The sequence below is a fragment of the Pogoniulus pusillus genome, chromosome 13, assembly GCF_015220805.1.
Source record: "Pogoniulus pusillus isolate bPogPus1 chromosome 13, bPogPus1.pri, whole genome shotgun sequence".
Classification (NCBI taxonomy): domain Eukaryota; kingdom Metazoa; phylum Chordata; class Aves; order Piciformes; family Lybiidae; genus Pogoniulus; species Pogoniulus pusillus.
In genome coordinates, this window is record NC_087276.1 from 3,060,383 (window position 1) to 3,194,454 (window position 134,072).

Sequence of the window (134,072 nt, forward strand, 5' to 3'; positions counted from 1 at the left end):
GGGACACGGTTGAGTGATGACCTGGCAGCTGGGTTAGCAGTTGGAGCTGATGATCTGGAAGGTCTTTTCCAGCCAAGACAATTCTACTGATTCCATGAACGTTTCTGAGCGTGGGCAGCAGGGAAGCTCACCCACGCTCAGGTCCACATGCACACTGCTCCCTGCCCCTGCTGTGGGGTAGTGCCACACATAGCTCTCCATTTCTCTCCCCCTGTCTTCCCTGAGAAGCATCTCTAGCTTAGCAGGAGAGGTCAGTGGTCTCCAGTCTGGCAGCCATGGAAGCTGTGGCTCAGCCACTGTGGTGAGGGGCAGCACCTCCTCCCTTCCTCTCTTGAGAACAGGTTGATGGCAACACTGAAACAGATTAAGGCACCATGGGTGTTTAAGCTTTCAGGGCAATTGATCTCCTCTTGGAGAGAGGCAGGTCACAGAACCATAGAATCAAGCAGGTTGGAAGAGACCTCCAGGATCATCCAGCCCAACCTAGCACCCAGCCCTGGCCAACCAACCAGACCATGGCACTAAGTGCCCCAGCCAGGCTTTGCTTCAACACCTCCAGGCACAGTGACTCCACCACCTCCCTGGGCAGCCCATTCCAATGCCAATCACTCTCTCTGACAACTACTTCCTCCTCACAGCCAGCCTAGACCTCCCCTGACACAACTTGAGACTGAGTCCTCTTGTTCTGTTGCTGCTTGCCTGGCAGAAGAGCCCAACCCCACCTGGCTGCAATCTCCCTTCAGGGAGCTGCAGACATCAATGAGGTCTGCCCTGAGCCTCCTCTTCTGCAGGCTGCACACCCCCAGCTCCCTCAGCCTCTCCTCACAGGGCTCTGCTCCAGGCCCCTCCTCAGCCTTGCTGCCCTTCTCTGGACACCTTCCAGCACCTCAACATCTCTCTTGAATTGAGGAGCCCAGAACTGGACACAGCACTCAAGGTGTGGCCTGAGCAGTGCTGAGTACAGGGGCAGAAGAACCTCCCTTGTGGGATGGGAAAGTTATGTTTAAAGTCATTTCACAGCCTATGATCTAGTCCTCCTCACCAGAACAGTAGCTAGCTTCAAAGCAGCACACCTTCATCCACAGCAGGCTCCTTCCCAGCATCCCCTGTGACTCAGAGCCAAAGTGGGGGCTGAGTCTCCCTCGTCTTCTTGGTCCCCACTATTTTCTGAGGAGGGTGAGAAACCACACCTTGGCTTCAACTCCCAAACCCTTAGCTGGATGGGTGTTCTGAGAGTGCTTAGCATTGTGGAGGCAGTTTCTGGGCTCTGGGGGGATGTCAGATCTCTCTGTGAGGCAGCTGGCGGCTGTGCCTGGGTGAAATCCTGGGCCCTATCACTCTTTCAAATGCACTCCCAGCCTGCCTGGGCCATGAGACCCAGCCCCTTCCTGTGCCCATTTGGGCTGCCTGGTTTGGCTTCAGCAAGCAGTTAAAGGTTACTGTGGGTTTGAGTGTTGCTGCTTTGGCAGTGTCTGCAGTCTCTGCAGGCAACGATGCCTGTTTATTGTCATAACACCACCTAGTCACTGCATGGCAAAGTCCCTCTAGAAAAGAGCATTTCAGTAAGCTTCTTTCCAGAAGTCTTGGCTGGCCTCTGAAACTTAAATTCCATTGGAAACTAATACCTGGTTTATTGTTCTCCTCCATAAATCACATCTCAGAGCTTCTATTACTCTGCTTTCACCCTCCCATATCTTTCCGGTGTTGATAAAGAGCATTTAGCTGCTCTCTTGGATCTCCAAGGGATGAGCAGAGCTCCCAGGGCTATTGGCAGGGTTCCTGGGTGATAAGCAAGCCTGTGCTCAATCCCATGGGCACTCAACCTGTGATGGTTTGGGTGTTACCTGCCCCCCTACACTTGAGAAAATCACCCAGACTAGACTCAGCAGAGCTGGAGATTAGAATGGAGCTTTATATTCCCAGCTTAGCACAGTAGACAAGCAGGTATTGACAGTATATGCAGCTACAGACAGTAAGAGTTAAAGGAGTAACTCAGAAACACAACAGCCCTCCCAGAAAACAGAGTCCCCAGAAGGGGCTCCCAACCACCCTTCCACCTCCTTTCCACCCCTCTACCTTATCCCAGACTTTGCCTTACATTCAGGGTGAGTTTGGAGAATCAGCCCGGGGGGTTAAGAGGCAGAAGGATTAGTTACACAGGCAGCAGGTTAGGGAGAAGAGTGCATGCAGACAGAGTCAGAGAGCAGCTCTGTTATCTACGTTTATGTTCTTGTTCTTATCCATCTCAGCAAGCCTATGAGTGCAGCAGACATCACCACTGTTTCCTTTTCACAGCCTAGCATCTAATTGCTCTCACTAAAATATCCCAGCTAGGCTCAAACTAGCACACTGCCAGATGAGACTATGGTCATGCCTGTGTGTGATGATGCATTATGAGTGCCAGTGGCTCCAGCTCTCTGAGCAGGTTTGGTTACTTGTTGGCCTTCTGCTGCACAACCCTGCTGCAAAACTGGCTTGCAGGCACCAGGATGGGCTGGGGAAATGCTGGCAAGTAAGCTGCCAGTCAGACTTCACTGGGGTCACAGAATCCCAGTATGGTGGGACTGGAAGGGAACTCTGGGGAATATCTGCTCCAACTCCCCTGCTAGAGCAGGGTCAGGCACCTGCAGCTTGCCCAATATCTAGATGGGTTTGGATTCTCTCCAGAGAAGAAGACTTCACAACCTCTCTGTAGAGCCTGCTCTGACACCCTCGCAGGAGAGCTTTCCCCTGTCTTTATTCTGTGCATTATTCAGGCAGCACAGAATCATTTTGGTTAGGAAAGACCTTTAAGATCATCAGGTCCAACTCTCTAATGCAGCACTGCTAAGTCATCCCTCAGAGCCTTGCCTACACCTCTTTTAAAGCCCTCCATGGATGGGGGTTCCACCACTTCACTGAGCTAGGAAGGGGTAATAGGAGGCAGAGAACACAATAAGAGGCAGAGGACACATCACTCCCCATGTGCTTCGTTGAGTGTGTTCTGTACATTATTCAGGCAGCACAGAATCATTTTGGTTAGGAAAGACCTTTAAGATCATCAGGTCCAACCTTTAATGCAGCACTGCTAAGTCATCACTAAACCACATCCCTCAGAGCCTTGCCTACACCTCTTTTAAAGCCCTCCATGGATGGGGGCTCCACCACTCCACTGAGCGGATGGGGGTTCCACCACTTCACTGAGCTAGGAAGGGGTAATAGGAGGCAGAGGACACAATAAGAGGCAGAGGACACATCACTCCCCGTGTGCTTCGTTGAGTGTGTTCTGTGTATTATTCAGGCAGCTCAGAATCATTTTGGTTAGGAAAGGCCTTCAAGACCATCAGGTCCAACTCTTAATGCAGCACTGCTAAGTCATCCCTCAGAGCCTTGCCTACACCTCTTTTAAAGCCCTCCATGGATGGGGGTTCCACCACTTTGCTGAGCTAGGAAGGGGTAATAGGAGGCAGAGGACACAATAAGAGGCAGAGGACACATCACTCCCCGTGTGCTTCGTTGAGTGTGTTCTGTGTATTATTCAGGCAGCACAGAATCATTTTGGTTAGAAAAGACCATCAGGTCCAACTCTTAATGCAGCACTGCTAAGTCATCACTAAACCACATCGCTCAGAGCCTTGCCTACACCTCTTTTAAATCCCTGCGTGGATGGGGGCTCCACCACTCCACTGAGCTAGGAAGGGGTAGTAGGAGGCAGAGGCCACATCACTCCCCGTGTACCTGTCACCCAGCCTGCTCTTGGCACCTAGGGGTGTCTGCCACTGCTGGGAAGCCTGCTGGGAGCCACATCATCCCAGACCTTCAGAACCTGTTCCTCTTTTAACACTAGCTAATCAGGCACCAGAGAAGCCATCTCCAAAAGGAGGAAATCCCACCATGGGCTGGGCTCCTATGTGGATGAAAGCAAGCAGTGCCCTGAGATCTATTTTGGGCTTATCTTCTGAGGAGCTGGCATGTGCAGTTCAGTATGGGAATCCCTGCGTCTCCTGGTGTGAAGCAAGGAGAGGTGGCTGGGAAGCAAGAGCCTGTCAGCCTGCTGTGAGGGTTTGAATGTTTGTGCATTTTAGGTCAGAGCAAACCCAGACAGATGTAGGTTGTATATGGTCCTTTGGGGTTTCCCCTTCAGCACCCATCTCTGAAGCTCTCCTTGCACTTTCCTGAGGCAGCACAGAGGAGGAGCCAGCCTAGTTCTGCCTTTGCTTCTGCTCTACCCTAGGGAGGCCACATCTGGAGTATTGTGTCCAGTTCTGGGCTCCCCACGTCAAGAGACACAGAGAACTACCCAACAGAGTCCAGGAGAGGCTACAAAGTCTACAAGGGCATGGGAGCAGCTTTCTGATCAGAGAGTAACAGAATGACAGAATCAGGCAGCATTGGAAGGGACCACGAGGAGCAGCCAGTTCCAACCCCCCTGCCATGCCCAGGGACACCCTACCCTAGAGCAGGCTGCACACAGCCTCAGCCAGCCTGGCCTCAAACACCTCCAGCCATGGGGCCTCAACCACCTCCCTGGGCAACCCATTCCAGCCTCTCACCACTCTCCTGCTCAACAACTTCCTCCTCACCTCCAGCCTCACTCTCCCCATCTCCAGCTTTGCTCCATTCCCCCCAGTCCTGTCACTCCCTGACAGCCTCAAAAGTCCCTCCCCAGCTTTTTTGTAGCCCCCTTCAGATGCTGGCAGGCCACAAGAAGGTCACCTGGGAGCCTCCTCTGCTCCAGCCTGCACAGCCCCAACTCTTTCAGTCTGTGCTCACAGCAGAGCTGCTGCAGCCCTCTGAGCATCCTCCTGGCCCTGCTCTGAACACTCTCCAGCATCTCCACATCCCTCTTGTCCCAGGGGCTCCAGAACTGGATGCAGTACTCCAGGTGGGGTCTCAGCAGAGCACAGCAGAGGGAGAGAATCACCTCCCTGGCCCTGCTGGCCACACTTCTGCTGCTGCAGCCCAGGCTCTGCTTGGCTTTCTGGGCTGCAAGTGCACACTGCTGGCTCCTGCTGAGCTTCTCCTCCACCAGCACTCCCAAGTCCCTCTCCTCAGGGCTGGTCTCCAGCCACTCAGAGCCTGCATTTGTGCTTGGGATTTTGGTGTCCATATTTAAGATTTTAAGGACTTCATAGATGGGTGAGGAATAGTTCAGGTACTCCTGCAGCCCCAGACCTTGCTGTGGCTGCATACCTGCCTCCTGCTGGCTTCTGAGCTATGTTATTAAGGCTAAAGATCAGAATCTGGTGGGCAGGAGAGGGGGTGTAGCAAGGTGGAAATACTGGAAAATTTTAGAGATGAGTCACAGAAGTGATAGGAGAGATTTAGACATTGAAGTTGCACACTGAAATATCCTGAGTGTTCACTGTCCATGTCCAGAAGTCACCTGCAGGTTGGACAATTGTCAAAGGGGCATCAAGCAACACTATCACTTCAAAGAGGTCACAGCAGGCACCAGGAGATAAGTGAAAATTGAACAAATCTGACAAATGCCCCAATTTATGGATTAAAAGTGAAATGTCTCTGACAAGCTCTGGGCCCAAGCCAGCCCTGCTGTGCTGCTGTGTGCTGCTGAGGAAGCAACTGAGGCATGAAATGCAACTTCTGCCCCAGACTTTCTCAGTCTCCATCCAGCTGGGGAATCTCTCGAGTCCTGGCCATTAGGTAGATCAGATTGTAACAGAGATGAATCCAAGTCTGGATCCAGATCTTCTTCCAGAGCCACTTCCACCCACCAGAGCAGTCTGTGTGTACATGAGTGAAAAAGGACTTTAGAAAGCACTCAGCTGCATGGTACCTCATTGTCTCTGGGAACCAAAGGCAGCAACTGTCCTCATGTCACACAATGTCTGGTTCCACTCTCCTTGGATGGAGAGCAGAGGACAGGCCATGAGCCCTGCTGCCTCTGAATACCATGCACAGAGCCCATGGAGCTCACCCTGGAGGCAGCTTTCACACAGCAACCATTTTGCCAAGGTAGCAAAGCCACACCAGGGTTAGTCAAGGTTGATAATTAAACCCCACAGCAAATAGTCCCCAATCAAACCCACACTCAGAGCACGTGGGAAAGAGCACAAAGGGCCACAGTGTAGTTTTCCTGGAGTCAGCACATACAACCACTGGCTCCTGGCTGAAACAGCTGCCTCTGTGGTACCCATGGAGAGTTCTCTGAGGAAGGGAGATGAAGAAATGTATTCAAGGTGTAGCACAGGTAGTGTGAGCTAAGCTGCTTTGATTCTTTACTTCCCCAACCCCAGGTTTCACTCCAGGGTTTTTACTCATGCCTACATCTGATGCCTTTTCAAAGTCAAGAAGTGAGCAGTGCTCAAAACACAGCAAGAGCTGCTCAGAACACAGCAAGAGCTGCTTGAGAACCACTTCCTGATATCTATAGGAACAACCTCAGAGCTCTGAAAATATTCCAAAGCCTTCACATAGAATCATAGAATCAGCCAGGCTGGAGGAGACCTCCAAGATCATCCAGTCCAACCTAGCACCCAGCCCTGGCCAATCAACCAGACCATGGCACTAAGTGCCTCAGCCAGTGTCTTCCTGAACACCTCCAGGCACAGTGACTCCACCACCTCCCTGGGCAGCCCATTCCAATGCCAATCACTCTCTCTGACAGCAACTTCCTCCTCACATCCAGCCTAGACCTCCCCTACCACAACTTCAGACTCTGTCCCCTTCTTCTGCTGCTGCTTGCATGGTAGAAGAGACCAACCCCAACCTCCCTTCAGGGAGCTGCAGATAGCAATGAGGTCTGCCCTGAGCCTCCTCTTCTGCAGGCTGCACACTCCCAGCTCCTTCAGCCTCTCCTCACAGGGCTCTGCTCCAGGACCCTCATCAGCTTTGCTGCCCTTCTCTGGACACCTTCCAGCACCTCAACATCTCTCTTGAATTGAGGAGCCCAGAACTGGACACAGCACTCAAGGGGTGGCCTGAGCAGTGCTGAGCACAGAGGCCACACTGCTCCTGAGCCAGCCCAGGATGCCATTGGCTCTGCTGTCCACCTGGGCACTGCTGCCTCATCTTCAGCTCCTCTCTCCCAGCACCCCCAGCTCCCTCTCTGCCTGGCTGCTCTCAGCCACTCTGTCCCCAGCCTGTAGTGCTGCTTGGGGTTGTTGTGGCCAAAGTGCAGAACCCTGCACTTGGCCTTGTTCAATCTCATCCCATTGGCCTCTGCCCACCCATCCAGCCTGGCCAGGTCCCTCTGCAGGGCTTTGCATACCCTGGAGGCCTCCCATCCCAGACTTGTGAGCTGTGGGTTTGGCCCAGAGCACAGGAAAGGCTGGAGCTTGTGAAACAGGTTAGTCAGATTTGACTAAGCATCTGTTCAGCAGCAGCAGCAGTGTTCCCAGAGGGGTGGTTACGATACTGGCCCTGGACCATGGCTATGTCCTGGCAGAATGAGGGACTTCAATGTTTGCTGCACACAAGGCTGTTTATTGGCTTCCATCGTTGTTTCCATGGGCTTCCTTTTCTAACACACAGCTTGCAGAAGAATCAGGTAATCACAGAGTGGTTTGGGTTGGAAAGGATCTTTTGATGTTCATTTAACCCACCCCACCTACCCTCAGTGAGCAGGGGCACCCTAAACTAGAGCAAGTGTTCAAGCAAAGCCTGGCTGAGGCACTTAGTGCCATGGTCTGGTTGACTGGATGGGGCTGGGTGCTAGGTTGGGCTGGATGAGCTTGGATGTGTCTTCCAACCTGATTGATTCTGTGATTCTATGATTCTGAAAGTTGCTCAAAGCCTCAAACAATCTGACTGTTTCCAGGGATGGGGCATCTACCATCTCTCTGCTTACTGTGGGCCAGTGTCCCAAAAGTCTCTTCTATCCAGTCTAATTCTCCCTCTTTCAGTTTAAAACCATTGCTTCTTGTCCTGTCACTACAGGTCCTGCTAAAAACTCTGTCCCCATCTTTCTTACAGGCTCCTTTAAGTACTGAGTCACTACAATGAACTGTCCCTGGGACTTTCTCTTCTCCAGGCTGAACAATCCCATCTCTCTCAGCCTGTTCTCACTTCAGAGGGGTTCCAGCCCACAGGGCATTTTTATGGCCTCCTCTAGCCCCACTGCAAGCCCATTTGTCTCCTGTGCTGAGGACTCCAGAGATGGGCACAGCACAGCAGCTGAGGTCTCACCAGAGCAGAGCTGAGCAGAGAGGCAGCATCCTCTTGCCTGACCTGCTGGTCACGCTGCTGGGGATGCAGGCCAGGAGATGGTTCACCTTTATGGCTGATGGGCAGCAGGGACTCCCTAGCAGCTTTGGAAGCCCATCCACTCTCCTCAGAGGTCCTTTCTTTGAGGCAGCAGTCAGAAGACCGTTGGCCAGTAATGTGAATGAGTCAGTAAGGCTGTGAGTAATAGGAAGGGAGGTGGAAGAACCCAGACGGCTGCTGTGTCACACAGGCTGCATAGCAGGGCAGGGAACGTTGAGCATTATTCATCTCACCACTCCCTGAGCAAATACACACTCACTGCAAGGCCCTCAGCTGGTGTCCTTCCCTCTGAGCTGTGGCCATGAGTGTCCTTGCTGGAAACTCCTTAGAGACCACTGCGGGACACATGGGGAGTGAGAGCTGCAGTGATGCTCTCACCACACAGCCCTGAATCATTCGGGGAGACAGAAGAGGAGGCAGCAGTGTGCCCAGGTGGGCAGCAGAGCCAATGGCATCCTGGGCTAGCTCAGGAGCAGTGTGGCCAGCAGGACAAGGGAGGTTCTTCTGCCCCTGTGCTCAGCACTGCTCAGGCCACCCTTGAGTGCTGTGTCCAGTTCTGGGCTCCTCAATTCAAGAGAGATGTTGAGGTGCTGGAAGGTGTCCAGAGAAGGGCAGCAAGGCTGGGGAGGGGCCTGGAGCACAGCCCTGTGAGGAGAGGCTGAGGGAGCTGGGGGTGTGCAGCCTGCAGCAGAGGAGGCTCAGGGCAGACCACATTGCTGTCTACAACTACCTGAAGAGGAGGCTCAGGGCAGACCTCATTACTGTCTACAAGTACCTGAAGGGAGGCTGTATCCAGGTGGGGTTGGTCTCTTCTGCCAGGCAAGCAGCACCAAAAGAAGGGGACAGAGTCTGAAGTTGTAGCAGGGGAGGTCTAGGCTGGATGTGAGGAGGAAGTTGTTGGCAGAGAGAGTGATTGGCATTGGAATGGGCTGCCCAGGGAGGTGGTGGAGTCGCTGTGCCTGGAGGTGTTGAAGCCAAGCCTGGCTGGGTCACTTAGTGCCATGGTCTGGTTGCTTGGCTAGGGCTGGGTACTAGGTTGGGCTGGATGATTTTGGAGGTCTCTTCCAAGCTGCTTGATTCTATGATTCTATGATCTCCAAGTTGATTTTGGAGAGACAGAGAGGGTTGCTTAATGAAACTGCATGAGGTAGCCTCCACCAAAATGTGGCTGCTCTCAGTCAGGCTGCAACCACACCGATGGCCAGTGCATGCCTGCAGCACAGTGACCTATTATGGGCTTCGCCAGGCTCAGCCCATGCCAGTGCTGCTGCAGAGCAGAAAGTCTGACACAAAGCTGGTCCAGCTGGAGCTCCTTAGCCATGGGAAGGTCTGTAAATACATCCAGAGCCCTTCATCAGACCTCCTTTGTGTAACTGTGAGGTTCAGGTCCCACTACCCTTTGCAGACCACAAGAGCCAACCATACCCAAACGCTGCAGAGGAAGATGCTTATGAATTGATGCTTATCAATGGGTGGGTGTCAAGAGGATGGGGTCAGGCTCTTTTCAGTAGTGCCCAACAATGAGCACAAATTGGAACCCAGGAACTTAGATTTCAACAGGAGAAAAGAATTCTTTCTTGTGAGAGTGCTGGAGCCCTGGAGCAGGCTGTCCAGACAGGTTGTAGAGTCTCCTACTCTGGAGAGGCTCAAGCCAGCCTGCTCTAGGGTAGGGTGTCCCTGCCTATGGCAGGGGAGGTTGGAACTAGATGATCTTTGTGGTTCCTTCTAACCCTGACTGATTCTATGAGAGATTCCAAACCCATCTGGACATTTTGATCCTGGACAATGTCCTTTGGGTGACCATGAGCAGGGAGGTTGAAATAGGCTTAGCTGTGTCTCTGAAGATCCTTGCTGTGTAGATCAGAGTCCTTCACACACTTTGAGCTTGGAGTATTCAGAGCAGAAGTGCCTGAGCATGCACTTTGCTGAACAGAGGTGGCAGCGCCAGGTTGTGTTTCTGTGTCTCCAACAATCAGCTTAATGCATCAAAATAAGCTCTCAGGAGATTCCTGTTCCAAAAGGGTTAAAACCATCAGGGGGGTTGTCCAGAATTAGTAGGCCTAGATAGTAGGCTTTGACCCCTACTTCTTCCAAACATATCTGCACAGCTCCACCACAAATGGGATCCAGGTGGTTCTGACTGTGGTTGTGAGTGCCTGGGACCCTCGGTTCAGGTGCAAAACAAGCAGATGAGTACACGAGCCCTAGAGAGCTCAGGTATGCATCCATTTACAGGGGCCTTTATGCCTCCAGATAAAGATTTCCCAGGTGGCTGTGTTTAGAAGAGTACAAGACAAAGAAGAGGAGTATCTCACCTTGAGACCTCGTCTTCAATGCTGTGTTCAGGTTTGGGCTCCCCAGTTGAAGAGGGGCAGGGATCTGCTGGAGAGGGTCCAGCGGAGGGCTGGGAGGTTGATGAGGGCACTGGAGGGCATGGCTGATGAGGAGAGGCTGAGGGACCTGGGGCTGCTTAGTCTGGAGAAGAGAAGACTGAGAGGGGATCTGATAAATGTTTATAAGTGTCTGAGGGCTGCCAGGAGGGGGGGGACAGGCTCTGCTGACTGCTCCCTGGGATAGGACAAGCAGCAATGGGTGTAAGTTGCAGCACAAGAGGTTCTGCCTCAACACAAGGGGGAACTTCTTTGCTGTAAGGGTCCCAGAGCACTGGCACAGGCTCCCCAGAGAGGTTGTGGAGTCTCCTCCTTCAAGGTCTGTCTGGATGTGTTCCTCTGTGATCTGTGTTAGATAGCATTGTCCTGCTCTGGCAGGAGGGTTGGACTTGATCTCCTCGGGTCCCTTCCAACCCCTAACACCCTGTGAGCCTGTGAACGAGTACTCCCCACCTGCCCATCAAGGAGAGCACCTGCAGGTGGACATGGGTATTATGGAGCCCCGATCAAGGAGTGATGGTGCAGCAGAAGACACCAGAGAAGCTCAGCCTGAGTACCTAAGAACACCGCAGCTTATACTCATGCCACACATCTTCATCCATCCTCTTTCTAATTGTTCTCATCCTTCTTCCCAACAGTAACAGGGATTTCCTCAGCCGCAGCCACAGGGTTCAGACCTCTGGCTGCCTATCCAGGTGTAACCTCTTAGGCTACTGTTGGTCTTCTGTTTAGCCAGCTCATTACCACTGAACAATAGGCAGTGAAGTGGCCATTGTTCAGAGAAATCACTTATCAATGCCGAGCCCAGGCAAAGCAAACTGTGAGCGCAAAGCTCTGGTGGGTACAAAAGGAGGAGCAAGGAAGAAGGATGTTGTTGCAGTTAGTGTGGAAGATTAAGAGATGAGAGATCTGTTTTTCATTAAAAGGACTCTTGGGCGAGCTGCATAAGATCCTTTTATTTTCATGTCCCTCCAAACGGAACAGGAATAATGCTATTTGCCTACCTGACAGAGAGGTTTAGATCGCTCCCAGTGCTCACAGAGCTCGCCACTGGACGCCCATGAAGAAAAACCACCTCAGCAAACCACATCCAAGTGGCTGAATTGTTAAGCTCATTAAAATGACTTTCATCCAGCTTCCAAACCCCAAGCCAACCACGCACCATTAGGCTAGGAGTAAGCATGAGAAGTGACACTCCACTGGGCAAGCTCCTGGAGAGGCCCTGGGAGAAGGGCTGGGGGTGTCAGCATCTCCTCAGCTGTGACCATACAGCTGTGCCTATGACAACCCCATCAATTTTGTGCCATGTCCTGGGGGTGACTGGAGCCCAGGGCATGCTCTGCACCCTGCCAGCTTCCCTCTTCCTCTCTATACCGCCATGGACATGCTGGCTTTCCAGGCATTAAATTGCATTTATGCAGCTGAGACCTCCAAGGTCCTGCAGAGCTACCCAAGCTGCAACCTGCCACCTCTTTGGCATTGCATCCTGTTCTGCTTTGAGCTAGAATAGAACTCCTTCTGTTTAGGGATTTGACTTCTCAGCTCAGTTTCTTCTGGGCAGTGGCACTTTCTGAAGGTCATGGCATGTTCTCACAGACTGCTTCTAGCAATGAGAACATTGGTGTTTAGAGCTATTGCCAAGGCTTGTGGTGCAGAAAGGTTCTTGCTGCTCCTTGCTCCTGTGCAGACCAAGGGCACTGCTAAATCTTGTGTACCACATTGAGGGATGCAGTAAGAGGTGGCACCTGCAAGGGGAGATGACCCTAAACTGATCAACAAAGGATTCCATTCCATGGACATCATATTCAGTGTGAAGGGAAGGGATCACCATGCTAAAGCTTCTTCAGTGGAGGCCTTCCACCCAAGAAAGACTCTGTTCTGCCTCTGATCCCAATCTATGTGTTCCTGAATCCAATTCCAGAATCCAGCTCCAGAATCCAGTTGCCATCTGCCACAGAGCCCAGCCTGGTGCTTGCCTGCAGCATCAGTGGTGACTGTGATTTCACTGCCATGGGGGTTTGGGTTTCAAGTTCTTCACAGATAAAGTGATTTGCCACTGGAATGGGCTGCCCAGGGAGGTGGTGGAGTCACCGTCCCTAGAGGTGTTGAAGCCAAGCCTGCATGGGGCACTTAGTGCCATGGTCTGGTTGATTGGCTAGGGCTGGGTGCTAGGTTGGACTGGCTGAGCTTGGAGGTCTTTTCCAACCTGCTTGATTCTATGATTCTATGATTCTGTAGTCGTTTGCATCTCCTTGTATCTATTTCATACTATTGTCATTGTTTCCATTCAGGTGGTTTAGTTTCTTTCCCAGACCATCAATCTCTCTGCATTGTTCCCTTTCTCTCCCCTTTGGGAAGAGAGAGGACTTCGTATTGAGCAGCTGTCACTCATCTAGTGCCCAGCCCAGCCCTAACCCCTGACAGTCCCACAGGGCTAACCAGGCTTTAACCTACCACCTCTTTGATGTTCCATCCTTTCCAGCAAGGTGAGCATCTTCCCTGTCTCCATCCTAGATGAACGAGGGGTTTCTGGGAAAGGCTGAGCCCAGGTGAGCTCTGTAAGCTGCAGATGTGCAGGAGCTGGGCACAGCTGAGCTGGAGCAACAGGACCACTCTGCTCACTCCATGCTGGACCAAAGGTCAATCTCTTCTAGAGCTTCATTTCTCACATTCTGGGGGAAAATGACTCTTCTGCCTCCTACATGTCTTGCAAAACGCTGCAGTGTAGAGCCATGCAGCCTTCAGAGCCTGGTCCTGTATTTAACTCTGATGTGTCACAGCTGGAACTGCTACCCACCACTGTGAGAAATGGCTTTCAGTCACACACACACAGAGCAGGGGAAAAAATCACTTCAAGTTTGGCAAAGCCCTACAGGAAACTTTCAGGGCAGTTGATTTCTCCCACACATCCTCTGCACCAACGAGATTCTTACTCTTAGTGCACTTTAAGATGAAGGACAAATTGCTTTCAGCATACAGCTGGTGACTGCTTTGGCTTTCAATATTGGCCAAGATGCTGTGGATGTTGAAAGCAGTTGCTGTCTGCCCAGAGCATCTCCTCTCCCATTACCATCAGCAGCACAGTGCAGTTCCCTCTATGGTAAAGACAGAGCAGCATCATAGAATCAACCTGGTTGGAAGAGACCTCCAAGATCATCCAGTCCAACCGAGGCCCTATCCAATCAACCAGACCATGGCACTAAGTGCCCCAGCCAGGCTTGGCTTCAACACCTCCAGGCACAGTGACTCCACCACCTCCCTGGGCAGCCCATTCCAATGCCAATCACTCTCTCTGACAACAACTTCCTAATAACATCCAGCCTAGACCTCCCCTGCCACAACTTCAGACTCTGTCCCCTTCTTCTGTTGCTGCTTGCCTGGCAGAAGAGACCAAACCCACCTGGCTGCAGCCTCCCTTCAGGCAGCTGCAGACAGCAATGAGCTCTGCCCTGAGCCTCCTCTTCTGCAGGCTGCACACCCCCAGCTCCCTCAGCCTCTCCTCACAGGGCTCTGCTCCAGGCCCCTCACCAGCTTTGATGCCCTTCTCTGGACACCTTCCAGTACCTCAACATCTCTCTTGAATTGAGGAGCCCAGAACTGGACACAGCACTCCAGGGGTGGCCTGAGCAGTGCTGAGCACAGGGGCAGAAGAACCTCCCTTGTCCTGCTGCCCACACTGCTCCTGAGCCAGCCCAGGATGCCATTGGCTCTGCTGCCCACCTGGGCACTGCTGCCTCATCTTCAGCTCCTCTCTCCCAGCACCCCCAGCTCCCTCTCTGCCTGGCTGCTCTCAGCCACTCTGCCCCCAGCCTGTAGCACTGCTTGGGGTTGTTGTGGCCAAAGTGCAGAACCCTGCCCTTGGCCTTGTTCAGTCTCATCCCATTGGCCTCTGCCCACCCATCCAGCCTGGCCAGGTCCCTCTGCAGGGCTCTCCTACCTTCCAACAGCTCCACAGCTGCTCCTAGCTTGGTGTCATCTGCAAACTTACTGGTGCTGGACTCAATCCCCTGCTCCAGATCATCAATAATCATCACACAAATCTTGAAAATAATCATCACTTAAAACCTGGAAATATTCATCACTTAACACCTGGAAACAGAGCACTGGTTACTACCAGGCTGAATGGAAACTGGAAGGGAACAATGAAATGACAAAAGAAGATGAACTTCCCAAACAGCTTTGAGAAGTAAAAGTTTTGCTCCTCCTCATGAGGAAACACTTGGCTTCACACACTGCATATCAGAGCTCAACTGCTTCAGCACCTTACACCATGTGCTGCAGAAGGATGTGGCCCAGCAGCTTAAGCAGGCTGTCAGAGAGCTGTAGCTGAGGCTGCTCAAAGCTCTGTGTTTCTGGGAAGACTCAACCCCTCCATAAAAATCTGGTTTCACTTTGATTTGCAACAAAAAACTAATGCTTGCAACATTCCTTGTGACACAGAATGGTCTTCCTGGCTGAAAAGAGTATCTGGTAAACATCAGCGTGAGGCACATCTGCGGTCAGCTGTTCCCTCCACAAAGCCCAGTAGCTCTGGATTATAGAATCAACCAGGTTGGAAGAGACCTCCAAGCTCAGCCAGGCCAACCTAGCACCCAGCCCTATCCAATCAACCAGACCATGGCACTAAGTGCCTCATCCAGGCTTTTCTTGAACACCTCCAGGCATGGTGACTCCACCAGCTCCCTGGGCAGCCCATTCCAATGCCAATCACTCTCTCTGACAACAACTTCCTCCTAACATCCAGCCAGACCTCCCCCACCACCTTGAGACTGTGTCCCCTTGTTCTGTTGGTGATTGTCTGGCAGAAGAGCCCAACCCCACCTGGCTACAGCCTCCCTTCAGGTAGCTGCAGACAGCAATGAGCTCTGCCCTGAGCCTCCTCTGCTGCAGGCTGCCCACCCCCAGCTCCCTCAGCCTCTCCTCATAGGGTTTGTGTTCCAGGCCCCTCACCAGCTTTGTCACCCTTGATTGAGACAAAGAACAACAGTGACATTGTGGGGAAACTCTGTTCCTATCCTGCCCCCCCTTCCTCTGCTCTCCCAGATCACATGGACAGGCTGCAGGACCCTCACAGCCCACCTTAGCTTGGGGCCATAGGTTTTGGGCAGCCAGGCTGTGGGGCTGGGAGTCCTGTGCCCTCCTCAGCCACTGAACCGCAGGTGAAACCAGCCAGCAGCCAAACCAGCCCCACCGAGCCCCGTGGGAAGCCAGCAGCACCTTCAGTGGAGCCAGGCACCGGCGATGGGCACCTGACCAACCAAGGCACTTCTGTGGTGCCAGAACTAGCTGGATTAGTCATCCCCCAGCCATCCCAGTCACTTCTGGAAAGCACAGCCACATTTTCAAGGGCTACCTGGACTGGTGGGAGGAGACACTTAGTGCCATGGTCTAGATGACTGGATAGGGCTGGGTGCTAGGTTGGGGTGGATGCTCTTGGAGGTCTCTTCCAACCTGGTTGATTCTATGATTCTATGTAAGCCAAGACAACAATTTACTGGAGCCCCTGGCAAGGGGAATACCAATGCTGTGACAGGCTGCTTTTGATCCACAGCACAAGGTTTCATAACACTCCTTTACTTCAGCCCAGTAACCTTTACTGGTTTCCCCACAGTTGCATCCAAAGGGAGCTGCTCTTGATGCCACATCTAACACGTGGTGCCCAACAGGTGTGCTTCCATCCAACACAACCAACAAATAACTGTTTCCCCACAGTTGCATCCAAAGGAAGCTGCTCTTGATGCCATGCCCAACACGTGGTGCCCAACAGGTGTGCTTCCATCCAACACAACCAACAAATAACTGTTTCCCCACAGTTGCATTCAAAGGGAGCTGCTCTTGATGCCATGCCCAACACATGGTGCCCAACAGGTGTGCTTCCATCCAACACAACCAACAAATAACTGTTTCCTCACAGTTGCATCCAAAGGGAGCTGCTCTTGATGCCACTCCCAACATGTGGTGCCCAACAGGTGTGCTTCCATCCAACACAACCAACAAATAACTGTTTCCTCACAGTTGCATCCAAAGGGAGCTGCTCTTGATGCCACTCCCAACATGTGGTGCCCAACAGGTGTGCTTCCATCCAACACAACCAACAAATAACTGTTTCCTCACAGTTGCATCCAAAGGGAGCTGCTCTTGATGCCACTCCCAACATGTGGTGCCCAACAGGTGTGCTTCCATCCAACACAACCAACACATAACTGTTTCCTCACAGTTGCATCCAAAGGGAGCTGCTCTTGATGCCACCCCCAACACATGGTGCCCAACAGGTGTGCTTCCATCCAACACAACCAACAAATAACTGTTTCCTCACAGTTGCATCCAAAGGGAGCTGCTCTTGATGCCACCCCTAACATGTGGTGCCCAACAGGTGTGCTTCCATCCAACACAACCAACAAATAACTGTTTCCTCACAGCTGCATCCAAAGGGAGCTGCTCTTGATGCCACTCCCAACATGTGGTGCCCAACAGGTGTGCTTCCATCCAACACAACCAACAAATAACTGTTTCCTCACAGTTGCATCCAAAGGGAGCTGCTCTTGATGCCACCCCCAACACATGGTGCCCAACAGGTGTGCTTCCATCCAACACAACCAACAAATAAGGGAGGGAGAACATCACAACCAGGCTCCTGTTGCTTAGATCCACCACCAGGCTGGAAACCTAACTCCCATCTGCTGGCATGGCCAAAACAGTCCCTTTGTCTTTGCTGTATGCTGAGAATGACATCTCTTGTGTTATCCTGGGAGTTTCTCCTTTCCTTATTGTAATTGAGAATCTCTGGGGGTGTTTTAATCCAGTCCTGGTAAAGTGAAAATCCAAGCAATGCTTCCACTCCAATCACACACCACTGAAGCTTCAGAGGCAAAAACCAGCATGGCAATGCCACAGTTCAGGCAGGAGAAGGCAGCTGCCCATGTAGGGAGCAGGGCAAAGCACCCAGCCATGTGCTCCAGGGTTTGTGCTTCCTGGCTTGGAGTACCTGCAGAGAAAACAGCCTAGCAGGCAGTGGTACCAGGCTGGAGAAGGTGCAGGCTCCTGAGATCTGGTGTGCTTGCCCCAGCAGCCTCATCTCCAGAGGAGACCAGCTCCAACAGCCCTGCTCCTGGCAATACAGGGCTGTCCTCTGTGGTCTTCCCACCCTCAAACTGCCCCTCTCTTTGCCCCCAAGCAGCCTTGACCCTCCCCTGCAGGCAATGGAATCAGTGATAGACTCAGCTCAGAGCAGGGGACAGCTGGGGACAACCCTTAGGATGGTCATCAGTAGGGTAGGGCTGCAGCCAGCCTAGAGAAAGGGCCACAGAGAAAGATTTATGGCCCAGGCACCAGGTTTGGTGGACTTGATGATAACAATCCTGTGTCTGCAGCCTCAGACCAGGCAGCACAATACTGGCAGATGGCACTGCAGAGGCTGCTGCTTGCATTAAGTATTTTCCTTACTGGTGCTCAGACATTGGCTGAGCTCCCTCCCAGGTAGGTCACCCCTTCCCTTCTCCTGGAAACACCATGAAAGTGCCCTTTGCCCATCACTCTGCCTCAGTGCTGCGGGTCCCAGCTGGACCTCCTCCTGTGCACCAACCACAGCACCCAGTGAGCATCCTCTGTGTGACTGTGAGGGAAGGAAGAGAGAAAGAGATGTGGTGATGCTGGAGTATGAAGCTGGGACAGTTGGATAATGGGTGCTGCAGGGTATTTTCCTGCCATGCAGGGATCAAAGGTAACATGGGGCTGTGTGGAGCTCAACAGAGACCTCTGGTCCCCTCACAGCCCAGCAGGAACACTCACTGCCACCATGTCAAGAGACAGAAGTGGATCAGGCACAGGGCAAGCCACCACCTAAGAGTCAACTCTAACTGAACCCCTTCCCACCCCAGACACCCAAATGTAGGAACATGATGCAGGACCTGCACTTGTCCTCACCACACCACGGTCACCAGGGACAATCCCAACACATCACAGGCAGTGCCACAAGGGTGTGAGCAACACATTGGCACAAGGGTTGGGATACCTTCTTTCCCCACCATCTTTCTGAGGCAAATCTAAAGAGGATAATGAGAGGCTCTCTCCTCTTCCTTCATGCCAATGTACTGAATCCCAGCTGTGTCAACAGCAGGTGGACATCTTCCCACATCCAGTCAGCTGTCAGAGCATCTCTTGTCCTAGCCACCAGTTTTGCAAAGTGAGGATCAATCTCTTACCCACTGTGACAGCAAAAAAAAACCAGCAGGTCCTGCCTGCTCTGTGCCTGCACCCTTCTGAGGTTCCTTCTGACACTAAGATGCTGCTTGAAATAATCCCAGTTAAAGAGGCAACGTTGTCACAGTTTCAGCTGCACAAGTGAGATGAGAAAACTGATGGTGTCACCAAGAGTCTGAGGGAACACATTTACAAACCTAATCACCTCCTGGCATAGCCAGGCTGCTGGTGCCTGAAGGAGGGCAATAGGGGAGAAGAAAGCTTTGGGGATTCTTGAAGAATATGAATTCACACCAGTAGGAGTCAGATCTGCCCTTGCCTGTAATCAGCAGCGGAACTAAGAGCCTGAGCTGGAATATAAATGCAAGTGCTCCAATGGGAGACAGAAACCTCTCAAAACCTCTCTCAAACTCTGAAATGTGAAAAGAGCAGCACAGCAAACTGCAGTGCAGTTGTGCCCAAAGAGGAGGCTGAGAAAGTCAGTGGAAACATCTGTGCCTCCAGACAGCACCCAGCAGCCCGGACTTGCACCAGCTGCTTCCCAGCGTGCTGGTTCTTCCCTCCAGACACCTTCAGGAACTGGGCTGTGAGCCCTGCTTCTCCTGTGAAGGGCAGGAGAGCTGAGTGGTCTCTCCAGGTTGGGCAGCTGCTGCTGTAGCTGTCACGGAAGGGTATTGTGGTGCCTACGCCGATTGTGGCGGAGGGGAGAAATTAATTGGGGCGAGATATTATTCTATAAACATCTATATTTATTCAATATTCTGAACTCTCACCACCTCCAACCACTGTATTTAATATTAAAAGGATTCTAGGACTAATATCCAAACAGTAACTTGTTAATAACTAGCGAACATTCAAACTATAAACAGAGAGAGCATTTTCCCCTGCATGTATAGGGTTAACACTCCAGGGGGAGTAACCCTGAACCTGACCCTAGGGGTCTTGACCCCTCCCCAGGGGTGGGTCTGAGCACCACCAGGTGATGGTTCACCCACTCCCCCCCTTCCTGTCCCATAAAAGGAGAGGAACTTCCTGTTCCTTTCTCTCTCTGTTGCCCTGTACCTCACACTCTGCACATGACTCCGTTACCACCATACCATGTGGCCAGCACCCTTGAGGCAGACAAAGTCACCATCACAGAACTCAGGTTGTATTTATACATTTTGTATTTTGCTAATTTTTCCCCTTCCCTATCCTTTGCAAAACTTCCCTACCTTAGATACCTTTCTAAGTTATTGTTAAACTTTTCCTTTTAACTTCCAAATAGAGTGAGATTGATTCATTGGGGCATGCTTACCTTTCCTCTCTACTTCTAACTCCTTTCTTTTGGGAAGGGAGGGAGGAGAGGGAAGGGCACTCTACAAATTGTTATTCATAGAATCATAGAATCATAGAATCAACCAGGTTGGAAGAGACCTCCAAGATCATCCAGTCCAACCTAGCACCCAGCCCTGTCCAGTCAACCAGACCATGGCACTGAGTGCCTCATCCAGGCTTTGCTTGAAGACCCCCAGGGACGGTGCCTCCACCACCTCCCTGGGCAGCCCATTCCAATGCCAATCACTCTCTCTGGGAAGAACTTCTTCCTAATATCCAGCCTATACCTACCCTGGCACAACTTGAGACTGTGTCCCCTTGTTCTATTGCTGGTTACCTGGGAGAAGAGGCCACCCCCCACCTGGCTACAATGCCCTTTCAGGTAGTTGTAGACAGTAATAAGATCACCCCTGAGCCTCCTCTTCTCCAGGCTAAACAGGCCCAGCTCCCTCAGCCTCTCCTCATAGGATTTGTGCTCCAGGCCCCTCACCAGCTTTGTTGCCCTTCTCTGGACATGTTCCAGCACCTCAACATCTCTCTTGAATTGAGAGGCCCAGAACTGGACACAGGACTCAAGGTGTGGCCTGAGCAGTGCTGAGTACAGGGGAAGAATAACCTCCCTTGTCCTACTGGCCACACTGTTCCTGATGCAGGCCAGGATGCCATTGGCTCACTTGGCCACCTGGGCACACTGCTGCCTCATCTTCAGCCTACTATCTATCAGTACCCCCAGGTCCCTTTCCTCCTGGCTGCTCTCAGCCACTCTGTCCCCAGCCTGTAGTGCTGCTTGGGGTTGTTGTGGCCAAAGTGCAGAACCCTGCACTTGGCCTTGTTCAATCTCATCCCATTGGCCTCTGCCCACCCATCCATTAGAGTCTCTGGGAATTATAATTAGAACTGACACACCTGCGGCTCAATGCCGCTCAGGGTCTGTAATGCTATTGGCCCAGCAGAGAGGGCTGGGAACTGATTCTGCTCTATGGCAGAGGCAACAGATATCACAGAGGCATGAAAGCATTCACTTACAATTGTCATCAATTCTCAATCACCCTCTGGGGCTACGTCACAGCCTATTACTAGTGCCCAGACTTCAGGGGGGTCTTTGCCCATGGATTTTGAGGCTGGAATCCTCTGGCTTGAGGGGAAAGGAAAATCTTCCCAGTTTCCGGGGAAAATGATGGTCTCTGACCTTATCCTCCTAGTGAAGGATGCAATCTCTGCCCTCGTCTCCTAACTTCTTCTGGATGCTCTGTCCAGGCATTCTTAGGCAGGACCTCAGGTGCAGAGGCAGGATGCTGTGCTGTCTCAGCACGACGCAACGCTGGCTGCTCAGGCTGATGGTGTGCAGACAACTCAGAGCCTGCTTCCTGGTAACTCGGCAGCCATGGCGCTTGCCAGGCAATGGTAGGCATAGAATATTATACGTGGCTGCACGGGAGCCTGAGCTCCATAGGTAAAGGCAGGCAACACAGGATCTGCTCCTCACAACTCACCACAGCGGCGTAATGTTAGGAAACACGTTGGGTGGAGCGCTATGGGAAGATGACTCTTTGTTCACCAATATGGTTAGATGGTCAAATCCACTTTATTTCCATGATGCAGAGACTTATCTGCATTCCAGCAAGAGGTGTGCTCCACCAAGATTGGTTACAGTCAGAGGGTACAGGGTTACTTGTAAGGCATCAATAGGTCAGCATATCATAACAATCTGAGGGTCAGCCTCTGGGGCTGGCTAAACTCTGCCCACCTGCAGCTGCACTCCACCCCCTGCAACTGCATGTGGGGGGAAGCCATCCTGTGCCTGCTATCTAAACTCCCAAGATGGATTCAAGGACATTCCCAGCACAGGTTGCTCATTGTTTATCAATTCTTGTGTGCTCTGCTAACAAGAATTTCTCCAACAGCATGCAAGTGTGCACAGCTGGCTGGCAGACTGTGGGCTCCACATAAGTACAGGCAGGCTTAAGTGAGCTCTGCTAGTGAGTAAGCAGGCAGGCAAGCACCGTGGGAGTCCGAGCAATCGGGAGAGTCCGAGCAGGGAGGTGGTGGAGGCACCATCCCTGGAGGTGTTCAAGAAAAGACTGCATGAGGCACTTAGTGCCATGGTCTGGTTGACTGGCTAGGGCTGGGTGCTAGGTTGGACTGGCTGAGCTTGGAGGTCTCTTCCAACCTGGTTGATGCTATGATTCTATGATTCTACCTGTGTGCTCCTATTTATTGAATGTGGGCTGAGATTAATGGCCCTTTGGGCACTGGAATGACCAATCAGGATGGCAGTCAGCCAAACCTTACCATAATGGGCAAAAGCCACAGGCCTGTATTCTCCAAATATGGGGATCCCATGGCCCTTACACTAGGCAGGCACGAGCTGGGCGTGTGGGGGCTTACACAACCTGTTTACAAACAGGGGTCCTGGCAAGCCAGACTTCATGGCACCAGGCCTATGGTGCCCCTTTTATCACAGTATCACAGTGTCACAGTCTCACAGTATCATCAGGGTTGGAAGAGACCTCACAGATCATCAAGTCCAACCCTTTACCACACAGCTCAAGGCCAGACCATGGCACCAAGTGCCACGTCCAGTCCTGCCTTGAACAGCTCCAGGGACGGCGACTCCACCACCTCCCCGGGCAGCCCATTCCAGTGTCCAATGACTCTCTCAGGGAAGAACTTTCTCCTCACCTCCAGCCTAAATCTCCCCTGGCACAGCCTGAGGCTGTGTCCTCTTGTTCTGGTGCTGGCCACCTGAGAGAAGAGAGCAACCTCCTCCTGGCCACAACCACCCCTCAGGTAGTTGTAGACAGCAATAAGGTCACCCCTGAATGTTTGGGCAGAGAGACATGTCCAGGCAGGAAAACAGGCATAGATCAGCCTTTGTGGGGGCCTACAGGCCCTCCACGACAGTAGGGCACCAACACCTGTTTCTTTCCCAAAGCAATACTAAGGATTTGAGGGGTTGGCACTGAAACCCAGCAGCTCTTCCTGACAAGAAAGCTGATGGGGACAGTCTGGCATTGAGAAAGGGACACACCCAGGACAATGGCCACTGCTGAAGCCCAGGACACTCATGCTTTGGGCAGAAAAGAGGCCCAGAGGATACACTGCAGGTGTCAGAGGGTCCTGCCTTCTCTTATGTGAGATGCTTCCTCCACCTTGTGTTCAGCCACAGGGGTTACCAAGCAGATGAGCCTCTCTCTCCAGCACTGAGCCACCACGGCAGTGAACCAGCACTACCTCAGGGAGAAAATCCACAGCCAGGCAGGCATTTCCCTGGGCAGCAGCACACCATACACCAGGTTCCTTACTGAGACCCATCACCTGGGCCACTCAGGTCCTTCCCATACAGCCTGTAGGGCTGATCTCATTGCTGGCTACAACTACCTGGAAGGAGGCTGCAGCCAGGTGGGGTTGGGCTCTTCTGCCAGGCAAGCAGCACCAGAACAAGGGGACACAGTCTCAAGCTGTGCCAGGGGAGGTCTAGGATGCATATGAGGAGGAAGTTGTTGTCAGAGAGAGTGATTGGCATTGGAATGGGCTGCCCAGGGAGGCGTTGAAGCAAAGCCTGCATGAGGCACTTAGTGCCATGGTCTGGTTGATTGGCCAGGGCTGGGTGCTAGGTTGGAGTAGCTGAGCTTGGAGGTCTCTTCCAACCTGATTGATTCTCTCTCATCCTCAAGAAGCTCCTGATGATCAGTTCTTCATCCATGTTCCCTGATGCCCACAGGTGAGCAGTGCCCCAAGGCAGAGATGCACCTTCTGCACTTACCTTGTAGCCAGGGCCCAAAAGATTGAAGGAAAAATGAGTTTTCACCTCCCTGGGGACAAAAGAATGGTCCTGGCAAGCCCTGCATGATAACACAGCAGAAGAGAACGGGAGTGAAATGTCACTAGGAACACAGGCAGGCTGGGGCCAGCTGCAGCCAAGCTGATCCCCCAGTTCTGCCACATGCCTGCTCCCACTCCCCTCTGCACAGCCCACACCAGCTGGCCTGCCAAACTGGTGTGGCTCACATTTGGAGCTTTCCTCAAAGTTTGGTGGCACAAGCCAGCAGCACAGGGAACAGAGCTCATTCCTTACACCCCAGAAACAATGCCTTGGTGCTTGGCAATTGAGGAAAAGGCAGAAATGGATGTTTAATAATTTGCTTTTCCCCTCCCCTGTTATTACAGCTAAAAATCTGATCTGCTGTAGTGTTTTTCAAGCACAACCTCTGCAACAAACATGGTTTCATTGCTTCATCTCTCTGTACCCTCAGCAGACAGAGCACCATGCAGAGCAGCCATGTCTCAGGCTGCCATCTAAACAATAAAACACATTAAGGAAAGACTCTCTTTTCCCCTGTCACTTCCATGACAGATCTCCTTAATTAACTACTTTGATGGCAGAGAAAATGAGTGAATAAATGAGTGGTAAATTTGCTTTCTTTGTTGCTGGTATCTCTATTGTTTGCTTCCAGATCAGGTTAATTTAGTGCTAATGCAAATGAGGATTAAAACCTCAATTACTGTCAGGTGGTAGAGCTGAAGAGGCTTGATGAGGGTCTCCATAAGGAGTTCAGATGCACTGGACTATGGCTGGGCTTGGAGTCCTGATGCTGCTAAAGGACAGAGCCTGATGGTGTCCACCTTCTGAGTGACACAGCAGCATCCATATGAACATCATCACTCAGTGTGGGGACTTAATGAGTTGGGATGGTTTCTTTGGGTGGCTTCATGAAGGTTTGAGGAATCATAGAATCAACCAGTCTGAAAGAGACCTCCAAGCTCAGCCAGTCCAACCTAGCACCCAGCCCTAGCCAGTCAACCAGACCATGGCACTAAGTGCCCCATCCAGGCTTTGCTTCAACACCTCCAGGGACGGTAACTCCACCACCTCCCTGGGCAGCCCATTCCAATGCCAATCACTCTCTCTGCCAACAACTTCCTCCTCACATCCAGCCTAGACCTCCCCTGCCACAACTTCAGACTGTGCCCCCTTCTTCTGTTGCTGATTGCCTGGGAGAAGACGGGGCAGGAGGCTGGTGATGTTCAACTGTTAGTGGCAATGAAGCCTCATGCAGCTGCTTGCTGGCTCCTTCCCCTTCCTGGATGGATGGGGAGGAGAACTGGGAAAAGAAGTGAAACACATGGATCAAAGTAAGAGCAGTTTAATACCCAGATTAATGAAGTATAATAATAAAATAGGATTATAATAGTTATTAAATATCATAATGTAGTTACAATCATTATAAAAACGAGAAGAGGGAGAAGTAAACCCAAGACAAGTGATGCAGAACACAATTGCTCGCAGATGCCCAGGCAGTGATCTATCCCCCCCAGCCCACTCTTCCCAGTTTATATACTGGGCATGAGGTCCTGTGGAGCAGAGCAGCCCTATGGCAGGCTCAGGTCAGCTCTCCTGGCCATGCTCCAGCTTCTGCGCATCAGTGAAACACGGGAAGATGACAAGTCCCGGATTTCCAGCCACAGCTAACCCCATCGGGGCACTGCCAGAGCTGCTCCCAGCCTGACCCCGAACCACGGCACTATTCCAGCTACTAAGAAGGAAAAATCAGCTCTATTCCAGGCCAAAACAGGGATAAACCCGGCCAAAAAAAAAAAAAAAGGCAGCTTGGAGCTGGGAATTCATTGCAAGGCTGATGGGAGGGGAGGCGCAGCTGCGGGCGGGGGCTGGGGTGGGCGAGCGCAGGGCAGCGGCCGCCGGGGGCAGGGGAGATGCCGCCCGCAGGCAGCAGGAGGAGCTGGCGCAGCGGGGACGGGCGGGCTGCGGCCCCTCGCCGGCGCAGAGCACACTCAGCGGTTTCATCGCCAGCAAGAGGCTGCGAGGTTTTCTCTGCGCCGGGCACAGAGCGCAGCGCCCGCGCCCAGCGGCAGCGCCCAGCGCCAGCGCCAGCACCCAGCGGCGGCGCCAGCGCCAGAGACCAGCGGCAGCGCCCAGCGGCAGCGCCCAGCGGCAGCGGCAGCGCCCAGCGGCAGCGCCCAGCGGCAGCGCCCAGCGGCAGCGCCAGAGCCCAGCGCCAGCGCCCAGCGGCAGCGGCAGCGCCCAGCGCCAGCGCCCAGCGGCAGCGCCAGAGCCCAGCGCCAGCGCCCAGCGGCAGCGGCAGCACCCAGCGGCAGCGCCCAGCGGCAGCGGCAGCACCCAGCGGCAGCGCCCAGCGGCAGCGGCAGCACCCAGCGCCAGCGCCCAGCGCCAGCGCCCAGCGCCCAGCGCCCAGCGGCAGCGCCAGTCCGGCTCCGCAGCCCTCCGCGCAGCAGAGGCGCGCACCGACCGGTTGGAGCAGGACCAGAGGCGCCACAGCGCTTACCCAGGCCTGTCACAGACACCCACAGCTCTGTCACCCGTGCCAGCCTGCCCCTTAATTTGTACCTACAAGCTCTCCACTGGCCCCTCCTCTGCCCCTGGGCAGAACTCGAGACACTCTAGTTGCTCCCTCACACAAAGAGCAGCTCCACCACCTTGCCTTGGTGACCTGTCTTGCCTGAGAAGCACACAGCCACCCGTGACCATGTCCCAGCCGTCCGAGCTGTCCCACCACTGCTCTGCCACTGCCACCAGACCATAACCCCTTGCCCACACATGGATTGCCCTCTGCTCTGAGGCCAGGCTGAGGGAGCTGCACTCGTTCAGCCTGCAGTAGGGAAGGCTCTGGGTGAAGCCTTATTGCAGCATCTTTAGGGAGCCTGTAAGAACGATGGGGACAGACTTTTAGGCAGAGCTTGTTGTGACAGGACACAGGGCAACGGTTTGAAACTAAAAGAGAGGAGATTCAGGTGGGGTTGGGCTCTTCTGCCAGGCAAGCAGCAACAGAAGAAGGGGACAGAGTCTGAAGTTGTGCCAGGGGAGGTCTAGGCTGGATGCTAGAAGGAAGTTGTTGGCAGAGAGAGTGATTGGCATTGGAATGGGCTGCCCAGGGAGGTGGTGGAGTCACTGTGCCTGGAGGTGCTGAAGCAAATCCTGGATGGGGCACTTAGTGCCGAGGTCTGGTTGACTGGCTAGGGCTGGGTGCTAGGTTGGGCTGGATGAGCCTGGAGGTCTCTTCCAACCTGCTTGATGCTATGATTCTAAGCAACTTTTCATGCTGAGGGTGGTGGATCACTGGCCCAAGTTACTCAGAGAGGCAGTAGGTGCCTCACCCCTGGAAACATTCCAGGCCAGGTTGTTTGGGGCTCTGAGCAGGCTGACAGAGCTGAAGATGTCGCTGCTGACTGCAGGGCAGGCTTGGACTAGACGACCTTTAAAGGCCCCTTGCAGCCCAAACCAGCCTATATTCTGTGACACAGATGAAGAACATCCTGCCTGAGCAGAGAGAAGGAAACTCCCACAGCCTGCAGCGTGAGCAGGAAAGCTCAGCTGGACAGGATTTATCGAGGCGCTCAGGAACGCTGCCCTTGGCCCAGAGCTCAGGGAGGAGGAGTGCCTTCAGCATTTGCTTCCCCGAAAGAATCGAGCTTGCCAACTTCTCCTGGAGATGAGAGGCCAAGCCGGCGGCGGTGCCGCTGGCCCCGGTGGCCGTGCGCCAAGGCTCAAGTTTCCTGGGTGCCTGCCTGTGCTGCGGCAGCCTGCCAGGCGTGGGGGGATCGTGGGCTGCCTTTATGCCTGTATCCAGGCACTGGGCAGCACTCCCACTCCTCCTTAGAGACTCCTCCCTCACAAATACCGCTCTGCTCCTCCACAGCAGACAAAAGATGCCTGTGAGCAGGGGCTGAAACAACAAAAGCAAGAGCAGCTGCTTCGGTGGGCTGCGTTCTTGGCAGCGCTGGGTCAGTGGCTGGACCGCTTCTTAAAGGCCTCTTCCAGCTAAAAGGATGCTGTGATTCTAAGCCAACCCCGGAGCAAGCTCTCCTGCTTTACTTGACTCCTCCACTGGCATCCATCCTGCTCCTGCGAGACTTCCCCTCCTGCATCACTCAGACTGTTCAGCAGTCCAGCAGAAAGTTCTTTTCCTTCAGAACAAGACCCTTCACCATCACAGTATCACAGTTTCACAGTATCATCAGGGTTGGAAGAGACCTCACAGATCATCAAGTCCAACCCTTTACCACAGAGCTCAAGGCCAGACCATGGCACCAAGTGCCACGTCCAGTCCTGCCTTGAACACCTCCAGGGACAGCAACTCCACCACCTCCCTGGGCAGCCCATTCCAATGCCAATCACTCTCTCTCTGCCAACAACTTCCTCCTAGCATCCAGCCTAGACCTCCCCTGGCACAACTTGAGACTGTAGAAACCTTTAACCCAGCACTGCCAGGTTCATTGCCAACACAAGAAGCCATCACCTGTCAAACCTGAGTTATGAACTGAAATGAGGCAATGAGAAGGCTGCAAGCAAGTTCACACTGTTGTGCAAAGCAGCATTCAGCCATTACCTTGCTGTGCCCTTTGGAAGGAAGGCACAATCAGATTTGGTAATTCCATTCCTCTGTCATGCCCTTCCCATCTCTTTCCCTTTGGGATTTCTTAATCCCACTTGAGAAAAGAAAACTGCTGACAGAGAGGAGAGTTATTTCAGCATCTGTTGCTGAAGTATTACCTCATTTCTCCTGTCCTTTTTACCCTCCAGCACTCAGCACTTCCCTCCAAGACTCTCAGCTTCTCTTGTCTTCTGTTAATTAAAAGCCAATTAGGAGTTGCCTGCTGATAGCTGCACCCTGGCCCGTTGCTGGGTTTATTTTGTCATACAAAGAGGCAGCAGCAGGTCTTACTGGAGCACAGAGCTCAGAGCATGCTCTGCTCGTGTTGGCTTTCTGCATGTACTGAGGTAATTAGGGAAAAAGGCCTCACTGGGAACATTTTTGTCCAGATATATTTTAAAAGAACATTGTTTTGTTTCCCATCTGGAATAAAATTGACAACACTGATAAACTTTAAATACCCAAACCCAGAGGAAATGAGAAAGAGCACAGATGAGGGAGCTGGACAGGCTGGAGAGGTGGGCACGAGCCAACCTCAGGAGGTTCAACAAGACCAAGTGCAAGGTCCTGCAGCTGGGTCGAGGCAATGCCAAGCACAAATGCAGGCTGGGCAGGGAGTGGCTGGAAAGAAGCCCTGAGGAGAGGGACTTAGGGGTGCTGGTGGAGGAGAAGCTCAGCAGGAGCCAGCAGTGTGCACTTGCAGCCCAGAAAGCCAAGCAGAGCCTGGGCTGCAGCAGCAGAAGTGTGGCCAGCAGGGCCAGGGAGGGGATTCTCCCCCTCTGCTGTGCTCTGCTGAGACCCCACCTGGAGTACTGCAGCCAGTTCTGGAGCCCCTGGGACAAGAGGGATGTGGAGATGCTGGAGAGTGTCCAGAGCAGGGTCAGGAGGATGCTCAGAGGCTGCAGCAGCTCTGCTGTGAGCACAGACTGAAAGAGTTGGGGCTGTGCAGGCTGGAGCAGAGGAGGCTCCCAGGTGACCTTCTTGTGGCCTTCCAGCATCTGAAGGGGGCTACAAAAAAGCTGGGGAAGGACTTTTGAGGCTGTGAGGGAGTGCCAGGACTGGGGGGAATGGAGCAAAGTTGGAGGTGAGGAGATTCAAGCTGGAGGTGAGGAGGAAGTTGTTGATCATGAGAGTGGTGAGAGGCTGGAATGGGTTGCCCAGGGAGGTGGTTGAGGCCCCATGGCTGGAGGTGTTTGAGGCCAGGCTGGCTGAGGCTGTGTGCAGCCTGTTCTAGGGTAGGGTGTCCCTGGGCATGGCAGGGGGGTTGGGACTGGCTGCTCCTTGTGGTCCCTTCCAACCCTGATTGATTCTGTGATTCCATAGAAATTGGTGTAACAATTATGTCCATGCCACTACCTCTCCAGGGCATCCTACCAAGGGGTGATGAGCCCTCACAGGTGGGGTCACCCAGCTACTTGGCAAACTGTACCTTATCACCTCACATGAAGACACCACTGGCTATTTTTGATCATCTTAGAGCAGGAGTCATATGGCATAGGAATCCTCCCATCTATTATACACTGAAAAAAAAAGCAGCCCTCTGCAAAGACAGAGTTCTTCTTTGCTTGCAGCCTCCTCAGCATCTCCCCATGGAAAGCCTGCATCTACTTGTTGACCCCACTGCTGCCACAACTGCAGGGGTAAGCTGAGCATCAGGAAGAGGCACTGCACACACAAAAGCCATTGCTTGGCAACGCTGAGTCACAGTATCACACAGTATCACAGTCTCACAGTATCATCAGGGTTGGAAGAGACCTCACAGATCATCAAGTCCAACCCTTTACCACAGAGCTCAAGGCCAGACCATGGCACCAAGTGCCACGTCCAGTCCTGCCTTGAACAGCTCCAGGGACGGCGACTCCACCACCTCCCCGGGCAGCCCATTCCAGTGTCCAATGACTCTCTCAGGGAAGAACTTTCTCCTCACCTCCAGCCTAAATCTCCCCTGGCACAGCTTGAGGCTGTGTCCTCTTGTTCTGGTGCTGGCCACCTGAGAGAAGAGAGCAACCTCCTCCTGGCCACAACCACCCCTCAGGTAGTTGCAGACAGCAATAAGGTCTCCCCTGAGCCTCCTCTTCTCCAGGCTAACCAATCCCAGCTCCCTCAGCCTCTCCTCATAGGGCTGTGCTCAAGGCCTCTCCCCAGCCTCGTCGCCCTTCTCTGGACACGCTCAAGCATCTCAATGTCCCTCCTAAACTGGGGGGCCCAGAACTGAACACAGCACTCAAGGTGTGGTCTAACCAGTGCAGAGTCCAGGGGCAGAATGACCTCCCTGCTCCTGCTGGCCACACCATTCCTGATGCAGGCCAGGATGCCACTGGCTCTCTTGGCCACCTGGGCACACTGCTGGCTCATGTTCAGGCAGGTATCAATCAGCACCCCCAGATCCCTTTCTGTCTGGCTGCTGTCCAGCCACTCCAACCCCAGCCTGTATCTCTGCATGGGGTTGCTGTGGCTAAAGTGCAGCACCTGGCACTTGGAGCCCTTAGGCATGTTTGGTTTCAGTCATATGAAGAATTCCTGCTCCTCATCCTCTGCTCTGTGTGTGGAGCTGGCCCGTGGCGTTTGCAAGCTCGAAGCTCTTCGTGCTCGAGTCCTCCTAGCTGCAGCCACCAGCAGCTGGGTGCTGTCCCGGCAGGGCAGAGTGCTGGTGGCCCTGTCTGCGGCTGCTGGTGGCTGGAGGAGGCTGCTCCGGAGGTCTCTGGAGAAGCGGTTCAGTGGACAGCAGCCACTCACAGAGTTCACCACAGCCAGCCCAGTGTCGACATTGGTCTCTGCTGCCTGCTGACCAATGCAGCTCTCCCGGAGAGAAGCCTGCAGCTTGCAGCCAGCCTGTCCACAGAGGGAAGGAAGATGCCAATCCCACCACGTCCAGGCTGCTGGACAGCTGTGAGAAGAGCAGAAGGGCCTGTGGAGGTCACCAGTGGCTTGCTCAGGAGTAAGGGTGTCACTTGGTTCAGGTTTGACTCTGCCCTTCGTGCCTCTGCCCCTCTGGCCTCTTTGCCCATGATTACCCTGCTTTCCAGAGAGAGGCACTGGGGCAGAGTCCTGCAGGAGTGTTCCGCTCTGCTGATGGGAAAACCTACTGTTGTCTTCATGGCACCTGGAGGCATCTTGGACCTGGGCAGCAAAATTTGGAGAGAGCTCCATTAACAGATTATTCTGTCTCCACCAAATGAAGATCATAGAATCAACCAGGTTGGAAGAGAGCTCCAAGCTCATCCAGGCCAACCTAGCACCCAGCCCTAGCCAATCAACCAGACCATGGCACTAAGTGCCTCATCCAGGCTTTGCTTCAACACCTCCAGGGGCAGCGACTCCACCACCTCCCTGGGCAGCCCATTCCAATGCCAATCACTCTCTCTGACAACAACTTCCTAACAACATCCAGCCTAGACTTCCCCCAGCACAACTTCAGACTATTTCCCCTTCATCTGTTGCTGCTTGCCTGGGAGAAGACACCAGGATAAATATATAGACTGTGTTAAAGATAAAACTAAGAACCCTCACCTGGCTCCCTTCAGGTAGTCGTAGACAGCAATGAGCTCTGCCCTGAGCCTCCTCTGCTGCAGGCTGCACACTCCCAGCTCCCTCAGCTTCTCCTCATAGGGTTTGTGTTCCAGGCCCCTCACCAGCTTTGTTGCCCTTCTCTGGACACCTTCCAGCACCTCAACAACTCTCTTGAATTGAGGAGCCCAGAACTGGACGCAGCACTCAAGGTGTGGCCTGAGCAGTGCTGAGTACAAGGGAAGAAGAACCTCCCTTGTCCTACTGGCCACACTGTTCCTGATGCAGGCCAGGATGCCATTGGCTCTCTTGGCTACCTGGGCACACTGCTGGCTCATCTTCAGCCTACTATCTACCAGCATCCCAGGTCCTTTTCTTCCTGGCTGCTCTTCTCCAGATGAGATCCCTTGCAGTGTGAGCCACAGCCCCACTAGGCGGCAGCATAGGTCCCAGCCTCTTGACCCCTACCCTTTAGATGCTGCTCAGCATTGTCGATATCCTTCTGTCTTCTCTCCGCCGGCTCTTAGCTTTCCCTTGCCAGACCTGCTCCAGTCCCCCCATCCTCTTTGTAGCCTCTGCTGGACTCTCTCCAGTAGTTCCCTGCCTCACTTGAACTGAGGAGCCCAAAACTGGTCACTATACTCCAGATGTGGCCGTGTAGGGTAGAAAAACCTCACTGCACCTGCTGGGCACACTGTTCTTAATACCCCCCAGGATTTCATTTGCCTTCTTGGCTGCAGGAGCACACATCTGTTTCTGGGTGCTGAAAACTTCCTTTCCGAGCCATCCATAACCTAATGTCTCATCAGAAAAAGAACAGGCTACTGTGATCACAGAGTTTCTTAGGTTGGAGAAGACCTTCAAGATCATTGAGTCCAATCATTAGTTTCACACACTATGAATCACTGTGGTTGGAAAGGACCACCAGGATCAACCAGTCCAACCTTCATCCCAGCATCCTTCATCACTAGGCCACAGCTTCAAGCACCACATCCACTCTCCTTTTAAACACCTCCAGGGATGATGACTCCACCACCTCCCTGGGCAGCCTGGGCAGATGATTCAATGCAGACAGGGAAGAGAACATGTGAAACTAGGCTGCCCCAAAAAGCATTCATCTTTTCAGGCAAAGCAGTAATGATGTTAATTGAACAGTATAAAATCATTCCAGGGGTCTGTGCTTATGCTCATCCACAGTACCACAGCACTGGCAGATCCCAGTCACTGCATTCACAAACTCAGATGAAAACAAGAACAAGCAAGAATTTAAATTCTCATTGTCAAGCAATTCTGCTTTGCCTGAAAAAAAAAACCCCAAGCAGTAATAAAACCCTTCTCAGAGCCCCACAGACACATACCTGCAGCAGGATTGTATTTCCGTCGTAATCTTGTGTTTGCCACCTGGTCCTGCTGATGGGAACGCATGGATTGGGCAGGAGAGGCACCAGCTGCCCCATTTCTTGCACCCTGAACTGCAGGGCTGCTGACTCCCGTGGCTCAGCAGCCACCCCGATGGGCAGCTGCTTCAGGCAGAGCTGCACAGCAATGCTTTGGGTTGCATACAGCACAAAGGCACAGAAGGTGCTTTTCTGAATCACTGCTTCCTTCTGCAGGATCAGCTCGTAGAGCCTCACTGCATCTTCATAGTTATCAAAACTGCAGTAGAGTGTGACACGGAGGATCTCGGGGCCACAGGGCACCTGCCTGATGCCCCACAGAGGCATCTGCTCATCCAGGCTGTAGAAGTCCTGCTGAGCTGGGGCATAGCAGTGGCTTTGCCCATCAGCAGTCTGGGCACACTGGTAGCGCCAGGGCGGGCGCTGGAATTGCTCGTGGACCTGGAAAATCCGTTCTTCTCCCAGCTCCTCCTGTAGGAAAAGGAGAACAGATACTCCAGGAAAGCCACAGCTTCTTTTATGGTATCTCTGATAGTATTTGAGTGGAGCAACTCGCTCAGACACCAGGAAGAGGCGAATGCCCGGGCAGATCCACCCCAAGAGCCGATCTAGAGCTCGCTGCAGAAGCAAGGAGTGCCCTGAGTTGGCCAGAAGATGCACTGTCATCACAGAGTCTGCTCCACCATCCATGGCTAAGGTTCCTGGCAAAGCACAGTCCAACTGGTGCCCTCCCTCTCCTGCTCCTGAATTCTCAGTCCACGAGAGGTGGACTCTGTGCTGACAGAAGGAGTTCAATTGTCTACAGGTTCTGCAAGGTCTCGATGAGGTATGCAGGTGTGCGCTGACAACGCACGTCAGAAGGCAGCTGTAGAGCCGTGAGGCATTATGTGACCCATCCCGGGCCGCTCACATCAGAGCAGAGCTCAGCTGAAGGCTCATCTTCGGACTCCAAGGTGGTGCACATGGAACAAGCACATCCAGGAGCACCTCCGTGTTCTCCTTCACACGCAGGACAGTGCAGATGAAGAGCACAGACACCAAAGCAGCAGCTCTCCAGGGCGGGATGCTGTTGTAAGCACACTTGCCTGTCAGCACTGGCAACAGACGTTCTGGAGGCAGCAGAGTGCCGGCAGCGTGCACCTCAGTGCCCTGTGCACAGGCAATCTGGCACTCGGGTTTGAAAGCCTCGGCGTGTTTTCTGCTAGTCAGCAGGCTGGCTTCAGCGCAGCATCCAGCGCTTGTCATCTCCGTGAGTCCCACCCTTCTGGGGCACGCAGATAAGCTGTTCTTTGAAAACAAGGAAGGAAAAGAGCCCAGCAAAAGGGAAAAAACCCAAACAAACCAAACACGTGAACACAACAGATAACAATAGAGGCAGATATGGATCAGCTTCAGGAAAGAGGAGCACTGGGAACAAATGCCGAGTCCCAGTTACACACTTCACAGCACAGGTGAGCTGGAATCTGGCTCCTGGGTTAGTCCTTACCCTGAGTCTGTGAAAGCTGGGTACCAGACTTCCCCCTTTCAGTGTCCTCTTTGCCTCTTTTTCACCTGCTTTTCTTTTTCAGTTTTGAGATCCTCAAGTAATGAGTGCCTATAGCAAACTACGCAGGTTTGGCTTGCTGGATAGGCACTTAGCAGGACCCAAGTACATGCTGGTACCTAACAAGTACATGCTGCTTCTTGTGCAGACTGCACTAGGGGTGATGAAACTACAGAGTCCCAACATGGCTGTGACTGGAAGGGACCCCCAGGGATCACCCAGTCCAACACCCCTACTTAAAGCAGCTCACCCAGGTTACCAAGACCACAATGTCCAGGAAGGTTTGGAAGCTCTCCAGAGAAGAAGGCTCCAGAACTCTGAGCAGCCTGGGTCATTGCTCTGGCACCTCTGAAGGAAAGAACATTCTCCTTGCATCCAGATGGAACCTCTTGGGTTCCAGTTTATGCCAGTTACCCTTTGTCCTGCTGCTGTGCACTGCTGGAAAGCAGATGGCCCCATCCTTTTGATCCCTGCCATTTAGATCATAAAATCACAGAATCAGTCAGGTTGGAGGAGACCTCCAAGCTCAGCCAGTCCAACCTAGCACCCAGCCCTAGACAATCAACCAGACCATGGCACTAAGTGCCCCAGCCAGGCTTGGCTTCAACACCTCCAGGGACAGTGACTCCACCACCTCCCTGGGCAGCCCATTCCAATGCCAATCACTCTCTCTGCCAACAACTTCCTCCTCACATCCAGCCTAGACCTCCCCTGGCACAGCTTGACACTGTGTTCCCTTGTTCTGTTGCTGCTTGCCTGGCAGAAGAGCCCAACCCCACCTGGCTACAGCCTCCCTTCAGGTAGCTGTAGACAGCAATGAGGTCTGCCCTGAGCCTCCTCTTCTGCAGGCTGCACACCCCCAGCTCCCTCTGCCTCTCCTCATGGGGTTTGTGTTCCAGTTCCAGGTATTGACAGGATCCCCTCTCACTCTTCTCCAGGCTAAGCAGCTCCCTGCCTCGCAGCCTTTCCTTGGCAGAGAAATGCTCCAATCCTTTCAGCATCTTTGTAGCCTCTTCCAGATTCCCTCCAGGAGTTCACTGTCTCTCAAACTGGGAAGCCCAAAAACAGACAGTACTCTAGGTGTGGTCTTACTAGGGCAGAGCAGAGGCAGAAGAGAACCTTCCTTGACCTGCTCTTCTTAATGCACCCCAGGAGACTATTTGCCTTCTGGGCCACACGAGTCACAACTGCACCTCTTTCCAGGCCTCTCCTAGGGTCTAGGCAATAAATCTCAGTGTCTTTCTATTTTGCCTTCCCAGAAGCAATATGTACAAGCCAAGTCAAGCCTCATTCTTTGCACAGAACCACTGCACTGCAGCCAGTATTGAAACCAAAGTGAGGCTCTCCAACAACATATGGAGCTGCCTCTGCCTAAGATGAACACATCTCTGTCTGCTGGCATACTGATACAGCAGTGGGTCACTGCTCAGAAACACCAGCATTAATGATGCTGTTCCTCAAACCTCTCAGCTAATTACATTTTTCAAAGCAATCTCAGCTTTATATTCAACTGAGCAAAACCTCCGTGGAGGAGAGGTTGAGGGAGCTGGGCCTGTTTAGCCTGGAGAAGAGGAGGCTCAGGGGTGACCTTATTACTGTCTACAACTACCTGAAGGGGCATTGTAGCCAGGTGGGGGGTGGCCTCTTCTCCCAGGTAACCAGCAATAAAACAAGGGGACACAGTCTCAAGTTGTGCCAGGGTAGGTATAGGCTGGATGTTAGGAAGAAGTTCTTCACAGAGAGAGTGATTGGCATTGGAATGGGCTGCCCAGGGAGGTGGTGGAGGCACCGTCCCTGGGGGTCTTCAAGAAAAGCCTGGCTGAGGCACTTAGTGCCATGGTCTGGTTGACTGGACAGGGCTGGGTGCTAGGTTGGACTGGATGATCTTGGAGGTCTCTTCCAACCTGGTTGATTCTATGATTCTATGATTCTAAAGGTCCAAGGAGTGGTGCCTTGGCTCCCTTTATGTGGGACCTTACTGGTAGAAATACTAAGTCATGGCTTAAAACTGTACTGACAGCAACATACAGTGAAAAATAAAAAGGCTGACTAGGAAAAGGAGGGGGAAATGATTAATTTTCACTGAGAGAGACAAACCTGACCACGACATTCCCAGCAAATAACAACTCTAGAGGGGAAATCACAAAATCCAGCCCTCAGACAATTGGAGGAAGAGAGTGACTAGCAGAGTGCAAGTGCTCAAAGCATTAAAACACCCTAGATGAGCCTCAAACAACATGATTTGGCTAGGAGATGGAAAAGGAAATGATTCATCCACTCTTTGCTGCAGGGCAAGGCCAAGCAGTCATCAGAGCCTTCCTGTGTGTGAGGAAAGGGAGGGTCTTGCCTGTACAGTAAAACGCAGAGGAAGCTCATCAGGGCTGGGATTGGAGTTGGAAGCACAGGCTGCTTCTCAGGGCTCCTCCTGTGGTGGGAGGCAGCACCGCCAGGCATGGCAGAGAGCGGCTGGAAGAGACCTTTTGAGGTTACCGAGTCCAACCATTGACCCAGCACCGCCAGGTGCCCACCAAACCGTGCCCTTCAGCACCGCAGCCTCAGGAACTGCAAGTCCCTCCCGGGATGGGGCAAAGGAAAGCGCTGGTTTCGCTCTGAGCAGCAGCTCCTCCCCGGTCCCCTTCCCCCAGCTCCCCAGCCTGGCTGCCAAACGGAAAAGCTCATTACTCGCGGTGACCTACTGAACACGCCAAGGAAGATTCCTGCAGGAGATTAGCAGAACTGCGGCTCAACCTTCGGCCAGCAGTCACTGTGCTGAAGGGAGGAGGGGAGAGAAGCGAGTCCGGCAGGGTACGCAGAGCCGCGTTGGTGCGGGAGCGGCTGGCGGCGGCGCAGGACGCAGAGCGGAGCCGGGGTGGGCGCTTCCCGGGCGCCAGCCTAGCTGGGCTGGCAGACGGCAGGCTGTGAGCAGCGCACGGCGGCGACGGCTGCTGCGCTCACAGCTGTGCTAGTTTGAAGCAAGCTGGAATGTTTTGGTAAAAGAACTAGATAACAGGCAGTGAAATGAAAACAATTGATGTCAACTTCTCTCACAGTCTCGCTGAGAGCTCTGGGAAGAAGTAAACTTTCTCCATTTTGTCTCTCACTCTTGCTTTTGCCTTAGACCGAGACACATCTTTCTAACATCACTGCTTTCTAACCCTGCTCCCTAACCTCTTGGCTGCACCTCTCTTCTTCCTGAGAACTGGGGTAAGGTTGAGAGGGACCGGGGGGAGCTGTTGGGGTGGTTTGAGAGCCCCTCCTGGGGACTCAGGTTTCTGGGAGGGGAGTTGTGCTTCTGTATTGTTTATCCTTTGTATATTTCTGTATATAATTGTATATAACTGTATATATTGTAAAGAGCTGCTTGTAAATTCTGCTAGCTGTAAATAAATTGCTTCATCTATATTCCCAGGGTCCGTCTGAGTTAGCTGGGGCAAATACAAAGTGTGGGGGGGCAGGTGAGAGCCCAAACCATCACGACAGGCTTGCTGAGATGGATGGCACCAAGAGCACATAGATAACAGCGCTGCTTGCTGGCTCCGGCTGCCTGCACTCCCCTCCCTAGCCTGCTGTCTGTGTGACTAATCCCTCTGCTTCCTAACCCCCGCGGCTGATCCTCCAAACTCACCTGGAGCCTAAGGCAGCACACACACACTAGCAAGGCCTGCATAAAGCCCAAACACAGGCAGCCGTGTCCAGAGGAGGGCAATGGGGCTGGGGAGAGGCCTTGAGCACAGCCCTACGAGGAGAGGCTGAGGGAGCTGGGATTGGTTAGCCTGGAGAAGAGGAGGCTCAGGGGAGACCTTATTGCTGTCTACAGCTACCTGAGGGGTGGTTGTGGCCAGGAGGAGGTTGCTCTCTTCTCTCAGGTGGCCAGCACCAGAACAAGAGGACACAGCCTCAGGCTGCGCCAGGGGAGATTTAGGCTGGAGGTGAGGAGAAAGTTCTTCCCTGAGAGAGTCATTGGACACTGGAATGGGCTGCCCGGGGAGGTGGTGGAGTCGCCGTCCCTGGAGCTGTTCAAGGCAGGATTGGACGTGGCACTTGGTGCCATGGTCTGGCCTTGAGCTCTGTGGTAAAGGGTTGGACTTGATGATCTGTGAGGTCTCTTCCACCCTTGGTGATACTGTGACACTGTGATTAATACACACTTTGTCGGGTGAAGCCTGAGGGAATGCTCTCTGCTACACACTTGAAATCTCCTGGTGGAGAAGCACAGCAAAGCAACTCCAAACCTGGTTTGGTAGCGAAGCGCTCAGGTGTGCCTAGTCCTCTGCTGTGCTCAGAGGCCTTTGCTCTGGCTGACACCGAGAAGACTGATGGTGCAGAGCAGGATGCAATAAGTTGAGGGTACCATCTGTAAGGATTTGGGCTTTGAGTAGTAGCACTTAATTAACTTCAGAGAGCTGGAGCGTGAATCGCCGCAGCATGTGCAGAGCTGGCCTCATTAAGCGCACACAATGGTTGGGGCTTCCCGACTTGAAAAGAGCTTTGTTGTTTGTTTTACAGCGGCCTCAAGCTCTGCCTAACAAGGCTAGAAGTACGAAATTAATCTGTTAGATGCTAATTATCTGCACACAGAGACAAGAATCAGGATTAAGGTCTGACTCAAATACAACAGTTGTTTCAAAGACTTTCTCCCTTGCTCCAAACTTTGTGACTCCCTTTAATCATCATGTCAGAGGAAAGCAAAGCCCCAATGGCTTAAAGAGAAAAGAACAACATCTAACCCACTGCATTTATTGGAGTAGACTTCTCTCCCAAATGGTCCTGCTGGGTTCTTTTAATCAGCTAACACAGAGTGGGAATCCAGAGAGGGTCTGTCAGCAGACACAGAGGACAGAGAGCTCCATGGCATTAGAATCATAGAATCAACCAGGTTGGAAGAGGCCTCTAAGATCATCCAGTCCAACCTAGCACCCAGCCCTAGCCAATCAAGTTGCATTGTGCAACTCGGGATCCCAGCAGAAAAAAGAGAGAGAAGAAAGATGGGGGTTACAGAGAGGGAAGGGGAAGCTGCTGCAGGCTGCAGCCTGTCTCACCTTGCAGAGCTGCCAGGACAGCTCAGCCTCATGTGCTGCCAGCAGTCGCAGCTCCAACCTGGCAGCTGCACTGCCTGCAACTCCTCCCACGGGCTGGACTCGGGACTCCTGTTGTCAGAAACGCTACACGGGGAGCTGCAGGGGCAAAGTAGGAGTTTCCAGACTCGTGGGAGATAAAAGGCAAGATTAAATGAGAGAAGTCCCTCCAGATGCTTGGCTGCGGTGGCTGGGAGAGAGGCATCCTCACAGCACTACAGAGAGACAACCAGGACCAAGCCACAGCTTGCTGGGACACTTAGCGACACTCGGATGTTCAAGAAAAGACTTAGTGACACTTAGGTGTTGAAGCCAAGCCTGGATGGGGCACTTAGTGCCATGGTCTGGTTGACTGGCTAGGGCTGGGTGCTAGGTTGGCCTGGCTGAGCTTGGAGGTCTCTTCCAAGCTGGTTGATTCTATGATCCTATGACTGTACTGATGAAAGAAAAGCAGATGTGCTATCCCCAAGCAGCATGGGCTCTGGAGCAAGTGCACAGCTGGGAGAGCAGCACTGAGACACAGACCAGGAGCATCACTGGCAAAAAGCCAAACCATGAGGAAGCCCATGTTGAAACTGCCACAGCCTTTGAGGCAATCAGGTTTTCAGTGTTGGCTCCCAGATAATCTCTCAGGAAACAGAGAGCCCAAGCTGAAGGCTGAGTTTCAAAACACACAGCAGCTTCAGCAGGATTAGCAATGGGCACTTACAGCCCAGGGAGGTGGAGGCACTGTCCCTGGAGGTGTTCAAGAAAAGCCTGGATGAGGCAATTGGTGCCATGGTCTAGATGCCTGGACAGGGCTGGGGGATAGGTTGGGCTGGATGAGCTTGGAGGCCTCTTCCAACCTGGTTGATTCTATGATTCTATGATCTCCTGGGCTGCATCCCACAGCAGCATGGACAGCAGGTCAAGAGAGGGGAATTCATAGAATGGTTTAGGTTGGAAGGGAGCTCAAGGATCATCCAGTTCCAACCCCCTGCCATAAGCAGGGACACTTCCCACTAGAACAGGTTGCTCATGGCCTCATCCAACCTGGCCTTCAACACCTCCAGGGGGGTTGTGGAGCACAGAAGCACCCAACGTGATCGAAGATCACGTTGGGTGCTTCTGTGCTCCACAACCCCCCTGGGCAACCTGTGCCAGTGTCTCACCACCTTCACTGCAAAGAACTTCCTCCTAACATCTAGTCTAAATCTCCCCTCTGCCAGATTAATCCCCTTATCCCTTGTCCTGTCATTACAAGACATTCTGCCCCTCTGCCCCACTCCAGTGGGACCCTACCTACAGCACTGTGTCCAGCTCTGGACTTCGTGGCAGAGGGGAGGCACAGACTTGTTGGAGAGGCCAGAAGAGGCTGGAACCCCTCTGCTGTGAGACCTGATTGCAGCCTTTCAGTGGGGCCTGTAGGAAAAATGGAGAGAGACTTTTTAGCAGGGCCTGTTGTGACAGGACAGGAGGTGATGGCTGAAAACTGAGAGAGGCAGATTTAGACCAAATAAAAGGAAGGTATTTTTTACCTCGAGGGTGGTGAGCCACTGGCACAGGCTGGCCAGACAGGTGGTGGATACCCCATCCCTGGAAACTTTCTAGGTCAGCTTATTTGAGGATCTGGGCAACCTGATCATAGAATCATAGAATCAAGCAGGCAGACTCCTTTGTGCTGTCTAGGAGACCCCCAGAGATACTGCTGGGTTGGTTACAGTCACAGCACATGAGCAAGATTTCCTTTGCAAGCAAAAACTGTGAATGCAGAGGTCAGGTTGTGCTTGCTATGAGAAGAGTGAAGGAACTGGATGTACCTGCTTCAACCTCTTGGCCTTTGTGTGGAACGAGGCAGAAATACCACACTGCACAGCCACCCTTTGTGAGTGTCCTTCCCTAAAGCTGTCCTTGAACAATTTGGCTTTGTTTCAGATGCAGAAATCAAGACATTCACATTAGATGTGAATACAATGGTAATGCCTTAAAGCAAGCACCAGTGGCTTTCCACAGCCAGGATACCGAACAAACTGGGGCTCCAATGAAAGCAATAAAGAACAAAGATGAAAAACAAGAGGGTATAAAAGCCACTGGACTAAAGATTATCCTAACAGCCCACCTGGAAGGAAAGCATAATTGTCCCTGGGTAGTAAGACACCTACACTGGCTCTTCAGAGCAGGATTGTTACTGCAGGTGAAGCAGAGAAGATGCTGAAGAAGCTGAACACAGAAGCACAGTGATTTGAGAACCTAGAAGCACAGCTCCTGCTTTCTGGAGTAGTATTTTCACTCTTTAATTCACCATCTCCTAGCTAAAAATCTTTGGGTTTTTTTAATGTTACTTTTCACAAATAAAACCTGATTTTTATGTTGCTTTTCAATTTATGATGCCCAAGCAGGTTGAGTGTAAAATATGACTCCATGTGGGTGTGATTGTGCATCACAAGACACGGACTAAACAGAGGGAAACATCCAGGGCAGTGGAATTACAGACACTACTCCTTCCCTTGGGTTCCAGCTCAGAAAAAACTAACACCAGGCTTAAAAAACAGAACCAAAGCTTCCTAGAGTTCTTTCACAGTATCACAGTATCATCAGGGTTGGAAGAGACCTCACAGGTCATCAAGTCCAACCCTTTACCACAGAGCTCAAGGCCAGACCATGGCACCAAGTGCCACGTCCAATCCTGCCTTGAACAGCTCCAGGGACGGCGACTCCACCACCTCCCCGGGCAGCCCATTCCAGTGTCCAATGACTCTCTCAGGGAAGAACTTTCTCCTCACCTCCAGCCTAAATCTCCCCTGGTGCAGCCTGAGGCTGTGTCCTCTTGTTCTGGTGCTGGCCACCTGAGAGAAGAGAGCAACCTCCTCCTGGCCACAACCTCCCCTCAGGTAGCTGTAGACAGCAATGAGGTCTCCCCTGAGCCTCCTCTTCTCCAGGCTAACCAATCCCAGCTCCCTCAGCCTCTCCTCGTAGGGCTGTGCTCAAGGCCTCTCCCCAGCCTCGTCGCCCTTCTCTGGACACACTCAAGCATCTCAATGTCCCTCCTAAACTGGGGGGCCCAGAACTGAACACAGTACTCAAGGTGTGGTCTAAGCAGTGCAGAGTACAGGGGCAGAATGACCTCCCTGCTCCTGCTGACCACACCATTCCTGATGCAGGCCAGGATGCCACTGGCTCTCTTGGCCACCTGGGCACACTGCTGGCTCATGTTCAGGCGGGTATCAATCAGCACCCCCAGATCCCTCTCTGTCTGGCTGCTCTCAGCCACTCCAACCCAGCCTTCGTCGCAGCACAGTAGTGCAGGCTGGCTTCGTTTTAACCTCCTGAAGCACGCGCTTACGGTGGGAAGCCCTGGGGCTCCAGATCCCTCCCTGACGATTGTTAACAAAACATAATCCCAGAATGGTCTCCCTCAAGGGACAAGGTTTTTAGCTTCAGAAGACTGCCAACCCTGCACTCTGACACACTTGACTTAGTTGCTTGTGTACACTAAATCCATTTATTTTAAATTTATTTTTGTCTACATTGAGTGAAATAAAAACATCGCCCTGTACAATCCACCATCAGCAGTGAGTACAACAGCAAAAATTATTATACAGTTTATACACACTAAAATCTTCTCCTGTTTTCCTATGAAGAAACCAGAACAAACCTAATCAAGATAGAGTTTTAATTTTGAAGAACTCAAATTACAGAGGGAAAGCCAAAATTATTTATGGTCTTTCTTCTTCTCCTATTTTTTGAGCCCCCAGAAGTTTCCGATTCACGTTGGCGTGGAAGAGTTGAGTGCAGCCGGGAAGGGTGAAACATGCTCGAGTTGTCTTCTTGGGTCTTCAAAAAACAAAAAACCAACCAAAACCCAACCCAAAATTTGCCAAACATTTAAATTAAACATAGTTAAAAGAAAGATCTGAAGCAGGGCAAAAGAAAAGGGGGTTTTTGCTTTACCAGTTGTGGCTTCTTTTCAAACCCAACTCGTACACCGCGCGAAGCGCTAAGCGACACTACGGACACACGGTTACAGCGACACTGAAGACCTGGGGAAATGAAATTCCAACCATTTTATTTGCGTGGGGTATATTTTGTCTGTATGTTTTGTTTTGCTTTCAATGAGCTGTGTTTTCTAAATCTCATCTTTTATTTCTCTTCCTGTTTTCATACAGTATCGAAAACAAACGCGGCACATTCACATTGGGTTTTTTTTCTCCCCCCCCGCCCCGCCCCAAAGGATTGTAAGGATGACGTCTAACAGGGGTAACGTTGGAAAGCCTGAAGCTCAATCAATTTGATGTTGAAAACTCTCCAAAGGAGTAAAAGGCTTGATCTGAACGGTCTAGAACATGTAATTTAATAGAAGAGATGGTCGTCTTAATATTAATGATTTAAAAGAACTTCCCAGTTCATGCGAAGAGTACAGTCCAAGGGCAAACCCAACCTTCCGAACGCGCTTTACGCTACGTAAGTGTACACTTTGCGATCCTCGGGCGTTCGCGCCAAATACTCTCTCTCAATAAGTCCTTCAATACGTTTTTTGATAACAACTGGACTTGGTAAGAATCGAGCCTTCAGCTGCTGAGTTACCTGAAACAGGAGATTAGAAAAGGCAGGTGAGGGCACGGGACAAGGGAAAGCACTAAGCACATTAGCGCTGAATCGTTTTGGCTGAACGAGATCTTCGAGATCACAGGATCACAGGGGATTAGAGGTTGGAAGGGACCAAAGGAGATCATTGAGTTCAACCCCTCTGCCAGGGCAGGACCACACAATCTAGCACACAATCATAGAATCAACCATGTTGGAAGAGACCTCCAAGCTCATCCAGTCCAGCTGGCCTTCTGCTGCACAACCCTGCTGCAAAACTGGCTTGCAGGCACCAGGATGGGCTGGTAAAAAGCTGGCGAGTAAGCTGCCAGTCAGACTTCACTGGGGTCACAGAATCCCAGTATGGAGGGACTGGAATGGAACTCTGGGGAATATCTGCTCCAACTCCCCTGCTAGAGTAGGGTCAGGCACCTGCAGCTTGCCCAATATCTAGATGGGTTTGGATTCTCTCCAGAGAAGAAGACTTCACAACCTCTCTGTAGAGCCTGCTCTGACACCCTCGCAGGAGAGCTTTCCTCTGTCTTTACTGACTGTGTTCTGTGCATTATTCAGGCAGCACAGAATCATTTTGTTTAGAAAAGACCTTTCAGATCTTAGAATCATAGAATCAAGCAGGTTGGAAGAGACCTCCAGGATCATCCAGTCCAACCTAGCACCCAGCCCTATCCAGTCAACTAGACCATGGCACTAAGTGCCTCATCCAGGCTTTGCTTCAACACCTCCAGGGATGGCGACTCCAGCACCTCCCTGGGCAGCCCATTCCAATGCCAATCACTCTCTCTGACAACAACTTCCTCCTAACATCCAGCCTAGACCTTTCCCAGTACAAAGGAATGCATCTTGACAGTCTCCAGGGAAGGAGACTCCACAACCTCTGTGGGGAGCCTGTGCCAGTGCTCTGAGACCCCTACAGTAAAGAAGTTCTCCCTTGTGTTGACGTGGAACATCCCGTGCTGAAACTTACACCCATTGCTCCTTGTCACAGGGAGCAAGTGAGCAGAGCCTGCCCTACTACTCCTGACCCCTAGCCCTCAGATGTTTATAAACATTGATTAAATCCCCTCTCACTCTTCCATTCTTCAGACCAAAGAGACCCAGGTCCCTCAGCCTCTTCTCATCAGCCATGCCCTCCAGTCCCCTCATCATCCTTGTACCCCTCCGCTGGACTCTCTCCAGCAGATCCCTGTCCTGCTTCAACTGGGGAGCCCAAAACTGAAGGCAGTATTCAAGACAAGATGAAGTGTCACCAGGGCAGAGTAGAGGGGAAGGAGAAGCTCCCATGATCTGCTGGACACACTCTTCTTAACACACCCAAAAACCTCATTGGCCTAGAGCCAACTCTACCAAGCCTGGTGCTAAACCACGTCCCTCAGCACTGCATCAATGCTTAAACACCCCCAGGGATGGAGATTCAGCCACTTCCCTGGAGAGCCTATTTCAGTGTTTAATAACCCCATGAGTGAATAAGTTTCATCTAATATGCAACCTAAACCTCCACTCACATGACTTGAGGCTATTTCCTGTCCTATCACTGGCTACTTGGGAGAGGAGATTGACTCCCACCTCGCTCCAACCTCCTTTCAGGAATGGTAGAGAGCAACAAGGTCTCCCCTCAGACTTCTTTCCTCCATGCTAAACAAGCCCAGTTCCCTCAGCTGCTCCTCACAAGTCTTGTGCTCTAGACCCTTCATCAGCATCACTGTCCTTCTCTGGCTGCCCAGTCACAACCCGAGAATACTCTCAGTTTGACAGCCCTCAGGGAGTCCAGGGGTGGAAAGCATGTACTGAAGCTGTCAGGAATTTGGAGTTAAAAGCAGCAGGACTCAGAGCTCAAATCTCTCAAATCTGGACACAACAGTCAATAACAAGATCAGAGCAGAAAATAATCTTAAGTGCAGTAGGTTTCATTGCCCACTTATTTCAAGGAATTCAGTAACATCACAAGAGCACTGAAAAGGAGGAGGAAAATGGGATATATCCATGAGTACATCCTAAAGTGAAGGGTGAGATCTTCAGATACAAAGGGAAAATAATCCTGGAGGGAATTAACACAACATCTCTCAACAGCCTTTCAGCATAATGGGAGACTTGTTTAATAGGAAAGACAAAAAGGAAACCCTGAGCCCATATCAGAACAGTGCACAAACATACCTCTGCTACTAGCACATTGTGTTGCATCTTCTTCCTAGATTTCATTATCCGAACTATAGCAGCTTCTATCTCATGTTTCCTGTCATCATCTACTTTCTGCCTTGTTTCTTTCCTTTCTGGATCAGATTCTCCTTGTTTGGCAGCAACTTAAAGAGAAGGAAGGAATGTAAAGCATGATTGTAAAATCATTGTGTCAGCATGAGCTGCTTCACTATTTATTTCACCTAGACATCAACTTCTATTTTCCTGAGTTTTGACATTCCCAAACTTGATTTTTTTTCCTGTTGAAAAGCAGCCACAAGAACATATTAACACTTTCTAGCATATTGATAGCAGCTGACAAGGTACCAATCTGTTATTTAAATTATGGCTATGTTAAAGCTTGAACAGTGCTCAAATCTGCTACAGGCACCACCAACCCTCATGCTCCCACTAAATGTTTTCCTCTGTAATATAGAAAATAATCCATTCATTAAAACAGAAAGGAGGACTGAAAATTTACTTTATTAACTAATTAAGTACCTTAAGAAGGAGTTCAACTTTATCCTCTCCAACTTAATTATACTCTGTATTTTCTTCTCCTCTTCTATTTCTGCCTTTATATGCAGTTTCTCTGCTACACCTTTCATTGTTATACCCAAGCCCTCCTCCCACACTGCTGTAACACCTTCCCTCTGTGCTTCTTCACTCCCCCAATTATCTCTCAATTTTTAGTGATACACATTAAGTCTATGTAAGACAGAAACAAAATCACAAGCATTGAGCTTTAGAACATAGAATCGAGCAGGTTGGAAGAGACCTCCAAGATCATCCAGTCCAACCTAGCACTCAGCCCTAGACAATCAACTAGGACCATGGCACTAAGTGTCTCATCCAGGCTTTGCTTCAACACTTCCAGAGATGGTGACCCCACCACCTCCCTGGGCAGCCCATTCCAATGCCAATCACTCTCTCTGCCAACAACTTCTTCCTAACATCCAGCCTAGACCTTCCCCAGCACAGCTTGAGACTGTGTCCCCTTCTTCTGTTGCTGGTTGTGTGGGAGAAGAGACCAACCCCACCTGGCTACAGCCTCCCTTTGATCCCCAAATCGTATGCACCATTCACAGATGTGCATGGAGTGGAAATGAAAAGGCAAAAATTCCACTAAAGCTCAAAGAGTTGTCACAAAGTTTACTTCAGTTAAGCTAGGGAAGTGCCTTGGGCCATGATCAGAGGGACAGAATCACTCAATTTCATAGCAGTGCAGCAACTCCTGAGGCAATTCTCTTATTTCTGAGTCAATCAGTGGAGTATTTTCAATTACATCAATGACACTGTATTTTACTTCTTGTTCAGCAGTTGCTGTTAAGACCACAAATTACTAATTAAAATTACAAATTTTGTTCAATAAAAAGTTTAATTACAACTCCCACATTTCTTTCAGTATTTAACTTCCATTCTGCTGGCACAAAATGTCAACAAAGTATTACTCTCTTCTTTTTCACTCGTATGGGCATCAACCCTGCAAAAGATCATTTGGCATTTAAAGGCAGCAGTTTTGGAGCTGCAAGAGAGTAGGCTACAACCTTCCCTTACCTGTCTGAATCTTGACTCTGTGTAGTTTGGAGGTGAACTGATCATTCACTGTAAATATGTGACCATTCTCTATTTCTTTTGATTTAGGCTCCTTTGTGAGGACACGTTGCGTCGGTTTGCCGCACGCCAAGGACTGCAGGGCTCGAACCAGCTCTCTTTCAGGGATATCAGTTTCTTGTTGGATTTCCTGGAGAAAAACAGGCCTTCATTAGTTGATGGCTGTGGGAGGAATCAGTGTCACGTTTTGCAAACAGCACTGAGGCTTGCAAGGTTGAGAATCCGTTTGGTAGCCAAGTCTCAATATGTATGTACGCACACACACACCATGCAACGTGATCCACCTGGGCCTGCACAGAGGAAATTCTGTCAAGTAAATAGTCACCATGAGCTGAAGAGAGAAGAATGAACACCACCTGCTTCACCTCACTGCATTTTTGAGAAGGCTGAAAGGACTTCTTCACTCGCCAGCACTTGCCAAACAGAACAAGTTCTAAGTCACTCAGTGATGGAGAACATCCATAATGTTCCCGATAATGTCCGATCAGAAACTGCTTTTGCAGTCAGTAGCACTGTTGAGAAGGTCTTTGCCAGTGGAAGGGTCAGAGGAGAGCCAAAGATGATCTGAAAGCTAGGGCATCTCTCCTGTGAAGACAGGCTGAGAGAGCTGAGATTGTTCAGCCTGGAGAAGGGGGGCCTCTGGGGAGACCTTAAAGCAGCCTTCCAGTATTTGAAGGGAATCTACAGGATAGCTGTAGAGGGACTTGCTACAAAGCATGCAGTGACAAGGTGAAGGGTAATGGCTTCAAGCTGGAAGAAACTACATGTAGACTAGGTATTAGGAAGAAATTCTTCCTTGTGAGGGTGGTGAGGCACTGGAACAAGCTGCTACGGAAGGCTCTAGCCCTGGAAGTGTTCTAAAGCAGATTGGATTGGGCCTTGAGCAAGCTGGTCTAGTTGACGTCCCTGCCCATGGCAGCAGGGTTGGAACAAGAACACCTTTAAGGCCCCTTCCAATCCAAACCATTCCATGAGTCTATAAGACCCTGCCTCTTCAATTCACTCTAGATTAATGGAGGGCTACATGGCAACCAGTTCTTTTGTGTATGTAACTACTGAAATACAATAAATCCATAGGCTTCTCTGAAGGAATTCTTTGTACTCAACTTTAAATTCCTGTAGCATCTTGGGCATGATTTTTGCATCACTGTCATCATCATCATCATTCCCTTTTTCTCTCAATCACAGAATTATGAGGAGAATGTCAAGTTTGAAATTAATCAGGCTGAATGCAAAGCAAACCAGCAAAATCCACTCAGCTGTAAGGGGGACTTCTTAGCTGGGAACCTGCAGGAGCACTTTTGTGTCAGACAGTTGCTTACACAAGCTCACAGCACAACCATTTCTCATACTGTGCTGCACTAACAGCACTTATTTGATATGACAGAGAAAGAACAGTTGGCCAGCACCCAGCAATTAATCATGGTGTTCAATAATCAATGAACAAAGATTAAGTTCATTCCGCTCTTAGGCTTTCATAAGCTTTCCTGGCTGCAGTTAAAGACAACTCCCACACACTTCACCAGAGAAACCAAACAAAACAAATGTGTCTTAATGCTTTAGATATAATGGAGCACAGAAAAAGAGGCTAAGAACTCTCAAACCAGAAATAAGCAAAACAGACATAACCTAAAAGCAAATGGGACACATTTCCCTATCATCTGGCCTTAGTAAAACAAGCTATCAACTACAGCATGTATTAACATTTGCATTTTTCACTACTCTACAATGTATTTAGCCATGTATGGATGAGGCACAACTACCCCAAGTCTACAGTTCTGTGGAATAATGTAGCCTCCAGCCCAATTTCAACACCAACTTCAAGAAAAACTGAGCTATGTCATCTTCTTTATTTTTTTGTTCCTCCTCAAGTACTCTGCACAGAAAGTACTCAAAGCTGTAATTTTCCTGCTATAGGTTTCACAACAAACAGGACTTCCTGTGCTCTAAAGTATCTTTTATGAAATCCATGTAGAATGGTTCAGGTTGCAACTGCTCATGCAGTTCCAACCCCCTGCCATAGGCAGAGACACCTCCCACTAGAACAGGTCGCTCAAGGCCTCATCCAACCTGGTCCTGAACACCTCCAGGGAGGTGTGAGACCTGTGCCAGTGTCGCACCACCCTCACTGCAAAGAACTTCTTCCTAACATCTAGCTTGAATCTCCCCTCTTCCAGTTTAAACTCATTACCCTTCATCCTGTCATTACAAGACCCTGTCAATAGTCCCTCCACAGCCTTCCTGTAGGCCCCCTTCAGATACTGGAAGGCCACTGTAAGGTCTCCTCAAAGCCTTCTCTCTTCTGGGCTGCAGACTCCCAACTCTTGCGGCCTGTCCTCATAGCAGAGCTGCTGCAGCTCTCTGAGCATCTTCGTAGCCTCCTCTGAATTCACTTCAACAGTTCCATGTCCTTCTTGTGTTGGGGGCTCCAGACCTGTACATAGTACAGTAGTAGCTTATTAAGAGTCTCTTATCAAACTCTGCCTTTGTTAATCCCAACTGAGACTACTTCAAAGAAATATTAACAGGTTACAGCTACGCCAAATAAGCTGATAACAAGAGCCAAATAAAAAGGCAAGGTATTATTCTGCATAATACAGTCAAAGGTAGATAAGAAACCCTGGAAATTCATTGTTTCAGACTACACCCATTCTGCTTTTTATGGCTGTCAGTACACTCTCAAGCAGAAGATAACATCTAAAAGGAAACTGTTAATTGACATTAACATCACAAGGCTCAAACCTCATAGCACAGGATTCTCCTCCCGCTCCCAAAGGCTTCTTCAACATTGTCATACCAGCTGACCACTTTAACCTTTCCCAGCACTGGCCCTCTAGTATCCTTGCTAAGAATCTATCTGAACCTTCATCACTGTCCTCTGTGGCTCACCATTTCAGAGAAAGGATCAAAGGTCTTTGATTCATCCTACAGCTCACTCCAGTCAGCCAATATAAGAGCTTCAGTGTTTAAGAAGCCAGAATACAAATCCTGCTCTACCTTCTGGCCTCTAAATCCAGTTGCTCAAAGATAAAATGAGGAAATGGAGCCACCTGCTGCTTTCAAACTTCAGCTTTACTGTAGTTCTGTGGCCCAGGAAAAAAAAACACAGTCTTGGGTTCAAATGCAAGTTCCCAGAGACTCCAATAAATTTAACAGACCCAATGACAATTTATAGAATTTATAGAGTGCCCTCCCCTCTTCCCCCTCCTTTTCCCAAAGATAGGGAGAGAGAAAAAAGATAAGCACACCCCAATAAATCAATCTCACTCGATTTGGAAGTTAAAAAGGAAAAGTTTAACAATAACTAAGAAAAAGGTATTGGAGGTAGGGGAGTTTACAAAGGATAAGGAAGAGAAAACAGCAAAATACAACAAGGGATGGATACAACCCGAGCAATGTGATGGTGTCTCTGCCTCGTGGCTGCCACGGGGTGTGCTGGAATGCAGCGTGAGTGTGTGTGCCAAGAGGGAGCAAAGGAAAAAGAGCAAGAGACAGGAAACTCCTCTCTCTTTTATACCACAGGAAGTGGGGGGAGTGGGCTAACCATCACCTGGAGTGTGGCCCACCCCTGGGGAGGGGCCAAGACCCCTAGGGTCAGGTTCAGGGTTACTCCCCCAGGAGTGTTAACCCTATACACCACACTCACAACTTGCTCCAACCTTTCTGAAAACCTCTGTTTCCAAAGCAATTCCTTCCTAGGACTGCTTCCCAGGTGCACTGCTTGTGATCGGTCGCAACTGATTGGGCTGATCTGCACTCCAATGAGAAGTACCTTATCTCCAAAGGTTTACTTGAGAGGACAAGAAAGTGCCTAAACCAGTTAACTGAAATGTGGCAAGAAGCCCACAACTCTTACCTCAAATGTGTATTTTTCTCTGTTGTTAAAGAGCATTAATATCGTCATCTGGAAGGTGGAGACTTGCAATATGTGCTTCCGCGTGTTTGAGCCGGTCACTTGGGCGCCTCCTACGCCAACCTCTGAGCCATCTTCCTATTTTAAAAGGACAAAACTACTATTAGATGATTCTCCACTGCAAAATATTTTACCTTGGCAGGATGGAAGCTATATGATGAAATAATTCCCTCGGAAAGCAGCCTACACAGCTGACAGAACAGCATATGCCACCTGGTCTTGGAAGCGCAGGGTGAGTGAGGCTAGAGGCGCCTCTGCAGATGCCACCAAGTAGGCTGGCCACCACTCAAAGCCAGAACAACCAGAGCATGATGCTGAGGGATGCCTTCAGGCAAACACTGAGTCAGGATGGAGACTCCACTACTCCACTCACTGGCCCCTGTTCTGCTACCTTCTCATTCCTGAGGGTTCTTAGTTTTATCTCTAATACATATCCTGGTCTCTTCTCCCACACAACCAGCAAAAGAACAAGGGGACACAGGCTCAAGCTATGCTGGAGGAAGTAGAGGCTGGCTGTTAGGAGGAAGTTGTTGGCAGAGAGAGTGATTGGTATTGGAATGGGCTGCCCAGGGAGGTGGTGGAATCACCATCCCTGGAGGTGTTCAAGAAAAGCCTGGCTGAGGCACTTAGTGCCATGGTCTAGATGACTGGATAGGTCTGGGTGCTAGGTTGGACTGGATGATCTGGGAGGTCTTTTCCAACCTGGCTGATTCTGTGAATTTTAACATCCTTACAATTGCACATTAATACTTTGTCTTTAAACTTGAAGGTTATTTTGCATTGCTGTCCACCTTCCCAAGCCACTACTACCTGTAAGCTTAGCATTTTAGAACCAGTCTTAAACCACAAGGAAATTATTTTCATGTAGATGTGAACATTGAGCACTGTACTTCTATGAATCCAACTAAGACTCCAAGGTCTGAAAAAATGCTTTTGCACTAAAGTAACATAAGGATGATATCAAATGATGCATTCAGATTAGTGGGGAAAAAAAATAATCAAAACTGCCACCAAGGAAGAATCAGACTCTGCAGCCAATGGAATGCACCTTATTCTTATATTACTTAGAGTTGTCTTCTCTGGAGAGATCCCAAACCCATCTGGATGGTGCAGTCCTAAGTAACCTGCTGTGGGGCACCCTGCTTTAGCAGGGGAGTTGGACTAGATGATCTTCAGAGGTCCCTTCATAGAATCAACCACGTCGGAAGAGACCTCCAAGATCATCCAAGTCCTACCTATCATGCAGCCCCGTCCAATCAACCAGACCATGGCACTAAGTGCCTCATCCAGTGTCTTCCTGAACACCTCCAGGGATGGTGACTCCACCACCTCCCTGGGCAGCCCATTCCAATGCCAATCACTCTCTGGGAAGAACTTCCTCCTAACATCCAGCCTAGACCTACCCTGGCACAACTTGAGACTCTGTCCCCTTCTTCTGTTGCTGGCTGTTTGGGAGGAGAGACCAAACCCCACCTGGCTACAGCCTCCCTTCAGGTAGTTGTAGACAGCAATGAGCTCTGCCCTGAGCCTCCTCTTCTGAAGGCTGCACACCCCCAGCTCCCTCAGCCTCTCCTCACAGGGCTGTGCTCCAGGCCTCTCAACAGCTTTGTTGCCCTTCTCTGGACACCTTCCAAGCCCCACAAAGCTGGATCCTGTATGACCATTGTGCTAGTTTGAGACTAGCTAGAATGTTTTGGTGAGAAGAACTAGATTACAGGCTGTGAAAAGGAAACAATGCTGATGTCTGCTGCACTCATAGGCTTGCTGAGAACAAATAACATAAACATAGATAATAGAGTTGCTCCCTGTCTCTTTTGGGCTGAACTTCTCTCTCTAACCTAACCTGTCATCTGTGTGACTAATCCTTCTGCTTCCTAACCCCCCTGGCTGACCCTCCAAACTACCTTAAACATAAGGCAAGATCTAGGGTAAGGTAGAGGGGTGGGAGGAAGGTGGAAGGGTGGTTGGGAGCCCCTCCTGGGGACTCAGCTTTCTGGGAGGGCTGCTGTGATTCTGTATTATAATTTACTTTGCCTATTTCTGTCTATAGCTGTATAGATTGTAAATCTCTGCTTGTCTATTGTGCTAAGCTGTAAATATAAAGCTTAATTCAATTTCCAGAGCCCGTGAGTCTAGTCTGAGTGATTTTCCAAAGTAGGGGGTGGGGTGGGTAACACCCAAACCATCCCATCCATCAGGGGGTAAGCTTTTGTTTCACAGAATTCTGTAGTTACTACACTTGTTTGTTTCCTTTGAAACAAAAAAGACTAAATGTTTTCATGGTTCTGCCATTTTACCTTTTTAACAGGCCCGTAGAACGTGGCGTTGAGATCTGCAGAACCCATATGGTGCTGGAGTGTCAGCTGTCGCCCGCTGTGTTTGGCTAAATAAAACCTGAAACACAATGCAATCAAAAGCTTAACACACAGTTCTTGTCTTGTGTCTAAGAGGAAACTGCTGTAAACAATTAGAGGCATTTCTAACTTGTGCTTTGTCAAAACTCGGTTGATAAGCTCCCAAAATCTCAAGCCTAGAAACGTGACTATAGCGTTCTCCACTTTCTGCATGAGCTGCAAAAGAACAGGATCACAGAATGGTTTGGGCTGGAAGAGACCAGAGAGATCTTCTAGTTCCAATCCCCTTGCCGTGGGCAGGTGTACAGGGTTAACCCTCCAGGGGGAGTAACCTTGAACCTGACCCTAGGTGGTCTTACCCCTCCCCAGGGGTGGGTCTGAACACCACCAGGTGATGGTTAGCTCACTTCTCCTTCCTGTCTAAAGACCCATAAAAGCAGGGGGACTTTCCGTTCTCTCTCTCTCTCTGCACTCTCTGCCTCCCTGCTTACCAGCATCACCATCCTGTTCCTGGTTCTTGTTGTTTCACCACGTGGCCATCACCCAGGAGGCAGCCAAAGCCATCACCATCAAAATCTGCTTGTATCTACACATTTTGTATTTGTTTTCCCTTCCCTACCCCTTTGTAACTTCCCTACCTCAGATACCTTTTGAATTTACTGTTAAACTTTTCTTTTTACCTTCCAAATGGAGTGAGATTTATTTATTTGGGTGTGCTTACCTTTTCCTCTCTCTACATCTGATTCCTTTCTTTGGGGGAAGAAGGGGGAAGAGGGAAGGGCACTATAAATTGTTATTGGTTCTATCAAATATATTTGAGTCCCTGAGAATTTAAATTAGAATTGAGACAGCAGAGACACCTCCTACTAGGATATGTTGCTCAAGGTCTCATTCATCCTAGCTTTGCACATTTTCAGGGCTGGAGCCTCCACAGCTTGTCTGAGCAACCTGTTCCTGCACCTTGCCTCACCACTCTCACAGGGAAGAGTTCCTTCCTCATGTCTAAGCACATTAGCACGCTAACACATCTTTAATGCTAAAATACATCTGCAAGTTGAACAAGTTTCTTCTGGAAGTTTCTGCCTCAAAATCTGGGGGCTTTACACATACCTTCTAAATATTTCAAAAGCATGCCGGGGGGCTGGAGGGATGTTGCACTTTGGTGTGGCTGACTGAGTAGGCCAATAACCTGTTGTGAGGACCCGCACTGTGAGATCAACACCACCTAATGAGACCTAGGGACAATTTAAAACAGGATCATATTTCATTTGTATCTCAGTGCAAAACAGAATTTTCAGACTAAGTTAAAAAAAGGACATTTTATCTTGAAACATTATTTTTACAAAGCCAGACAGATTAATTCATTGTTATCAGGGCTGATGGCAGAGCAAAAATCCTCCATGTTAATCCCCTCCTGGCATTTAGGGGTGCACAGAAATTAACAGAATGGATCTTTAACCATGTGCTCATGAACAGAACTGGTAAACCATGTAAGAAGTCTTTTTAAACAGGTTTTTGAGAAGGTACAGTGAAGCAAGGTTGCTAAACAGAGCAGTTTCAACATAACCATTTATAAACTCACTCTCTGGAAGCAAAGAGTAAATATTGAGTATCTCCTGTTAAATCAGAAGGAGCTTTTCCTGCTTGTACCTCTGGACTACGATGTAAGCAGTGACTCAAGTTTATACACACAACCCTGTCACTTGATCCCTAAAGACAGCTCTTACCAGAAATATGAAGGATTTCACAGCTGAAGTGCTCATCTTTTAAGTAACTCTGATAGAAGGTGATAAACATCTGGCTACCAGCAAGGCATACTCCTTACTAGATATTTCAATTAAAAGTGGCCACAGCCAGATGAGAACAATGGGCACAGTCTGGCAGTGCTGGGGACAGGGCAGAAGCAGGCAGGTCTGGCCAAGCCAGGTCAAGGGTTGGAACAGAAAGGCCCATCCAGGCTGGGCCGGGGCAAGTCCTGACAGACCCAGCAGGGCAGGGGCAGAAGCAGGGGCAGAAGCAGGGGCAGAAGCAGGGGCAGAAGCAGGGGCAGAAGCAGGGGCAGAAGCAGGCATTCTCCGCAGGGATGAGAAAGTGGCGTCCCGGCGCCCCCTGCCGGCCTCACGGGGCAGAGCCAGCCTTTGGTCCTGCCGCAGAGCCCAGCCAAGGGAATGAGAGAGCAGTGGCCCCGACAGGATTAATGGAAGGGGACTGGCATAACTCGGTCTGTAAAAGAAGCCCCGAACAGACCTCCATATTTCAGTAAGTACCCACAAATTAAAATCCACTAAGCTCGATAAAGGTCTGGGGTTTGCACAAGCAGACATAGCCTAGCCCACTCTTACCCCAGTTGCCTGAAGATGCTGCCTGAACTCGTCCATCGTTGTGTTTGAGATGCTCATGTCCCTGAACATTCCTTCCAGTTTAGATGTAAACTGACATCCACATTCAGTCTGAAAATACACAAAACATTTATTGTGCAGCAGTGCAAAAGCAAAGTTCCACATACATGAGCTGTGAATTAGTTTCTAAGGACCTTATACAAAAGGTACTTCTGTACGTTTGGTCACTTGCTTCCCACTTCCTTTATTTTCAGAACTCAAAACTAAGCTTCCTATTTCATACAAGGATCTAACTACACATACCCAAATTTGGTGTGCCTCTTTCCTCTGTTACTGTATTTTGTATTTCTTTTTAGTTTCCTATCTCATCTTAAAATAGTATGTCAAGCTTATCAGACCAAAGCAGACATTGTCAGATGCTTTTCAGCAGGATACTGTTGAGGAAAAGAAACTTTATTTCTGTGACCTTCTTCGAGGCAGACATAGGTATTTAACAGCAATGACAGACTCACAGAAGCACAGAAGTGTTCTGGTTCAAGAGATCCTTAAGGTCATTGAGTCCAATTCCCAACTCAGCACTGCCAGGTCATCACTAAACCATGCCCCTCAGCACCACATCTACACAGCTTTTAAACCCCTGCAGGGATGGAGATTCCACCACTGCCCTGAGCTGCCTGTTCCAGACCTTGACAATCCCCTTTCACAGAAGAAACTGTTTCTCATGTCCAGCTTAAACCTCCCGTGGCACAACTTGAGGCAATTTCCTCTTGTTGTATCAGTTTTCCCTTGGGAGACCAACTCCCACCTCATGCAAACCTCCTTTCAGGGAGTTGCAGAGCACAAATCAAAAGGTACATTGTTTATATATCCCTTATGTAAAGACAGAAGAAATCATTTTCACTACAATAAATGAAGCAGCAAGCAGATACCATCTTACCTTTAATTTAGATATCATATTTTTCTCAGAGTCATCTGAAACACTCTTGTTTGTGAGAAGCCTTCTTGCCAAGTGCTGCTTGTAATAGCGTTCAAAAACATCTTTCTCTTGCATAAACCTAAATAAAACCATTGCCTTATCCAGGATAGTTTCTACTTCTTGCTCTGTTAGCTGCAAAAGAAACAATTTGCTAGTTTCAACTTTCCAACACAAGTGTCTTATACAATGTAAGTCACAGAAACCATATGGTCTAACAGTGTAAGTCTGTAAAGAAGCTAATACAACTGGTCCAACATGTGAATGACAGAGCCAACAGAGCACAAACTCAATACAACACAGAAATAAACATCTGAAATGGAAGGGAAAACAATCATTAGGGACAAGGGAGAAAATGGATGGACAGAATGTCTGGATAAATATAGGGAAAAGATCCTGAATAAGTTTTAATGTACTTGAATAAAAGCACAGCTGGAAATCAGTATTAGGAGCATGAAATGTTAGCTTGGAATTGAAGCCTTTCAAAAATTAAGACTTGTTTTGCCTGTGTAGTGACACAATAACTAAAATCACTTAAATTCTGTTTGTTTATACAATTTAATCCTAGCATAAGGCACATGGAATAATATTCAGCCTTATTCAGAGCCACAGTAGCCTCACCATCTTGTCCAATTTCAGGTGCTGTACCTTGAAATGTTTCATGGAAGAAGCCATGAGCTAACACTGAAGACAACAGCTGTACTTAAGCTAAGTAAGACAGATATGGTAATAGTCCTCTGGTATGTAAAAGCAGTAAAAAGAAGCAAAGACAAACTGTTTTCCCTACTCAAGTGAGTTAGTTCATGAAAGAAAACTTATTAGATGATTTTTAGATCTCTTATTATTAGACCTTCATTATTAAATATTAATAATGGATAATAGCTGCCCAAGTACAAATACATTTAAGGAAATCACATGTAATATTTTGAAGGAAGGGAGCTTCAGAATATCCTACAACCTTATTTCTAGTATCTGCTAGAAGTAATCCAGTTAGAGCGCTTCAGAGATTGGGGATGAGCCACACAACATCTGAAGATCTCCTTGCATAAATGTATTTTTTATTTAATTGGTACTTACTCCCTTGACTCCCTTTTTGAGCTTATCATCAATAAATAATGAGAGGTACTCTGGAGACCTAGAGTTGAGGTTTAGGAAGTACTCGAAGTCGCCCGCAATAGTCTGCTTGAAGAGTCGATCGTTATTGAAGGATTCTTGCAGGAAGCGGTCGAACCTGCTCTTCAAATCCAGTAAACCCTTTCAAGAGAAACAAAAGCAGCTTCACTGATCTGAAGTTGCAAAGCAGTAATAACAGATGAAGACAGAGAGACAACCACATCTACACTCAGTGATTCTGCACAGCTCTCTGTTTCAGCATTGGTAGGAAGTATCTGAACTTTCAATTCCATCTTTGAATCTTTACAGCTGCCACGGATCTCTTATAGAAGCAATTTTCAGATAAACCAGCTAAAAATAAATCCTAAGTTCAAGAGAGATGTTGAGGTGGTGGAAGAAGTCCAGAGAAGGGCAGTGAAGCTGGTGAGGGGCCTGGAGCAGAGCCCTGTGAAAAGAGGATGGGGGAGCTGGGGGTGTGCAGCCTGCAGAAGAGGAGGCTCAGGGCAGACCTCATTGCTGGCTACAACTCCCTGAAGGGAGGCTGTAGCCAGGTGGGGTTGGTCTCTTCTGCCAGGCAACCAGCAATAGAACAAGGGGACACAGTCTCAAGCTGTGGCAGGAGAGGTCTAGGCTGGATGTTAGGAGGAAGTTCTTCCCAGAGAGAGTGATTGGCATTGGAATGGGCTGCCCAGGGAGGTGATGGAGTCACCGTCCCTGGAGGTGTTCAAGAATCACAGAATCAGCCAGGTTGAAAGAGACTTCCAGGATCATCCAGTCCAACCTACCAGTCAGCCCTATCTATTCAACTAGACCCTGGCACTAAGGGCCTCATCCAGTCTTCTCTGAGGCACTTAGTGCCATGGTCTAGTTGATTGGATCAGGCTGGGTGATTAGTTGGACTGCATGAGCTTGAAGGTCTCTTCTACTTTGGCTGATTCTCTGATTCTCTAAAACACTGGTGTTAAGTACCAGTGAAGTTTACTGGAATTGGCTACTCAAAGATTAAAAGTTTTTCTGACCACTGTCGTGGAACAGGCTGGTTAAGTGTAGTTTTAAATTCACATCTGGAAAGAGCTGATTTGTTGTAGCTGCATTCCGAGTAAGGTAGACAAAGTCAATGTCACAGAAGTAGCATCCCTAGACAAGCCTGGGGAGAAAACACACTGCAACAACAGGCTTAATCTTGGGGCTTTTCCCCCCCTCTCATTTCAATCCAGGGACATGTTCTGCAGTATTTAGTTGCATGTTTTGTAGTGCTTCTTAAGCATCACTGTTGATGTAAGGAAGCTGGCTGCAAGCTCTCCAGTTATCACAGCGTGACTGTTCACAGGCCTGAGGGGAACCACTTTCTCTGAGCTGAATCAGCACATTCTGAACACAATTATTAGAGTCTGCATCATGTTTCCCCAGAGTTAAAACAACTGAGGGCAGAAGGAGGAAGCATCTTAAAAATCACCCAGGCACCTTGCTAAGTACATAGGATACACACTAAGGTTTTAGACATGACTGTGACAACATTTGAGGGAGGAAGAAAACTTTCATACTAGAGTTAAACCTTATCATGGATGATAATTATCCACAAAAAAAACTGTTTATGTTAAATGATCTTGAAGTCTTCCTTAAGAAACTATTTCTATGTGGTTAATTAAAGAAGCCATTTGTGAATTACTCAGTGAACTACTACTGTTTCTTAGGAACTCAACATCTCACTTAAAGGGATGGTCTATAGACAGGCTAATTAAAGCTCATTAGAAATATTAAAATCAAAGTCAATCCCACTATCTCTGCCTACCAAGGTTAGTTCATGTGCCCTCATCCAGGAGCACACCATCTGAACAAGCTGCTGTCAAACAGGAGAAACTGCTAGCACCTTCACTTACAACATCAGCTCAACATCCCTTCTAATTACTGTAAGAACTCTTCAGTCTAATCCACTGGCAATGCCTTAGCAATCATCTCAAAGACTGGCTCAGGGTTCAGTCCTGTTGCAGGAGCAGTGCTGGACTACACTGAAAATTTTGATGCTATAGGGTGGCTTCTTGTGCACCTTCTTGCAGCTATTTATGTCCTTGAAAAATTCATAGAATCAGAGAATCAAGCAGGTTGGAAGAGACCTCCAAGCTCAGCCAGTCCAACCTAGCACCCAGCCCTATCCAATCAACCAGACCATGGCACTAAGTGCCTCAGCCAGGCTTGGCTTCAACACCTCCAGGGACAGCAACTCCACCACCTCCCTGGGCAGCCCATTCCAATGCCAATCACTCTCTCTGACAACAACTTCCTCCTCACATCCAGCATAGACCTCCCCTGCCACAACTTGAGACTCTGTCCCCTTCTTCTGTTGCTGCTTGCCTGGCAGAAGAGACCAACCCCATCTGGCTACAGCCTCCCTTCAGGTAGCTGTAGACAGCAATGAGGTCTGCCCTGAGCCGCCTCTGCTGCAGGCTGCACACCCCCAGCTCCCTCAGCCTCTCCTCACAGGGCTCTGCTCCAGGCCCTTCATCAGCATCCTTGCCCTTCTCTGGACACCTTCCAGCACCTCAACATCTCTCTTGAACTGAGGAGCCCAGAACTGGACACAGCACTCAAAGGGTGGCCTGACCAGTGCTGAGCACAGGGGCAGAAGAACCTCCCTCGTCCTGCTGCCCACACTGCTCCTCAGCCAGCCCAGGATGCCATTGGCTCTGCTGCCCACCTGGGCACACTGCTGCCTCATCTTCAGCTCCTCTCTCCCAGCACCCCCAGCTCCCTCTCTGCCAGGCTGCTCTCAGCCACTCTGTCCCCAGCCTGTAGTGCTGCTTGGGGTTGTTGTGGCCAAGTGTAGAAGCCTGCACTTGGCTTTGTTCAATCTCATCCCATTGGCCTCTGCCCACCCACGCAGCCTGCCAAGGTCGTCTGTGGGCTCTCCTACCCTCCAACAGCTCCACAGCTGCTCCTAGCTTGGTGTTATCTGCAAACTTTCTGATGATGTACTCATCATGTTGCTGAGATGAGCGAGATGGTTTCTCAATTCACAGGTATTTTTCTCTTCTTCCATCGTATCAGTGGAAGTGGAGAATTAACCAGTGGTAATCAGTTATCAACCCCTTGGGCATCTTTATCAGATCATTGGGCTACATATTAATGGGCTGAGAGAATAAGCCCTGCCAGAGTACATGCAGCTTGGCTCTTCTTCAGCTTCGTGATACTATTCACTTTTGCAGTGGGAAACATTATGAGCACCTTTACAATGAAGTTTTTAACTCTTTCCCAGATAGGTTTTTACAATACATATTTAGGTCCCTCAGGATTTAAAAAGAGTGAAAAAGTAATCCAGACACTTATTTCCATATAATTTTCATCTCTTTTTGTGTTTAAATCATATCATTGCAGAAAACCTAACAGTCAATCTGTTGGAGGGTAGGAGAGCCCTGTTTAAATAAACACACATTATCACATGAAGTATTAAAGCATTTCCTTAAAGTTCAATGCTTTATATGCAAATATAGATAAGATGCTCAACATGAGCCAGCAGTGTGCACTTGCAGCCCAGAAAGCCAAGCAGAGCCTGGGCTGCAGCAGCAGAAGTGTGGCCAGCAGGGCCAGGGAGGGGATTCTCCCCCTCTGCTGTGCTCTGCTGAGACCCCACCTGGAGTACTGCATCAGTTCTGGAGCTCCTGTGACAAGAGGGATGTGGAGATGCTGGAGTGTGTCCAGAGAAGGGCCAGGAGGATGCTGAGAGGGCTGCAGCAGCTCTGCTGTGAGCACAGACTGAAAAAGTTGGGGCTGTGCAGGCTGGAGAAGAGGAGGCTCCCAGGTGACCCTTCTTGTGGCCTTCCAGCATCTGAAGTGGGCTACAAAAAAGCTGGGGAGGGACTTTTGAGGCTGTCAGGGAGTGACAGGACTGGGGGAAATGGAGCAAAGCTGAAGGTGGGTAGGTTCAGGCTGAACGTGAGGAGGAAGTTGTTGAGCCTGAGAGTGGTGAGAGGCTGGACTGGGTTGCCCAGGGAGGTGGTTGAGGCCCCATGGCTGGAGGTGTTTCAGGCCAGGCTGGCTGAGGCTGTGTGCAGCCTGCTCTGGGGTAGGGTGTCCCTGGGCATGGCAGGGGGGTTGGAACTAGGTGGTCCTTGTGGTCCCTTCCAGCCTGGACTGATTCTATGAAATTCAAACCATCTTCTCAAGAGACAAGGGCAGAGAAAAGATGACAAACAGTCCTGAAGCACAGTTTGTGCCAGTGATACCTTAATGGCACAGAAGGATTCGCAGAGATGGAGGAAAAGGGAACACTTTTACATCTACCATGCCCAAGTGTTCTGTTTCTCAGGAAATCTGAGAATGAAGCAAGGAATTTGTTGTGATTTGTAACACAGTCACCTCTCAGTCATACTTAGTCTCACTGTGAAATTCTGTCAGGTGATTTTTTTGTTTCATTAAAGCCTGATATGTAACATGACATAAAACTACCCAGAACAGGCACTATAAAGCTGTTTACCAGTAGAGGGATAACTCACTCCCGAGGCAAATATCATTTAGGATAATTCAGGAAGTCCCTAACAGTTTGATCATTAGCCTGAGGATGTTGTTCACCAAAGGCAGCTATCCAAAGCACAAAACCTGAGCACAGGTAAAAAGAGTTCTAAACATGTCTACAACCACAGAAAATCTATCTTAAAATAACAGATAGGTGTAGCTGATTAATAACCATCCCTTCTGAATTGGTATTAAGGTTACCTTGTCAATCACATAGTTAACTGCTGTTCTGGGGAACTTGGGTAAAGTGGGAGAAAAGAAAGTTAAATATTGGAACTACCTGAATGTAGTCAACTGGGTTCTTTCCTTCTCCTTCTTCAGAAACTAGTGCTTTGCCTTGCTCTCTCAGGTACGAGCTCATGCACTCACACATTGTCTTCAGACCATTTGGCACACGGCTGAACAACTTGTACATGCAGGCAAGGTCTGGAAACAAGGAGACACAGTCTGTTAGTAACTCATTCTTCTCAGAGCAGAAGACAGCAGTACGAGTTCAGCCACAAAACACTTCCCATAACAGCTCAGGGCCCTCACATTTTCTGGTGTCTCCTTCCCTTTACTCTTGACAACAAGTTGGCTGCAGCAGACACAACGTTGAAAAAAGATTGTCTTCAATTATTCTGGGTTGTCTGAAGCATGGCATCTGCTACTGCTGAGAGCAGGCTTGTGCCAACAGACAATGCACTCAAACTCCAGTATGGCTGTAAGCTTCAGTGGTATTTAAGAATGTAACTTCCAAGATTTGGCCCATGAAAACTATCTGAGGGCTGCAACCTCTCTGCTCTGAGGACAGCCTGAGAGTTAGGGTTGTTCAGCCTGGAGACAAGAAGGTACCAGGGAGATTTTATTGTGGCCTTTCAGTACTCAAAGGGCCTTATAAGAACGATGGGGACAGAGGTTTTAGCAGGGCCTGTTGTGATGAATTTAACTTAAAAGATATAAGGAAGAACATTTTACATGGAGAGTAGTGAGACACTGTTCCAGGTTACTCAGAAATATAGTAGATGCCCCATCCCTGGAAACATTCCAGGTCAGGCTGGGCAGGGCTCTAGGCAACCTGACTTGGCTGAAGATGTTTCTGCTCACTACAGGGGATGCTGGACAAGATGACTGTTAAAGTGTCCCTTCCAACCTAGGGCATTCTGTGATTATCCTTCCAAAAAAATCAAGTTATTTAAGAAGTCTAAATTAAAGCAAAAGCACTAAGAACTCTCTCTGTATTCAAAGGAAAGCCTGCATCTTAATTAATATTGATTTGAAGTGAGAGGTATCATTTTACACTACTTTGTTTCATCCATCTGAAGTCAGACACGGCTTGGGTTAAACAAGGCTCTCCAAAAGAGGAATCCATTGTTCATTTATGGGAAATCTTATCTCCACAATGCAGCAACTATTTCCTCTTCAGGACTTAACCAAATCAAATCAAGAGCTGTAAAAGTGAAACTGATTTCTCTGTGTATCAATACCCTTCGATATCCTTGTACCCTCAGCCTGAAGGCTATCTTAACTGGACACTGAAGAACAAAAAAGACATTAAGTATAGTATCATCACTTTCCTTTTCAATGCAGTAATTTTCTTTCAACTGAGAAATTTGCTCACTTTGTCACTCTGTCTCCTTGTAATTGTGAAGCTGCTTTAAGGAACTAAGGCCATTAATCAAAGCAGCAAGGCTGTTCCCCATTTGCAGGGCGTTGGTGTGAGCTCTAAATATAGATACTAACAATTGCTCCCTTCATGACGCTGCTTTGGAAGCTTAGGATCTATTTCTTTCCATACTATCTCTCATTCAGTCATTCTGTCCTACATGAAGCTCTGTTAGGGAAAGCTACATCAAACCAAGCCTTTCTTTTCAACTCTCTCATGCTTTTCTCTTATCCTTTAAAAATAGCCAACTTTTTTTCTGTAACAAAGCCCTCTTGCCAAGAATTGGCCCTGCAATGCTTCTATTAATGTCATTTACACTAGCACTTTTTAAAGCCATAGAGTTGTTTTGATTGGAAAAGATCTTTAAGATCACTAAGTTATTTAACTCCATCAAGCCTGGTACTAAACTACATCTCTGTCTCTTTTAAACATTTCCAGGGATGGGGACTCAATCACATCCCTGGGGAGCCTATTTCAGTGTTTAATAACCACTCTTTCAATGAAAAAACCTTCTTCGGATAACCACACTAAACCTTCCCTGGTGCAACCTGAGACCATCTTCTCTTGCCTTATCACTTGTTAATAGGGAGAAAAGACTGACCCCCACCTCACTGTCATCTCCTATCAGGATGCTGTAGAGAGCAAGCAGCTCTACCCTAAGTCTCCTTTACTTCACACTAGAAGACCCCAGTTCCCTCAGATGCTCCTCACAAGACATGTTCTCCAGACCCTTCAACAAATCCTCTGCCCTTCTCTGGTCTCACTCCAGGATCTCTATGTCCTTGTAGTGAGTGCCTCAAAAACTCAACCTAGTATTCAAGTAGTGGCCTCACCAGTGCCAAATACATGGGGACAATCACTGCCCTAATGCTGCTGGCCACTGCTGTTAGCCTTTTGGCCATCCTGGCAGATACTGGCTCAACTTCACCCTGCTGCTGACTAACTCCCCCAGATCCTTTTCCACTAGGCAGTTCCTAGCCACTCTTCCCCAAGCCTGTAGCACTGCAGGGGGTTACTGCCACTCAAGTGCTGGCCCCAGCACACGGTCCTGTTGAAACGCATAGAGCTGTTTTTGGCCCATGGATCCAGACTGTCCAGGTCCCTCTGTAAAGCCTTCCTACACTCAAGCAGATCACTCTCCCAGCTTGGTGTCATCTTTAAACTTACTGAGGGTGCCCTTGATGGCCTCACCCAGAGGCGACAGATAAAGACATTAAAGAGAACTAGATCAAACACTGAGCCCTGAGGAACACTGTTAGTGCCTGGCCCCCAGCTGGATTAAATTCCAGATCACCACCACTGTTGGTAGTGAATGGAGTCTGCATGCCAAAAAAACCCAACTTGGATGCATTTTGACAGCTACATACTGGAGGAATAAAAGTCATTACATGGCTCACAGAAAACAAGTAACAAAGACTGCTACAACAGGTTTGTGCTTTTCTTCAGATACCTGGCTTACCAAAAAATGACTTGTATCTGGTACTAAATAAAACAACTTATATGCATAAACTGTTTTAAGAGCTCTCTAAAATCCTCTTAAGTCATATTTTGAGATGCCTGCCAAACAGTGCCACCAATGTTTTCACAATTGCACAGGAACACAAATGTTAAGCTTGACTTATCCAACATTTAAAAACAACAAAACAGTATTGCAACCATTTCTGTCTTCCACATATGCACTCTTACCTTCTGTCTTCCCATTTTTCAGCATATGAACTAGCCCAGAGTTCTCCATTTCCACTATAGTTTTCATATGCTTGGAAATAAGCTCCCTCTCAACCACTTTCACAATTGGTTCTTCGGTTGATTTATCCAGACAGTGCATCACCCGTTCTATTTCTTCATTAATTCTAGCTTCTACTTTCTTTATATATACAGAAGCACTGTTTTCAGCTAAAAATTTCTGACTTTCCATCTGTGATTAACACAAATTAATACTTTAGAGTTTATTTTTGGAGGGGGGAAAAAGTAAATGTACTAGTTATTTCAGATCAGCATTTACAAGCAAGTTCAAGTCAAACCCAGCATGCCCAAATGAGATCATTATACCCCCAAGATTGACATGCATGCTTAAGACAAAACAATGACACTGCTATACTAATTGTGCTACATGTGTAAGGTGGTACACTTATTATCAGCATGGTATTCTTCACATTAAAACCATCTCAACCTAGCTTCCAGTTACCAAGTGCAAGTTTTAGCCCTGGATCCAAAGCAAATGCAAGGATGCGGAGAGGGAAGAGTCAAAAATTCCTTCCCAATATCAGTTTATGGCATATTTATGAGTTGTGAGGGTCACCAGTTACCACTATTCTTGTTTGTGACAATGCTGAGCACATTATGATGTCAAACTGGTTTTATCTATGCTGGCAAGCAGAGTTTTTTTGGAGGAAGACTTTATAATGTACCTTTTTTTTCATGTCAGAGCTAACAGGGTCTGACACGATAGTTGGAACTGCTTAAGAGCTGGGAGACTGACCAATATTTTATCTTTTAACATGCTTTTATCATTTCTATCCACTTTCAGTAATACATGAGCATTACACTTAACCATTACACTGTTTTTTTTTCCCCTGAAGCTGTCTCACAAAAACCTCAGGAAGTATTTCAAATGTATCATTCAGTGGCTATCCAATAACTAGATTGTCACTTAGATATCCTTAATTGTCACTTGGATACCTTTAATTCCTTAAGCTGGCTCATTTCATTACAAAATAACTCATAAACATAGAAAGCATGAAGGAAATTGTTTCCTCAAAGACAGACTGACTGAAGTCTTCCATCTCCATTCCCAGCATGGACCAGTTTGAACCATTCAAGCTATTTCAAACAGAATGTGGCTGAAATGCAGATTAAGGTGCATGACATAGCCCAAAGCAGGCACAACACGAGCATGATGATGACTTGAGATGTTAGTGGAACCCACAGCTCAAAGTTACATTTAACTTATGGTAAAGGTGTAAAATTTTCTGCAAAGCCAGTGATTTTTCTTATTCATTTGACACAGATGAACAGACTCAGCAAACGACCACCACCGATTCTCACAATTCCATGAAGTCACAACAACTTCCTAAACACTGATTATTACAAAGCTGCTGTACCTGAAAAAATTCTGCAGACATCTCCAAAAACGGAGCCTCAAAGTCCTCCTCATAGACTGATCTTCCTTCAAGACCTAGAATCATTAACATCTGGCAAGCATTTCTTATTGCGCCTCTGCCAAAAAGTAAGTTGTTAACAACTTGAGAAATCTACATGCTTGGAAGACACAGCAGAATAACAACAACTCAGAGCAGCACATCAGCATAAATACAGTAATAAGAATTGCTTCACATAAAAATAGTAAGTCCTCCATCTGTCTGGTAGGTGACACATTCTCAAGATTACAGGAGTAAAATTGTTTAGTTTTGTTCTAAATGAATATTGAATAAGCACTGTCAGCTCCTTCAAGCTGAGGCTCAACAGGGCTCTGGGCGATCTCAGCTAGCTGTGGATGGGGATTTATTGCAGGGGGAGTTGGACTACATGACCTTTGGAGGTCCCTTCCAACTCAGTCCACTAAACAGTTCTATGATACTAATATTTTTAATACAGAGATAGGGAAGCAGGTCTCAAAATTAAGAATATTTCAACCTACAGGAAAACAACCAAAAATACTACTACGAGGAAAACTGGGACTGCACATCAAGGTTGGAACTGAGCAATTCAGTTCAGGGGTGATTCTCCCCCTCTACTCCACTCTGCTGAGACCCCACCTGGAGTACTGCATCCAGTTCTGGAGCCCCTATGACAAGAGGGATGTGGAGATGCAGGAGTGTGTCCAGAGAAGGGCCAGGAGGATGCTCAGAGGGCTGCAGCAGCTCTGCTGTGAGGGCAGACTGAAAGAGTTGGGGCTGCGCAGTCTGGAAGAGGCTCCTAGGTGATCTTCTTGTGTCCTTCTGGCATCTGAAGGGGGCCTCAGAAAAAGTTGGGGAGGGACTTTTGAGGCTATCAAGGAGTGCCAGGACTGGAGGGAATGGAGCAAAGCTGGAGGTGGGGAGATTGAGAGCGGACGTGAGGAGGAAGTGGAGTCTGAGAGTGGTGAGAGGCTGGCATGGGTTGCCCAGGGAGGTGGTTGAGGTCCCATGGCTGGAGGTATTTAAGGCCAGGCTGGCTGAGGCTGAGGGCAGCCTGCTCTAGGGTAGGGTGTCCCTGCCCATGTCAGGGGGGTTGAAACTGGCTGCTCTTTGTGGCCCCTTCCCTTCCCTGATTCTATAATTCCAAACAGCTGCAGAGAGGGAAGTTGCTGGGCAGAGCTGAGGGTTTTTAGCTGGTTAGTTGGGATTTGGTTTTTTGTGCATTTTTAAAGAAAAAAATACTAAATGAAAATGCATTTGGTCAGGCACAGAGACACATCAATAAACTGTGAAAACAAAAGAACTGCACCCAGGAAAAAATTCCCCTTGCTGGCAGCATTGGACAATACACAGCTGTGTCCACAGAGTACTTTGCTCTTCCTAACTTGTATGTTGGGCAATCTCAGCCACAGAATTGCAGCCAAATTAACATCTCCACACCCAACAGCTGCTCTGAAAGTGGAGAAGCAGGAGAAAACTGGCAAATCTGAAGTGGCTTCAGCCACAGCGTCTGCAGCGTGTGGCATGACACTCCACATCTACTGAACTGGCTACAGAGCATAAGGAACAGATTAAAAGCTCAGAGATGCAATTGAACTACCAAGAGACAACTGAGTCAAAACATGAGGAAAGGAAACAACTAAAAAACTTCAAAAATAATACTGCTACTAGAAAAAAAATACAGGTAGAAGAAAATTAAATGACCTCTTGGTACAGAGGAAACACAAGGGAGAATGAGGCAGAGGACTGTCAAAAGTCTGCTTTATAATCAAATGCTCTGGCACAAGGTGGCAATAGAGAGTTTTAAGAAAAGCTGTACTAAAAATGGCCAAGTATGAAAAAAAATGCTAATGAGATTTTATTTATTAGTTACCATGATGCTAAACCTCCACGGAGAAAGAAGCATTTGCTTGCTTATCATGGATAAATTCTACTTGGGATCAGAAATACAGCCTTAAAACAATGATTTGGGTTATGTCCTTGCTTCACTCTTAACTGACCAGGTATTGTTTCCAACCCAAGACAGTCACAAACCTCTTACCTGTCTACAACTTCTCCTTTCCTTTCTCTCGCAATCATATCCAGCAGAGTCTGCCGCAGGTGATCCCTGATACAGCCGTAGCGGACAACTTGGTCGCGGAAAATAATCAGGCCCAAGTTGTAGACGTTCTCCACATTATTCTGCTGCACATACACACGATCCTGCAACGAAGGCACACACAGCGAGACAGTTTGACACTCTGCACACAGGTGATGCTCAAAACTGTATCTGAATCATAGAATCAAGCAGGTTGGAAGAGACCTCCAAAATCATCCAGTCCAACCTAGTACCCAGCCCTGCCTCAGCACCCTCATGGTGGTGGAGCTTTGATCCATTGCCCCTCGTTCTGTCACTGCATGCCTTATAAAGAGTCATTTTCCAGCTATCCTATAAAACCCTCTTTGTATCCTGGGATTCTACTAGAAGATCTCTCCAGAGCATTCTCCAGGCTGTGCAACCCTCAGCCTGCCATTGTAGGAGAGGTGCTTCAGCCATCTGATCATCTTCGTGGCCTCCTTTGGATCATAGAATCAACCTGGTTGGAAGAGACCTCCAAGCTCAGCCAGTCCAACCTAGCACCCAGCCCTACACAAGCAACCAGACCATGGCACTAAGTGCCTCAGCCAGGCTTTGCTTGAACACCTCCAGGCACAGTGACTCCACCACCTCCCGGGGCAGCCCATTCCAATGCCAATCACTCTCTCTGACAACAACTTCCTCCTAACATCTAACCTATACTTCCCCCAGCACAACTTGAGACTGTGTCCCCTTGTTCTCTTGCTGCTTGCCTGGGAGAAGAGGCCCCCCCCACCTGGTTACAGCCTCCCTTCAGGTAGTTGTAGCCAGCAATGTGATCTGCCCTCAGCCTCCTCTTCTCCAGGCTAAACAACCCCAGCTCCCTCAGCCTCTCCTCATAGGCTTTGTGTTCCAGGCCTTTCACTGCGAGAGAGAGGTTGTGTTTTCACTGCACAGAAATAATCAATCTCGCCTTTCTTCACAAAGAAAAATTCTCAATACCCTCAAAATTCCAAATCAGTCACATTTTCCAAAGCGTTATGTAAAGTTTACTTAAGAGTGTGAGCCTAAAGGAAGCCAGAACACATCTACAACTTTGCCACTTTTCAGTCTGCGGACTGGGGAATCTCTGAATACTGACAACATCCATGGTACAATCCAGAACAGGTTTTACTGATCTACTGAACCTTCTTCTACCCACCTCCTTTTTGCTCTTTAAGAAAAAACAAAGCTGTTTTTCCCCATCTCATTCCATGGTACAATCCAGAACAGGTTTTACTGATCTACTGAACCTCCTTCCATCCACCTTTGTTTTGCTCTTTAAGAAAAACCAAATTGTTTTTCCCCACCTTGTTCCATGGTACAATCCAGAACAGGTTTTACTGATTGATCTACAGAACCTCCTTCTATTCACCTCCTTTTTGCTCTTTAAGAAAAAACAAATTGTTTTTCCCCATCTCATTCCATGGTACAATCCACAACAGGTTTTACTGATCTACTGAACCTCCTTCTATCCACCTCTTTTTTGCTCTTTAAGAAAAACCAAATTGTTTTTTCCCCATCTCATTCCATTCCTCATCTACTGAACCTTCTTCAATCCATCTTCATTTTGCACTTTAAGAAAAACCAAATTGTTTTTCCCCACTTTGTTCCATGGTACAATCCAGAACAGGTTTTACTGATTGATCTACTGAACCTCTTTCCATCCACCTCCTTTTTGCTCTTTAAGAAAAAACAAATTGCTTTTCCCTCTCTCATCTTCCTCCCAACTCCTTTTAGTCAACCAGTTCCACCTCACTATTCAGAGAAATGTCCTGAAATAGCATCTTTAGATGAACAGCAGAGAAAGTACAGCCTAAATGAGAATAGTTACAACTGAAGTGTTTGTGGATTGATACTACAAAATTGTACCTGACTCCTGATGGCCCCAACCCAAAAAACTCACTTTCAATCCACTTGAGCAAATTATCTTTAAACCTGGTCATGCTCCACCAAAATCACACACATACCTCTCTCACTCAAAAAAAACCCAACACTCCAAGAGAGAAGAACCACTTTTATGTTCCAATATGGGTTTAAATGCCCAATTGGGAAGGATCAAGCTTCCCAACTAGCCCTCTACTACCCATGTTCACCAATCAAGGCTGATCCTCAGATGATTATTCCAAGGATGTATAGTTCTAACACCATTATGCAGAGTTGACTGAGACACTGCTGAGCAGACACCTCAAGTTTCTTACTGCTGCCCACAGAAACACCCCAAAAGTTGGTCTCTCCTTTTCTGCTCCTCTCTCCCAACTTTTTAACTAGAAAGGGGAAACAAGAGCTACTAGCAGACAGAAAATTACTGTACTCATTTAGTACCCAGTATTAGTTTAATACCCAGTATTAAATGTGATTCTAAAGCAAGACAAGCTTAAAATACACTTTTAAAGAGAAGAAAAAAATTAAAAGCAGTGTCTTTTACAGTATCTAATTTGAGGAGATAAGAACATAGGTATTATTCCCAAAGAATTTTGAGGTCTTTGGAGCCCAGGCAGCAGGGTATAAGAGTGGAGTAAAGCCATGACTCATGTGCATAGCTTCTGCTGTGGCAGTGCTAAATACTGCCATTATGAAATGGTAGCTCTAGAGACATCTCTTGGTGTCACAGCAATGCTTCTTTACTAGGCCAAATCATGCTACCATACCCAAACTAAGATCAGTAGCACTAATGTTTCTAACACTTCATTTGCTCACATACTGTAGCAGATCACTGCTACTGAAAGCCCTCACAGACTGAAAAAGAAAAAAAAGATAATAAACTCAGAGGTAGGAAGCCTCATCTGGAACAGGTTGGACTGACAAGCCTACATGCTGCCAAACAGTAATCACTTCCCACAGGGAGACACAGCAGGTGCTTAAAGGCAAGAGGAATTCTCAGAAGACAAGGGTGGAGTGTCAGACAGCAATTATTCACAAACTACAGTGCTGCTTACAGTGCAGAATCATTCTGATTGCAGCTAAAGCAAGTTACCTACTGTAAACCTCCACCAGCCACATTCTACCCATCTCTGCACAGAGGCATGACCTGGACAATGAAGCCTTCAGCCCACTTACCAATACTACCTTGTAAGGCACGAATGACAACAGTCACACACCCCAAGGTCTAAACTCTCACACAGCTCATCTGACAGGGCTGGCCTAAGGCAAGACCCCAACTTTCTACATGGCACAGATAAGAAGGGAAGGATTTGCCCGCTGCAAAACACACAGTAGCACTGCAGGAGTCAGTGTCACTTCTAACAGGGTCCAAGTCGCACTGTTAGCACTTAGGATGCAGCCAGGGCTGTGACCCCTGCACTTGCCTATCTGAAGCTGCATTAAGCAGCAAAGAGGGAGCACCACAGAATCGAGTTCAGGCCAGTTTCCAGATATTCCAGAAGTACTCATAACTCATGTAGCTTGAAGAGAAGATCCAACAACTGCACCTACACTGCCACTGTTACACAAAGCAGCTGAACATAACCTGTGGCAGGTACATGTAGCTACGCTGCAGCCCTAAGCAAGACTGCCTTTCAGGCCTGCCCAAACGCAGCACCTTACTTCACTACTTCAGCATGTCCTAGTGCATGACTTAGTCAAGATGCTACTTAGGACATGACTTCACTGCTTCGGCACTTTGCTGCAGCCAGTGCCATGGATTCACACAGAGTAGAAGCAACCAGGTTGGAAGAGACCTCCAAGATCAGCCAGTCCAACCTAGCACCCAGCCCTATCCAATTAACCAGACCATGGCATTGCCTCATCCAGGCTCTTCTTCAACACCTCCAGGGATGGTGACTCCACGACTTACCTGGGCAGCCCATCCCAACTCCAATCACTCTCTCTGCCAACAACTTCCTCCTTACATCCAGCCTATAATTCCCACATCACAAGTTGAGAGTGTGTCCCCTTGTTCCGTTGCTGGTTGTCTGGGAACATCTCTCCTGGCACTGAGCACTACAGTCCATGTGAAACAGGAGAGCTATTGCACTACAAAGTAAACCTGGCATTCACTTGTGGAAACTAGACTACCTCAGATTGTGTAATTTCACAGTGCAAAACCTCATGCTAGAAGTACATCACGTAACAGACATGAAACCAAGCAGACATCTACCAGAAGGCACCCATGACTCAAGAGAAAAGGTAATACACTCTTTCAAACTGCAACTGCAAGACAAGCTTCATAAGTGTCTCATTGGAAGAGGTTCTGCTGGTCAAATGAAACCCTGCCAGAAATCTGAAGCAGCAAGTGATCTAGTCATTCAGCAGCAGAACATGGCACAAAGTCAAAACATGTACCTTTCTAAGGAAAAACCTAATGTGTATTTAAATCAAATTTTATAAGTAGTAAAAGTATGCAGAAGAAAGAGGTTTGTATCTTCTTGTATGCACTTAATGTGTCCAGAGAAGGGCAACAAAGCTGGTGAAAGGCCTGGAACACAAACTCTATGAGGAGAGGCTGAGGGATCTGGGGTTGTTTAGCCTAGAGAAGAGGAGGCTCAGGGCAGAGCTCATTGCTGGCTACAACTCCCTGAAGGGAGGCTGTATCCAGGTGGAGGGTGGCCTCTTCTGCTAGGCAAGCAGCAACAGAACAAGAGGACACAGTGTCAAGTAGTGCCAGGGCAGGTCTAGGCTGGATGTTAGGAGGAAGTTGTTGTCAGAGAGAGTGATTGGCATTGGAATGGGCTGCCCAGGGAGGTGGTGGAGTCACTGTCCCTGGAAGTGTTGAAGCAAAGCCTGGCTGAGGCACTTAGTGCCATGGTCTGGTTGGTTGGCTAGGGCTGGGTGCTAGGTTGGACTGGCTGAGCTTGGAGGTCTCTTCCAACCTGCTTGATTCTATGATGCAAAGGAGGCCACGAAGATGATCAGATGGCTGAAGCACCTCTCCTACAATGGCAGGCTGAGGGTTGCACAGCCTGGAGAATGCTCTGGAGAGATCTTCTAGTAGAATCCCAGGATACAAAGAGGGTTTTATAGGATAGCTGGAAAATGACTCTTTAGAAGGCATGCAGTGACAGAATGAGGGGCAATGGATCAAAGCTCCACCACCATGAGGGTGCTGAGGCACTGCAGCAGACTGCCCAGAGAAGCTGTGGAGGCCTGGAAGTGTTCAAAGCTGGGTTGGATGGGACCTTGAGCAACCTGGTCAAGTAGGAGGTATCCCTGCCCATGGCAGAGGGGTTGGTATTTGATGATCTTTCAAGTGTCTTCCACTATAATTTCACAGTACCAGTATCTTTTTGCAAATATTTTGAATGAATACAGACTCAAGCCTGGAAGTTTTCTGCTCTTGGTCACTTTCCAATGAATGGAATGATGCTGGACTTAGCAGGACATTCCAGTGACAAAGGTGAAACAGTAAATCTGAAAGACTAGCCCCATTTTAACCCATAGCTTGGACTTTAATTTGTAATCATTACATAGAATTATCTTAGAATGTTTCAGGCTTGAAGAGATCTTTAAAGCTCATCTAGTCCAACCTCCCTGCAGTCAGCAGGGACATCTTCCATTAGTGCAAGTTACTCAGTCCATGCAAGTTACTCACAGTCCCACAGAATCACCTTAGAATGCTTCAGGTTCAAAGAGATCTTTAAGGCTCACCTAGCCCAACCCCCCTGCAGTCAGCAGGGGCATCTTCCATTAGTGCAAGCTACTCTCAGTCCCACAGAATCACCCTAGAATGCTTCAGGTTTGAAGAGATCTTTAAAGCTCACCTAGCCCAACCCCCCTGCAGTCAGCAGGGGCATCTTCCATTAGTGCAAGCTACTCTCAGTCCCACAGAATCACCCTAGAATGCTCCAGGTTCGAAGAGATCTTTAAAGCTCACCTAGCCCAACCCCCCTGCAGTCAGCAGGGGCATCTTCCATTAGTGCAAGCTACTCTCAGTCCCACAGAATCACCCTAGAATGCTCCAGGTTCGAAGAGATCTTTAAAGCTCACCTAGCCCAACCCCCCTGCAGTCAGCAGGGGCATCTTCCATTAGTGCAAGCTACTCTCAGTCCCACAGAATCACCCTAGAATGCTTCAGGTTCGAAGAGATCTTTAAAGCTCACCTAGCCCAACCACCCTGCAGTCAGCAGGGGCATCTTCCATTAGTGCAAGCTACTCACAGTCCCATTCAACCTGACCTGGACCATTTCTGAGGATGGGACATCTACCACCTCTCTGGCTAATCTGGGCTGGTGTTCCACTACCCTCAGTATAAAAAGACCTCCTTGCATCTCACCTGTAGCTCTTGTTTTAGTTTAAAGCCACTGCCCCTTGTCCCATCACAAACAGGTCCTGCTAAAAAGTCTGTCCCCATCTTTCTGATAAGCTCCTTTAAGTACTGAAAGGCTGCAAAACCTTCCAGCAGCCTAATCAAAGCAACAATTTTCTAATGCCCACGTCTTATGCCCCTCCAAGTCAAAGGAAAGGACCCAGTCTGCTCCTTGCAGAATCACAGAATCAACCAGGTTGGAAGAGACCTCCAAGATTATCCAGTCCAACCTAGCACCCAGCCCTAGCCAGTCAACCAGACCATGGCACCAAGTGCCTCATCCAGGCTTTTCTTGAACACCTCCAGGGATGGTGACTCCACCACCTCCCTGAGCAGCCTATTCCAATGGCAAATCACTCTCTCTAATAATGAAGATTTGTAAGCAGAAAGCCTGTCCTACACTACAGATATTTAATAGGACATCAGAGCTCCTGTAGTTTACAAAAGCACTTTGAAATAAAAAATGTATTATATTTTTACCACAGTACCATACACATATTATTATAAACGAGTCTCTTCTGTTTCTTCAGCTCTCATTTCAGTACAGGAAAAAAAAGCCCATGGGAGGGAAATAATTAGTTAAGTGGAGGCCTCAGCTGAATGACCACTTGAAATAATTAAGAACTGTCAAACAGCACAGGAAGGACTACAAATTCCAGAGGTATTCATTTATTTGTTACTGTGCTCTGAATCTAAAGCACGACCCAATGAAGTTAAATTGTCACTTGCAGGGATGCCCCAGGTCTCCTGGTGTCTTGGTGGAAAAGATAAGGCTGTTCTAACAGCACTTGCAAGCTTCCAAGAGGAGTCAAGGCACAAAAAAAGTACTTAAGAAACAGCTCTTATCTCCCTCTGAAAGTGCTAGCTGCAAGCATGCAATCCTACCTCAACAAGGGGACTTCTTGATCCTCTATGTACTGCTCAATACACTGTAACAAGAGCGCTAAGCCAACTGTGGTAGTGTCTGAGCCATCAGAGATGTACTGAATTGAAGAGCATCTGACAACACTGGATTACCCACTCTGACCACCTTTGAGCATCCAGCACTACCTACACTGAAACAATACTCCATATTTGGCTAAAACACTGTGATGGTTTGGCTGTTCTCTGCCCCACCACACTTTGGAAATCACCCAGAGTAGACTCAGCAGCTCTGGAAATGGAATGAAGCTTATATTTGCTATTTATAGAATCATAGAATCAACCAGGTTGGAAGAGACCTCCAAGATCATCCAGTCCAACCTAGCACCCAGCCCTAACCAATCAACCAGACCATGGCACTAAGTACCTCAGCCAGGCTTTTCTTGAAGACCCCCAGGGACGGTGCCTCCACCACCTCCCTGGGCAGCCCATTCCAATGCCAATCACTCTCTCTGTGAAGAACTTCTTCCTAATATCCAGCCTAGACCTACCCTGGCACAACTTGAGACTGTGTCCCCTTGTTCTATTGCTGGTTGCCTGGGAGAAGAGGCCACCCCCCACCTGGCTACAATGCCCCTTCAGGTAGTTGTAGGCAGTAAAAAGATCACCCCTGAGCCTCCTCTTCTCCAGGCTAAACAGGCCCAGCTCCCTCAGCCTCTCCTCATAGGATTTGTGCTCCAGGTCCCTCACCAGCTTTGTTGCCCTTCTCTGGACATGTTCCAGCAACTCAACATCTTTCTTGAATTGAGGGGCCCATTTGCTATTTATATATATATATATATATTTGATATTTATATATCACAATAGACAAGCAGATAATTACAATAGATACAGAAATACACAAGTAATACAGAAACACAACAGCCCTCCCAGAAACTTGAGTCCCGAGGAGGGGCTCTCAACTGCCCCCCCACTTTCCTCCCACTCCTCAACCTTACCCAAGATCTTGCCTTATGTTTCAGGTTGTATGGAGGGTCAGTCAGGAAGCAGGTGGATTAGTCACAAAGAAGGCAGGTTAGGTTAGAGAGAGAAGTGCAGCCCAAAGCCCAGACAGCGACTCTGTTATCTATGTTTGTGTTCTTGTTCTTATACATCTCAGCAAGCCTATGAGTGAAGTAGACATCACCACTGTTTTCTTTTTCACAGCCTGTAGCCTAACTCTTCTCACCAAAACATTCTAGCTACCTTCAAACTAGCACAAACACAACAGCTAACTCCCCTAGAAAGCTCTGGATTCCATCTTCTAACCTTTCTTAACATTCACCCCCAGCTTGGGCAGACTGTGTTAGTAACTACTATTGAATCCAGCCAGCTAGCAGCAATTTATCTCTGCTTGTCCTTCACAAACAGATTAGAGATTCCAAGAATTCTCATAGAATACCCTCAAAATGGACTTTCTTTTAGAATGACAAGATAGACAGCTTATTAAGTGTCACTGAAGGCAGATTTTATCCAGCCCTGTATCTGCAGTTACATGGTCTTAACAAAAACCACAGAAGACACCCCCCCAAAATGAAACCAAATCAAACAAAGACACAGAAAACTCACAACATGAAAGCCAACAAATTCATTTAAACCAAAATGGTAAAAGATTAAGCTATGTGGCTACAATAGTTACAGTGATTTTTTTTAGTAGCTTAGTAATGAAATTATATTTCTCTAGCACTGATAACGAACAGGTTTAGTTTTGTAGCATGAGATTTTGAACAGCTACAAGTTCTTCACTTCAGATTTTCAGCAGACAAAATAGCAGTTAACCACCTTTCCTGAGGGAAAAAAGACAGAAAGGAATAAAAAGAATAAAAAAAGAGGGGGGAAAGCATTACTGTCCTCTGTCCCTCACTGCTTAATACCACATCAAGCAGTATCTTTGGCATGATAGTAGGGAAAGAAAAGACTTTACATAAGAAAATCCACAGTGCTTTAACACTTTTCCTCCTGAAGTTAAAATCTTTGACTAGAAGCTATACATGAACTGCACAACTACCAGATGCTCTATCCCTGGAACCATTCCTCAGAGCATACCCCTAATACTGTAGAAATATACCAACTACCTAAAGCATAACACAATGCAGACATGAAAATTTAAGGTGTTCTACCTTCAGAAAAAGCCTCTTCTGTCAGCTCTCAGGTAGGAATCTTTCAAGATTACAACCATGCAACAAAAGATGTGAAGCTGGAGATGGGTAGGTTCAGGCTGGACATGAGGAGGAAGTTGTTCAGCATGAGAGTGGTGAGAGCCTGGGATGGGTCGCCCAGGGAGGTGGTTGAGGCCTCATCCGTGAAGGTGTTTAAGGCCAGGCTGGATGGGGCTCTGGACAGCCTTATCTAGGGTAGAGTGTCCCTGCCCATGGCAAGGGAGTTGGAACCAGATGATCCTTGTGGTCCCTTCCAACCCTGACTGATTCTACGAAAGATCACATGCTTATCTACTGCTTAATCTTGTTCTCAAGCTCTATATGAGCAGCAAAGGATCACAGAACTACAGAATGTCAGGAGCTGGGAGGGACATCAAAAGATTATCCACTCCAACCCTACCCCACTGCAGAGCAGGGTCACCTACACCAGATCACACAGGAACACAACCAGGCAGGTTTTGAGTATCTCCAGAGAGGGAGACTCCATAACCCCCTGGGCAGCCTGTACCAGATTCAATTGATACCTTGCACTCAAGGATGTAGACTGCACCTAAGTTAGTCTTTTCAAACCCTTAAAATAACAGCTCCACTGGAAATCTGAAGAGGCTTTATACCATCATGCTTCCTACAGTAAGAAACTACCACTATAGAAACCAAAACGTGCAAGTAACATCTACAACCTGCTAGAATGGGCCTGACTAGTTTATAACAACTGCAAAATTCAATTATTTTTCATGTCCATTTTTCAACTTGTAATGAGATATCCTGAAAGAAGAATGCAATTGTAATTTCTCATCCACCTCCAATAGTCTTGTAAGCACACAGAGCTCTCAAAACAAGGGACAGACAGTAGTTTTGGGAAGACTTATAAGCATGCCTTGCTTTTTACCCTTCCAGCTCATTTACTTGGATATGTAAAAAGACTACTGACAGCATTAAACACATGGAAAAGCAGAATACCCACCATATACATCAGAATATCTCTAATCATCACCATTGCTGTCTGATGATCATTCCACGCTTGATTTAATGTTTGTAGGAAGTTGTTATTCAAGGAGTTTAACACATCATCTCGCACCTGCAACAGAAAAATAAACCCAGGTCAGTTTCTCTGGCATCATCTAAGTAAGAGACACAGAATGGTGTGGGTTCAAAGGGGCTTTAAGATCACCTAGCCTCTGCTGACTGCCCAGTTTTGGTCACCACAGTACAGGAGGGACATTGAGGTGCTGGAGCGGGTGCAGAGAAGGGCAACGAGGCTGGGGAGAGGTCTGGAGAACATCAGCTATGAGGAGTGGCTGAGGGAGCTGGGGGTGTTTAGTCTGGAGAAGAGGAGGCTGAGAGGGGACCTTATTGCCCTCTACAGCTACCCAAAAGCAGGTTGTAGTGAGGCTGGAGCTGGTCTCTGCTCCCCAGTTACTAATGATAGGACAAGAGGAAACGGCCTCAAGTTGCACCAGGTTGGCTGTTGGGAGGAAGCTCTTTCCTGAGCAGGTGGTCAGGCACTGGCACAGGCTGCCCAGGGAGGTGGTGGAGTCACCATCCCTGGAGGTGTTTAAAAGGAGAGTGGGTGTGACACTTGAGGCTATGGTCTGGTGATGAAGGCTGCTGGGATGAAGGTTGGACTGGATGATGCTGGTGGTCCTTTCCATCCACAGCAATTCCTAGAGATGAGATGTTGTGCTGAGGGATTTGGTTTGGTCAAGGACTTGTCAGTGTGAAACTAATGATTGGACTGGATGATCCTGAAAGGCTTTTCCAATCTAAGAAATTCTGTGATCCTGTGATTCTGTGACTGCAGAGAGGCTAGACATCTTCAGCTAGATCAGGTTGCTCAGAGCCCCAAACAACTTGACCCGGAATGTTTCCAAGGATAGGGCAGTTACCACACCCAGGGGAAGCTGAAGCCTCCACAGCTTCTCTGGGCAACTTGTCCTAGTACTCATCATGCTCACAGGGAAGAAATCCTTCCTAATGTCTAATCTCGATCAAACTTTTTCCAATTTCAAGCTCTCACCCCTTGTCCTGTCACTACTGCTAGTTTGAAGCAGGCTAGAATGTTTTGGTGAGAAGAACTAGATTACAGGTTGTGAAAGGCAAACAATGGTGATAGCTACTGCACGAGAAGCTCCTAGCCAAGTTGGCAGCTCATGGTTTGGACAGATTCACTCTGTGCTGAATCAAGAACTGTCTGGATGGCAGAGCCCAGAAAGTGGTGGTGAATTGTGCCACATCCAGTTGGCAGCTTTCACTAGTGGTGTGCCCCAGGGATCAGTGCTGCTGGGCACAGTCCTGTTCAATATCTTTACTGATGATCTGGACGAGGGGATTGAGTCCAGCATCAGTAAGTTTGCAGATGACTCCAAGCTAGGAGCAGCTGTGGAGCTGTTGGAAGGTAGGAGAGCCCTGCAGAGGGACATGGACAGGCTGGATGGGTAGGCAGAGGCCAATGGGATGAGACTGAACAAGGCCAAGTGCAGGGTTCTACACTTTGGCCACAATAACCCCAAGCAGCACTACAGGCTGGGGCCAGAGTGGCTGAGAGCAGCCAGGCAGAGAGGGAGCTGGGACTGCTGGTAGAGAGAAGCTGAAAATGAGGCAGCAGTGTGCCCAGGTGGGCAGCAGAGCCAATGGCATCCTGGGCTGGCTGAGGAGCAGTGTGGGCAGCAGGACAAGGGAGGTTCTTCTGCCCCTGTGCTCAGCACTGCTCAGGCCACATCTTGAGTACTGTGTCTAGCTCTGGGCTCCTCAATTCAAGAGAGATGTTGAGGTGCTGGAAGGTGTCCAGAGAAGGGGAGCAAGGCTGGGGAGGGGCCTGGAACATAAATCCTATGAGGAGAGGCTGTGGGAGTTGGGCTTGTTTAGCCTGGAGAAGAGGAGGCTCAGGGATGACCTCATTGCTGTCTACAACTACCTAAAGGGACATTGTAGCCAGGTGGGGTTGGTCTCTTCTCCCAGGCAACCAGCAACAAAAAGGAGGGGACACAGTCTGAAGTTGTGCCAGGGCAGGTCTAGGCTGGGTGTCAGGAGGAAGTTGTTGTCAGAGAGAGTGATTGGCATTGGAATGGGCTGCCCAGGGAGGTGGTGGAGTCACCGTCCCTGGAGGTGTTGAAGCAAAGCCTGGCTGAGGCACTTAGTGCCATGGTCTGGTTGACAGGTTGGACTGGATGATCTTGCAGGTCTCTTCCAACCTGGTTGATTCTATGCACTCACAGGCTTGCTGAGATGTATAGGAACAAGAAAAGCAAAACACAGATAACTATTCTCACTTGGGCTGCTGATGGGGAACTGTCTGAGCTGCTTCTTACTCTCTAACCTCACCCTCCATTTTGGGCTAACCCACTTTGCTTCCTAACCTGGCCAAACCTCCATTCTTCCTTGGGACTGGCATAAGGTTGAGAAGGGTAGGGGGAAGGTGAAGGGGTGGTTGAGAGCCCCTCCTGGGGACTCAGGTTTCTCGGAGGGCTGTTGTGTTTCTGTATTACCTTTTACCTTGTCTATTTCTGTATGTATCTGTATATACTTTAAATATCTGCTTGTCTGTTGTGCCAGCTGTAAATATAAGCTTCGTTCAAATTTCCAGAGCTGTCTGAGTCTAGTCTGGGTGATTTCTAAAGTGGGGGGGGGGGGGGCAGGGAACACCCAAACCATCACAACACGTGCTATCCTGTAGGCCTTTTTCAAATCCTGGAAGGCTGCCCCAAGGTTTCCTTGGATGCACACATTCACCACAATAATCCAAACAGAGCAGCCAGTGCCACACCACACATCAACTGGTAGCAAAGGAGGTGTTTGCCAGCAGGTGAACTTGCTACCAAGCAGACAGGGGAACGCTCTCACCTGTGCCACTTCTGCTCCAGATGCTTTTCTGGAAACGTGCTCTAAGTGGGTGCTGGACAACAAAATCACCCTGAGAGTCTAATTGTGAAGCATCTCAATTACACTCTCCCTGGTCTATTTTAAGCTGCAGATAGGTCTTGGAAGCTGTTCTTTTATTTGCTACAAAACCAAATTAATGCTTACAGCAGCTGTCTAGTTACCAAGTGCTGAACACACTCCTTGTATGGGCTGTGACCATTACAACAGCACAGCAAAACTACTGTAATGCACAAAACAGGCATGCAACAGCCAAATCATTTGGGTGGGATAAATGACCAGTGCTAAAAAACCCCTGGATATCCACACTCTTATATAGGGAAGGAATTCTTTTAGAGACACAGCTGCTGCTCTTCAAAAGCCTAAAGAATATTCCAATCTCAAAGACTTTTTATCAGCAGGATGCTACTTTAAATTAGCTGAGCTTGTAGTGATTTCTGTAACAAACCTTTGCAGGAAACTCCAGCTTAAAAGGACTGTTCACATGAAGCCTCAAAACTAAAACTAGAAGCTTCATAATCTACCTAAAGTCTTCTAGTATTTTCAAGGATAGAATCACAGAATGGTTTGGGTTGGAAGTGACCTTAAAAGTCACCTAGTTCCAACCCCCTGCAATGGGCAGGAACACCTGCTACTAGACTGGCTGAAGGCCTCATCCAATCTGCCTTTGAACATTTCCAGGCTTGGAGCCTCCACAACCTCTCTGGCTAGCCTGTTCCAGTATCTCACCACCCTCATGGGGAAAATTTCCTCCTAATGTCCCATTTAAACCCAGCTTCCTCCAGTCTGAAGCCATTACTCCTCATTCTGTCACTACACAGCTTTTTAACAAGTGCTCTCCAGCTATCCTGCTAGCCCCTAAAAATCCTGGAAAGCTGCTTTAAGGTCTTCCTGCAGTCTCTTCTTCTCCAAACTGAGCAAACTCAACTCTCAGCCTGTCTGCACAGCAGAGAGGTTCCAGCTCTCAGATCAATTTCTGTGACCTCTTCTGGATCTGCTCCAACAGGTCCATGTCTCTCCTGTGTTGAGGACTCCAGAGCTGGGCACTGCACTGTCGGTGGGGGTCTCAGCAGAGCAGAGGGGCAGAATCCCCTCCCTCGACCTGCTGGCCACACTGCTTTTGAAATCTCACATGTAATTTCAAGCTCCATTTCTATTTCATACTGGATATAGCTCTTCAGGAAATGTAGCACTTTCCCCTGTCAATCTCTTAAAATAGTTTGTTGGCACAAGCTATCAGTACCTTTAAATAACTTCCCAAGTGTACACAAAGCAGACTTATGGCCTAGTATTTTCTCTCTTACAGTGCCTGGGCTGATGCAGCAGCACAAATAGCCCAATTATGTAATTTCCACTCCTGTAAGGAGAGCCAGAACCTTCTGTGGGAGCAGAAGCTTAGAAAAGCACTTTCTGAGCTAGGGCCTCAAGGTCTCAGGGCTTTTATTACAGAGGTTCTTCAGTTTATAAGTCCAAATAGCCCAAAAGAGTTTCTAAAATCTTAGACAGTCACTAAGAGAGAAACTATGGCATTACCAGAAGTGGTTGGTCACTCCTGCAGCTGCTACTCTTCAGCTGAAAGAAAAACCCACTGAAGAACACTGAGGATTCTGAACTGCATTTACTTCTCAGCAAGTTCCTCACATCCTTTTGCCTTCCTTGCCTGTAGACTTGACTGAGATCATCTTAAGAACATCATTAACTAAAGATAAAGGCAGGTAACTCTTCAGACATTGCCAGCCATGCTCAGACTACACCCTAAAGCTCATAATTATTTCCTTAAAATGTTCTAGATCTTCCTCCCTATCTCATTGGTCTTATGGAAATCTTTTCCAACTCCCTGTTGGAGATTCTTGTCTTCTCTCTCCATGTCTCTCTGCAACATCTTGATAACCAGTTCCAAAGCCTGCTAAAGGTCCTAGATATACCTTTATAATCCCTCGATATGTCTCTCAGCCCTCTTCTCTCCAAACTGAACAATCCCAGCTCCCTCAGACACTCCTCACAGACCATGTATTCCAGGCCTTTCATAAGCCTCGATGCCCTTTTCTGGATGTGCTCCAGCACCTCACAGCATCACAGGCTCACAGGATGTTAGGGGTTGGACCCAAGGAGATCACCGAGTCCAACCCCCCTGCAGAACAGGACAGTACTATCTAACACAGATCACAGAGGAACACATCCAGACAGGCCTTGAAAGCCTCCAGAGACTGAAACCCCACAACCTCTCTGGGGAGCCTGTTCCAGTGCTCTGGGACCCTTACAGGAAAGAAGTTCCCCCTTGTGTTGAGCTGGAACCTCCTGTGCTGCAATTTACACCCATTGCTTCTTGTTCTATTCCAGGGACCAGTGAGCAGAGCCTGTCCCCCTCTCCTGGCAGCCCTCAGATGTTTATAAACATTTAGCAAATTCCCTCTCTTTTCTTCTCCAGACTAAGCAGCCCCAGGTCCCTCAGCCTCTCCTCATCAGCCATGCCCTCCAGTCCCCTCATCATCCTCACAGCCCTTCACTGCACCCTCTCCAGCAGATCCCTGTCCCTCTTCAACTGGGGAGCCCAAAATTGAACACAGTATCCAAGATGAGGTCTCAAAAGGGCAGAGCAGATGGGGAGGAGAACCTCCCTTGATCTGCTGGACACACTCCTCCTAATACACCCCAGGATGCCCTTGGCCCTCTTGGCCACAAGGGCACATTGCTGTGCCATGGGTAACTTGTTAGCCACCAAGACCCCCAGGTCCCTCTCCACAGGACTGCTTTCCAGCAGTCACCTCCCAGCCTCTACTGGTGGAGTTTATTATTCCTCCCCAATATTCCTCCTATAGTGAGGGGTCCAGAACTGACCACAATACTCAAGGCGTGGTCTCACCAGTGCTCAGCACAGAGGGATAATCAGCTCCCTGTTCCTACTGGCCACAGTATTTTTAATACAAGCCAGCATGCCACTGGGCCCCTGGCCACACTGCTGACTCATGTTCAGTTGACTAAGTATCCAAAGCACATCCTTTTCAGTAATGCTCTTGTATCTCCCCAAACCAGGACATTTCAGCCCATTTATGTTTAACACTGCTGACTTCCAGCGCAGAAGAAAAACAACAAAGCTGTACTGGCTTGGCTAACAAATCAACCAATTCCTTTGTCACACACAGTATCATGTGTTGCATGCCACGGTTTAGATTTCACTAGGTTATGAGAGGCTCACAAAAACAAAGGGGATTTTAAAAACATCATCCTGCAAAGTTGAGCTTCAAGATTTTTGTTTTCTATTTTAACACAACTGATATTGCTTATCAATGACTGCTTTAGAGAGAGAATCTAAGTTTTGTGTGTTTGGCTTTTTAAACCACTTGTACAGCATTTATGCAAAGTAGCAAAAAACTAAGCTCAAGAAGTGTGAAGGAAGAGAATCATAGAATCAACCAGGTTGGAAGAGACCTCCAAGATCATCCAGCTCAACCTAGCACCCAGCCCTAGCCAGTCAACCAGACCATGGCACTAAGTGCCCCAGCCAGGCTTGGCTTCAGCACCTCCAGGGACGGTGACTCCACCACCTCCCTGGGCAGCCCTCCTGGAGAAGAGGAGGCTCAGGGGTGATCTTTTTACTGTCTACAACTACCTGAAGGGGCATTGTAGCCAGGTGGGAGGTGGCCTCTTCTCCCAGGCAACCAGCAATAGAACAAGGGGACACAGTCTCAAGTTGTGCCAGGGTAGGTCTAGGCTGGATATTAGGAAGAAGTTCTTCACAGAGAGAGTGATTGGCATTGGAATGGGCTGCCCAGGGAGGTGGTGGAGGCACCGTCCCTGGGGGTCTTCAAGAAAAGCCTGGATGAGGCACTTAGTGCCATGGTCTAGTTGATTGGTTAGGGCTGGGTGCTAGGTTGGACTGGCTGATCTTGGAGGTCTCTTCCAACCTGGTCGATTCTATGATTCTATGATTTCAATGCCAATCACTCTCTCTGACAACAACTTCCTCCTCACATCCAGCCTAGACCTCCCTTGGCACAGCTTGAGACTGTGTCCCCTTGTTCTGTTGCTGCTTGCCGGGGAGAAGAGCCCAACCCCACCTGGCTACAACCTCCCTTCAGGAAGTTGTAAACAGCAGTGAGGTTACCCCTGAGCCTCCAAGAGCATCCACATCAAGCTGCAATACTGCCAAAGGACAAAAAAGAGAGAAATCAGTGAAGCTAATAGGTGCAGAAGAATTAAATGCTGGAATTATTCAAGATGAAAAGTTTTCAGCACTTTTTATTCATGATTAATTTTAAATTCAATGCTACCTGTGCTATACTTTAATAACAACATTAACAAACAGGTAAAGACAAGTATTAGCATGTCCTTATCCTACAGTGAAAATTAGGCAGCTCAAAACAGTCCTGGCTAGGGGTACAGAGTAGGGTTTCCAGCTCACTGCTGCCTTCATTAGGCAGCCAGATTCTGGTAAGGGCAGCTACAGATCATTAGGGCCTGCAAATTCAAACCAGGCTTGCTTTGTAGTTACTTGTTCACACACTTCCATCAAGCATGTCTGTGCCTACCATCTCATGTACAACTAAACGGTCTGTAAAGACAAACTATGCCTTGTTTTCTTCTTGAAATGTTAAACTATTTTCTTCTTAAAACTATTTTGCAGATGTCACCAAGCTGAGTGGTACAGCTGATGTGCATGAGGGATGAGATCATCCAGAGGGATCTGGACAAGCCTGAGAAGGGGACCTGTATGAACCTCATGAGGGTCACCAAGGCCAAGTGCAAGGTCCTGCACATGGGTTGGGGCAATTTTTGGTATCAATGAAGGCTGGGGGATGAAGAGCAGCTCAGTAGAGCAGGACCTGGAGGTAATGGTGAGTGAAAAGTTGGACCTCAGCTGGGAATGTGTGCTCACAGTCCAGAAAGCCAGTGATATCCTCAGTTGCACCCCCAGCAAGAGAGACAGCTGACTGAGGGAGGGGATTCTGCCTTTATGCTCTGCTCTGGTGAGACCCCACCTGCAGTGTTGTGCCCATCTCTGGAGTTCTCAGCACAGTAAAGATGGACCTGTTGGAGCAGGTTCAGAGAAGGCCACAATAATGATCTGAGGGCTGGAACCCCTCTGTTTTGTGGACAGACTGACAAAGATCGAGTTGTTCAGTCTGGAGAAAAGAAGGCTCCGTGGAGATCTAACTGTGGCCTTTTAGTACTTAGAGCAGTCTAGAAGAACAATAGGGACAGATCTTTTACTGGTGCTTGTTATGACAGGACAAGGATGATGGAAGACAGGAGATTTAGACTAGACAGAAGAAACAAATCTTTTACACTGAGGACGATAAGACACTGGCCCAGGTTGCCCAGAGATAGCAAAAGCACCATTCTTGGAAGCATTCCAGGTCAGGACACCTGGAGCTCAGAGCAACTTGATTTAGGAGATGTCCCTGCTCACTGCAGGAGAGCTGGACTAGATGACCTTTAACAGTCCTCTCCAATCTAAAGCAGTCAAACAAAATGCTGAGTAAGCACAACTTTCATCTAGCAATTAAGTAAACAAAGTATAAATAAAGCTCTTCACTGTGCCACACCAAAACAAAATCTTTTACTTTCCAATCTTGAAAGCTTAGAATCATAGAATCAACCAGGTTGGAAGAGACCTCCAAGCTCAGCCAGGCCAACCTAGCACCCAGCCCTGGCCAGTCAACCAGACCATGGCACTAAGTGCCTCATCCAGTCTATTCTTGGACACCTACAGGGACAGTGACTCCATCACCTCCCTGGGCAGCTTCCAGCAGAAACATCTGAACAAATACACTGCCTCTTATCAGTTTCTTCATCTATTCTTAACTAACCAGCACGACTGGAATGCTAGAGAAATGCAATTTTATTTTAGGGAAGATAATCAGATGTGGACAGTAAGTGGCAATTCTGTTACAACAATTCTACTGAATCTGTTACAACAATTCTGCTGAGTTTGGCTCCCCAGAAGCACTTCCTGAACTGAGTGTACTAAAATCTTATCAAAATGAAAATGTGCAGAAATGAAAAGAGTGAACAGTTTTTATGAGCAATGTTCCAGTTGCCAAACACCCTCCTTCTAAACTCAGCATCACGACTAGGAAGAAATGTTTACAATGGCTTCTGATAGCTACTCGTCACTGAACAAAGAACTGCCCTTGGAAATAGACACTGAAAATACAAAATTCCTGTTCGGGAGCTTCTTCTGCCCCTGTGCTCATCATTGCTCAGGCCACCCCTTGAGTGCTGTGTCCAGTTTTGGGCTCCTCAGTTCAAGTGAGATGTTGAGGTGCTGGAAGGTGTCCAGAGAAGGGCAACAAAGCTGGTGAGGGGCCTGGAACACAAACTCTATGAGGAGAGGCTGAGGGAGCTGGGGGTGTGCAGCCTGCAGCAGAGGAGGCTCAAGGCAGACCTCATTGCTGCCCACAGCTACCTGAAGGGAGGCTGTAGCCAGGTGGGGTTGGTCTCTTCTGCCAGGCAAGCAGCAACCGAACAAGGGGACACAGTGTCAAGTTGTGGCAGGGGAGGTCTAGGCTGGATGTTGTTAGGAAGTTGTTGTCAGAGAGAGTGACTGGCATTGGAATGGGCTGCCCAGGGAGTTGCCGTCCCTGGAGTTGTTGAAGCCAAGCCTGGCTGGGGCACTTAGTGCCATAGTCTGGTTGCTTGGCCAGGGCTGGGTGCTAGGTTGGGCTGGATGATCTTGGAGGTTTTCTCCAACCTAGTTGACTCTATGATGAGGGGACTCAAGCATCTCTGTGACAAGGAAAGGCTGAGAGACCTGGTGATGATGAGACCGGAGAAGACAGTGAATATTACTGAAGCTTATCTACAGCCAAAGGGAATCTCTTGAGAGATTCCAAACCTGCCTAGGCATTGCAATCCTGAGCAACCTTCTGTGGGTGACCCAGGTTTAGCAGAGGATTGGTCTAGATGATCTCCTGAAGACCCTCAACAATTTTGTGATCAAGTACTAATAGCACAACCATAACATGCATTATTCCCAATATACAATGTACTATTTATCCATACTTCCACCTGTAACTTCCTCAATAGAACACTGTTTTAAGCAAGCCACCAACCACAAGCCTATAGAAGTCTTCTTTATGTTCAGAACTTTTTGACAGGAGTCCCATTTTTTAACTCTTTACTTGGGATTGTTTAAAAGGGTGGCATCAGCAGGCACCTGAGTAGCTTAGTCTTTACCTTTACAGTATCAAACTACCACAACTTGACAGTTAGCTTTTTTTATTTAAAAAGATTTTAGCCACTTATTTTTATGCTGCCCACACAAAGTTATAATTGGATTAATGTTAAAGATCAGAACACTCAAGCTATCTAGATTATTTCCTTTCAAGCATCAGATCTAATAGCATAAAGTATCATAAAGGATTTCTCTACACCAGTGTCTGTGCAACACTCTCAGCAGCTGCAGTGACCATATAAGCTCTCACAATCATCTGCTCCTTCATCAGCTTGCCACAATCAGCACTTCAGAGTATTTTTCTTTCCCCCCACAGAATCAGTCAGGGTTGGAAGGGACCACAAGGATCATCCACTTCCAACCCTCCTGCCATGGGCAGGGACACCTCACACTAGATCAGGCTGTCCACAGTGTTATCCAGCCTGGCCTCAAACACCTCTAGGGAGAGAATCATAGAATCAATCAGGTTGGAAGAGACCTCCAGGATCATGCAGCCCAACCTAGCACCCAGCCCTATCCAGGCATCTAGACCATGGCACTAAATGCCTCATCCAGGCTTTTCTTGAACACCTCCAGGGGCAGTGTCTCCACCACCTCCCTGGGCAGCCCATTCCAATGCCAATCACTCTCTCTGACAACAACTTCCTCCTCACATCCAGCCTAGACCTCCCTTGGCACAACTTGAGACTGTGTCCCCTTGTTCTGTTCCTGGTTGTCTGGGAGAAGAGCCCAACCCCCAGCTGGCTACAGCCTCCCTTCAGGAAGTTGTAAACAGCAATGAGGTCACCCTGAGCCTCCAAGAGCATCCACATCAAGCTGCAATACTGCCAAAGGACAAAAAAGAGAGAAATCAGTGAAGTTAATAGGTGCAGAAGAAGTATATGCTGGAATTATTCAAGATTAAAAGTTTTCAGCACGGGATAAAGCTTCGACCACTTCCCTGGGCAACCCATTCCAGGGTCTCACCACTCTAATAGTGAAGAACTTCATCCTATCATCCAGCCTGAAAGTACCCATTTCTAGTTTTGTTCCATTCCCCCAAGTGCTATCACTACCTGACATCCTAAAGAGTCCCTTCTCAGCTTTCTTGTAGGCCCCCTTAAGAAAGGCCACAATAATGTCACCTGGGAGCCTTCTCCTCTTCAGACAATCACTGTACCTAACAGATTGTTCCTGGGGCTCCTAGTTACTAGGAGCTATTACTAAACTACCTCCTATTTACTAGGAGCTAGGTTACTACTGCTAATAATAATTATTAGCAATAAAACTTCCACTTTATCTGTTTCATAAAACTAAAGAAATCTCCATCTTGACATTTTCTTAATTAGCCTAGAATCAATATGCTGAGGCTTCTAATATATCTTTCTATGTTTTAGATCTGCAGAGTAGTGGAAAAAACCTCAGCAGGTGTAAGTTATCTCCATGGTCTCCAAGGAAAACTGATATATTTACACCATCTCAGAATCTGGCCTCTTTTTCTTGCTTGTTTTGTTATTTTTCTAAACAATGCAGGTTTATTGTTTCTCTTTGACATATGTATTAACACTGAGAGGAGCTAATTCACAATCATACATTATGTTCACCTCACTGCAGCTACAAGAAATTTACAGGGATGTCATATGGATAATTTTTAGTATGGAGAAGAGCAAGGAACAAAGATAAGGAGCTTTTCTCAAACAAAACCAGGGTAAACTGAAGCCTTGGAAGAATAAAAGGTTAGTGTCAGGATCGTTATTAAGTATAGATTGTAAACAGTGGCATGTACAAGGAGGAGGCACAAAAACTCTCAGCCATTTGCCACGTTTTATAAGAGCAGTACAGATTATAAATGCAGTAGTACCTGAGAGTCACAGATGTGCTACCAAAACCAGAAAGAAAGCCCCACATTCAAAGCAGCTTGTCCAGAGCACACCTCTGGAAACTCAGATTTTGAAGACAGATGACATTTTTTTGACACAACAGTTAAAAGGCATAAAAAGCTCCCCAAGGCGTATGCATTATTTAGACATAAACATCTCATCCACTCTCTGCAGTTCAGCCAGAAGTAATCATTCAAAGCTTGCAAAGGTAGGTGGCTTTTCTTGCCTAATGCTGTAGTAACATCTGACACTCCAGCCAGACTCACAGCCTGTGCAGAGGACCACCTTAAATACTTGGTGCAGTTTTGGGGCCCTATTTGCAAGAACGGCACTGAGGTGCTGGAGTGTGTCCAGAGAAGGGAAACGAAGCTGGTAAGGGATCTAGAGCACAAGTCTTGTGAGAAGCAGCTCAGAAAACTGGGGTTGGCCAGCCCGGAGAGACGGAGGCTGAGGGGAGATCTCCTCGCTCTCTATAACTCCATGAAAGGAGGTTTGAGCGACATAAGGGTCAGTTTCCTCTTCCTAGAGACAAGTAATAGAACAAGAGGGAACAGCCTCAAGTTGTGCTAGAGGAAGTTTAGGTTTGACATTACAAAAAACTTCTTCACTGAAAGGGATTAAGCCCTGGAACAGGCTGCTCATAGAAGTGATGAAGTCACTGGCCCTGCAAATATTCAGGAATCATGTAAGACTGTTGAGTTGAAGGATGGTGATCTGACAGTGCTTGGATAATGGTTGGACTCTATCATCTCAGAGGTCTTTTCCAACCTTAATGACTCTATGATTCTATGTGTCACTGCAAGAAGTAAGGCATCTTCCCCAGACTCAGGATCCAGTTACCACTAAATATTATCTGGAGTCATAAAACCTGAGTTTTAACATTTTTAAAGTCACAGAATCATAGAATCAACCAGGTCAGAAGAGACCTCCAAGCTCAGCCAGTTCCACCTAGCACCCAGTCCTAGACAAGCAACCAGACCATGGCACTAAGTGCCCCAGCCAGGCTTGGCTTCAATACCTTCAGGGACAGCAACTCCACCACCTCCCTGGGCAGCCCATTCCAATGCCAATCACTCTCTCTGCCAACAACTTCCTCCTAACATGCAGCCTAGACCTCCCCTGGCACAACTTGACACTGTGTCCCCTTCTTCTCTTGATGCTTGCCTGGCAGAAGAGACCAACCCCACCTGGCTACAGCCTCCCTTCAGGGAGCTGTAGACAGCAATGAGCTCTGCCCTCAGCCTCCTCTTCTGCAGGCTGCACACCCCCAGCTCCCTCAGCCTCTCCTCATAGAGACTGTGTTCCAGGCCCCTCACCAGCCTTGCTGCCCTTCTCTGGACACCTTCCAGCATCTCAACATCTCTCTTGAACTGAGGAGCCCAGAACTGGACACAGCACTCAAGGTGTGGCCTGACCAGTGCTGAGTACAGGGCAAAAATAACTTCCCTTGTCCTACTAGCCACACTATTCCTGATACAGGCCAGGATGCCTTATCAATCAACTCTAATCTTGTCTCGCAAATAAGTGGCTCCAAGGTTTAACACAAGATTAGCAGAGGGGTTAGAAACCCAAATCATTCTCTGAATCTAAAATAACTGCAACTTCTGTTCTTCAAAAAACATGTGGACAGGACACTTTGGGACATGGTTTAATGGCTGTGGTGGAGTCGGGTTGATGGTTGGATTTGATGATCTCAGAGGTCTTTTCCAACTGACACAATTCTATGATTCTAAGATGTCAAGAGCCCTTTTCTCATATCTATAGAAACAAGACATTATGCTTATCATTTTGACCCAACTTGCAAGGTTTTGAAAAGGCTGAAATGACAGAATGCAGACTGCTGAGCACTTCTGTTGCTGCTTTGCTGATGCCACAGAAAACTCACTGGAAAACAACCCAACATTTACTGTGAGAAAGCCACAAGATGCCACCAAAGGGTCACAAATCTTCTTTAAAAAGATTTATCAGCACTTCCCTTCAGCTAAAGTTGTTCCTGTTCAACACTCAAATGCTTCTTATGGTCTGTAAGTTAAAACACTATCTGGAGTACTAAGTCATGTAAGTTTAATGCTAGCTCTAAGCTACCATTTTGATGTCACACCACCATCGCAACACAAGGCAATGTCGCAGTGTCAGTTAACTAACTCTTCAGAATTCTGTTGCCACAGACTCTTCAATTTTAAGTCACACCATTGCATACCTTGTTTATTAGATGCTCAGTGACCACTTCTCTTAGTCCAGTGTAGAGTTTCTCGCCATGTTTATGCAATACCATCGTATATGCGTTCCTGTACAGCTCCTCAAAGCTGAGGCCACTGTTGTTCTTCCGCTGTATCTCCTGGATTGCATTCTTCAGAAGATCCCAAATGCTGTTCACATATTTCTCATCCATAGTCATCTGCAAAAAAAAAAAAAAAGGTCTTGTTCAGGATGCAGAAAGATGACTTGAAGGAAGTCACCTTCAGAAGTTGTAAGTCCAGGAGCAGTGATTGCTTCTGCCACGTTTTGTCAATTCCATTACCACAAAGCTTATCAAACTTTATCAGAAGAAAAACAGTATTTATTAAACTAGTTCAAGGAATAGTTATGATTAATATTAGTCTAATACACTGAGAGAGTCATTGGCTACTGGAATGGGCTGCCCAGGGAGGTGGTGGAGTCGCTGTCCCTGGAGCTGTTCAAGGCAGGATTGGACGTGGCACTTGGTGCCATGGTCTGGCCTTGAGCTCTGTGGTAAAGGGTTGGACTTGATGATCTGTGAGGTCTTTTCCAACCTTGTTGATACTGTGATTTCTCCTTCAGAGCTGCAAATCCACAGAATCCAACCCCTGAGCCTTTGTAGTAGGTATGAGTCTCTTCCCTCCTCCTCCTCCTCCTCCTCCTCCTCCTCCTCCTCCTCCTCCTCCTCCTCCTCCTCCTCCTCCTCCTCCTCCTCCTCCTCCTCCTCCAAGGATTATCAATGAACTTTTACAGATTCACAGATTGCTTCAGGTTGGAAGGGATCCTCAAAGGTCATCTTGTTCAACCCCCCTGCAGTCATCAGGGACACCTCCAACTAGATCAGGCTGCCCAAGGCCACACTGAGTCTCATCTTGAATGTCTCCAGGGACAGGGCCACAACCACATGCCTGGGCAGCCTGTTCTAGTATTTCACCACACTCATTGTAAAGAACTTTCTCCTGATGCCCAACCTAAATCTGCCCTCCTCCATTGCCCCTCATCCTATCACTACAACCCCTTCTAAACAGTCCTGCCCCAGCCTTCCTCTAGGTTCCCTTCAGAAATTGAAATGCAGCTGTAAGGTCTCCACGGAGTCTTCTCTTCTCCAGGCTACACAGTCCCAAGTCTTTCACCCTGTCTTCATAGAAGTGCTCCAGCTCTCTGGTCATCTTTGTGCCCTCCTCCCTTCTGGACCAATTAATGTCCCTCTTGTGTTGGAGGCCCCAGAGCTGGACACATTACTCCAGCTGAGGTGTCACCAGAGAAAAGTGGCAGAAATACCTCTCTTGACCTGCTGGCCACGTTTCTTTTGATGCAGCCTAGGATGCAACTGGCACTCTAGGTTGCAAGTGCCCATTGTTGGCTCATGTCCAGCTTGTCTGCCAGTATTCCCAAGGCCTTTTCTGCAAGGTTGCTCTCAATTTTGTCATCCCCTCAGCCTGTATTGATATCAAGTTGTACTGACCTAGGTGCAGGACCTTGCACTTTGCCTTATCAAACCTCATGAGCTTCTCCTCAGCCCATTTCTCCAGCCTGTTCAGCTTCCTCTGGATAGCATCTGGTCCTTCAGTCTTATCAACCACACCACTTAGCTTGATATCATCTGCAAATTTGCTGAGGGTGCAGCTGATCTCGCTGCTGATATCATTGATGAAGATATTGAACAGCACTGGCCCCAGTACAGACCCTTGAGGCACACCACTTGTCACCTGTCTCCATCTGGACATCAAGTTCTCTCTAGAAAGATTCCAAACCTGCCTGGACACTGCCATCCTGGACAACCTGCTCCAGGTGATTCTTCTTTAGCAGGAGGATAAACTAAGTGATCCTCTGGGATCCCTCCCAAAACCTAGTAATACTCTCAGATTCTGTGTGAGTGTTGGCTCCCTCTCTGCTTTTCTGCTTATTCTGCCAGGTGTAACATTGAAAGGTCATTTATTTTCTTTCTAATTTGCATTTGCTACATTAGAGCCTCTTCAGGGAAATTATTTTCTAAAGCCTTCCTGACCAAGCAATTTCACAAATACTAACACTGAAGACAAGTATTTAGAATTGCAGCCATCATTCCAAGTAAAAGCTTTTCAGTTTTCCTTTGCAAAGAAGAAAACAAACCACCCCATGCTTTGTTTTCAAACAAAGCACAGACTCAAGCCAGCACTTCTCAATGCCTTTGTCTCTCCTCACTAATCAAAAATCTCCCAGCCAACATAACCTTTTAGCTCAACTGCAATTTAACTGCTCACCCAGTTGAATAAAAAAGAATAATAGGTATAAAAAAGGCTAATCCCCAGGTGCTAGTTTGAAGAGTTGTTACAACGTTATTGGGTTTGGGCTAGTCCACCAGTAAGCATTTCTGTGGGTTTCAGACAAGCAGCACAGCCAGAAAATCAGATCTACTTAAGGAAAAGCTAAAAGCAAACAGTTTAGATTTTTCTACTTTTAATCCAAATGCTATAATGGAAAAAATAATTGTAACATCCCTGAATACAAACACAAACACAGAGCTTATTGCCACTTAATTGGCACACCACATGCTACTCAAAGCACAAGATCCATAAAAGGTCATTTGAAAGAGTGAACAGTATACAGAACAATTATCAACTCATGTTATTACCTTTAAATATTAATCATGAAGGGCTCTGCCTCTCTGAGCAGCTTCCTATTCCTCTACTGACTGACTTCAGGTTAATTTCTGTGAGGTCTTATGGGAACAAGTTTGCTGAAGTTCTAAGGTCTCAAGTTAGAAGAGCACTGTCTTCCTAAAAAAGATCTGTCCTGCTTGCAGGAGTGTTTTCTGACACAGCAAAGCTTCCTAATACTTCAAATAAATCCACTCCACCAGACAGCAAGTCATTGCAGTAACGATTTAGCAAGAATGTCTTATTTCCTCTCCATTGCTGAACAGTTGTCTGACTTGTGAGCAGAAGAGGTCTTCCTGCATCCTCCTCCTCAGCATTACGTAAGAATTGCAATGACTAAATCCAGCCTTGGATCATTTAACTGAGGTTCATCCCTTTTGATTCCCCTTCCTTATATCAGGCTTGTCAGATTTAAAAACTCCAAGCAACTAAGCAATACAGTTTGTGATGCCATTGGAATGTTTTGTAATCTTTCAGGATTCTGTACAAAAGCATCTGTAAAAACACCATTAGAGAACTGTGATCCTGATCCTCTGGTCTGAGTCAACAGGGAAGATTTATTCAGCTCTCCCAATCCCTATCAATGAAGACTGTAAGGGATCCACTTCCACAAATACAGGATCAGAGCCCCAATGTTTTCCCATGCTCTTTCCCAGATTCCTTCTAATGGCTATATTTTACAAGCAAACTCCACAGCTGACATAGAGCTGCGTTGCTTGCACCTCCTGTTCTTACAGATTGAAGCAGAGGCTACATTCATTCTAAATCCTAAATATTTAAAGGGTGGACACTGTAATAACGGGCAACCTGCTGTGAGTGACCCTGCTTTAGCAGAGAGGAATTAGATGACCTCTGGAGGTCCCTACTCTGTGATTCTGCACTGCTCCTCTGGGTGCTATGAAAAAAGCCAGCCAGGTTCAGAAAAACTTGCAGGAGCAAATCCCCAGTGGTATCAGCAGTTATTTACATGCAGATTCACCAAGATAGCAAGAAGCCAGTGCCAGAGAGGAGACACTTTAACACACTCCAGTGGATCTGAACATTACCTTTCTTGGGGAATGGGACAGAGCTCAAGTCTGTTACTGGCAGGAGAGACAGCTGTTTATAAGAAGCTGCTAGTTGGAAAACTTCCACAAACTGCTGCGCAAACGCTAACGATTCAAAAATGCAACTTGAACACAAACATCTCAACTCCAAGTGGAGCAGCAGTACATGTTGAGGAAATTAGACTGAAATATCAGTGCACATAAAAGTGCAATCATTTCACACAAAAAGAAGTGTCAGTGGAGGACTTCAAAGGTCCTTTACTCCACAGTAGTGCCACAGTGCAGAACCAGGTATGTGCAAGCATTTTATTTAGCAATGTTTGTCTATTCTATTAAAATCCCCCAGACCAAGTAAAGAACAATTTCCAGGAATCACCATTAGCACCTTGTGCTAGTTTGAAGCTAGCTAGAATGTTTTGGTGAGAAGGATTAGATCCCAGGCTGTGAAAGAGAAACAGATGGTGATGTCTACTGCACTCAAAGGCTTGCTGAGATGTACAAGAACGAGAGTATGAACACAGATAAAGTATTCGCACTTGGGGTGCTGCCTGAGCTCTGGTATTTTTCTCTCTAACTTCACTCACCCTTCATCTCTCTGATTAATCCACTTTGCTCCATAACCCCCCTGGCCAACCCTCCATTCTTCCTTGGGGCACAAGGCAACGTCTGGGGTAAGGTAGGGGAGTGGGAGAAGGTGGAAGGGTGGTTGGGAGCCCCTCCTGGGGACTCAGGTTTCTGGGAGGGCTGCTGTGTTTCTGTGTTACCTTTTCTCTTGTCTATTTCTGTCTATAACTGTATATACTGTAAATCTCTGCTTGTCTATTCTGCTAGCTGTAAATATAAGCCTCATTCAATTTCCAGAGCTGGCCGAGTCTAGTCTGGGTGATTTCCAAAGTCGGGGGGGGGCGAGGCAGGGAACACCTAAAACCACCATACACCTGAAGAGTGTGACACCAGCAGTAAAGTCACCAATAATCCTGAAGCTAACATCAGAAGCCTCCCAGAAGCTAACAATACAGAGATCATCTCTTTCAGTAATTTCATCACCAGTCCTTTTTATTTAAGGGGCACACAGCTGAACTCCAGTAGTTTTGGAATGAACATGTAACTTCATACAAAGCATTGTCACCTCCCTTCTAGCCATCTCATTGAAAGGGAAGTGGAACAGTCCAGAGAGAAATGCCTAGAAATATGCTCTGAGCAACTGCATCTAGTTTAAGATATTCCCACTCACTGCAGGGGAGATGGAGTAGGTGACCTTTAAAGGTAGCCTCCAATCCAAATTATTTAATGATTCTGTGATTCTATTTCCCGGCAGGAGCAATCCCATGCACTAATACATGCTGGAATGGAGCTGGGCAAAAAAAGAACCCAGGGCTCTTGGTAGACATCAAATTGACAACATGCCAATGAGCCCCTGAGGCAAAGAAGGTTAATGGTATCTTGGGCTATACATGCTGGAGTGACAATTAAAGTTAGTTAGCAGCTCTGAGAATAAACATTTACACCTACTAATTGCAGCCTGTCCTCACTCCCCGTTTCCTGTCCCTCAGCTGACTGATGATGGCTAAATTTGCCACCACAGGGTTCCTGACCCACAGTTCAAGACCTGTCAAAACCAAGTCTTCAATTTCAAGTCAAAGCACTCATCAAAATAGTATTAAACAGCCTGACACACAGTAACTTTGCAGCCTTAGCCTGCATCTCTCATTCTGGATGAAGCCTGGCTGAGGTTACCCAGAAAAGGGCAAGAGCAGTACATTTTGTGCCTCAGAACCTCATCACTGCTTGGATTTTTATAAACCCTTCCAAGACTGTTAATCTAAAAGACAAGAATTTACAATGACAGATGTGTTGTCTAGTGTTTGCTCCAAGAATACCTCTGAAAAATGGCACATTAAGATACAGAATGATACTCTTCAACCGCTAAGCAGATCAAATGTGCTCCTCTTAATGACAAATGGAGAGCTCAAAATAAAGACTCCTCTGAGTGTTGAGGTCTTCATCCTTGCATAGCAATGAGTATGTCTGCCAGAGATACACTGGCAGCACCTTACTGGCTGACATACATCAGCATGCCAAGAAGTAAAGAGATCCTTAACAAACAAGTAAAGCCAACTAAATTGTACACAGCCAAACCCACCAGGTACAAATTTCCTCTGCAGTGTTATCTGAATAGGTTGACACATTCAGAACACACAACTGGAAGCTAACAGGAGCATGAAGAAGGTAAGAGGCACCTCTGCCTACATCTGTTCTCCTCCATTCTACTACCTACTTCATTCTGCTCAAAGAGTCACAGGGAAGTCACAAGAATGTGCTGGTCCTAATAACTAGGCTTCTTTTCCCAAGTGACCTGTAACAACTGGAGGTGACAATCCATTGTTACCTACACCTCCTACGAGTGTTGGAGAATGCCTACCACACTATCATCATAGAATTATGGCATAGTTTTGGTTGTAACTGCACTTCCTCAAAGAGTGTTTGTGGTGGAGGGGAAGTCTCTGCCTGTACTCTGCTTCTGGTGTCTGCCAGTTATCATGGATTGGTTTGGGTTGGAAAGGACTATAAAGATCATCCAGTTCCAACCCCCCCTGCCATAGGCAGAAACATCTCTTACTAGAACAGGTTGCTTGAGGCCCCATCTAACCTGACTTTGAACATTGCCAGGGTTGAAGCTTCCACAGCTTCTCTGGACAAACACTTCAGAGAAGCTGTGGAGATTTCAACCCTGGGACAACCTGTTCCACTGCCTCACCACAGCAAAATATTTTTCCTAATGTCTAATCTAAATTGAGCTTCTTCCAGTTTGAAACCATTACCTCAAGTCCTGTCACTGCTTGCCTTTGTAACAAGACTCTCTCCAGCTATCCTGGAGACCTCCTTCAAATACTGGGAGGCAGCTCCCAGGTCTCTATGTAGTCTTCTTTACTCCAGGTTTTACTCCTGCCTTCATAAGAGAGCTACACTGTCATCATTTGCAACATTAAATATTGACATTATTTTTAATATCTGTGTTTTGTTTCTCACTCACCCTTTGACACTAAAGCCTTACTCTAGGTGGGCAACCTCTACACTCCTTCTGTAAGGAATGTTCATTGCTTACCCCATGCTGCATTCCAGGCTCAGATGATAAGCCAAAGAACCAGTGCTGAGAGTAATCTCACCACAGTCCAGAGAAAAATCAGTTCTAGTCTGGCCCCACGAAAGACTCAAGCCTCTGTAGAACAAGCAGGGCTCCGTGACAACACTCAGACAGTAGTAGAAATGCAAGAATCACAATATCCACCTTTCCTTCCCAGCTCTGTCAGGCTTTACTCAGACGAAGCAAGCAAAAAGTGCAATGAAGTCCAAAAAGGAAATCCTCTTTTGCCCACTGAAACACCCAAGAGCTGCAGGATTTCAAGTAAAACCTTCTCTTTCTCCACTTTCCTCTAATGAGGTCTCTAGCAATGAAAAGTTGCCCTGCCTGCATGGAGCAGAAAAGGTAAGCAGATTAAAAAGTGTTTGTTCCTTAAAAGCTGAAGTTGTACCCCCTGCATAGTGACTGACAGATTTGGTCTACCTCCCAAGCACTGTCTCAGAGAACTGCTACTCTCATTACAGAAGAAGGACTGCTCTGGGGAGGGGGGGGCTTGAAAAAGAAGAGGCTTGGTTGGTCAGTTTTGATAAGCTTCACAGCAAATGAACTCCAAGAACTTCCTTTTCTAGTAAACCTAAAGCCAAGGAAGAAAGACTTGTTCCTCCTCTCAAGAGGTGACATGCATCTGTGTTACAGGAAGACCTGACAGTAACATCACCACAGAGTAGCAATTTCAGAGCCTATATGAAAAGTTTAAACCACTGAAAATGTCACACTGCAGCAACAGTTTTGACATGATAAGGGAGATTGAGTAGATTTAAAGAGAGGTCAGAGACTCATTTCTCTTTCATATTTTAGGAACCAATTCAGAAGAATGAGACCAATCCTGAGCTGCCAGCATAACTCTTTCTGTATTTCAACTTGCAATTCATGGTTTCTTCCTTTTCCCCCCTGATTACACCGTGGTGGTTCTGCAGGCACAGATATCTTTTCCATGTACAGACCCCCACAGGCTTTCCCAACACTAACTCATACTGTTTGTAACTACTACTGAACAACTATAAGAATGCATCATACAGAAAAAGACTAAGGTCAACAGTCTTCCATAAAACTGTTTCACAGCATCTCCCAGATCCAAAAGACAAAACATTTAGTCAGTAATAAATAGCAGAAGTGTAGTATGGAACAGCACCTATTCAATTCCAAACTTCATGTGTGTTCCCCACTCTCTAATACCCTTGAGACTCTTCAATTTGGCAGTTATCTTCATTTTCGTAGGCTCCTGCAAAACGCATTTAAGCTCACGGTCAAGCCATACCCATCTTTGGAAGGCAGAAGGGCTCTGCAGTGGGACCTTGACCACCTGGACAGATGGGCGGAGTCCAATGGGATGGGGTTCAATAGCTCCAAGTGCAGGGTGCTGCACTTTGGCCACAACAACCCCATGCAGAGATACAGGCTAGGGTCAGAGTGGCTGGAGAGCAGCCAGACAGAAAGGGATCTGGGGGTGCTGATTGATACCCACCTGAACGTGAGCCAGCAGTGTGCCCAGGTGGCCAAGAGAGCCAGTGGCATCCTGGCCTGCATCAGGAATGGTGTGGTCAGCAGGAGCAGGGAGGTCATTCTGCCCCTGGACTCTGCACTGCTTAGACCACACCTTGAGTGCTGTGTTCAGTTCTGGGCCCCCCAGTTTAGGAGGGACATTGAGATGCTTGAGCGTGTCCAGAGAAGGGCAACGAGGCTGGGGAGAGGCCTTGAGCACAGCCCTACGAGGAGAGGCTGAGGGAGCTGGGATTGGTTAGCCTGGAGAAGAGGAGGCTCAGGGGAGACCTTATTGCTGTCTACAACTACCTGAGGGGTGGTTGTGGCCAGGAGGAGGTTGCTCTCTTCTCTCAGGTGGCCAGCACCAGAACAAGAGGACACAGCCTCAGGCTGTGCCAGGGGAGATTTAGGCTGGAGGTGAGGAGAAAGTTCTTCCCTGAGAGAGTCACTGGACACTGGAATGGGCTGCCCGGGGAGGTGGTGGAGTCGCCGTCCCTGGGGCACTTCAAGGCAAGGTTGGATGTGGCACTTGGTGCCATGGTCTGGCCTTGAGCTCTGTGGTAAAGGGTTGGACTTGATGATCTGTGAGGTCTCTTCCAACCCTGATGATACTGTGATCTTTTTCCTCTCCTGCAGGTCAGTTGAGTATAGTCCACTGGGCTAGTCTGAGGCTAGCTAGAATGTTTAGGTGAGAAGAATTAGATTACAGGCTGTGAAAAGGAAACAGTGGTGATGTCTGCTGCACTCATAGGCTTGCTGAGATGTATAAGAACAAGAACACAAACACAGATAACGGAGTTGCTGTCTGGGCTTTGGGCTGCTCTTCTTTCTCTCTAACCTAACCTGCCATCTGTGTGACTAATCCATCTGCTTCCTAATCCCCCTGGCTGACCTTCAAAAGTATCTTAAACATAAGGCAAGATCTGGGGTAAGGTAGAGGAGTGGGAGGATGTTGTGAGGGTGGTTGGGAGCCCCTCCTGAGGACTCAGGTTTCTAGGAGGGCTGCTGTGTTTTTGTATTATTTTTTGTCTATTTCTGTATCTAGTGTAAATCTCTGCTTGTATATTGTGTGAAGCTGTAAATATAAAGCTTCATTCAATTTCCAGATCAACCAAGTCTAGTCTGGGTGATTTCCAAACGTCCAAACCATCACATCCACAAACTACATCATGCTGTCTAAAAAAAAAATGAACCTAGGGTTCAGTTCACAGTTTATGATGCTCAGTGTACATAATACACCTTCAAACAGACACACATTAATAAAGATTAAAACAGAACTCTCATGAATACAGATAAAAGCAGAATATTACTTTTCTGAGTGGGTTAATGAAAAATGAATGATAGCTCAGCAGCCTCATTCTTCATTCTCTTACTGGTATATATTGATTCACACAGAGCAGGTTTTAAGGTTCTGGCCAAAAAATGTATCAGGAAGTTAAGTAAGAACACAGAGATAATCAAAGTCAATAAACACTGCATCTACAATCACTTATATAAAGCTTAACTCTGTCTCATGTACAATCATCTGTGTTATGGATTCTCCACAAGAGTCGATCAGGAAGGACTAAGACTGTTGGTTACTAGGGGAATAAGAAAGAAAACAGACAAATACAACTTCTTTTTGACATAAACTTTCAAAGATGCTACAAAGTACACTAGGGACTTCATTCTAGGCTGGCATGCTTTGCCCAAAAAGGCTAACAGAACACTATTTCATTAAAGAATAGATAAACCTCCAGCTTTTAAAGCATCTGCATACAAGTAGGAATGCTTTTTCAAATATTAAAAGGTATTATCTGTGAAGGAGTAAATCTTCTCCTGCCATGGTACAAGCTTCTGCCCACCTGTCACAGATTCATAGACTGCTCTGGGTTGAAAGGGACCTTTAAAGGTAGTCTAGTCCAACCTTCCTGCAGTCAGCAGAGACATTGTGAACTAAATCACGTTGCTCAGTGCCTGAAACAACCTGATCTGGGATGTTTCCAGGGATGAGGCATCCACCATCTCTCTGGGCAACCTGGAATAGTGTTACCACACTCTGCACAAAACAGTTGTTCCTCCTATCTAGTCTAAATCTCCTCTCTTCCTTCACCATTTGTCCTTTCACAACAGGCTCTGACGAAGCATCCTAAGCCCCTTTAAGTACTGAAAGGCCACAATAAGGTCTCTCTGGAGCCTTCTCTTCTCTAGGCTGAGCAACTCCAACTGTCAGACTGTCCTCACAGCAGAAGGGTTCCAGCCCCTCAGATCATTATTGTGGCCTCCTCTGGACCTCCCCCAAGAGGTCCACATCTCTTCTGTGCTGAAGTCTCCAGAGCTGGAGATAGCATTGCAGGTGAGAACACACTAGAGCAAAGCATAAGAGCAGAATCGCCTCCCTCAATAGGCTGTTCACAGCACTGGGATGGAGCTAAGTATACAGTCAGCATCTGGGCTGTGAGCATACTGCTGGCTCATGTCCAGCTTTTCACCCACCATCATGACATGAAACTTGTTTTAAAGGTAGTTGTATTTGAAAGAGAACGAAACCAGTTAGTTGTTATAACTCCTAGAACTGAATCAGTTAAGAGGCTAAATATAGAAAGTTCTAGTTCAAAAGATAGTTGTCACAGCTACAGAATGAATGTGCTTATACAGCCAAAATAGTGACATTGTCTGTATTATTAACCAAGGGTTGTTTAAAACATTCAATGACATTTCTACAATGCTCACTACCACAGTGCCTGAAAATGGAGGAGGATTATAAAGCACCTCTAATGAAACTACTTATTTCTTAAGAACACTTCAACCTAACAATAGCAGAGAACTGTCTACACTTCTGACACTTCTCTTACTAATTTGGAAACTGCTAGATCTGGTCTAGTTAGAACCATAGAATCAGTCAGGGTTGGAAGGGACCACAAGGAGCAGCCAGTTCCAACCTCCCTGCCATGCCCAGGGACACCCTACTCTAGAGCAGGCTGCACACAGCCTCAGCCAGCCTGGCCTCAAACACCTCCAGCCATGGGGCCTCAACCACCTCCCTGGGCAACCCATTCCAGCCTCTCACCACTCTCAGGCTCAACAACTTCCTCCTCACGTTCAGCCTGAACCTACCCACCTCCAGCTTTGCTCCATTCCCCCAGTCCTGTCACTCCCTCACAGCCTCAAAAGTCCCTCCTCAGCTTTTTTGTAGCCCCCTTCAGATCCTGGAAGGCCACAAGAAGGTCACCTGGGAGCCTCCTCTGCTCCAGCCTGCACAGCCCCAACTCTTTCAGGCTGTGCTCACAGCAGAGCTGCTGCAGCCCTCTGAGCATCCTCCTGGCCCTTCTCTGGACACACTCCAGCATCTCCACATCCCTCTTGTCATAGGGGCTCCAGAACTGGATGCAGGACTCCAGGTGGGGTCTCAGCAGAGTGAAGTAGAGGGGGAGCATCACCTCCCTCAACCTGCTGGCCACACTTCTACTGCTGCAGCCCAGGCTCTGCTTGGCTTTCTGGGCTGCAAGTGCACACTGCTGGCTCCTGTTGAGCTTCTCATCCACCACCAGCACCCCCAAGTCCCTCTCCATTCACTCACTGCCCAGCCTCGATTTGTGTTTGGGATTGGCTCAGCTCAGCTGCAGGACCTTGCTCTTGGTCTTGCTGAACCTCCTGAGGTTGTCTTGTGCCCACCTCTGAAGCCTGCCCAGCTCCCTCTGGATGGATCCCTGCCCTCCAGCCTGTCTGCTGCACCACACAGCTTGGTGTGTACAGCAAACTTGCTGAGGCTGCTCTCAATGCCTCTGTCCATGGCACCCACAAAGACGTTGAACAAGACTGGTGCCAGGACTGATCTCTGAGGGACTCCACTTGTCACTGGTCTCCACTTGGACATGGAGAGTTCTAAGTGTACACTTCAGAAAATCTTTTAACTTTGCAAAGTAACAGAAGCCTTTCAGACATGAAGCTTTAGGCTTATTTCAGTAGTTGTACTGTTTACTTAAGAAGCAAATAAGAAGTGGGGGGGGGAGGGAAGAGAGTATGTCAAGTCAAAAGAAGTCCATTCTGAACAAAACAGGAATAAACACAAAATGTGACACCAAAAATCTGCCTACTCCCTTTCACACAGAAGAACAAAAAATAGTATCAATATTTTGAAGACTAATGAAAAGCCTGGAGTCATCCTGACTCACTTTAGAAGTAACAATCCTAACACAACTGCCTTCAAATGAAAGCTATGGAAAAAAGATCCTGAAAGATTTGTGTAACAGCAGGAAGTGTGTTCCTGAAAGAATTACAATAGCTTTAAGGTTTCTATCCTAAACAATGCTGGGTGTTAAAAGAAAATATCTGAACCAAATTAGAACAGCAGAAATGGAATGAAGAGGACATAAATTTCTGGGAGTGAACCATCCCTCTCATCTGTCAACAGGATTCTGGAGGTCTAGGAGGTGCAGGGGGAGACAGGTAGTTCTGCATGTCCTATGAGATTAGCTGTGTCTGCTGCTTTCAAAGAGGCTCTTGTCAAAGATGAAATGACAGGCAGTGGAAACAGAGGCACAACGTTTGAGCAACTATTGGACATGCCTTTCCCATTTACAGTGAAGGGTCAAATCCTAAATATTTCATTCAAATTGTTTAGCATTCTACTTCAGTAAAAACCTTAGAAAAGCCAAAGACATGCCTTTCACAATCTGAGTCTCTGTGACTACAGGCAAACCACCAGAGAGCTAAGCTACAATTCCTCAAAGCAGCTTACCTGCGGTAACAGCCATGTGCCATCTCTTACTCTGGAGCAGAAGGAAGGTGGCTCATTCCTCTGCCACTGCAGTTACTGCCAATTTACTGAAGACTTAAGAGCAGACAGTTGTTTGGTTACCTAGAACCTAACAAGATATACCCAAACATTACAAATTTTTGATAGTTGCAGATTTCACTGGGATTTAGACCTTGACTCCATTCATCTCCTTTTAAAAGCCAACTGTGGGTCTGTGACGTTCCTGCTCAGGCTGTCCTGCAACTGCCATAACAGACAACAGTTCACTGTCTGTAAAAGCAGCACTAGTAAAGCCAACCTGCTATACTCAGATCATGCCTAACTCTACAACAACAGAAAGCCAAGTCAAAATAGTGTTAAGATTTGAACTTGTTTATTAGTTTTAAGACCATCATCCCAACACCTCTAAGGAGAAATAAATAGTATTAATCAAATAAGTGGGAAATTCACAGGGCTTTTTGGCAGATAGTCTGTATTGATGACTTGTAAAATATTTGTCATCTGAACGTTGTAAAGAAAAACAAAGATACCACATGCCTCAGGACTGTCAGGGGAAAAGCAATGCTGTTTTGCACACCCACTCCTTGAAGGCACAGTCTCTCCTCAGGGATATCATCTCTCCAAGAGAAAAAAAAATGAATCCATTAGTTCATTAACTTCCCAGCCTAGATGACCTGGATTCAGAAAGCTTCCCCAAACCACAAATGGCTCACACCTTGCCCACACAACTTCGATGCAAATCCCACAAGAATAATTTCTGCCTTTTTCCATGTAACCTACAAGCTGCTCAATATTTTACTAATGTCCAAAAATCAACACTACTTGAAGAGGAAATGTGTGACACATACACTGTTTTATACAGACTGTAGACACCTTTCCTGAGCCATTTCAAAGCCAAGGAATACAGTGGATGATTTGTGGAGGGATGAAGGAAGAAGTGATAGCGTGAAATGGCCTTTAGAGACTTTGGAGGCAGAGTGCCCAGGTGATCAAGATGACAAAGAGCATCCTGGCCCAGATCAGCACTAGTGTGGCCAGCAGGACCACAGCTGTTCCCCTGTACTTGGCATTGGTGAGACCAGGCCTCAAAGGGTGAGTTCAGTTTTGGGTTCCTCACTACCAAAAGGATATTCAGGGCTGGAGCAAGTCCAAACAGCAACAAAGTTGATGAAGGGCCTAGAGCACAAGTCTTGTGAGAAGCAGACAAAGGAACAGGGCTTGCTTAGCCTGGTGAAAAGGAAGTGGAGAGGAGTCCTCACTCTCTACAACTTACTCAAAAAGAGGCTGGAGCAAGGTAGGTGTCAGTTTCTTCTCCCAGGTAACAAACGAGAAGACAAGAGAGGCCTCAAGCTGTACAAAGGGAGGCTTAGCCTGGATATTAGGAAAAAATCTTCTACTGAAGAAGTAGTTAAGTCCTGACATAGGCTGTCCAGGAAAGTGGTGGAATCACTGCTCCTGGACATGTTCATAAAGCATGAAGATGTGGCACTAAGGAATGAAGATGTGGCACTAAGGAATGTGGTTTAGTGGTGGACTTGGCAGTGTTATATGAAGGGCTGGACTTGATCTTGGAAGTCTTTTTCAACCTTAATGATTCCACAGCAGCTCCTTCTCCATAATGAAAACAGCACAATTCCAGAACTTGTATAGTAAATAAAAGGTAACATTTTATACTAGACATAAGCCAACAGAGGATAATTTCTTATCTTACTTCAGGGAGGAGAAAGAAGATACACTTAATAAATGACTACAGATAATCAATACTGCTTGCACACCAACCATCACCCTTCTCTAGGGGATTTTTGCCCCCTATAGAGCACGCACCTTGATCAGATGTGCAGATCTGCAGTGCCTGGAACAACAAAACTATCACTGAAACAATCAGAACAATAACAGCAGCAGCAAAAAAAATCCAGAGCCACACATGGAAATTATATTCATGTATGTAATATCAAAATAGGTCTGCTCAGATGCCATCAACACTTCAAAAACAAAAGTGTGAAAGTCAAAAGGAAGTATTTCAATAAGCATTCTCCACATGCAAGAAACAGCCACACTCAGCTTGTACTCTGAGTATACTGATGTTATGAATTTAAACTACTTCTATTTTATTTTGCATGTATAACTTCAATCATTGTCCTCATTTACTGATAATCTCATTAAGAAGAAGCCAAAAATTGGCATTTCCACAAATGCACCTTATCCATAACCTTAAATAGAGTGAGTTATGTGTACATTTTACATACCATTACACCTTATTTGAAATACAAGCAAGGCAGTTGCAGCCCTTAAACACTTATTTTATACACAACTCACTATTGGATCAAGGCAACTCCGTAGCAAGCATCATCCAAAGAAGTGTTTATTGCAGTTCTGTCCTCCTTGATGTACTCAGGTTTTAAATGCGCCTTTTTCCTTCCCTAAATGAGATATGAGAGTCCTTTTCTTAAGCCATCTACCAGCATCTACTCCTACTAATGTGCCAGCATCTGCATCTTCACAGAAGAGCTATCAGTGACTTAAAAATTCTACTGGCTTTAACTGAACTTCAGAAAAGTCAAATAATTATATGATAAAAAGAATGCTTGGCCAGGCTTTAGTTTTCTACTACAGTACTTTCCTCCTCCTTGTTTTCAAAAAGACTGCTACTGAATGAGAAGTAAGAGCTCACTTCTTCTCAAGAGCTGATTTTCCACAAGTACAGGTACTAGAAACCAAAGATAACATCCAGCAATCACCCACACAAGGTCAAGAACCCATTTTGAACTCTTAACAGAATCACTGTGCAGTTTATGAATGGACTCAAGCAAATCATGTGTAGAAAATCTGTCCCAGTCTACCAGAAAATGTTTTCACAAAGACAGACATTTTCAGGGATTGTGTATCAGTCATGGGGATGAAAATTTAGATCACCTGCACTAAACTTACCTGTCCTACAACCCACACCATAAGACTTCCTACTATATGAGAAACTCTGAGAAATATTGGCACTTAGGCTCCATAGAGCTGCCCAGAGGAGGAGGGAAAAAAGACACACTGAGAAATTGTAGTAATTTTCTGTAAGAAAGCTTGTTTCTTTCTTGCTATTATTATGACTCCTCACAAATAATACCAAAAACTCTTCATCAGTTTTAGAAGACTTAAAGTTCTTTTACATATCACTACCAGGGAAACACAGTAATTCCTGTTTAATAATGCACTACTAGAAAACACAAGAATGAGAGGGGGGAGAAAACTAAGCTCATAGAATCAGACAGGCTGGAAAAGACCTCCAAGCTCATCCAGGCCAACCTAGCACCCAGTCCTAGCCAGTCAACCAGACCATGGCTCTAAGTGCCCCAGCCAGGCTTTGCTTGGACACCTCCAGGCACGGCGACTCCACCACCTCCCTGGGCAGCCCATTCCAATGCCAATCACTCTCTCTGACAACAACTTCCTCCTCACAGCCAGCCTAGACCTGCCCTGGCACAGCTTGAGACTGTGTCCCCTTGTTCTGGTGCTGCTTGCCTGGCAGAAGAGACCAACCCCACCTGGCTTACAGCCTCACTTCAGGTAGCTGCAGACAGCAATGAGCTCTGCCCTGAGCTTCCTCTTCCGCAGGCTGCACACCCCCAGCTCCCTCAGCCTCTCCTCACAGGGCTCTGCTCCAGGCCCCTCCCCAGCCTTGCTGCCCTTCTCTGGACACCTTCCAGTCCCTCAATCTCTCTCTGGATTTGAGGACCAGAGAGCTGGACACAGCACTCAAGGTGTGGCCTGACCAGTACTGAGTACAGAGGCAGAATAATCTCCCTTGTCCTGCTGTCCACACTGTTTCCGATCCAGGCCAGGGGTTGTTGCGGTCAAAGCGTAGAACCCTGCACTTGGCCTTGTTCAGTCTCATCCCATTGGCCTCCGCCCACCCATCCAGCCTGGCCAGGTCCCTCTGCAGGGCTCTCCTACCCTCCAACAGCTCCACACCTGCTCCTAGCTTGGTGTCACCTGCAAAGTTACTGTTGCTTGAGTCAATCCCCTGGTCCAGGTCATCAATAAAGATATTGAACAGGTCCAGGCCCAGCACTGATCCCTGGGGGACATCACTAGTGACAGCTGCCAACTAGATGTGGCACCACGTGGCCCAGCCCTCCAGGCACTTCTTGATCCATATCAGAGTGAATCTGTCTAAGCCACAAGCTGACAGCTTTGCCAGGAGCTGCTTGTGGCAGACAGTGTCAAAGGCTGGACCCACTTTTAACAGTTCCATGCCCTTCTTGTGTTGGAAAGTCCAGAACTGAACACAGCACAAGAGAGCAGTAGAGGGGGAGAATCACCTCCTTCATCCTGCTGGCCATCACCACTTAGAAATTCCAACTGTAGTACTGGGGCACTTGGTTTACTCACAGCATTTCACTGAAGCATCTGTGAAAATTAGAAGGCCTTCATACAATTAACTTTCCAGTAAACAGCAAGTACTTTTCTGTAATTTACAGCAATAGACCTTTTTTTCCTTTCAAGATGATAAACAGCAGGTTTGAGTTTTTTTTCTTTTGGTCTGTTTTACTCCTAGGTTTTAAACCTAACAATTTCAGCTGTGAATAGTAACTTCTTACTGTTCACACCTATGGATTAATAGCTAAGACACTCCTGTAATCATGCCTGAGAATTTGAAGAAATCAAGACTCATAAACTCCACCATGTAGAACATTATGTTAAATAGGTGGTCTTGCACATAGGTTTAAATTATTTTAATCAGAGCTGAAAGAGTTTGCAGTAAACCACCCTCCAAGTTCTATTTTCATCCTGCCCCCCTGCGTCTCCATTCATTCACCAACACAGCTCTAAACACGCTCTAAGGGTTCTAAGCCACAGTAGAAATACTCAGTGCTCTCAGAACCCAACATTTAGAAGATCTCAAAGAATGAATCATTTAATTGTTTGGGTTGGAAGAGACCTCCAAAGGTCATCTAGTCTAACCATCCTGCAGTCACCAGGGACATTCTCCAGTAGATCAGGCTGCTCAGAGTCCTGTCAAGCCTGGCTTTGAAAATCTCCAAGGACAGGGCCTCAACCACCTCCCTGGACAACCAGGTGCAGTGTTCCACTACCCTCATGGTAAGGAATACCCTGCTAACATCCAAGCTAAATCTGCTCTTATTTAAAACCATTGCCTCTCATTGCGTCACCATAGGCCTTTGTAAATGACTACTGGAAGGCCATTATTAGGTCTCCTCAGAGTCTTCTCCTCTCCAGGCTGAACAACTCCAGCTCCCTCAGCCTGTCCTTGTAGAACAGGTGTTTCAGCCTCTTGATCATTTTTGTGGCCCTCCTCTGGACCTGCTCCACCAGGTCCACAACCTTCTTGTGTCAAAGGCAGCAGAGCTGGATACAGCACTCCAGGTGACGTCTTACCAGAACAAAGCGTTAGGATCACTGTTCATCGTGATCAATCTACTGCAAGATGCTCAAATAAGGCATAGAATTTACCTCAACTTCTTGAAATGGCAGACTGACATGTTATAGGTGGAAGCAAAAATGTAACAAACCTCATCTCAACTTACATCATCAGTTTCTCAAGATTCAACGCATACCGCTGAAGCAGTTGGTATTCCCTGAGGAAAAAACAAAACTCCTTCTGCTGACAAGAAGCCTAAAAGAAGTAGCTGTCAGATGTGGGGAAAAAAGAGCAGTGGGAATGAAAATACTTTTGTATGAAGGGCTGAAGCCATTTACTTCTCAGTTTGCTATCTTTGATAAAGTTGTAACATCAACTGATAAACAGGGTTTAATGAACCTAAAGCCCTTTTCAGAGTCACAACTTGGAAAAGACATCCAAGATCAACTGAATTCAACTGTTTAACCCAGCACTGCCAAGCTCTCCTTGTCCCTCAGCACCACATCTGCATGTTTTCCAAATGCTCCCAGGGATGATGATGCCATCACTCCCCCAGGCAGCCTATTCCAGGGCTTAACCACTCTTTGAGCAATTAAGCTTTTTCTTATATTCAAACTAAACTTCCCCTTGTGCAACTTGAGGCCATTTCCTCTTGTCATATCACTTGTCACTAGGGAGAAGAGACCAATCCCCACCTTGCTCCACTAACCTCCTTTCACAGGCTCACAGGATGTTAGGGGTTGGAAGGGACCCAAGGAGATCATCGAGTTCAACTCCCCTGCCAGAGCAGGACCAGACAATCTAGCTCAGGTCACAATGGAATGCATCCAGACAGGCCTTCAAAGTCTCCAGGGAAGGAGACTCCACAGCCTCTCTGGGGAGTCTGTGCCAGGGCTCTGGGACACTTACAGGAAAGAATTTCCCCCTTCTGTTAAGCTGGAACCTCCTGTACTGCAACTTACACCCATTGCTCCTTGTCCTATCCCAGGAAGCAAGTGAGCAGAGCCTGTCCCCCCACTCCTAACCCCCAGCCCTCAGATATTTGTAAGCATTTATTAAATCCCCTCTCAGTCTTCCCTTCTCTAGACTAAAAGCCCCAGGTCCCTCAGCCTCTCCTCGTAAGGCAGTGTTCCAGTCCCTTAATCATCCTCATAACCCTCTGCTGGACCCTCTCCAGCAGATCCCTGTCCCTCTTCAACTGGGGACCCCTAAACTGAACACAGTGCTCAAGATGGGGCCTCACCAGGGCTGAGTAGAGGTGGAGAACCTCCCTCAATCTGCTGGACACACTCTTCTCAATGCACCCCAGGATCCCACAAGGGCACACTGCTGTCCCATGGACAATCTGTTATCCACTGGGACTCCCAGGTGCCTCTCCACAGGGCTGCTCTCCACCAGATCACCTCCCAACCCGTACTGGTGCAGTTTATTACTCCTCCCCAGCTGCAGGACTCTGCACTTATCCTTGTTGAACCTCATTTGGTTCCTCTGTGCCCAGTTCTCCAGTCTGTCCAGGTCTCACTGGATGGTCACACAGCTTTCAAGGAGTTGTGGAGATCAAGAAGCTCTACCCTCAGCCTCCTTTTCTACAGACTAAACAATCCCAGTTCCCTCAGTTTCTCCTTCACAAGACTTGGGCTCTAGACCCTTCATCAGGTTCACTGCCCTTCTCTGGACATGCTCCAGCACCTTCATTTCCTTCCTGTAGCAAAGGATCCAAAACTGAACCCAGTACTTGAGGTATGGCATGGCCTCGCCAATGCAAGTACAGGGGGACAATTACTGCCCTAGTTCTGCTGGTCACACTATTCCTGATTAAGGCCAGGATACTGTTGGCCTTCTTGTCCAACTGGGAGCAGGCAGCTTTTCAGCCACTCTTCCCCAAGGCAGAAGCACTGCTGTGGGCTGTGACTCAAATGCAGGACCCGGATGCACAAGACTGGATGAAAAGAGAATTTTCTCAAGCACAAGTATTTCAAGTAAAATGAGTCAGTGAAGCTTATACACATACACACATACTTGAAGGACTCATTTTGTGTCTCTAAATGCTTTTCAAAATTCATAATGCAATGCCATAGTACACCAGAATAGTTCTGAGAACCAGCAAAACACTATCCTGTAGCATTGCTCTAGAGAGGAAAAAGAGGTCTGCAGGGGAAAACATTACAAAGTTAAAAGGACTCAAAAACCAACTGCACCCCCCCACACACTATGAAAACCAAACCAAACAACCTACATCAAGGTCATGCTGGTTTTCAGAAAGATCTGTCCAACCAATTTTATGGTGGTAAGTGACACAGCACAGAGACAGAAGGATGAGCTCTTGCACAAAATTCATTCAACACAGCTTAATGTTACTTGGATAAATCCTGAATATGAATTCTCCAAGCATGGACAGGCTGGATAGGTGGGCAGAGGCCAACGGGATGAGATTGAACAAGGCCAAGTACAGGATTCTGCACTTTGGCCACAACAACCCCAAGCAGCACTACAGGCTGGGGACAGAGCGGCTGGAAAGCAGCCAAGAGGAGAGGGACCTGGGGGTACTGATAGACAGTAAGCTGAAGATGAGCCAGCAGTGTGCCCAGGTGACCAAGAGAGCCAATGGCATCCTGGGCTGTATCAAGAACAGGGTGGGCAGCAGGACAAGGGAGGTTCTTCTGCCCCTGTACTCAGTACTGCTCAGGCCACACCTTGAGTACTGTGTCCAGTTCTGGGCTCCTCAATTCAAGAGAGATGTTGAGGTGCTGGAAGGTGTCCAGAGAGGTCAAGGAAGCTGGTGAGGGGCCTGGAGCAGTGCCCTGTGAGGAGAGGCTGAGGGAGCTGGGGGTGTGCAGCCTGCAGAAGAGGAGGCTCAGGGCTGACCTCATTGCTGTCTACAACTACCTGAAGGGAGGCTGTAGCCAGATGGGGTTGGTCTCTTCTCCCAGGCAAGCAGCAATAGAACAAGGGGACAGAGTCTCAAGTTGTGGCCGGGGAAAGTCTAGGCTGGATGTGAGGAGGAAGTTGTTGGCAGAGAGAGTGATTGGCATTGGAATGGGCTGCCCAGGGAGGTGGTGGAGGCACCATCCCTGGAGGTGTTCAAGAAAAGCCTGGCTGAGGCACTTAGTGCCATGGTCTAGTTGACTGGCTAGGGCTGGGGTATAGGTTGGACTGGATGAGCTTGGAGGTCTCTTCCAACCTGATTGATTCTAGGATTTTCTGAATTCTCATATGCTGTTTATTTCAGTAAGAAATGTGCATTTTTACAAAGGCATGTAGTAATAAGACAAAGAGCAATGGCTTCAAACTGGAAGGAGCTGGATTTAGGTTAGACACTGTTCCCCATGAAAGTGGTGATGCACTGGAACAGGTTGCCCAGAGAAGCTGTGGAGGCTCCAAGCCTGGAAGTGTTTAAAGGCAGGATGGATGCAGCTTTTTGCTGCTTGGTCTCTTCCAACCCAAACCATTCTACGAGTCTATGATTTTTCCATCTTGTGCAACTTTTCCATCAGAACACATTTGAAGGTACTATTTTCCACCGGCTGAACAGTCACACCTGCAGGAAACACAATTTAGATGTGCTGGATCTCCATTACAGACAACAAATATCTCCTTAAGCACAAACCTAGTAGGTTTTGGCACCACTTTTCACAGATGAACTATGTGCGTTTAAAATCAGATTTGCTACAAGCTTGTTTCAAAGTGGCTTTTTGGCCAGCAGTAATGGGCTGACTGAGCGGTAAGCAATGAGTGTCAACTTGAGACCTTGAGAGTACTTTGAACCTGGCAAGGGAAGGAAAATAACCTCAAACAATTCTGCAGAACAGGTGCCATCAGTTCCAGTGTTGCAGTGAGCATCAAACCTGCATTTTCACATAATGCATACAGTGTGTTCAGCAAAAAAAAAATGATTTAAAACATACAATAAAATATTTACAAGTTGTGTCCAACTTACATGGACAAATATTCAACACTTTGTCTAGTGCCCAACCACAACACATTCAGGGAGTGACAGGACTAGGGGGAATGGAGCAAAGCTGGAGGTGGGGAGATTCAGAGTGGATGTGAGGAGGACATTGCTGAGCATGAGAGTGGTGAGAGGCTGGAATGGGTTGCCCAGGGAGGTGGTTGAGGCCCCATGGCTGGAGGTGTTTAAGGCCAGGCTGGCTGAGGCTGTGTGCAGCCTGCTCTAGGATAGGGTGTCCCTGGGCATGGCAGGGGGGTTAGAATTAGATGATCCTTGTGGTCCCTTCCAACCCTGACCCTATATTCCTCTTTGCTGCAGTGTGTGAATGTGAAACAAGAAAGTTTTATGATTGCTTAAGAATGAAGAGACCTCTTTGACTATTACACCTCTTGCTTTACTGTTCTGAATACACTCTGACTAGATCTTACACAAATACAGAACAGCCAGAGATTGAGCAGGTGTTCAAAGTGCCTTAAGTGGTTACTAAGAGCAGCACAATGGTGGTACATAAGGAGACTTTGCTGCACAGATTTAACCTCACCGCTTTGTTATAGTGAATATAAACTGCCACCAAAATATATTTCCATGATTCTTCCTACATTAAAAAAAAATACATATATGAAGTCTCCAAAAATTGGAAATATTATCCCTGTCTTTCAGTCAAGCTCAAGAAGAAAACTTTTCAGTTAGTTTTTAAGAAAATAAATGGTTTTTTCTTCACACTGTGAATGGAAAAATCATTCAACTGTATAGGAAACTATTTTCTTACATTACTTTTGATTAAATCCACTTCAGCAAAACAGTGTGCCATATACTCAGTGTCACTGTCCTTGAGCACATCAGAGCACATACCAGGAGCCAGCAAATACTAAAGGATACCTGGGATGGCAGAGAATCCATTACCAATTACAAGTAAAAAATAAGGAATACAAAATAAGACTAATTCCAAACCATAAATATCTTTGAGAACAACACGAGTAGTTTTCAAGTAGTTTGGTCAATTGCTAGTCAATTTTTAGGCAGGCAGAAAAACAACTTTGGAGTGGTAGTATTTTGAGAATCAGTATTTGTCCTTTCCTTTTTAAAATTAAAACAATAAGGAACAGAATATTATATAGAAAAATTCAAGAGACAACATCTACATGGAGGGAGTTACTATAATACTGCCACATCCTGAGAACTTTTACAATTTGGTTATTTCTAGCTTGGTATAAAGAGGAAAGACACAGAGATGACACAGGGGGAGGCCTTGAGAAATGGGGAATCTCTCCTATAATACAGGCTGACAGAGTTGTGCTGTCCAGCCTGGAGAAGAGGACGCTCTTGAGACACTTTGCAGCAGCCTTTCAGGATCTGAAGGAGACTTGCAGGATAGCTGCAGAGGACTTGTTACAAAGACACATAGTGACAGGACAAGGGGTAACGTCTTCAAACTGCAAGAAGCCAGCTTTAGATTAGACACTAGGAAGAAACTCATCCCCACGTCAGTGGTGAGGCACTGTAACTGGCTGTTCAGAGAAGTTCTGGAGGCTCCATGTCTGGAGGTGTTCAAAGCCAGGTTAGATGAAGCCCTGAGCAAGCTGGTCTAGTAGGAGGTATCTTTGCCCATGACAAAAGTTTGAAACTAGACTATCTTTTAAGTTCCCTTCCAATCCAAATCATCCTGTGATTCTATGATAACAGTAAGTAGCTCCCTTCAAGCACAAGGAAAACTGATCTAAAGCAGGTAGACCTGCTGAAGAACGATGATCAACAGGAAGACAAATGGAAACAGTCTACAAAGTGACCTCTGAATTCAGAGCTGAATAGGAGAGCCACCAAATTTGAGATTAAAAGAGTGCAGATCAGTAGCTGAGGTACAAATAATACACTTACTAAATATAGACTCCATCCCACACCCAAATGCAGCCTCATTGACAGGAATAATCCTGCTAAGGGCACTGCCACTGCTTGCACAACTGAAGCCATATAACCACTCAGGCCTCCCCAAAATTCATGTCAAGATTTTAACATGAACTTCAGCTCAATCCTTCTGCAGTTATGAAATCTCCCAGACAAGTACATGCTTCCTTCCTGTAAATACTTTATGAACAGGATTGTGAACAAAATCTCACAGAAGAGAGAATCTAATGAAGGGAACGTTTGAAAAACTGCTGTCAGGTGTCACCAAGCACTTAATGATGTCATTTACTTACTGAGAAGGTACTGAAAAGAACAGCAACACTGGAAGAAAAAACTTGATGGCAAGGTTTCACTTTAGGTACAAGAGGACTCCGCACCAGCATTCTCCACCCCAAATACTCATTTATGTGATGAAAAAAGTGAACTACAAGCTAAAGTTCATTCCATTGTTAATTCTGCCTTTGCTGGCTGACCTCTATCTACATATTAATGGTCAGAATATACATGGATCTGTTCAAATTGAAACATTTTTGGTGTAGTTTGTTTTAAAACACACATATTTGGTTTGCAGTGTTTTGTTTTCCTACACATTGTTAAGTAAAGCCCTGGCCACACTGTAGTGAGTATTTTTATCCCCATAATTCAATTGTCAGGTTGTGGAAAACAGTTCTTTAAGGAAAGAAAAATCAATTTGGAGATCAACAGTATCAAATTAATAATTCAGCAGATGAGATATTTCTTTACTTTTGATTTTTACCACTGCACACAACTGTCAATGAGTAAAAGCAAAGGAAGGAATAAAATACTATAAATCATACTGCTATAACATGCTCCTGAGAATATAAATAATCTGATTACATCAGTGAGAGGTTTTGATGGAGCAAATATATTGATATATTCCCTACCAAGGAAGAAACACAAACAGGTACATCCAGTTTCTTTATAAAGCCAAGGTTCATTAGTTCTACACTGCTGCCTCCTGGGATCAGACACAGCACCAAAAAGTTAACACTAAACCTTAAAAGCTAGTGACTCAACCAAGTACCTTCTTTTTAACGTACACACCGATGAACATACGCACACACACACTCACACTTCCTGGCCATCCTCTGGCAGACTAAGGCTTTTCTACTTCTCTCGTTCCTCAACGCCATGAATAGTTCTGTGGTTGTTACTCTGTTGTAAGCTTTAATTGAAGCAACTGTCAAAACACAGCGAGCTTGATGGCAGCATAAATTAATAACCTGGCTCATTCCCCTCTGCAACTCAAGGGGATGGCACGCTCACAGCTCTGCTGAACACGCAGGGAAGTTACCTATGCTTAGATGTTTATAGTAACATCTTCCCAACAGCTGGCATTGTGCCACCCAAATCTTATAATCATACAACTTATAGCCTCTTGAGCGGGGTGGAGAGTGAAATAAATTCACCAAGAGGAAACCCTCCAGAAGACATAAATAAATAGAGTCCACCTCCTTCCGGGGCTAAGTAATTTTGTTGAAGTAGGCGTATAACCTTCGACTCCTTCGAGGCCTTTTCTTTGAAAACAAAGAAACCAGACCCCCGCCCCCAAATGTCGTACGTGGACTTTCATAATTGATTTGCTTGACTGATGGGGAGGCGATAATCGCGGGGACCAGTTTCTCTGCCTCCCACTCGCCCTGAGCAGGTTGCGCTGCTCTCAAAAGATGCAGCTCCTGCAAGTCCCCGTGTCCCGTCTCCTCTCCCCTCACTCAAAGCGGGGGCGCCTCAGGCCGCCGGCCTGCTGACAGCTCCCCCCGCGCCGCTCACACCCGCAGCCCCCTCCGCAGACGCCTCTCCGCGGGGCCGGCCCGGCTCACTCCCACACCCCGCGGCCCGGGGCACGCAGCGCAGCACACGGGGCGACGAGGCCGCTGGGCCTGCGGGCAGGCGGAGGCCGGGGCCTGGCGCGGCCGCTCCGCGCGACCTAGGCCCGGTACTCACGGGGAAGGCTCGGATCCGCATCTTGGTGTCCTTCCGGCTGCCCGTCCCCTTGCTCAGGTTCGACATCTTCGGGCCCGGCGGGGGCGGCGGCTCCTCCCGTCCGGAGGGGCGCCGGGGAATGCGCGACGGGACGGCAGACCAAGGGAGGGGGGCCGGGGGCCGGACAGCGGAGGCCGCTGGCGACCTTCACTCCAGGCTGCGGCCCCCGGGGCTGCGCGGAGGGCGGGAAGGCCCAGCCGAGTCGGGCCGCGCCGAGGAATGGGGGGAGGGGGAGCGGCGGGGGAGGCGGCGGCGAGGGGCGAGGCGGCGGCGCAGGCCCCTCGCTCCGGCGGCGGCGCTTCCTTCACCCTCCTCCTCCGCCGCGATGGCGGACAAACATCCCTCAGTGCGCAGGGCCGAGCGCCCCCCCCTTTCCTTTCCTTTCCTTCCCTCCCCACCGCCCAGCCAGCGAGAGACAGATCCGGCCCCGGCAGCAGGCGGGGGCGGCGGGCGGCCGCGGGGCGGGGCCACACGCGCGGCGGGGGCGGGGCGGGGGCGGGGCGCGGCGCCTCACGGCTCTCGCGAGGCCGGCGGCGGCGGCGGGTGGGGCCGCGCGCTGCGGGCTGTCGGCGCCGCGCGAGGCGGGAAGCGCGGGAGCGGAGGGCGCTGCTGATTGGTGCGGAGGGCAGCGGGGCGGGGCGCGGCGGCGGCGGGCGCCTCGGCGGCGGTCAGCGGCGGCGGGCGGGCGCGGCCCGGCCTGCGGTGTGCGGGGTCTGGTGGCGCTGGGGCGGCTTGGGGCAGAACTCTCCGTCCTCTCGGTACTGTGCTTCACCCTTGTGAGCGTGATCCGTTATGCTGATGACCTGGACAGGTTGGAGAGTTGCGTACAGGGGAACCTCGTGAAATCTAGCAAGAGCAAGTGTGGAGTCCTGCGCCTGAGTAGGAATAACCTCCTGCACCAGTGCAGCTTAGGGGTTGTCCTGCTGCAAAGCAGCGCCGCGGAGAAGGACCTTGCAGTGATGGCAGACGAGAAGGTCTAGGGCCCAAGACCAGCCTGCCCAGCAAGGTTGTGGAGTCTCCTTCACTAAGAAGATTCCAAACCTGGCTGGACGCTGTGATCCTGGGCAGCCTGCTCTGGGTTACCCTGCTTTAGCAACGCGATCGGGTTAGATGATCTCCAGAGAGAGGTCCACTCCAACCACCACCGTGCTGGGATTCTGTGCAAAGAGCCGGTCTGGCACCTGCACAAGGGTGCTTAGTGCATCTGGCAGCACCAAGCTGGGCTTGGAACTCAGAGGCACTCCCTGTGGCCTGTGGAAAGCCCTGTCATAGAATCATAGAATCATAGAATCAACCAGGTTGGAAGAGACCTCCAAGATCATCCAGTCCAACCTAGCACCCAGCCCTAGCCAGTCAACCAGACCATGGCACTAAGTGCCTCAGCCAGGCTTTGCTTGAACACCTCCAGGGACAGTGCCTCCACCACCTCCACGGGCAGCCCATTCCCATGGGAAATCACTCCCTCTGTGAAGAACTTCCTCCTAACATCCCCAGACCCAAGGTGCCCACCTTGTGACTTGGCTACCTGGCATTAACTTTGCTACGCACAGCCAAAGAAGGAAGGGCAGTTAGTTCCTTTTCCCATTCCTTTCCCTTTGAAGTCTCTCAGGTGCCAGTTCTTTCCCTCTGAGTAATGTCATCAGCGGGCATACCCTCCCTCCACAGCCCACAGAAGGAACAGTGTGATGCAAGGCAGTGTGATGCAAGGCATCTTTATTTATTTATGTTCTGTGTTTTCATCGCAATGCGTGCCTGAGATGTGAGGCTGCCACCTGAGGCAACACTAAACATGAGCCTGGAGTTAAATATAGGTCGTTCAGGAAAGGGCAGTTGATGGAAGATGGAAGAATGTTTTCAAAATGTCCCATTTTGTCAGATGGTAGCAGTGCAATACCTCCAAAAGTTAGGCTGGCCAGCCAGAAAAGATCCTGGTCCTAGTCACCAGAGTAGTAACTGACAAGTTAGTGGATGAAATGGAAATCTGGGTCAAACCATCTTGCTCAGGATCCCGCAGAGAATATATGTGGCATAGCCAGGAAGAGAATTTCTTTTAGGTGACTCTTGAACTGGACCAGAGTACATTTTGCATCCTGTTCCACTCACCTCTGTCATTAGTCTTTTCCTACAGGTGCCTCTACAAAGCACATACCCTTGGGCTACAGAAGCAAGATGCCTTCTCTCTGGGCTGGTTTACCTTCTGGAAGAGTAATTTAACTGGTTTATTCTCTTTGAGTTTGTTACTTCCCGATGGGACTGTGTATGTTCATGTACAAAAAGACATTTTGTAATGTCCTGGTCAGAATGAAGTCCATAACTCCTAGAGAAGATGTTATATAACAGCGACACAGTCAACGATGATTGCAGCATGACTACACAGCATGAACCCGGCCTTTTGAAAATTACAGGGCAAAATGCATCCAAAACAAAGGTGAGATGAGAAGGACAAGATTGCTGTTCATTAATAAGAATCACAGAATCATTTAGGCTAGAAAAGATCAGGTGCAACCATATGAAGATGACTTCCACATTGTTTCAATCACAATTTCAATCTTATTTTTCCCCCTTTGCCAAATTAAGACAAACTCTTACTTTTTTTTCCTCCCCATTCCTTAAAAGTACAGACTGAGTCATTTGAAAAAGTTTAGCTTGAATCTAGCAAGAAGTTGGCAAAGCTAAAATAAAAAGTAAATGTGTACCCAAGGACAGATTTTTTTGTCTTCATTTGCAAGTGGTACAAGAGGACTTCTCAAATTCAGTGCTCTTCAAAACTCTAAACTTTCCCCACAAATTCAGTGCTATTTTCTAAAGTCAAAGTCTTTCCCTACAAATTCAGTTCTCTTCAAAACCCTAAACACTCTCCACAAATTCAGTGCTCTTTTTAAAACTCTAAACTTTCCCCACAAATTCAGTGCTATTTTCAAAAGTCAAAGTCTTTCCCTACAAATTCAGTGCCCTTTAAAACTCTAAACTCTCCCTACAAATTCAGTGCTCTTTTCCAAACTAAACTCTCCCTACAAATTCAGTGCCCTTTAAAACTCTAAACTCTCCCTACAAATTCAGTGCTCTTTTCCAAACTTTCCCCAGAAACTTTGAGGAACTGGAATGTCTCCTTTTGAGAAAGAAAGAATCATAGAACCAGAGAATTATAGAATCAACCAAGTTGGAAGAGACCTCCAAGCTCATCCAGTCCAACCCAGCACCCAGCCCTAGCCAGTCAACCAGACCATGGCACTAAGTGCTTCATTCAGGCTCTGCTTCAACACCTCCAGGCACAGCGACTCCACCACCTCCCTGGGCAGCCCATTCCAATGCCAATCACTCTCTCTGACAACAACTTCCTCCTCACATCCAACCTAGACCTCCCCTGCCACAACTTGAGACTGTGTCCCCTTCTTCTCTTGCTGCTTGCCTGCCAGAAGAGCCCAACCCCACCTGGCTACAATGTCCCTTCAGGTAGTTTGAGACAGCAATGAGGTCTGCCCTGAGCCTCCTCTTCTGCAGGCTGCACACCCCCAGCTCCCTCAGCCTCTCCTCACAGGCTTTGTGTTCCAGGCCTTTCACCAGCTTTGTCATCCTTCATGAAAAGAACAACTTTTAGTGCATCCATTAGTGCAGTTTGCTGTAGATGAACTCCACTCATTCTTGGCTTTGTGCTTCTTCTGATGCTTAGGCTTATGCTTATACCAGCCCTAGTCCACCACCCTCTATCCATCTCTTCATTTCAGTTGCTACTATTGCACATTTTAATCCAAAAGTCAGCAAAGTGTGGACTCAGCCTTAGACACTGTTCAATATCAACAAAAAATAATCTGACTCTCCTATCAAGTGAGCTTAATTCTCACATCAAATGGTTTAATTCTACACCATGAGCTTAAAGGTCCAACATGCTAATATATTGCCAGTTCTGACTTTGTTACTCAAAACTGAATTTGCAGTCTGAGCCTTCTGTGACACAGAAATTAACTCATAGCTCCTCCCTTGACATCTGAGGTCTGTTCTCTGACTGTCCAAGCAGGCTTTTTAGTGCACATCTTCTACTTCTGTGTGTAGTGTGCAAAATGAAGCTTTGCTGAAAATTACCCTTTGAGCTTCCACAAAGGACTTATTTGGAGGTTTGTTAAGTGCTTGTAATGTTAATTCTAGGTGGGTCAAAGCCAGGGGGAAGACAGGTGGGTGGAGAAGGCCAGATGAGCGGAGGAAAAATTAGCCACCCTATTGCATAATTAGGTCATCACAGCTATCTCATGTACTTATCTCTTGTATCCTCTGTTAGTCCAGCAGTGAAGTAACAATCATTGTGCAGAAGACTAGTTGCCCTTGTTGCAGAGTCCACGTATGTGCTGCCTGAAACTCCTCTGACACCAACCACAAAACCATGCAGAGGTGTGGAGGCCCCCAAAAGGAGTTCATTCTGTGCAGAGAACAGTCCAACGTTATGCACAGCAGCCATTTACTGCTTTGTTTGTAAGATCTTATCAGTCCTCTGGTTTTATGCATTGATGATGTTGCTAAATGACAGAGGAAGTTGTTCAGGTGCCTGCTAATCCACGCAGAGTATTTCCACCTCACTGACGTGTCACTGCCTTGCTGTCAGTACAAGAGAGATGACCCCTTTCATTCATGTGTAACTTGCAAGGTGGCAACAAATCTTTTAATTGTTTAAGCACTTTCTAAGCTCTGATTGAACACTTAACCACTTGAAGGGCAGCAGAGATTTCAGAAGAACAGGAGGAGCACATTACATTGTAATCAATCTAAACATATTTTTGGAGTCAGGCCTTCAAAAGAATCACAGAATCATAGAATGCTTTAGATTGGAAGGGACCTTTAAAGGTCATCTAGTTCAGTTACCCCTGAAGTCAGCAGGGACATCTTCCACTTGATCAGGTTGCTCAGAATCCCAAACAACCTGACCTGGAATGTTTCCAGGGATGGGGCATCTACCACTCAGTTGTGCTGGGGAAAGTATAGGCTGGATGTTAGGAGGAAGTTGTTGGCAGAGAGAGTGATTGGCATTGGAATGGGCTGCCCAGGGAGGTGGTGGAGGCACTGTGCCTGGAGGTGTTCAAGAAAAGCCTGGCTGAGGCACTTAGTGCCATGGTCTGGTTGACTGGCTAGGGCTGGGTGCTAGGTTGGACTGGATGATCTCGGAGGTCTCTTCCAACCTGGTTGATTCTATGATTCTCACTGGGCAATGACAGCCAGTGTTGAGCCATCCTCTGCATAAAAAATCTCTTCCTTCTGTCTAGTCTAAATCTTCCCACATTTAGTTTTAAACTGTTGTCCCTTGTCCTGTCACAACAGGCCCTGCTAGAAAGCCTGTCCCCATCTTTCTTACAGGTCCCCTTTAAGTACTGAATGGTTACAAGAAATCTCTCTGGAGCCTTCTCCAGGCTGAACAACCCCAACTCACAGCAGGGGAGTTCCAGCCCACAGATCATCTCTGTGGCCTTCTCTGGATCTACTTCAATAGCTCCACATCTCTCCCATGCTGCAGGCTCCAGAGCTGAACCCAGCACTGCAGATTGGGTCTCACCAGAGAGGAGCAGAGGGCAAATCCCCTCCATCAACCTGCTGTCCATGCTGCTGGGGATGCAGCCCAGTGTGTAGCCAATTTATGGGATGCAAGCTCAAGCTCAGCTTTTAACGCACCAGTACCCCTGAGTCATTCTCCACTGGGTTGCTCTTCATCCCCAGCCTGAACTGGGGTACTGGAGACTGCCCCAACCCAGGTACAGAACCGTGCACTTGGCCATGTTGAACCTCATGAGATTCAGGCTGGCCCACTTGTCAAGCTTAGAATAGAATCACAGAATCACTCTGAGGTGGAAGGGACCACAAGGAGCAGCCAGTTCCAACCCACCCAGCCATTGGCAGGGACACCCTCACCTAGAGCAGGCTGCACACAGCCTCAGCCAGCCTGGCCTTAAACACCTCCAGCCATGGGGCCTCAACCACCTCCCTGGGCAACCCATTCCAGCCTCTCACCACTCTCATGCTCAACAACTTCCTCCTTACCTCCAGCCTGAATCTCCCCACCTCCAGCTTTGCTCCATTCCCCCCAGGCCTGTCACTCCCTGACAGCCTAAAAAGTCCCTCCCCAGCTTTTTTGCAGGCTCCTTCAGATCCTGGAAGGCCACAAGAAGGTCACCTGGGAGCCTCCTCCTCTCCAGACTGCACAGCCCCAACTCTTTCAGTCTGTGCTCACAGCAGAGCTGCTGCAGCCCTCTCAGCATCCTTGTGGCCCTTCTCTGGACACACTCCAGCACATCCACATCCTTCTTGTACTGGGGGCTCCAGAACTGAATGCAGTGCTCCAGGTGGAGTCTCAGCACTATCTCAAATAGTGACATTTTGCTTGGTACTGATTTATTGTGCTGCACCAAAGCCAGGAACCAAGACTGTTTCTGAGAGTAAACATCACTTCCAAGGAACCATACACAGAGGTTTTCAGGTCTTCCTTACACATTGCCTAACCCCTGGTAAGCATCAGAGTTATTTAGACCTTTGGAATACACAAGCATAAAGAAAAAAACCCAAGTAATTTCTATGACAGCAGGAAACAGAATGACCACATCCTGGTCTGCAGAACACCTGAATGCCTCACTGCAAACACAGGGGTAGGCCAGACCAGCATTTGCATGTTGTGGTGGGAAAAAAACAGTGAGTTCTCTCCCTTTAATGCCCAGAAACGAGGAGAGCTTTTATGGTTTTCTCTTTCTCACTCACTGCTTGCATCACTTTGCATGTGATGATTGCTTTCAGATCTGCCTGAATGCTCTGTGACACAATCACCTTATGTATGAGATGATTCCCTCTCTTTCCCATGCCACTATTTTGGGAGATACAATAAACAAGTAATTATTGCATCCCAGTTCCTACAAACTGTAGACAAAAAAAAATGATGTCTGTTTTTCATAGCAGCACAGAGATGCACAGCAGCAAAATGAGCACCCGAGGAATGAAGTGCAGGAGGGCTCTGAGCAAATCATGTTGAGGGTTCTGCCAAAAGCAGGATCTTACTGCAAATCACAGAGAGAACAACAAAGCTTGGGGCAGCCAGATGAATGTATACTTCTAGTGACTTAATCCCTGCCCTGCAAACCCAAACAAGAGCTGACTGATCGCTGCATGAGGGTCACAGATCACAATATGTGCAGGGAGGATGGGGTCCTATAAAAGCAGGGTAAAGATTCAGATTTACCAGAGGACTATTACAATTCTCTTCCAAGAAACAGAACAATTTCAAAGCCTGGGTTTTTTTCTTTTTCATATAGTTTACATCCTCTTGGAGGCTTTTTTGTTTCTTTTCCTGTGTGTCCTGGATGAAGGAAAAGCTTGTTTGTACCAGGGAGGTGGTGGAGGCACTGTCCCTGGAGGTCTTCAAGAAAAGCCTGGCTGAGGCACTTAGTGCCATGGTCTGATTGATTGGATAGGGCTGGGTGCTAGGTTGGACTGGATGAGCTTGGAGATCTCTTCCAACCTGGTTGATTCTATGATTCTATGATTCTTACAGAATCATAGAATCAGCCAGGGTTGGAAGGGACCAGAAGGAGCAGCCAGTTCCAACTCCCCTGCCATGCCCAGGGACACCCTACCCTAGAGCAGGCTGCACACAGCCTCAGCCAGCCTGGCCTCAAACACCTCCAGCCATGGGGCCTCAACCACCTCCCTGGGCAACCCATTCCAGCCTCTCACCACTCTCCTGCTCAACAACTTCCTCCTCACCTCCAGTCTGAATCTCCCCACCTCCAGCTTTGCTCCATTCCCCCTAGTCCTGTCACTCCCTCACAGCCTCAAAAGTCCCTCCCCAGCTTTTTTGTAGGCTCCCTTTCAGATATTGCAAGCCCACAAGAAGGTCATTCTGCCTGGAAGATTTTAGAGAGACATAGAATTCAACACCATAAACCTACCAGCATTCAAGTAGAGCTGTCATTTTGGAGGTTTGAGGGTTTTTTTTTCCCCTCTCCTTTCCTCCTTCTGTGGAAATAACATAAATACTGTTTTATTTTCCTCCCAAAAAAAGGAGCTTGTTTGGTATTATTGTTTGGTTTAGGGAGCTTTTGGCAGCAGGGGGTGGTTGAGAGGCCTGAAGTGCAGTGAAAAGCAAGAAGGAAGACAGGCAGCATGAAGTGATTTGCTTATTCTCTTAGGGAAACTTGTCACTTGGGACATTTGACTAGACTGTGTTTCATGTTCATTTCTGTTGCATTTAAATGCCACCACAAAGAGAGTAAATGCTAAAATATGACAGTCTAAACAGCTCCAAAATTAAAATGGACTGAAGTACTTTCAATTTTGTTTTGCAAGCAGGAGGAAGAAGAGATTCTAAAGTACTATTTCAGCCCGATTTTCTCTCTTACTGCCCTGACCTCCCAGCCAAAACCCTAGCTGCTGTGCATAGCTTAACCCATGCTGTCCCTCAGACCTCTGTGTGTCGGTCTCTGTTCCCCCCAGCTGACCCACCAGCAGGTTCCACCACTTACTGGTTGCACCAGATCTGCCCGTGGTGACAGCAGAGTCAGAGTGGAGTGTTTACAGGCAGGGTGCTGAGGATGGGCAGGAGATGATGAGGAGGTTGCTGTAATGAGGGCATCATGTAGTGGCACATTTTGAAAACAGGTTTAACCAGACAATGCACATAATAACCCCAATTAATGATGCCCAACTAACATTGGCTTCCCATTCAGGACCTGACCCACTTCAAGACTGCTGGAATAATACATGGAATAAAAATGAAACCCTTTACAGACCTAGTCAAGTCTTGAGTGCTGTGTCCAGTTCTGGGCTCCTCAATACAAGAGAGATGTTCAGGTGCTGGAAGGTGTCCAGAGAAGGGCAGCAAAGCTGGGGAGGGGCCTGGAGCAGAGCCCTGTGAGGAGAGGCTGAGGGAGCTGGGGGTGTGCAGCCTGCAGAAGAGGAGGCTCAGGGCAGAGCTCATTGCTGTCTACAACTCCCTGAAGGGAGGCTGTAGCCAGGTGGGGTTGGTCTCTTCTGCCAGGCAACCAGCAATAGAACAAGGGGACACAGTCTCAAGTTGTGCTGGGGAAGGTCTAGGCTGGATGTTAGAAGGAAGTTCTTCCCAGAGAGAGTGATTGGCATTGGAATGGGCTGCCCAGGGAGGTGGTGGAGTCTCTGTCCCTGGAGGTGTTCAAGAATAGACTGGCTGAGGCACTTAGTGCCATGGTCTGGTTGACTGGCTAGGGCTGGGTGCTAGGTTGGACTGGATGAGCTTGGAGGTCTCTTCCAACCAGGTTGATTCTATGATTCTATGGTTCAAGCACAAACTTACATTTCTAACACATGCCTTGGACAGTCCTCTTGCACAATATGGAGGGCCACAAAGGCTATTCGAGGGCTGGAACACCTCTAATGTGAGGAGGAGAAAGTTCTTCCCTGAGAGAGTCATTGGACACTGGAATGGGCTGCCCGGGGAGGTGGTGGAGTCGCTGTCCCTGGAGCTGTTCAAGGCAGGACTGGACGTGGCACTTGGTGCCATGGTCTGGCCTTGAGCTCTGTGCTAAAGGGTTGGACTTGATGATCTGTGAGGTCTCTTCCATCCTTGGTGATACTGTGAGATTGTGATACTGTGATACTGTGAGACTGTGAGACTGTGAGACTGTGATACTGTGATAATCTGTAAAGTTTGCTTCCAACCCAAGATGTGCTGTGATTCTATGACTCTGATATGACTGCAAACCACTCTGTCCAACTGATGGCCTGTAATTCACTAGCACTGCAGCTTCTCTTCTAGCATCAACTGCTGTAACTGCTTCCATACCATCAGCTTCTTTCACAGCCAAACAAGGACTGCAGCAGTACAAGTTAGCTGTGCCCTCACTACACTGCTACTGCTAGGACCAAGGATGCTGTCACATGGAGCAAAGGCAGGCTCTTACCTTGCAGCCCTGTTTTCTAGCTGTGACACCACTGCCTCGCTGTCCAGTGGAGGGGTTTAACAAGCTCTCAGTGTGACAGGAGATTTGGCTGGAGCAACGTTCACATGGCAGGAAAACAATCATGCTACAGCAGTTGCAGTCAACAACAAAAGCTGCAATGGTGCAGTTAGACCAATGGTTCAGGTTGAATTTTTTTTCCATCCACACCACAACAATCTGCCCTTAGAGGCAAACAAGTGTGTGCAGAATGTGTCAGAAGATGGCCAGAAAGAGGCAAGTGCTTCGAAACACTCAAGGTAAAATTTCAGATTAAGGAAAAAAAAAGAAGTTTCTGTTACAAACCATGGAAGAAAATACTATGCACAGACCCCAGGGCAAGTTAAAGGTTGCACCACAAACAGGAGGAGAGGAGGAGGAGGGCTGGAGGAGAGCCAATGTCACTCCAGTCTTCAAAAAGGGCAAGAGAGAGGTTCCAGGAAACTATAGACCAGGTAGCCTCACCTTCATCCCTGAAAAAATGATGGAGCTCCAACTCCTGTTGGAGGGTATCTCAAGGCACTTGGAAGAGAAGAGGGTTATCAGGAGTAGTCAGCATGGATTTACCAAGGGGAGGTCATGTTTAACTAACCTGATAGCATTCTATGATGCCATAACTGAATGAGTAGATTCAGGGAGCGCAGTGGATGTAGTCTACCTTGACCTTAGCAAGGCCTTTGACACTGTCTCCTATGACATTTTAGTGAGCAGGCTGAGGAAGTGTGGGATGGAAGAGCAGGCAGTGAGGAGGGTTAGGAACTGGTTGCAAGAGAGAGTTCAGAGGGTGGTGATCAATGGTGCCAGGTCCAGCTGGAGAGCTGTGACCAATGGTGTCCCCCAGGGATCAGTGCTGGGTCCAGTCCTGTTCAACAGCTTCATCAATGACATTGATGAGGGCACAGACAGACAGACGGAGTCTGCTTAGCAACTTTGCTGATGACACCAAGCTGGGAGGCTTGGCTGATCCAGCTGCAGGCTGTGCTGCCACCCAGAGAGACCTGGGCAGACAGAGCTGGGCACAGAGGAACCAAATGAGGTTCAACAAGGACAAGTGCAGAGTCCTGCACCTGGGGAGGAATAATCAACTGCAGCAGTCCAGGCTGGGAGGTGACTGCTGGAGAGCAGCCCTGTGGAGAGGGGCCTGGGGGTCCTGGTGGCTAACAAGTTCCCCATGGCACAGCAATGTGCCCTTGTGGCCAAGAAGGCCAATGGGATCCTGGGCTGTATTAGGAGGATGTGTCCAGCAGATCAAGAGAGGTTCTCCTCTCCCTCTACTCTGCCCTGCTGAGACCTCATGTTGAATACTGCCTTCAGTTTTGGGCCCCCAGTTGAAGAGGGACAGGGATCTGCTGGAGAATGTCCAGCAGAGAGCTACAAAGATGATCAGAGGACAGGAGGGCATGGCTGGTGAGGAGAGGCTGAGGGACCTGGGGCTGCTTAATCTGGAGAAGAGAAGACTGAGAGGGGATTTGATAAATGTTTATAAGTATCTGAGGGCTGCCAGGAGAGGGGGGACACTTTTCACTTGCTCCCTGGGATAGGACAAGGAGCAATGGGTGTAAGTTGCAGCACAGGAGGTTCTGCCTCAACACAAGGGGGAACTTCTTTGCTGTAAGGGTCCCAGAGCATTGGCACAGGCTGCCCAGAGAGGTTGTGGAGTCTCCTTCTCTGGAGCCTTTCAAGGCCTGTCTGGATGTGTTGCTCTGTGATCTGTGTTAGATAGCATTGTCCTGCTCTGGCAGGGGGGTAGGACTCGTTGATCTCCTTGGGTCCCTTCCAACCCCTAACATCCTGTGAGCCTGTGAAGCACCTACCAGAAAGCTAGGGGTGACCTAAGCTTGGTGTGTAAAGCATCCATGTGGGAATGTGGTCTCTGAGAGCACTGCCATTTAACTCAGGCAGGAAAAAAGATCAACAGAATGGTTGGAAAGCTAAGAAAGACCAAAACCAGTGCAACACAGAAGGTTGTTTCTTAAAACTACTTACCTACAGCTGTGACAGATCCTTCATTATTCAGCTCATCTCATGAAACTAATAACTTGCTGAAGGCCAGGTCAGAGTTCAAGCCAGGCAAGCTTTGCCAGGACTAGCTAACAGCACTCTCTTCCAGAACAAAAGCCCTGGATTTTCTGAGGTATCACTTCAGCAGCAATGCCATCAGCAGTTCTTGGCACTGCATGGAGATGGGAAGGTACACATCATGCTGGTGGACAATGTGTGCTCAGAAATGGCTGACAAACTTCCATTCTTAAGAGATTTATTTTCTTAGCACTAATGCAGCTACTCTGGGACCAGAGGAAGTTGCTTTGAAAGCTGAGGGAGAAACATGCTGCTGCTATCATGCATACACTCACCAGTGTATTTATTTGTGGCTGTTTCTGCCTTTCATGCCTCAGCTATTTTGACATTTCCTGTAGCTAAGTGACAGAGAATTGGTCCCCTTGCATACTTAAAGTGCTTGTATGCCTGTGGCCACTTCACATTCAGGTAAAACTGTGATCACCACGTGGAAATTTTCTCTTCCTAAAATAAATGCATTGTTTTAAAGGATGCTTCTGCATAGGAGAGGTCTCAGGCCACTTGGAGTTCACATACTTTCCAGGCCCTTACACAAGCCTTGGGCAGCAAAGTGACTAATCTTTGTTCTTGAGGCAGGTGTTTACTGGAGAAGCAACTGTGCCACGTTGAGATGTGATGACTGACATCCAGCTGTTTGTCACTGCACCCCGGGCAGCCCTATTGCACAATGTGTTTAAACTCCAGCAGAAGGTCCAGTGCACAAACTCTCATCGCTCCCACCAGCCCTCGCTACCCTGCTGCCTTTGTGCTGAAAGGCAGGAGGAGTTCCAGGTGACTTGTTCTGGCATCATCTAAGCTGAACCAAGAAGAGGATCATTTCCAGTTTACGAGTGGGAATGGTCTCTTCAATAGCCACAAAGCCATTTCTGCAATGACCTCATG

At 48.1% G+C, this 134,072-nt stretch overlaps 2 protein-coding genes across 2 annotated transcripts; both read right to left on the minus strand.

Moving 5' to 3' along the window:
- Window positions 1-30,963: 30,963 nt before the first annotated feature.
- On the minus strand, window positions 30,964-34,142 carry FAM124B (family with sequence similarity 124 member B). Its single transcript, XM_064152656.1, has 2 exons — window positions 33,388-34,142; window positions 30,964-31,642 (listed from the first exon to the last, which is right to left on the minus strand). The coding sequence occupies exons 1-2, from the start codon at window positions 34,114-34,116 to the stop codon at window positions 31,028-31,030; spliced, it is 1,344 nt and encodes a 447-aa protein (XP_064008726.1). The 5' UTR covers window positions 34,117-34,142; the 3' UTR covers window positions 30,964-31,027.
- A 9,364-nt stretch (window positions 34,143-43,506) lies between these two features.
- Window positions 43,507-121,595, minus strand: CUL3 (cullin 3). Its single transcript, XM_064152793.1, has 16 exons — window positions 121,138-121,595; window positions 94,887-95,084; window positions 80,739-80,852; window positions 70,418-70,578; window positions 68,362-68,476; window positions 66,947-67,175; window positions 63,896-64,041; window positions 59,071-59,247; window positions 57,958-58,128; window positions 57,024-57,131; window positions 55,792-55,916; window positions 54,625-54,721; window positions 52,271-52,405; window positions 48,358-48,544; window positions 46,780-46,925; window positions 43,507-44,607 (listed from the first exon to the last, which is right to left on the minus strand). Exons 1-16 carry the CDS (start codon window positions 121,201-121,203, stop codon window positions 44,476-44,478), a joined length of 2,307 nt encoding a protein of 768 aa, XP_064008863.1. The 5' UTR covers window positions 121,204-121,595; the 3' UTR covers window positions 43,507-44,475.
- Window positions 121,596-134,072: the final 12,477 nt, after the last annotated feature.

Excerpts from the sequence above, each read along its gene's own strand:
- FAM124B (XM_064152656.1), bottom strand. The coding sequence starts at position 34,116 with ATGGATGGTGGAGCAGACTCTGTGATGACAGTGCATCTTCTGGCCAAC. Across the intron at positions 31,643-33,387 it reads GAAATACAATCCTGCTGCAG|GTCCAAGATGCCTCCAGGTG; the intron begins GTATGTGTCTGT and ends TTTGCTGCCCAG.
- CUL3 (XM_064152793.1), bottom strand. The coding sequence starts at position 121,203 with ATGTCGAACCTGAGCAAGGGGACGGGCAGCCGGAAGGACACCAAGATG. Across the intron at positions 70,579-80,738 it reads GAGATATTCTGATGTATATG|GATCGTGTGTATGTGCAGCA; the intron begins GTGGGTATTCTG and ends CCTTCGTTGCAG. Across the intron at positions 46,926-48,357 it reads CAGAGTCAAGATTCAGACAG|TTGCTGCCAAACAAGGAGAA; the intron begins GTAAGGGAAGGT and ends CTTCTCTTTAAG.